At 46.1% G+C, this 128532-nt stretch overlaps 1 protein-coding gene and 1 pseudogene across 1 annotated transcript; one reads left to right on the top strand and one right to left on the bottom strand.

Moving 5' to 3' along the window:
* Positions 1-44997: 44997 nt before the first annotated feature.
* On the bottom strand, positions 44998-46714 carry LOC124031432 (annotated as a pseudogene).
* Positions 46715-68317: 21603 nt separating this feature from the next.
* Positions 68318-119568, top strand: LOC124027752 (5-hydroxytryptamine receptor 2A-like). Its single transcript, XM_046340093.1, has 3 exons — positions 68318-69763; positions 105914-106114; positions 117746-119568. The coding sequence occupies exons 1-3, from the start codon at positions 69286-69288 to the stop codon at positions 118600-118602; spliced, it is 1536 nt and encodes a 511-aa protein (XP_046196049.1). The 5' UTR covers positions 68318-69285; the 3' UTR covers positions 118603-119568.
* The last annotated feature ends 8964 nt before the right edge of the window (positions 119569-128532 follow it).

Here is a 128532-nt window from a genome sequence, read left to right as displayed (position 1 = left end):
CTGTCATGCAGGTGAAAGAGGACCCAAAAGCGACTTGGCGAAAACAGAGTCTTTAATCCAGTAAAGTAAACACTTGAACCAAACAGACTCAGACACCTGCTCACCACGCAGCATCTGAGGAAAACACGACACGACAGGGCGATACACAAACACAGCACGGTGAATTCTAGACAAGGAACCGACAGGGCAGAAACGAATAACAAGGAGAGAAATAGGGACTCTAATCAGGGAAAAGGATCGGGAACAGGTGTGGGAAGACTAAATGATGATTAGGGGAATAGGAACAGCTGGGAGCAGGAACGGAACGATAGAGAGAAGAGAGAGCGAGAGAGTGAGAGAGGGAGGGGGAGAGAGAGGGATAGAAAGAGGGAAAGAACCTAATAAGACCAGCAGAGGGAAACGAATAGAATGGGAAGCACAGGGACAAGACATGATAATAAATGACAAAACATGACAGTGCCCCCCCACTCACCGAGCGCCTCCTGGCGCACTCGAGGAGGAATCCTGGCGGCAACGGAGGAAATCATCAATGAGTGAACGGTCCAGCACGTCCCGAGACGGAACCCAACTCCTCTCCTCAGGACTGTAACCCTCCCAATCCACTAAGTATTGGTGACCCCGTCCCCGAGAACGCATGTCCATGATCTTATGTACCTTGTAAATAGGTGCGCTCTCGACAAGGACGGGAGGGGGGGAGGGAAGACGAACGGGGGTGCGAAGAAAGGGCTTGACACAGGAGACATGGAAGACAGGATGGACGCGACGAAGATGTCGCGGAAGAAGCAGTCGCACAGCGACAGGATTGACGACCTGGGAGACACGGAACGGACCAATGAACCGCGGAGTCAACTTACGAAGCTGTCGTAAGAGGAAGGTTGCGAGTGGAAAGCCACACTCTCTGGCCGCAACAATACCTTGGACTCTTAATCCTGCGTTTATTGGCGGCTCTCACAGTCTGTGCCCTGTAACGGCAAAGTGCAGACCTCACCCTCCTCCAGGTGCGCTCACAACGTTGGACAAACGCTTGAGCGGAGGGAACGCTGGACTCGGCAAGCTGGGATGAGAACAGAGGAGGCTGGTAACCCAGACTACTCTGAAACGGAGATAACCCGGTAGCAGACGAAGGAAGCGGGTGTGAGCGTATTCTGCCCAGGGGAGCTGTTCTGCCCAAGACGCAGGGTTTCTGAAAGAAAGGCTGCGTAGTATGCGACCAATCGTCTGATTGGCCCTCTCTGCTTGACCGTTAGACTGGGGATGAAACCCGGAAGAGAGACTGACGGACGCACCAATCAAACGACAGAACTCCCTCCAAAACTGTGACGTGAATTGCGGGCCTCTGTCTGAAACGGCGTCTAACGGGAGGCCATGAATTCTGAACACATTCTCGATAATGTGCCGTCTCCTTAGCGGAAGGAAGTTTAGCGAGGGGAATGAAATGTGCCGCCTTAGAGAACCTATCGACAACCGTAAGAATCACAGTCTTCCCCGCAGACAAAGGCAGACCGGTAATGAAGTCTAGGGCGATGTGAGACCATGGTCGAGAAGGAATGGGAGCGGTCTGAGACGACCGGCAGGAGGAGAGTTACCCGACTTAGTCTGCGCGCAGTCCGAACAAGCAGCCACGAAACGGCGCGTGTCACGCTCCTGAGTCGGCCACCAAAAGCGCTGGCGAATAGACGCAAGAGTGCCTCGAACACCGGGATGACCAGCTAACTTGGCAGAGTGAGCCCACTGAAGAACAGCCAGACGAGTGGAAACAGGAACGAAAAGGAGGTTACTAGGACAAGCGCGCGACGACGCAGTGTGCGTGAGTGCTTGCTTAACCTGTCTTTCAATTCCCCAGACTGTTAACCCGACAACACGCCCATAAGGAAGAATCCCCTCGGGATCAGTAGAAGCCACAGAAGAACTAAACAGACGGGATAAGGCATCAGGCTTGGTGTTCTTGCTACCGGACGGTAAGAAATCACAAACTCGAAACGAGCGAAAAACAACGCCCAACGAGCTTGACGGGCATTAAGTCGTTTGGCAGAACGGATGTACTCAAGGTTCTTATGGTCTGTCCAAACGACAAAAGGAACGGTCGCCCCCTCCAACCACTGTCGCCATTCGCCTAGGGCTAAGCGGATGGCGAGCAGTTCACGGTTACCCACATCATAGTTGCGCTCAGATGGCGACAGGCGATGAGAAAAATAAGCGCAAGGATGAACCTTATCGTCAGACTGGAAGCGCTGGGATAGAATGGCTCCCACGCCTACCTCTGAAGCGTCAACCTCGACAATGAATTGTCTAGTGACGTCAGGAGTAACGAGGATAGGAGCGGACGTAAAACGTTCTTTTAGAAGATCAAAAGCTCCCTGGGCGGAACCGGACCACTTAAAACACGTCTTGACAGAAGTAAGAGCTGTGAGAGGGGCAGCAACTTGACCGAAATTACGAATGAAACGCCGATAGAAATTAGCAAAACCTAAAAAAGCGCTGCAACTCGACACGTGACCTTGGAACGGGCCAATCACTGACAGCTTGGACCTTAGCGGAATCCATCTGAATGCCTTCAGCGGAAATAACGGAACCGAGAAAAGTAACGGAGGAGACATGAAAAGAGCACTTCTCAGCCTTTACGTAGAGACAATTCTCTAAAAGGCGCTGTAGAACACGTCGAACGTGCTGAACATGAATCTCGAGTGACGGTGAAAAAATCAGGATATCGTCAAGATAGACAAAAACAAAGATGTTCAGCATGTTTCTCAGAACATCATTAACTAATGCCTGAAAAACAGCTGGCGCATTGGCGAGACCAAACGGCAGAACCCGGTACTCAAAATGCCCTAACGGAGTGTTAAACGCCGTTTTCCACTCGTCCCCCTCTCTGATGCGCACGAGATGGTAAGCGTTACGAAGGTCCAACTTAGTAAAGCACCTGGCTCCCTGCAGAATCTCGAAGGCTGATGACATAAGGGGAAGCGGATAACGATTCTTAACCGTTATGTCATTCAGCCCTCGATAATCCACGCAGGGGCGCAGAGTACCGTCCTTCTTCTTAACAAAAAGAACCCCGCCCCGGCCGGAGAGGAAGAAGGCACTATGGTACCGGCGTCAAGAGACACAGACAAATAATCCTCGAGAGCCTTACGTTCGGGAGCCGACAGAGAGTATAGTCTACCCCGAGGAGGAGTGGTCCCCGGAAGGAGATCAATACTACAATCATACAACCGGTGAGGAGGAAGGGAGTTGGCTCGGGACCGACTGAAGACCGTGCGCAGATCATGATATTCCTCCGGCACTCCTGTCAAATCGCCAGGTTCCTCCTGAGAAGTGGGGACAGAAGAAATGGGAGGGATGGCAGACATTAAGCACTTCACATGACAAGATACGTTCCAGGATAGGATAGAATTACAAGACCAATTAATAGAAGGATTATGACATACTAGCCAGGGATGACCCAAAACAACAGGTGTGAAAGGTGAACGAAAAATCAAAAAAGAAATAGTCTCACTGTGGTTACCAGATACTGTGAGAGTTAAAGGTAGTGTCTCAAATCTGATACTGGGAAGATGACTACCATCTAAGGCAAACATGGGCGTAGGCTTGTCTAACTGTCTGAAAGGAATGTTATGTTTCCGAACCCATGCTTCGTCCATGAAACAACCCTCAGCCCCAGAGTCAATCAAGGCACTGCATGTAGCACCCGAACCGGTCCAGCGTAGATGGACCGACATAGTAGTACAAGATCTAGATGAAGAGACCTGAGTAGTAGCGCTCACCAGTAGCCCTCCGCTTACTGATGGGCTCTGGCCTCTTACTGGACATGAATTAACAAAATGTCCATCAAATCCGCAATAGAGGCACAGGCGGTTGGTGATCCTCCGTTCCCTCTCCTTAGTCGAGATGCGAATCCCTCCCAGCTGCATGGGCTCAGTCTCAGAGCCAGAGGAGGGAGATGGTTGCGATGCGGAGCAGGGAAACACCGTTGATGCGAGCTCTCTTCCACGAGCCCGGTGACGAAGATCTACCCGTCGTTCTATGCGGATGGCGAGAGCAATCAAAGAGTCCACATCTGAAGGAACCTCCCGGGAGAGAATCTCATCCTTAACCACTGCGTGGAGTCCCTCCAGAAAACGAGCGAGCAGCGCCGGCTCGTTCCACTCACTAGAGGCAGCAAGAGTGCGAAACTCAATAGAATAATCCGTTATGGACCGTTCACCTTGGCATAGGGAAGCCAGGGCCCTAGAAGCCTCCCTACCAAAAACTGAACGGTCAAAAACCCGAATCATCTCCTCTTTAAAGTTCTGGTACTTGTTAGAGCAATCAGCCCTTGCCTCCCAGATAGCTGTGCCCCATTCTCGAGCCCGGCCAGTAAGGAGTGAAATGACGTAAGCAACCCGAGCTCTCTCTCTAGAGTATGTGTTGGGTTGGAGAGAGAACACAATCTCACACTGCGTGAGAAAGGAGCGGCACTCAGTGGGCTGCCCGGAGTAGCAAGGTGGGTTATTAACCCTAGGTTCTGGAGGCTCGGCAGGCCAGGAAGTAACAGGTGGCACGAGACGAAGACTCTGGAACTGTCCAGAGAGGTCGGAAACCTGAGCGGCCAGGTTCTCCACGGCATGGCGAGCAACAGACAATTCCTGCTCGTGTCTGCCGAGCATGGCTCCTTGGATCTCGACGGCAGTGTAACGAGCGTCTGAAGTCGCTGGGTCCATTCCTTGGTCGGTTCCTTCTGTCATGCAGGTGAAAGAGGACCCAAAAGCGACTTGGCGAAAACAGAGTCTTTAATCCAGTAAAGTAAATACAATCAAAAAACACAACTTTCACTCGAAATGACGAGGACAAACTGGAGACTCGATCTTGAACAGCAGGTGAACAGCAGGTTGCCTCGGGAAGGCACTTGAACCAAACAGACTCAGACACCTGCTCACCACGCAGCATCTGAGGAAAACACGACACGACAGGGCGATACACAGACACAGCACGGTGAATTCTAGACAAGGAACCGACAGGGCAGAAACGAATAACAAGGAGAGAAATAGGGACTCTAATCAGGGAAAAGGATCGGGAACAGGTGTGGGAAGACTAAATGATGATTAGGGGAATAGGAACAGCTGGGAGCAGGAACGGAACGATAGAGAGAAGAGAGAGCGAGAGAGTGAGAGAGGGAGGGGGAGAGAGAGGGATAGAAAGAGGGAAAGAACCTAATAAGACCAGCAGAGGGAAACGAATAGAATGGGAAGCACAGGGACAAGACATGATAATAAATGACAAAACATGACAACACCCAACAAGCGTCAGAGCTGGTGTAGTAGGATTCAATCTTAGTCCTGTATTGACGTTTTGCCTGTTTGATGTTCGAGGGCATTTCTTATAAGTGTCCGGATTAGTGTCCCACTCATTGAAAGCTCTAGCCTTTAGCTCGGTGCAGATGTTGCCTGTAATCCATAGTTTCTGGTACGTACAGGTCCCTGTGGGGATGTACTTATTGATGAAGCCGGAGACTGAAGTGGTATACTCCTCAATGCCATTGGATGAATCCCAGAACATGTGCTAATAAAACAGTAGTAGTAGCATCCGTGTCATCTGACCACTTCTGATTTGAGTGAGTCACTGGTACTTCCGGCTTTAGTCTTTGCTTGCAAGCAGGAATCGGGAGTATAGAATTATGGTCAGATTTACCAAATGGAGGGCGACGGAGAGCTTTGTATGCATCTCTATGTATGGAGTAAAGGTGATCTTCAGTTTTTTCCTCTGGTTGCACATGTGACATGCTGGTAGAAATTAGGTAAAATGGATGTAAGTTTGCCTGCATTAAAATACATTTTTCAAGTCCCTGGCCATTAGGAGTGCTGGATGAGCATTTTCTTGTTTGCTTATGGCCTCATACAGCTCGTTGAATGCGGTCTTAGTGCCAGCATCGGTTTGGTGTGGTAAATAGACGGCTATGAATAATAAAGATGAGAACTCTCTTGGTAGATAGTGTGGTCTACACCTTATCATGAAGTATTCTACCTCAAGCGAGCAATACCTTGAGACTTCTTTAATATTAGACATTGCGCATGTCAGGATTTGGCCAGGGTTGTACCGGTTTTTGGTCACTAGATGCCCCCATTGTGCCTTTTGACCTTTTTGTTTTCCCTTGATCCCCATTATTATTTGCACCTGTGCCTCGTTTCCCCTGCTTGTATTTAAACCCTTTGTTTTACTCAGTTCTTTGCTCTGTGTTTGTATGTTAGCACCCAGCCCTAGCACTCTGTGAGCTCTTGTTGATCCCGGTGGACTCTCTTGTGGAGTTCTGTTTTTTTGTTCTTGTTTGTTTGTTTTGAGTATCTTTTGAGGCTTTTTGTGCTGTGCCTTCCACCTTGTGGATTTGCCTTTTTGTCTTGGAGGATTGCCTTTGTTCTTGTGGAATTCCTTTTGATGTTGTGGAGTTACATGTTTTCCTGAAGAACTTCACTTTTTACTTCATTAAATACACCGTCTCAAGTACTGCTGTGTCTGCCTCATCTTCTGGGTTCTGCTGACTATTCGTGGCTCAGTTGGTTTAGTGACTGTTTCTCACTCCGGAGACCTGGGTTCGTAACCAGGTCCTGACAGCGCACCTGCAGTTATTGACAAATAGACACACACCCCGCCCCACGTCCTACCAGACGTAACAGCTCTGTCCTGCCAATGCAAGGAGAAGCCAGCAAGCTCTATATGATCTGTGTCATCGTTTAGCCATGTCTTGGTGGAACATACGATATTACAGTTTTTAATGTCTTAATCGCAGATTGTCCAGTTTGTTTACCAATGATTGCACGTTGGCTAATAATACGGGGGGTAATGGTGGTTTATCTACTCGTCGGCAAAATCTTACAAGGCCCCCGCCCTCCTCCCCCTTTTTCTCTGTCTTTTCTTCATGCGGATGATGGGGATTTGGGCCTTGTCTCGACAAAGCAGTATATCGTCAGACTTGTTAAAAAATTTTGTTTTGTCCAGTTCAAGATGAATAATCGCTGCTCGGATGTCCAGTAGCTCTTTTCGGTTATAAAAGACAGTAGCAGCAAAATTATGTACAAAATGAGTTACAAACTATGCGAAAAAACTAACAAAATAGCACAGTTGGTTAGGAGCCCGTAAAACGGCAGCCAATTTTCTATGTATTTATTTATTGTGTGAATTGCAGCAAACTTGGTTTTGGGGGGTTATTAAACTTACCACAATCAGTCACCACATTTACCACCTCCAACACAATTTAAATAGACACACACACTCACTAAGTGAATCATCTGACTATTTTAAGTGAGACGCAGAAGAAGCTGGAGGAAGAGGAAAGGAGAGATGTAGAAGTAGCGCAGGAGTAACAGAGGAGAGAGAAGATGCACAGACATTCATACAACATGGAAGTAGACTGGGGAGGAAACATCTTTAAAGGTTATACACTATTTCCACAGGCCGGCCCCCAGGGCCCTGCTAACAGCTACAGTTAGCAGAGCCCTGGGCTACACTGCGGCCTTACAGCATGGTCACTCTCTCCTCTCCCATTTGGCCAGGAACTGACTCCTGTTCATCTTCAAGAACACACACCTTGGCTGCCAACAGGCATTGGACCGCCACCACTGACATTTACACACACACACACATATATATATATATATATATATATATATATATATATATATAGAGAGAGAGAGAGAGAGAGAGAGAGAGAGAGAGAGAGAGAGAGAGAGAGAGAGAGAGAGAGAGAGAGAGAGAGAGAGAGAGAGAGAGAGAGAGAAGAGAGAGAGAGAGAGAAAAAATTAAGACAGCTTCTCCACCCTGGAGGGGGAAATCAATCATTTCCACGCCCAGGGACATGTACTAGTCTGTGGCGACCTAAATGCCAAAACCGGACAAGAACCTGACAACCTCAGCACACAGGGGGACAAACACCTGCCTGGAGGTGACAGCATTCCCTCCCCCATATGCCCCCCTAGGCACAACTATGACAACATAACCAACAAAAACGGGTCACAACTCCTGCAGCTCTGTCGCACGCTGGGTATGTACATAGTCAATGGTAGGCTTCGAGGGGACTCCTATGGTAGGTACACCTATATCTCATCTCTTGGCAGTAGAACTGTAGACTACTTTATCACTGACCTCAACCCAGAGTCTCTCAGAGCGTTCACAGTCAGCCCACTGACACCCCTATCAGACCACAGCAAAATCACAGTCTACTTAAACAGAGCAATACTCAATCATGAGGCATCAAAGCCAAAGGAACTGAGTAACATTAAGAAATGCTATAGATGGAAGGAATGCAGTTTGGAAACCTACCAAAAAACAATTAGGCAACAACAAATTCAATCCCCTTTAGACAATTTCCTGGGTAAAACGTTCCACTGTAATAGTGAAGGTGTAAACTTAGCAGTAGAAAATCTTAACAGTATATTTGACCTCTCAGCCTCCCTATCAAATCTAAAAATCTCAAATAGAAAACCGAAGAAAATGAACAACAATGACAAATGGTTTGATGAAGAATGCAAAAATCTAAGAAAGAAATTGAGAAACCTGTCCAACCAAAAACATAGAGACCCGGAAAACCTGAGTCTACGCCTTCACTATGGTGAATCACTAAAACAATACAGAAATACACTACGGAAAAAGAAGTAACAGCATGTCAGAAATCAGCTCAATGTAATTGAAGAATCCATAGACTCTAACCACTTCTGGAAAAATTGGAAAACACTAAACAAACAACAACACGAAGAATTATCTATCCAAAATGGAGATGTATGGGTAAACCACTTCTCCAATCTTTTTGGCTCTATAACAAAGAATAAAGAGCAAAAACATATACATGATCAAATACAGATCTTAGAATCAACTATTAAAGATGACCAGAACCCACTAGATTCTCCAATTACATTGAATGAGTTACAGGACAAAATAAAAACCCTCCAACCCAAAAAGGCCTGTGGTGTTGATGGTATCCTCAATGAAATGATCAAATATACAGACAACAAATTCCAATTGGCTATACTAAAACTCTTTAACATCATCCTTAGCTCTGGCATCTTCCCCAATATTTGGAACCAAGGACTGATCACCCCAATCCACAAAAATGGAGACAAATTTGACCCCAATAACTACCGTGGAATATGAGTCAACAGTAACCTTGGGAAAATTCTCTGCATTATCATCAACAGCAGACTCGTACACTTCCTCAATGAAAACAATGTACTGAGCAAATGTCAAATTGGCTTTTTACCAAATTACCGTACAACAGACCATGCATTCATCCTGCACACCCTAATTGACAACCAAACAAACCAAAACAAAGGCAAAGTCTTCTCATGCTTTGTTGATTTCAAAAAAGCCTTTGACTCAATTTGGCATGAGGGTCTGCTATACAAACTGATGGAAAGTGGTGTTGGGGTAAAACATACGACATAATAAAATCCATGTACACAAACAACAAGTGTGCGGTTAAAATGGGCAAAAAACACACACATTTCTTCACACAGGGTCGTGGGGTTAGACAGGGATGCAGCTTAAGCCCCACCCTCTTCAACATATATATCAATGAACTGGCGCGGGCACTAGAAAAGTCTGCAGCACCCGGCCTCACCCTACTAGAATCCGAAGTGAAATGTCTACTGTTTGCTGATGATCTGGTACTTCTGTCACCAACCAAGGAGGGCCTACAGCAGCACCTAGATCTTATGCACAGATTCTGTCAGACCTGGGCCCTGACAGTAAATCTCAGTAAGACCAAAATAATGGTGTTCCAAAAAAGGTCCAGTCACCAGGACCACAAATACAAATTCCATCTAGACACTGTTGCCCTAGAGCACACAAAAACTATACATACCTTGGCCTAAACATCAGCGCCACAGGTAACTTCCACAAAGCTGTGAACGATCTGAGAGACAAGGCAAGAAGGGCATTCTATGCCATCAAAAGGAACATAAATTTCAACATGCCAATTAGGATTTGGCTAAAAATACTTGAATCAGTCATAGAGCCCATTGCCCTTTATGGTTGTGAGGTCTGGGGTCCGCTCACCAACCAAGACTTCACAAAATGGGACAAACACCAAATTGAGACTCTGCACGCAGAATTCTGCAAAAATATCCTCCGTGTACAACGTAGAACACCAAATAATGCATGCAGAGCAGAATTAGGCCGATACCCACTAATTATCAAAATCCAGAAAAGAGCTGTTAAATTCTATAACCACCTAAAAGGAAGCGATTCCCAAACCTTCCACAACAAAGCCATCACCTACAGAGAGATGAACCTGGAGAAGAGTCCCCTAAGCAAGCTGGTCCTGGGGCTCTGTTCACAAACACACCCTACAGAGTCCCAGGACAGCAGCACAATTAGACCCAACCAAATCATGAGAAAACAAAAAGATAATTACTTGACACATTGGAAAGAATGAACAAAAAAACAGAGCAAACTAGAATGCTATTTGGCCCTACACAGAGAGTACACAGCGGCAGAATACCTGACCACTGTGACTGACCCAAAATTAAGGAAATCTTTGACTATGTACAGACTCAGCCTGCATAGCCTTGCTATTGAGAAAGGCCGCCGTAGGCAGACATGGCTCTCAAGAGAAGACAGGCTATGTGCTCATTACCCACAAAATGAGGTGGAAACTGAGCTGCACTTCCTAATCTCCTGCCCAATGTATGTCCATATTAGAGAGACATATTTCCCTCAGATTACACAGATCCACAAAGAATTTGAAAACAAATCCAATTTTGAAAAACTCCCATATCTACTGGGTGAAATTCCACAGTGTGCCATCAAAGCAGCAAGATTTGTGACCTGTTGCCACGAGAAAAGGGCACCAGTGAAGAACACGCACCATTGTAAATACAACCCATATCTATGCTTATTTATTTTATCTTGTGTCCTTTACCATTTGTACATTGTTAAAACACTGTATATATATATATATATATAATATGACATTTGTAATGTCTTTATTGTTTTGAAACTTCTGTATGTGTGATGTCTACTGTTAATTTTTATTGTTTATTTCACTTTATATATTATCTACCTCACTTGCTTTGGCAATGTTAACACATGTTTCCCATGCCAATAAAGCCCTTCAATTGAATTGAATTGAAATGTCGACCTCCTGAGTAGGTCTCTGTTCTTTCTAAAGTGAAGCTGCTGTGTCAAACAACATTCTGAAATAATATTCCAAATGTATTGCCTGAAATGTATATGCAGACTACTCACTACAATATCTCACTGAGAAATAATGTATTTGTTAGCATTATTATAGTCATACGGGCATTGTGGTTCCCAAATCAAATCAAATTTTATTGGTCACATACACATGGTTTGTCACACCCTGACCATAGTTTGCTTTGTATGTTTCTATGTTTTGTTTGGTCAGGGTGTGATCTGAGTGGACATCCTATGTTGTGTGTCTAGTTTGTCTGTTTCTGTGTTTGGCCTGATATGGTTCTCAATCAGAGGCAGGTGTTAGTCATGGTCTCTGATTGGGAACCATATTTAGGTAGCCTGTTTGGTGTTGGGGTTTGTGGGTGATTGTTCCTGTCTTTGTGTTTGTTACACCAGTTAGGGCTGTTTTCGGTTTTTCACATTTCTTGTTTTTGTATATTGTTCTATTTTCATCTTTATTAAAGGTGTATCACAATAACCACGCTGCGTTTTGGTCCGCCTCTCCTTCAACAGAAGAATCCCGTAACAGAATCACCCAACACAACAGGACCAAGCGGCGTGGTAACGGGCAACAGCACAGCGGCGCAAAGAGGAATGGACATGGGACGATGTATTGGACTGCAAGGGTTGCTATACACATGGGAGGAGATCCTGGCGGGAAAGGATCGCCTTCCATGGGAACAGGTGGAGGCAGCTAGGAGAGCAGAGGCAGCCAGAGAGAGGAGCCGGCGATATGAGGGAACACGGCTGGCAAGGAAGCCCGAGAGGCAGCTACAAAAATGTCTTGGGGGGCGGCACACAGGAAGTATGGCGAAGCCAGGTAGGAGACCTGAGCCAACTTCCTGTGCTTACCGGAGGGCGAGAGAGACCGGGCAGGCACCGTGTTATGCTGTGGAGCGCACGGTGTCCCCAGTGCTGGTGCATAGCCCGGTGCGGTACATACCAGCTCCGCGTATCGGCCGGGCTAGAGTGGGCATCGAGCCAAGTGCCATGAAGCCAGCTCTACGCATCTGGTCTCCAGTGCATCTCCTTGGGCCGGCTTACATGGCACCAGCCTTGCGCATGGTGTCCCCGGTTCGCCTGCATAGCCCAGTGCGGGCTATTCCACCTCGCGGCACTGGCAGGGCGACCGGGAGCATTCAACCAGGTAAGGTTGGGCAGGCTCGGTGCTCAAGAGCTCCAGTGTGCCTGCACGGTCCGGTCTATCCGGTACCACCTCCACGCACCAGCCCTCCGGTGGCAGCCCCCCGCACCAGGCTGTCTCTCAGTCTCATCCCTACAGGTGCTCCCGCCTGTCCAGTGCTGCCGGAGCCTTCCTCCTGTCCAGTGCTGCCGGAGCCTTCCTCCTCTCCAGCGCTGCCGGAGTCTCCCGCCTGTTCAGCTCTGCCGGAGTCTCCCGCCTGTCCAGCGCTGCCAGAGCTGCCAGTCTGCAAGGAGCTGCCAGTCTGCAAAGGAGCTGCCAGTCTGCAAGGAGCTGCCAGTCTGCAAGGAGCTGCCAGAGCTGCCAGTCTGCATGGAGCTGCCAGAGCCGCCAGTCTGCATGGAGCTGCCAGAGCCGCCAGTCTGCATGGAGCTGCCAGAGCCGCCAGTCTGCATGGAGCTGCCAGAGCCGCCAGTCTGCATGGAGCAGCCAGAGCCGCCAGTCTGCATGGAGCAGCCAGAGCCGCCAGTCTGCATGGAGCAGCCAGAGCCGCCAGTCTGCATGGAGCAGCCAGAGCCGCCAGTCTGCATGGAGCAGCCAGAGCCGCCAGTCAGCATGGAGCAGCCAGAGACGCCAGTCAGCATGGAGCAGCCAGAGCAGCCAGTCAGCATGGAGCAGCCAGAGCAGCCAGTCAGCATGGAGCAGCCAGAGCCACCAGTCAGCATGGAGCAGCCAGAGCCGCCAGTCAGCATGGAGCAGCCAGAGCCGCCAGGATCCGCCAGAGCCGCCAGTCAGCCAAGATCCGCCATAGCCGACAGTCAGCCAGGATCCGCCAGAGCCGCCAGTCAGCCGGGATCTGCCAGGGCCGTCAGCCAGTAAGGAGCTGCCCCTCTGTCCCGAGCTGCCCCTCTGTGGCGGACTAAGACTATGGTGAAGTGGAGGCCACGTCCAGCACCAGAGCCGCCACCGCGGACAGATGCCCACCCAGACCCTCCCCAATAGGTTCAGGTTTTGCGGCCAGAGTCTGCACCTTAGTTTGCTTTGTATGTTTCTATGTTTTGTTTGGTCAGGGTGTGATCTGAGTGGGCATTCTATGTTGTGTGTCTTTCTGTGTTTGGCCTGATATGGTTCTCAATCAGAGGCAGGTGTTAGTCATTGTCTCTGATTGGGAACCATATTTAGGTAGCCTGTTTGGTGTTGGTTTGTGGGTGATTGTTCCTGTCTTTGTGTTTGTTACACCAGATAGGGCTGTTTTCGGTTTTTCACATTTCTTGTTTTTGTATATTGTTCTATTTTCATGTTTATTAAAGATGTATCACAATAACCACGCTGCGTTTTGGTCCGCCTCTCCTTCAACAGAAGAATCCCATAAACATGGTTAGCAGATGTTATTGCGAGTGTAGCGAAATGCTTGTGCTTCTAGTTCCGACAGTGCAGCAATATCTAACATGTAATCTAACAATTCCACCACAACTACCTACTACACACAAATCTAAATAAAGGAATAGAATAAGAAAAAATACACCACCATTCATTAGTTTGGGGTCACTTAGAAATGTCCTTGTTTTTTAAATAAAAGCACATTCTTGTCCATTTAAAATAACACAACATTTATCAGAAATGCAGTGTAGACATTGCTAATGTTGTAAATGACGATTGTAGATGGAAACGGCAGATTCTTTATGGAATATCTTCATAGGCGCACAGAGGCCCATTATCAGGAACCATCACTCCTGTGTTCCAATGGCATGTTGTGTTAGCTAATCCAAGTTTCTAATTTTAAAAGGCTCATTAGAAAACCTTTTTGCAATTATGCTAGCATAGCAGAACACTGTTGTTCTGATTAAAGAAGCAGTAAAACTGGCCTTCTTCAGACTATTTGAGTATCTGGAGCATCAGCATTTGTGAATTTGATTACAGGCTCAATGTCCAGAAACAAATAACTTTCTTCTGAAACTCGGCAGTCTATTTTTGTTCTGAGACATGAGTCTCGTCTCTGAGCAGTTGAACTCCACTTTGTCTTGCGGAGGGAATAACTGCACTGTTTGTATTCGGGCCATATTCCCAGTCACCTTTCCATGGTTAAATGCGGTGGTTTGCGCTTTCAGTTTTGCATGAATGCCGCCATCGATCCACTGTTTCTGGTTAGGCTAGGTTTTAAGTCACAGTAGGTACAACATCTCCTTTACACTTTACACTTCCTTATAAACCGAATAAGAGTATACATCAATATTATTCTCTGAGGCTACCGGAATATGTCCCAGTCCCTGTGATCAAAATAATCTTGAAACTGGCATTCCGAATTGGTCAGACCAGCGTTGAATAGTCCTTAGCACAGGTACATCCTGTTTGAGTTTCTGCCTATAGGAAGGGAGGAGCAAAATGGAGTTGTGGTCAGATTTGCTGAAAGAGGGCGGAGGACGACCTTGTATGCATCGCCGAAGTTAGAGTAGCAGTGATCCAGTGTTTTTCCAGTGTGAGTGCTACAGTCAATATGCTGATAGAATTTAGGTAGCCTTGTTCTCAAAGTTGCTTTGTTAAAATCCCCAGCTACAATAACTGCAGCCTCAGGACATATGGTTTCCAGTTTGCATAAAGTCCAGTGAAGTTCCTATAATGCCGTTGTGGTATCGTCTTTAGGGGGATATACACGGCTGTGACAATAACCGAGGCGAATTCTCTCGGAAGATAATACAGTCGGCATTTGATTGTGAGGAATTCTAGGTCAGGTGAACAAAATGACTTGAGTTCCCGTATGTTGTTACAATTACACCATGAGATGTTAATCATGTTTATTCCTGTCGGTGCAACGCACAACGAATCTAGGTGGCTGTACAGACTCTGACAACATCTCCCTCTCCGTGGAACAGAGTACGTTACAATCTGTGCGTTCCATAATGATTTTCTTTAGGCCTGCATACCAGTAGGATTGAGGTTAGGTTAGGGTTATGGCTGTGGATAGGGTTGAACCAGGCTGTGGACATGAACCTAGGGTTAGGGCTTTGGCTAGAGTTATGGTTGAACCAGGCTGTGGACATGATCCTTCGGGGTTAGGGTTGCACTTATTATAACAGAGGGGGTTCAGTGAACTACGTTTTTGTGACTCCTGATACGTCTAGTATTGTGTTAGCTCCAACAGCTAATTCAGAGGCTCTAAGAAAGGTGTAGACAAACGATCCACCATATTTCTTATGCCAATCCAATGCAGTGACAATTAAGCTGGCTAACTGGCATCCAAGCTAGTTTTTTCCAGTTGAGGGGGCGGAGAAAAATGAACCTGTCAGTTTTATTCCTAGCTAGTCACACGCTATCCACTCATCAGACATTTCATCCTGATAATAGTGTATTCCTATTCCACACATGGCACCTCATTTATCTCCAACCGAAATAGAACTCAGTTGCAGCTGTTGGACCAGAGGGTGAATGCTAAAGAAAAAATAATCAGGACAGACCTCACATATACACGTCTATGGTCACTCTGGAGTCTCACTCTTACACTGTGCACTCACTTCAAAATATAGACCGCTTTCTTCCATTACAAAGGGCTGTGAATGCATTTGTGTTAAGTTATGTTGTGAAACCAGTTACACGGCCAATGAAAGAAATGTACACATAGCCAACAGTAGACACTCATGGTGGAAAGCTAAAAGTCACTCTTGGACAAATTCTCAGCCTCATTCATTATTTTCTCTCTCTCTCTCTCTCTCTCTCTCTCTCTCTCTCTCTCTCTCTCTCTCTCTCTCTCTCTCTCTCTCTCTCTCTCTCTCTCTCTCTCTCTCTCTCTCTCTCTCTCTCTCTCATCAGTCAGCAGACTCTACAGCAGTCTCAACACACTGTCTGGCTATGGCGTGCAACCATTCCTCTAACTCACATTCTCCCTCTCTGACTCAGTCTCAGGGAATCAAACCTGGATGCCTTCAAGACAACAACATCAACCGTTTACGTTGTGTTAAATGCAAAACCTGTGTTACATTGCGAAACCCTGTGTGACAATGCCAGTAGACAGATTTCGGGTATGGAAATATAGACAAACAAACACACTGAAACAACACAACCATGGATAAAGTAGCTGACAACTCGACTAATGTAAGTTTAGAGACACTAGGGCCTACTAACAGAAATTCGCACTGGCAATGAAAAACTGTAGATGAATAAAACATTATTAAAACTGATATGACTGAACTGGGCGAACACACGGAGGAGGTCAAAACCCTGGAGAAAATAACACTAGAAAAGCTCCAGAAAACTGTGGATGAACAAAAACACATCATTATGGGGCTTACTGAACGATTAAACGAGATGGAGGACTTCAGACACAAGCAGCAACCAGGGGTTCCTTTTAACTATAGGGACAAAGATAAAGTTCTATGGCTGTCGAACATTTGATATTTGGTGCCATTAGATCTATATTAAATTAACGCTGACAGAAGCAGAGACCTCTACGTGAAATGCAATGAATTTGACCCCATAAAGAAAAAGCTATGGGAAAAACAAATCCTCTTCTCTTTGGTGTCATGTTACCCCACATAACTACGTGTCAAATGGAAGGAAAGAGACATCACACTGAATTCAGCAAAAGAAAGTCTACCTGATTCCTGGATAACCTGGACAAGGAGAGCAATAGAAATGGCATTGAATAAAATGTATACACTACAAGACAGCCTGTCAACAGACGATGTACAACAGATGAGGCACTGGACTATTGAACTGTTCAAGCTATGGTTCAAAGACACAAAAGAGAAAGGTATGTGTTGTTAATGCCGTCACTTGCACACCTATTGAAAAGACAATCCCAGCACCATTCAACACTTTCATGACTATTGGCTATGTAGCATGAATGAAAACCAATTCATTGGTAGGCTGTAGCCATAATCTATTTGTTTAATTAACAAACTAACAAGTGAACAAGGCAGCATGATGACTGCTATGATCTGGACAATTATTTTGGAATGCTCCCCAAGAATTTAAATGGCACGTGAAGATACACTGCGAGAGATCAAATGCCGTACAGCATTTCCGTTGCTGTCTCTCCCTTCTTTAAAAAAAATGGAGTTTACTTTTGTACGAATTAAGCCATGATAATGGGAAAATTGATATATGAATAAAAAAATGTATTAGTGTGGGCAACATGATATCATCACGTGTCAATTATCCTTCTTTTTTTTCTTCAAAAAAAAAATCTCCCATAGAAAGAACAATGAATAATGTTAATGAATTGGTTGAATGAATGTTGAAGAAACTTGGGCAATTGCCGAGCTAATAAGAGAGATAGCAACAAGCAGGCTACAGTATGTGTGCGAAGCCCACAATTATCAAATCAAATCAAATGTATTTATATAGCCCTTCGTACATCAGCTGATATCTCAAAGTGCTGTACAGAAACCCAGCCTAAAACCCCAAACAGCAAGCAATGCAGGTGTAGAAGCAGGGTGGCTAAGAAAAACTCCCTAGAAAGGCCAAAACCTAGGAAGAAACCTAGAGAGGAACCAGGCTATGAGGGGTGGCCAGTCCTCTTCTGGCTGTGCCGGGTGGAGATTATAACAGAACATGACCAAGATGTTCAAATGTTCATAAATGACCAGCATGGTCAAGTAATAATAATCACAGGCAGAACAGTTGAAACTGGAGCAGCAGCACAGCCAGGTGGACTGGGGACAGCAAGGAGTCATCATGCAAGGTAGTCCTGAGGCATGGTCTTAGGGCTCAGGTCCTCCGAGAGAGAGAAAGAAAGAGAGAAAGAGAGAATTAGAGAGAGCATACTTAAATATACACAGGACACCGGATAGGACAGGAGAAGTACTCCAGATATAACAAATTGAGACAGGAGGGGTCAGGAGACACTGTGGGCCCATCCGATGATACCCCCGGACAGGGCCAAACAGGAAGGATATAGCCCCACCCACTTTGCCAAAGCACAGCCCCCATACCACTAGAGGGATATCTTCAACCACCAACTTTTTTTATTTTTATTTCACCTTTATTTAACCAGGTAGGCTAGTTGAGAACAAGTTCTCATTTGCAACTGCGACCTGGCCAAAATAAAGCATAGCAGTGTGAACAGACAACACAACACATGGAGTAAACAATTAACAAGTCAATAACACAGTAGAAAAAATGGGCAGTCTATATACAATGTGTGCAAAAGGCATGAGGAGGTAGGCGAATAATACAATTTTGCAGATTAACACTGGAGTGATAAATGATCAGATGGTCATGTACAGGTAGAGATATTGGTGTGCAAAAGAGCAGAAAAGTAAATAAATAAAAAACAGTATAAAAACAGTATGGGAATGAGGTAGGTGAAAATGGGTGGGCTATTTACCAATAGACTATGTACAGCTGCAGCGATCGGTTAGCTGCTCGGATAGCTGATGTTTGAAGTTGGTGAGGGAGATAAAAGTCTCCAACTTCAGCGATTTTTACAGTTCGTTCCAGTCACAGGCAGCAGAGTACTGGAACGAAAGGCGGCCAAATGAGGTGTTGGCTTTAGGGATGATCAGTGAGATACACCTGCTGGAGCGCGTGCTACGGATGGGTGTTGCCATCGTGACCAGTGAACTGAGATAAGGCGGAGCTTTACCTAGCATGGACTTGTAGATGACCTGGAGCCAGTGGGTCTGGCGACGAATATGTAGTGAGGGCCAGCCGACTAGAGCATACAAGTCGCAGTGGTGGGTGGTATAAGGTGCTTTAGTGACAAAACGGATGGCACTGTGATAGACTGCATCCAGTTTGCTGACTAGAGTGTTGGAAGCCATTTTGTAGATGACATCGCCAAAGTCGAGGATCGGTAGGATAGTCAGTTTTACTAGGGTAAGCTTGGCGGCGTGAGTGAAGGAGGCTTTGTTGCGGAATAGAAAGCCGACTCTTGCTTTGATTTTCGATTGGAGATGTTTGATGTGAGTCTGGAAGGAGAGTTTGCAGTCTAGCCAGACACCTAGGTACTTATAGATGACCACATCTTCAAGGTCGGAACCATCCAGGGTGGTGATGCTAGTCGGGCATGCGGGTGCAGGCAGCGATCAGTTGAAAAGCATGCATTTGGTTTTACTCGCGTTTAAGAGCAGTTGGAGGCCACGGAAGGAGTGCTGTATGGCATTGAAGCTCGTTTGGAGGTTAGATAGCAGAGTGTCCAATGACGGGCCAAAAGTATATAGAATGGTGTCGTCTGCGTAGAGGTGGATCAGGGAATCGCCCGCAGCAAGAGCAACATCATTGATATATACAGAGAAAAGAGTCGGCCCGAGAATTGAACCCTGTGGCACCCCCATAGAGACTGCCAGAGGACTGGACAGCATGCCCTCCGATTTGACACACTGAACTCTGTCTGCAAAGTAATTGGTGAACCAGGCAAGGCAGTCATCCGAAAAACCGAGGCTATTGAGTCTGCCGATAAGAATATGGTGATTGACAGAGTCGAAAGCCTTGGCGAGGTCGATGAAGACGGCTGCACAGTACTGTCTATTATCGATGGCGGTTATGATATCGTTTAGTACCTTGAGTGTAGCTGAGGTGCACCCGTGACCGGCTCGGAAACCAGATTGCACAGCGGAGAAGGTACGGTGGGATTCGAGATGGTCAGTGACCTGTTTGTTGACTTGGCTTTCGAAGACCTTAGATAGGCAGGGCAGGATGGATATAGGTCTATAACTGTCATGTTTTGTCATTTATTATCTTGTCTTGTCCCTGTGCTTCCCATTCTATTCGTTTCCCTCTGCTGGTCTTATTAGGTTCTTTCCCTTTTTCTATCCCTCTCTCTCCCCCTCCCTCTCTCACTCTCTCGCTCTCTCTTCTCTCTATCGTTCCGTTCCTGCTCCCAGCTGTTCCTATTCCCCTAATCAATCATTTAGTCTTCCCACACCTGTTCCCGATCCTTTCCCCTGATTAGAGTCCCTATTTCTTCCTTTGTGTTCCGTTCCTGTCCTGTCGGTTCCTTGTCTAGAATTCACCGTGCTGTGTTTGTGTATCGCCCTGTCGTGTCGTGTTTTCCTCAGATGCTGCGTGGTGAGCAGGTGTCTGAGTCTGTCTGGTTCAAGTGCCTTCCCGAGGCAACCTGCTGTTCACCTGCTGTTCAAGATCGAGTCTCCAGTTTGTCCTCGTCATTTCGAGTGAAAGTTGTGTTTTTTGTTTGTATTTACTTTACTGGATTAAAGACTCTGTTTTCGCCAAGTCGCTTTTGGGTCCTCTTTCACCTGCATGACAGAAGGAACCGACCAAGGAATGGACCCAGCGACTTCAGACGCTCGTTACACTGCCGTCGAGATCCAAGGAGCCATGCTCGGCAGACACGAGCAGGAATTGTCTGCTGCTCGCCATGCCGTGGAGAACCTGGCCGCTCAGGTTTCCGACCTCTCTGGACAGTTCCAGAGTCTACGTCTCGTGCCACCTGTTACTTCCTGGCCTGCCGAGCCTCCAGAACCTAGGGTTAATAACCCACCTTGCTACTCCGGGCAGCCCACTGAGTGCCGCTCCTTTCTCACGCAGTGTGAGATTGTGTTCTCTCTCCAACCCAACACATACTCTAGAGAGAGAGCTCGGGTTGCTTACGTCATTTCACTCCTTACTGGCCGGGCTCGAGAATGGGGCACAGCTATCTGGGAGGCAAGGGCTGATTGCTCTAACAAGTTCCAGAACTTTAAAGAGGAGATGATTCGGGTTTTTGACCGTTCAGTTTTTGGTAGGGAGGCTTCTAGGGCCCTGGCTTCCTTATGCCAAGGTGAACGGTCCATAACGGATTATTCTATTGAGTTTCGCACTCTTGCTGCCTCTAGTGAGTGGAACGAGCCGGCGCTGCTCGCTCGTTTTCTGGAGGGACTCCACGCAGTGGTTAAGGATGAGATTCTCTCCCGGGAGGTTCCTTCAGATGTGGACTCTTTGATTGCTCTCGCCATCCGCATAGAACGACGGGTAGATCTTCGTCACCGGGCTCGTGGAAGAGAGCTCGCATCAACGGTGTTTCCCTGCTCCGCATCGCAACCATCTCCCTCCTCTGGCTCAGAGTCTGAGCCCATGCAGCTGGGAGGGATTCGCATCTCGACTAAGGAGAGGGAACGGAGGATCACCAACCGCCTGTGCCTCTATTGCGGAGTTGCTGGACATTTTGTTAATTCATGTCCAGTAAAAGCCAGAGCTCATCTGTAAGCGGAGGGCTACAGGTGTGCGCAACTACTCAAGTCTCTCCATCAAGATCCTGTACTACTTTGTCGGTCCATCTACGCTGGACCGGTTCGGGTGCTACATGTAGTGCCTTGATAGACTCTGGGGCTGAGGGTTGTTTCATGGACGAAGCATGGGTTCGGAAACATGACATTCCTTTCAGAGAGTTAGAGAAGCCTACGCCCATGTTCGCCTTAGATGGTAGTCATCTTCCCAGTATCAGATTTGAGACACTACCTTTAACCCTCACAGTATCTGGTAACCACAGTGAGACTATTTCTTTTTTGATTTTTCGTTCACCGTTTACACCTGTTGTTTTGGGTCATCCCTGGCTAGTATGTCATAATCCTTCTATTAATTGGTCTAGTAATTCTATCCTATCCTGGAACGTTTCTTGTCATGTGAAGTGTTTAATGTCTGCCATCCCTCCCGTTTCTTCTGTCCCTACTTCTCAGGAGGAACCTGGCGATTTGACAGGAGTGCCGGAGGAATATCATGATCTGCGCACGGTCTTCAGTCGGTCCCGAGCCAACTCCCTTCCTCCTCACCGGTCGTATGATTGTAGTATTGATCTCCTTCCGGGGACCACTCCTCCTCGGGGTAGACTATACTCTCTGTCGGCTCCCGAACGTAAGGCTCTCGAGGATTATTTGTCTGTGTCTCTTGACGCCGGTACCATAGTGCCTTCTTCCTCTCCGGCCGGGGCGGGGTTCTTTTTGTTAAGAAGAAGGACGGTACTCTGCGCCCCTGCGTGGATTATCGAGGGCTGAATGACATAACGGTTAAGAATCGTTATCCGCTTCCCCTTATGTCATCAGCCTTCGAGATTCTGCAGGGAGCCAGGTGCTTTACTAAGTTGGACCTTCGTAACGCTTACCATCTCGTGCGCATCAGAGAGGGGGGACGAGTGGAAAACGGCGTTTAACACTCCGTTAGGGCATTTTGAGTACCGGGTTCTGCCGTTTGGTCTCGCCAATGCGCCAGCTGTTTTTCAGGCATTAGTTAATGATGTTCTGAGAGACATGCTGAACATCTTTGTTTTTGTCTATCTTGACGATATCCTGATTTTTTCTCCGTCACTCGAGATTCATGTTCAGCACGTTCGACGTGTTCTACAGCGCCTTTTAGAGAATTGTCTCTACGTAAAGTCTGAGAAGTGCTCTTTTCATGTCTCCTCCGTTACTTTTCTCGGTTCCGTTATTTCCGCTGAAGGCATTCAGATGGATTCCGCTAAGGTCCAAGCTGTCAGTGATTGGCCCGTTCCAAGGTCACGTGTCGAGTTGCAGCGCTTTTTAGGTTTCGCTAATTTCTATCGGCGTTTCATTCGTAATTTCGGTCAAGTTGCTGCCCCTCTCACAGCTCTTACTTCTGTCAAGACGTGTTTTAAGTGGTCCGGTTCCGCCCAGGGAGCTTTTGATCTTCTAAAAGAACGTTTTACGTCCGCTCCTATCCTCGTTACTCCTGACGTCACTAGACAATTCATTGTCGAGGTTGACGCTTCAGAGGTAGGCGTGGGAGCCATTCTATCCCAGCGCTTCCAGTCTGACGATAAGGTTCATCCTTGCGCTTATTTTTCTCATCGCCTGTCGCCATCTGAGCGCAACTATGATGTGGGTAACCGTGAACTGCTCGCCATCCGCTTAGCCCTAGGCGAATGGCGACAGTGGTTGGAGGGGGCGACCGTTCCTTTTGTCGTTTGGACAGACCATAAGAACCTTGAGTACATCCGTTCTGCCAAACGACTTAATGCCCGTCAAGCTCGTTGGGCGTTGTTTTTCGCTTGTTTCGAGTTTGTGATTTCTTACCGTCCGGGTAGCAAGAACACCAAGCCTGATGCCTTATCCCGTCTGTTTAGTTCTTCTGTGGCTTCTACTGATCCCGAGGGGATTCTTCCTTATGGGCGTGTTGTCGGGTTAACAGTCTGGGGAATTGAAAGACAGGTTAAGCAAGCACTCACGCACACTGCGTCGCCGCGCGCTTGTCCTAGTAACCTCCTTTTCGTTCCTGTTTCCACTCGTCTGGCTGTTCTTCAGTGGGCTCACTCTGCCAAGTTAGCTGGTCATCCCGGTGTTCGAGGCACTCTTGCGTCTATTCGCCAGCGCTTTTGGTGGCCGACTCAGGAGCGTGACACGCGCCGTTTCGTGGCTGCTTGTTCGGACTGCGCGCAGACTAAGTCGGGTAACTCTCCTCCTGCCGGTCGTCTCAGACCGCTCCCATTCCTTCTCGACCATGGTCTCACATCGCCCTAGACTTCATTACCGGTCTGCCTTTGTCTGCGGGGAAGACTGTGATTCTTACGGTTGTCGATAGGTTCTCTAAGGCGGCACATTTCATTCCCCTCGCTAAACTTCCTTCCGCTAAGGAGACGGCACAAATCATTATCGAGAATGTATTCAGAATTCATGGCCTCCCGTTAGACGCCGTTTCAGACAGAGGCCCGCAATTCACGTCACAGTTTTGGAGGGAGTTCTGTCGTTTGATTGGTGCGTCCGTCAGTCTCTCTTCCGGGTTTCATCCCCAGTCTAACGGTCAAGCAGAGAGGGCCAATCAGACGATTGGTCGCATACTACGCAGCCTTTCTTTCAGAAACCCTGCGTCTTGGGCAGAACAGCTCCCCTGGGCAGAATACGCTCACAATTCGCTTCCTTCGTCTGCTACCGGGTTATCTCCGTTTCAGAGTAGTCTGGGTTACCAGCCTCCTCTGTTCTCATCCCAGCTTGCCGAGTCCAGCGTTCCCTCCGCTCAAGCGTTTGTCCAACGTTGTGAGCGCACCTGGAGGAGGGTGAGGTCTGCACTTTGCCGTTACAGGGCACAGACTGTGAGAGCCGCCAATAAACGCAGGATTAAGAGTCCAAGGTATTGTTGCGGCCAGAGTGTGGCTTTCCACTCGCAACCTTCCTCTTACGACAGCTTCTCGTAAGTTGACTCCGCGGTTCATTGGTCCGTTCCGTGTCTCCCAGGTCGTCAATCCTGTCGCTGTGCGACTGCTTCTTCCGCGACATCTTCGTCGCGTCCATCCTGTCTTCCATGTCTCCTGTGTTAAGCCCTTTCTTCGCACCCCCGTTCGTCTTCCCTCCCCCTCCCGTCCTTGTCGAGAGCGCACCTATTTACAAGGTACATAAGATCATGGACATGCGTTCTCGGGGACGGGGTCACCAATACTTAGTGGATTGGGAGGGTTACGGTCCTGAGGAGAGGAGTTGGGTTCCGTCTCGGGACGTGCTGGACCGTTCACTCATTGATGATTTCCTCCGTTGCCGCCAGGATTCCTCCTCGAGTGCGCCAGGAGGCGCTCGGTGAGTGGGGGGTACTGTCATGTTTTGTCATTTATTATCTTGTCTTGTCCCTGTGCTTCCCATTCTATTCGTTTCCCTCTGCTGGTCTTATTAGGTTCTTTCCCTTTTTCTATCCCTCTCTCCCCCTCCCTCTCTCACTCTCTCGCTCTCTCTTCTCTCTATCGTTCCGTTCCTGCTCCCAGCTGTTCCTATTCCCCTAATCAATCATTTAGTCTTCCCACACCTGTTCCCGATCCTTTCCCCTGATTAGAGTCCCTATTTCTTCCTTTGTGTTCCGTTCCTGTCCTGTCGGTTCCTTGTCTAGAATTCACCGTGCTGTGTTTGTGTATCGCCCTGTCGTGTCGTGTTTTCCTCAGATGCTGCGTGGTGAGCAGGTGTCTGAGTTTGTCTGGTTCAAGTGCCTTCCCGAGGCAACCTGCTGTTCACCTGCTGTTCAAGATCGAGTCTCCAGTTTGTCCTCGTCATTTCGAGTGAAAGTTGTGTTTTTTGTTTGTATTTACTTTACTGGATTAAAGACTCTGTTTTCGCCAAGTCGCTTTTGGGTCCTCTTTCACCTGCATGACAATAACAGTTTGGGTCCAGGGTGTCTCCCCCCTTTGAAGAAGGGGATGACTGCGGCAGCTTTCCAATCCTTGTGGATCTCAGACGATATGAAAAAGAGGTTGAACAGGCTGGTAATAGGGGTTGCGACAATGGCGGCAGATAGTTTCAGAAATAGAGGGTCCAGATTGTCAAGCCCAGCTGATTTGTACGGGTCCAGGTTTTGCAGCTCTTTCAGAACATCTGCTATCTGGATTTGGGTAAAGAAGAACCTGGAGAGGCTTGGGCGAGGAGCTGCGGGGGGGGAGGGAGGGGGCAGAGCTGTTGGCCGAGGTTGGAGTAGCCAGGCGGAAGGCATGGCCAGCCGTTGAGAAGTGCTTATTGAAGTTTTCGATAATCATGGATTTATTGGTGGAGACCGTGTTACCTAGTCTCAGTGCAGTGGGCAGCTGGGAGGAGGTGCTCTTGTTCTCCATGGACTTCACAGTGTCCCAGAACTTTTTGGAGTTGGAGCTACAGGATGCAAACTTCTGCCTGAAGAAGCTGACCTTAGCTTTCCTGACTGACTGCGTGTATTGGTTCCTGACTTCCCTGAACAGTTGCATATCACGGGGGTTATTCGATGCTATTGCAGTCCGCCACAGGATGTTTTTGTGCTGGCAGTCAGGTCTGGAGTGAACCAAGGGCTGTATCTGTTCTTGGTTCTGCATTTTTTGAACGGAGCATGCTTATCTAAAATGGTGAGGAAGTTACTTTTAAAGAATGACCAGGCATCCTCAACTGACGGGATGAGGTCAATGTCCTTCCAGGATACCCTGGCCAGGTCGATTAGAAAGGCCTGCTCACAGAAGTGTTTTAGGGAGCGTTTGACAGTGATGAGGGGTGGTCGTTTGACTGCGGCTCCGTGGCGGATACAGGCAATGAGGCAGTGGTCGCTGAGATCCTGGTTGAAGACAGCGGAGGTGTATTTGGAGGGCCAGTTGGTCAGGATGAGGGTGCCCTTGTTTACAGAGTTAGGGTTGTACCTGGTGGGTTCCTTGATGATTTGAGTGAGATTGAGGGCATCTAGCTTAGATTGTAGGACTGCCGGGGTGTTAAGCATATCCCAGTTTAGGTCACCTAACAGAACAAACTCTGAAGCTAGATGGGGGGCGATCAATTCACAAATGGTGTCCAGGGCACAGCTGGGAGCTGAGGGGGGTCGGTAGCAGGCGGCAACTGTGAGAGACTTATTTCTGGAGAGAGTAATTTTCAAAATTAGTAGTTCAAACTCTTTGGGTATGGACCTGGAAAGTATGACATTACTTTGCAGGCTATCTCTGCAGTAGACTGCGACTCCGCCCCCTTTGGCAGTTCTATCTTGACGGAAGATGTTATAGTTGGGTATGGAAATCTCTGAATTTTTGGTGGCCTTCCTGAGCCAGGATTCAGACACGGCAAGGACATCAGGGTTAGCAGAGTGTGCTAAAGCAGTGAGTAAAACAAACTTAGGGAGGAGGCTTCTGATGTTGACATGCATAAAACCAAGGCTTTTTCGATCACAGAAGTCAACAAATGAGGGTACCTGGAGACATGCAGGGCCTGGGTTTACCTCCACATCACCCGCGGAACAGAGAAGGAGTAGTATGAGGGTGCGGCTAAAGGCTATCAAAACTGGTCGCCTAGAGTGTTGGGGGCAGAGGATAAGAGGAGCAGGTTTCTGGGCATGGTAGAATATATTCAGGGCATAATGCGCAGACAGGGTTATGGTGGGGTGCGGGTACAGCGGAGGTAAGCCCAGGCACTGGGTGATGATGAGAGAGGTTGTATCTCTCGACATGCTGGTTGTAATGGGTGAGGTCACCGCATGTGTGGGAGGTGGGACAAAGATGGTAACAGGGGTATGCAGAGTGGATCTAGGGGCTCCATTGTGAACTAAAACAATGATAACTAACCTGAACAACAGTATACAAGGCATATTGACATTTGAGAGAGACATACAGCGAGGCATACAGTAATCACAGGTGTTGAATTGGGAAAGCTAGCTAAAAACAGTAGGCGAGGCTAATCAGCTAGCACAACAAACAGCAGGTAAAATGGCGTTGACTAGGCAACTGGGCCGACAGATAAAACAATGGAGAATGCAGAATGGAGTACCGTGATTAATGGACAGTCCAGTGTGCGTCAGCTATGTAGCTAAGAGATTAGTGTCCAGGGGGAAGCGGTGGATGGGCAGGGAAGCTGGACTGGCGAGTGTTATCCAGGTTTAAAAAGAAACTAACAATGACTAAATAGCTTGTAGCTAGTTAGCTGGTTAGCGTCTGGAGATTCTTGAGTGAGTCATAAAAATGAAATTAAAATTAAAAGTAATAGCGATTCCGTATCACAGTGGGTGAGGCAGGTTTCCGGAAGGTATAAACAAAATAAAAATAAAAAAAAGATAGAAAGTAAATGGGTTCAGAGAGTGTTTGGGACGCGGTGATTCAGACGGTTAGCAGGCCTGTGCTATCAAGCTAACAGTTCGTAGGCCTGGGCTAGACAAGCTAGCCGTTAGCAGGCCGAATTAGCAAGCAGGGAGATAGCGAGGGCTAGAGAGTTAACCTTTGGGGGACGTCGCGATGGGGTGAGTCTGTTTATTCCTCTTCATGCGGTGACATCGACAGACCGGTCGTGGGCCCGGGTAATTGTAGTCCAGGAGTATGCTACAGGTGCTCTAGTACACTAGGTGAGCTGGAGACACAGCGTTTCAGAAAGCTCGCGGGCTTTGGCCAGCAGATGGATCTTTGGCGATGTCGCAACGGAAAAGCCTGTTGAAACCACCTCGGACGATTATGTCGGCGGACCAGTCGTAATGGATCGGCGGGGCTCCGTGTCGGCAGTAAAGGGTCCAGGCCAATTGGCAAAAGAGGTAATGTTGGACCTCTTCGGCTAGTCGGAAGATGGGCTTAGCTCGAGGCTAGCTCAAGGCTAACTGGTGCAGAGACGTTAGCCAGGAGTAGCCACTCGGATTGCAGCTAGCTAGTTGCGATGATCCGGTGTAAAGGTTCAGAGCTTGCGGTAGGAATCCGGAGATGTGGTAGAGAAAAAGCAGTCTGATATGCTCTGGGTTGATGTCGCGCTGGTGTCCTAGTTAGCTTTGGAGACCGCTAGCAGTGGCTAACTGAGTACTAGCTAGTAGCTAGTTAGCTGGCTAGCTTCTGATGGGGGTTCCGGTTCTAAAGTATAGAAAAAGCAGATCCGTACCACATTGGGTGATGCGGGTGCAGGAGAGTATATTCAGCCTATAGTTGGAAAGTGAGATTAAAATATGTACGAAATATATACAGAAAAAACGAGGAAAACTATATTTACACCAGACAGGACGGGACAAGAAAAACACACGTCCAACTGCTACGCCATCTTGGATCCCTGTGCTTACCATCCTGAGACAAGGCCGAGTAGCCCACAAAGATCTTCGCCACGGCACAACCCAAGGGGGGGCGCCAACCCAGACAGGAAGATCACATCAGTGACTCAACCCACTCAAGTGACGCACCCCTCCTAGGGACGGCATGAAAGAGCACCAGTAAGCCAGTGACTCAGCCCCTGTAATAGGGTTAGAGGCAGAGAATCCCAGTGGAAAGTGGGGAACTGGCCAGGCAGAGACAGCAAGGGCGGTTCGTTGCTCCAGAGCCTTTCCATTCACCTTCACACTCCTGGGCCAGGGATGTGCCTTTCAATTATTATTTCCAGCTCTTCGTTGGACAATTATATTGAAATTAATCAATTAACTGAATCGCAAGTTGGAATTTACAAGAAATGTAGCTAGGCCAACTGAAAAATTAAGTGAATGGATGGTATTCATTTTGACTCTACCGGTGCCCAGAGCGGACCCAAGTCATTATATCACCCTGCTCCTAAGGAGCCGCCCGCTCTGTCCCAAGGGGTCAAAACGAGTGCTTCCCACATGTGGTTACGTGCAGTACAGCGGAACTGTACGCTACTTCAGCAGTTATAGCCCAACATCTGTTTGCTTTAATTTAATATGAGAATTATATGGAGAGTTGAACGAATCTCTCTCTTTAATATACTATAATTATGCCTAAATAATCAAATTCATTTTATTCTCAGTTAACATAGTGATGGCAAGTGCATTTTATGTAGTTTTCTCTAGTTATTGACCCTGAGAGGGATAATCTATTCCTTTCCTTTGGCTTTAAAAAATAAGAGTTAGGACTATGACGCTGGCCAGGACAAATTAGTAATGTATACTTTAGAAGGGTCTCATCTATCTCAGAAGTTTGAACCAGCCTTAAACAGGAGTATTAATAATAATCACAATATTCACTTCATAAACCCGAAATATACTAGTTGACTGCACATATCATGGATACATTACTGACACTCACTTTAGTCCTAGTTGTGCTATATTGGACTTATTATCGTATTATATATATATATATATATATAAAGTTGTGCTATATTGGACTTATTATCTTATTATCATTGTATTTTTATATTTTTTATATATATACCACCATAGTGTGTATATATATATATATATATACACTACCATTCAAAAGTTTGGGGTCACTTAGAAATGTCCTTTTTGAAAGAAAATCTATTTTTTTTACAAGATAGTAGCTACTAAAAAACAATTGGATACCACGAAATTGGGGAGGAAAAGGGGTCAAATAAAAAAAATATTAAAAGAATAAGCATTAACAGCTTATTTCTCCTTTGCCAAGATTATCCATCCACCTGACAGGTGTGGCATATCAAGAAGCTGATTAAACAGTGTGATCATTACACAAGTGCACATCGTGCTGGGGACAATAAAAAAGCCACTGTCTCTAGTTATGTATTTTCTTCAGCCAGAGAACCCCGAGCATCAATAATTAGGACTCATGGCTCAAATAGGGGCATAGAGATTGGTGACGATCAACATGTAATATCATTGTATGCAGGTGACATTTTACTTTATTTATCTAAACCACAACATTCTCTGTCCTTTATTTTACTACTGTTGGACACATTTTTAAATTTTTTAATTTCACCTTTATTTAACCTGGTAGGCCAATTGAGAACAAGTTCTCATTTACAACTGTGACCTGGCCAAGATAAGTAGTGTGCAAAGCAGTGCGACAAAAACAACAACACGGAGTTAGACATTAACAAGCGTACAGTCAATAACACAATAGAAAAATCTATGTAGAGTGTGTGCAAATGTAGAAGATTAGGGAGGTAAGGCAATAAATAGGCCATAGAGGCGAAAAAAAATCTATTTAGCATTAACAGTGGAGTGGTAGTTGTGCAGATGAGGATGTGCATGTAGAGATACTGGGGTGCAAAATAGCAAGAAGATAAATAACAATATGAGGATGAGGTAGTTGAGTGTGCTATTTACAGATGGGCTGGGCACAGGTACAGTGATCGGTAAGCTGCTCTGACAGCTGATGCTTAAAGTTAGAGACGGAGATATAAGTCTCCAGCTTCAGTGATTTTTGCAATTTGATCCAGTCATTGGCAGCAGAGAACAGGGAGGAAAGGCGGCCAAATTAAGTTTTGGCTTTGGGGATGAACAGTGAAATACACCTTCTGTAGTGCGTGCTACAGGTGGGTGCTGCTATGGTGACCAGTGAGCTGAGATAAGGTGGGGCTTTACCAAGCAAAGACTTATAGATGACCTGGAGCCAGTGGGTTTGGAGACGAATATGTAGCGAGGGCCAGCCAACGTGAGCATACAGGTCGCAGTGGTGGGTGGTATAAGGAGCTTTGGTGAAGAAACGGAGGGCACTGTGATAGACTACATCCAATTTGGGGCTTTGGTGACAGAACGGACGGCACTATGATAGACTACATCCAGTTTGCTTAGTAGAGTGTTGGAGGCTATTTTGGAAATGACTTCGCCGAAGTCAATGATCAGTAGGATAGTCAGTTTTACGAGGGTATGTTTGGCAACATGTTTGGCAACACTTGCACTGAGCTAAAGGGTAGAGCTGCCGCTTTCAAGGTGAAGGACTCTAACGCAGAAGCTTACAAGAAATCCTGCGATGCCCTGCGACGAACCATCAAACAGGCAGAATGTCAATACAGGGCTAAGATTGAATCATGCTACACCGGCTCCGACGCTCGTCTTATGTGAAAGGGCCTGCAAACTATTACAGACGACAAAGGGAAGCACAGCCGTGAGCTGCCCAGTGACACGAGCCTACCAGACGAGCTAATCACTTCTATGCTCGCTACAAGGCAAGCAACACTGAGGCATGCATGGGAGCATCAGCTGTTCCGGATGACTGTGTGATCACGCTCTCCATAGCTGATGTGAGTAAGACCTTCAAACAGGTCAACATTCACAAGGCTGCTGGGCTAGACAGATTACCAGGACGTGTGCTCCGGGCATGTGCTGGCCAACTGGCAGGTGTCTTCACTAACATTTTCAACATGTCCCTGATTGAGTCTGTAATACCAACATGTTTCAAGCAGACCACCATAGTCCCTGTGCTCAAGAACACAAAGGCAACCTGCCTAAATGACTACATACCCGTAGCACTCACGTCTGGTGCCATGAAGGGCTTTGAAAGGTTGGTAATGGCTCACATCAACACCATTATCCCAGAAACCCTAGACCCACTCCAATTTGCATACCGCCTCAACAGATCGACAGATGATGCAATCTGTATTGCACTCCACACTGCCCTTTCCCACCTGGACAAAAGGAACACTTATGTGAGAATGCTATTCATAGACTACAGCTCAGCGTTCAACACCATAGTACCCTCAAAGCTCATCACTAAGCTAAGGAACCTGGGATTAAACACCTCCCTCTGCAACTGGATCCTGGACTTCCTGACGGGCTGCCCCCAGGTGGTGAGGGTAGGCAGCAACACATCTGCCACGCTGATCCTCAACACTGGAGCTCCCCAGCGGTGCGTGCTCAGTTCCCTCCTGTACTCCCTGTTCCCCCACAACTGTAGGGCCAAACACGACTACAACACCATCATTAAGTTTGCTGATGACACAACAGTGGTAGGTTTGACCACTGATAACGACGAGACAGCCTATAGGGAGGAGGTCAGAAACCTGGCTGGGTGGTTCCAGAATAACTACCTATCCCTCAACGTAACCAAGACTAAGGAGATGATTGTGGACTACAGGAAAAGGAGGACCGAGCACGAGCAAGCGATGAGAGCTTCAAGTTCCTTGCTTTCCACATCAACAACAAACTAGAATTGTTCAAACACACCACCCCAGTCATAGACTGTTCTTTCTACTACCGCATGGCAAGCGGATCCAGAGTGCCAAGTCTAGGACAAAAAGGCTTCTCAACAGTTTTTACCCCCAAGTCATAAGACTCCTGAACAGGTAATCAAATGGCTACCCGGACAATTTGCATTGTGTGCTCCCCCCAAACCCCCAAACCGTCTTTTTACGCTGCTGCTACTCACTGTTTATCATATATGCATAGTCACTTTAACTATAAATTCATGTACATACTACCTCATTTGGGCTGACCAATCAGTGCTCCTGCACATTGGCTAACCGGGCTATCTGCATTGTGTCCCGCCACCCATCACCCGCCAACCCCTCCTTTTACGCTATTGATACTCTCTGTTCATCATATATGCATTGTCACCTTAACCATATCTACATGTACATGCAACCTCAATCAACCTGACTAACCGGTGTCTGTATGTAGCCTCGCTACCTTTATATCCTCGCTACTGTATATAGCCTGTCCTTTTACTGTTGTTTTATGTCTTTACTTACCTATTGTTCACCTAATACCTTTCTTGCACTATTGGTTAGAGCCTGTAAGTAATCATTTCACTGTTGTATTCGGTGCACATGACAAATAAACTTTGATTTGATTTGTATATTGGTTCATGACTCCCCTGAAAAGTTGCATATCAAGGGGGCTATTCAATGCTAATGCAGAACCCCACATTATGTTTTTGTGCTGGTCAAGGGCAGTCAAGTCTGGGGTGAACCAAGGGCTAAATCTGTTCTTAGTTCTACATTTTTGGAATGGGGCGTGCTTATTTAAGATGGTGAGGAAAGCACTTTTAAAGAGCAACCAGGCATCCTCTACTGACGGGATGCGGTCATATCCTTCCAGGATCCCCGGACCAGGTCAATTAGAAAGGCTTGCTCGCTGAAATGTTTTAGGGAGCTTTTGACAGTGATGAGGGGTGGTCATTTGACCGCGGACCCATTACGGACGCAGGCAATGAGGCAGTGATCGCTGAGATCCTGATTGAAGATGGCAGAGGTGTATTTAGCCAACAGCTAGCCAACAGCTAGCCCACAGCTAGCCAACGTCCACCGAATAGAACTCAACAACCCGGTAGCATTCCGCTTCGCTCCACAGGTAGTATCACATTTTCATTTAATTTCATTACAGTACAACGGTTTGATTTGTTTGATCGTAGCTAGCTACATAGCTAGCTACATAGCCGTCTTTGTATCAAAGATAATTGTGTAGTCTAGAGCGATTTTCTAGGTTAGCTAGCCAGCTATTGTCGTTCTCTTAACGCAACGTAACGTAAACAACACTGCTAGCTAGCCAGCTAGCCCCCGAATAGCAGCACTGAAGAAACTATTACACTCAACGGAACGACTTGATTAGTGTAGTGTCAACAACGCAGCCACTGCCAGCTAGCCTACAAAGTCAACAACGCAGCCACTGCCAGCTAGCCTACTTCAGCAGTACTGTATCATTTTAATCATTTTAGTCAATAAGATTCTTGCTACGTAAGCTTAACTTTCTGAACATTCGAGACGTGTAGTCCACTTGTCATTCCAATCTCCTTTGCATTAGCGTAGCCTCTTCTGTAGCCTGTCAACTATGTGTCTGTCTATCCCTGTTCTCTCCTCTCTGCACAGACCATACAAACGCTCCACACCGCGTGGCCGCGGCCACCCTAATCTGGTGGTCCCAGCGCGCACGACCAACGTGGAGTTCCAGGTCTCCGGTAGCCTCTGGAACTGCCGATCTGCGGCCAACAAGGCAGAGTTCATCTCAGCCTATGCCTCCCTCCAGTCCCTCAACTTCTTGGCACTGACGGAAACATGGATCGCCACAGACTCCTACTGCTCTCTCTTCGTCCGCCCACGTGTTCTCGCACACCCCGGGAGCTTATGGTCAGCGGGGTGGTGGCACCGGGATCCTCATCTCTCCCAAGTGGTCATTCTCTCTTTCTCCCCTTACCCATCTGTCTATCGACTCCTTTGAATTCCATGCTGTCACAGTTACCAGCCCTTTCAAGCTTAACATCCTTATCATTTATCGCCCTCCAGGTTCCCTCGGAGAGTTCATCAATGAGCTTGATGCCTTGATAAGCTCCTTTCCTGAGGACGGCTCACCTCTCACAGTGCTGGGCGACTTTAACCCCCCCACGTCTACCTTTGACTCATTCCTCTCTGCCTCCTTCTTTCCACTCCTCTCCTCTTTTGACCTCACCCTCTCACCTTCCCCCCTACTCACAAGGCAGGCAATACGCTCGACCTCATCTTTACTAGATGCTGTTCTTCCACTAACCTCATTGCAACTCCCCTCCAAGTCTCCGACCACTACCTTGTATCCTTTTCCCCCTCGCTCTCATCCAACACCTCCCACACTGCCCCTACTCGGATGGTATCGCGCCGTCCCAACCTTCGCTCTCTCTCCCCCGCTACTCTCTCCTCTTCCATCCTATCATCTCTTCCCTCTGCTCAAACCTTCTCCAACCTATCTCCTGATTCTGCCTCCTCAACCCTCCTCTCCTCCCTTTTTGCATCCTTTGACTCTCTATGTCCCCTATCCTCCAGGCCGGCTCGGTCCTCCCCTCCCGCCCCGTGGCTCGACGACTCATTGCGAGCTCACAGAACAGGGCTCCGGGCAGCCGAGCGGAAATGGAGGAAAACTCGCCTCCCTGCGGACCTGGCATCCTTTCACTCCCTCCTCTCTATATTTGCCTCCTCTGTCTCTGCTGCTAAAGCCATTTTCTACCACTCTAAATTCCAAGCATCTGCCTCTAACCCTAGGAAGCTCTTTGCCACCTTCTCCTCCCTCCTGAATCCTCCTCCCCCCCTCCTCCCTCTCTGCAGATGACTTCGTCAACCATTTTGAAAAGAAGGTCGACGACATCCGATCCTCGTTTGCTAAGTCAAACGGCACCACTGGTTCTGCTCACACTGCCCTACCCTTTGCTCTGACCTCTTTCTCCCCTCTCTCTCCAGATGAAATCTCGCGTCTTGTGACGGCCGGCCGCCCAACAACCTGCCCGCTTGACCCTATCCCCTCCTCTCTTCTCCAGACCATTTCCGGAGACCTTCTCCCTTACCTCACCTCGCTCATCAACTCATCCCTGACCGCTGGCTACGTCCCTTCCGTCTTCAAGAGAGCGAGAGTTGCACCCCTTCTGAAAAAACCTACACTCGATCCCTCCAATGTCAACAACTACAGACCAGTACCCCTTCTTTCTTTTCTCTCCAAAACTCTTGAACGTGCCGTCCTTGGCCAGCTCTCCCGCTATCTCTCTCTGAATGACCTTCTTGATCCAAATCAGTCAGGTTTCAAGACTAGTCATTCAACTGAGACTGCTCTTCTCTGTATCACGGAGGCGCTCCTCATTGCTAAAGCTAACTCTCTCTCCTCTGCTCTCATCCTTCTAGACCTATCGGCTGCCTTCGATACTGTGAACCATCAGATCCTCCTCTCCACCCTCTCCGAGTTGGGCATCTACGGCGCGGCCCACGCTTGGATTGCGTCCTACCGGACAGGTCGCTCCTACCAGGTGGCGTGGCGAGAATCTGTCTCCTCATCCCAGGGCTCCCCCAGGGCTCTGTTCTAGGCCCTCTCCTATTCTCGCTATACACCAAGTCACTTGGCTCTGTCATAACCTCACATGGTCTCTCCTATCATTGCTATGCAGACGACACACGATTAATCTTCTCCTTTCCCCCTTCTGATGACCAGGTGGCGAATCGCATCTCTGCATGTCTGGCAGACATATCAGTGTGGATGACGGATCACCACCTCAAGCTGAACCTCGGCAAGACGGAGCTGCTCTTCCTCCCGGGGAAGGACTGCCCGTTCCATGATCTCGCCATCACGGTTGACAACTCCATTGTGTCCTCCTCCCAGAGCGCTAAGAACCTTGGCGTGATCCTGGACAACACCCTGTCGTTCTCAACTAACATCAAGGTGGTGGCCCGTTCCTGTAGTTTCATGCTCTACAACATCCGCAGAGTACGACCCTGCCTCACACAGGAAGCGGCGCAGGTCCTAATCCAGGCACTTGTCATCTCCCGTCTGGATTACTGCAACTCGCTGTTGGCTGGGCTCCCTGCCTGTGCCATTAAACCCCTACAACTCATCCAGAACGCCACAGCCCGTCTGGTGTTCAACCTTCCCAAGTTCTCTCACGTCACCCCGCTCCTCCGCTCTCTCCACTAGCTTCCAGTTGAAGCTCGCATCCGCTACAAGACCATGGTGCTTGCCTACGGAGCTGTGAGGGGAACGGCACCTCAGTACCTCCAGGCTCTGATCAGGCCCTACACCCAAACAAGGGCACTGCGTTCATCCACCTCTGGCCTGCTCGCCTCCCTACCACTGAGGAAGTACAGTTCCCGCTCAGCCCAGTCAAAACTGTTCGCTGCTCTGGCCCCCCAATGGTGGAACAAACTCCCTCACGACGCCAGGCCAGCAGAGTCAATCACCACCTTCCGGAGACACCTGAAACCCCACCTCTTTAAGGAATACCTAGGCTAGGATAAGTAATCCTTCTCACCCCCCCTTTAAGATTTAGATGCACTATTGTAAAGTGACTGTTCTACTGGATGTCATAAGGTGAATGCACCAATTTGTAAGTAGCTCTGGATAAGAGCGTCTGCTAAATGACTTAAATGTAAATGTAAATGTATTTAGAGGGCAAGTTGGTCAGGATGATATCTAAGAGGGTTACGGATCTATGGTTGTACCTGGTAGGTTCCTTGATCATTTGTGTTAGATTGAGGGCATCTATCTTAGATTGTAGGACTGCCGGGGTGTTAAGCATGCCCCAGTTTAGGTCACCTAACAGTACGAGTTCTGAAGATAGATGGGGGGCAATCAATTCACATATGGTGTCCAGGGCACAGCTGGTGGCTGAGGGGGTCTACAACAAGTAGCAATGGTGAGGCACTTGTTTCTGGAAAGGTGGATTTTTTAAAGTATCTCGAATTGTTTGGGCACAGACCTGGATAGTATGTCAGAACTCTGCAGGCTATCTCTACAGTAGATTGCAACTCCGCCCCCTTTGGCAGTTCTATCTTGTTAGAAAATGTTGTAGTTGGGGATAGAAATTTCAGGATTTTTGGTGGCCTTCCTAAGCCAGGATTCAAACACTGCTAGGACATCAGGGTTTGGTGAGTGTGCTAAAGCAGTGAATAAACCTAGGCATTGAGTGACGATGAGAGAAGTTTTGTCTCTAGAGGCACCAGTTAAGCCAGTTGAGGTCACCGCATGTGTGGGGGGTGGGACCAAAGGGCTATCTAAGGCATATTGGTCAGGGCTGGGAGCTCTACAGTGAAATAAGACAATAATCACTAACCAAAACAGCAATAGACAAGGCATATTGACATTAGGGAGAGGCATGTATAGCCGAGTGATCATAGGCTCCAATGAGTAGCAATAGGTTAGTCAGGGAGCCAATTCAGTAGTCGCTACTATGCTAGGCGAGCTGGAGACACGACGATTCAAATAGCTAGCGGCCCAGGGCTAGCAGATGGGTTAATGGTGAAGACCGCTAGCAGTGGCTAACTGACTGCTAGCTAGTAGATAGTTAGCTGGCTAGCTGCTGATGGGGGTTCCGGTTCTAAAGTATAAAAATAGCAGATCCACACCACATTGGGTGACGTGGGTTGCAGGAGAGTATATTCAGCCCATAGATGTAAAGTTAGATTAAAATATATACAAAATATATACCCCAAAAATTGTGGGAAATGATATTTACACGGGACAGGATGGGACAAGACAAAACACACGTCCGACTGCTACGCGATCTTGGAACATGATATGCTGCTGTATTAGGAAAATGTATTATTGGGCTGCACAACTGCTTTCACTTAAACAATGGTCAGCAGGCTGTCCTTTTGCATGGAGGAGTATCGAAGCCATAAATATAATACCTCATGATCTGAAATAAATTCACTTCTTCTGGTACAAGGCGTTGAACAGAAAAACAGACAATCCAATGATTCTCAATTCCATTCTTGTTTGGGGAAATGTTTGGGGAAGTTCACGAGATGGTAAGAACCAATATCGCCAGGGACACCTATTTGGAATAACCCCACTTTACCTCCAGTGTTTAATGACTAAACCTTTAAGTCCTGGTTCCAAAGTAGCATCATGAATTTTGAACATGTGTACTATGATGGCTCTCTCCTGTCATTCAATCAATTACAAGAAAGATTTGTATTATCGAAAGGATTATTCAAGGATTTCTCCGAAATCTTATTCAACCACTTCAACAGAATCTGGATGAATCTAAGAAAAAATACGGAAAGAATTTGCTACGCTAAAGAAGTTGATTGCAAAGTTATATTGAGGGTTGATTGTAGCTGTACCTGATGGTCCCAAAAAATAGGAAACAGATCTGGTCACAGATATGTGAAAATGTTTATACCTGCTCCTACCACTTAAGACATAAGATACTGCAATTTAAGAAAATTCATAGGACTTACTACCCTCCTGCCAGCATGAATGTAATGCAACCAGAAATGTCACATTTCTGTTGGAGATGCAAAAAGAAACCTTATTACATCTGCTTTGGTCCTGACACCAGTTTGGGATAATGTACTGTACGTGTGCCTAGGAATTTATATCCATCCATCTCCACGATTATGTCTGTTGGGAAATGTAAATATTGACAGTTTTGTCATCTAGGTCTAATTGCTGCAAAGAAATGTGTCGCCATCAATTGGAAAGCATCTTATTTACCCTCAATACCAAATTAGAGGAATGGATTAGCTAGCTACAAACTGTTGGATTTTGTATATTCTAAAGTTAAACAAAAAATGGAAATGTTTGACAAAATGTGGAGACTATATGTTAATCACTGTGGGGAATGTGTTGTATAGTGGGTGCTTTGTTTATGTTTTTGTGTTTTTGTGTTGCTTGTGGGGTGCTGTGATTTTTATTAGATTTCTTATGATGCTGTGGAGGTAGTGCCATAGAGCACGTGTCAAACTCATTCCATGGAGGGCCGAGTGTCTGTGGGTTTTCGCTCCTCCCTTGTACTTGATTGAATAATTAAGGTCACTGATGATTGAGGAACACCCCTCACCTGGTTGTCTAGGTTTTAAAGGAAAAACCAAAAACAAGCAGACACTAGGCCCACCATGGAATGAGTTTGACACCCCTGCCATATGTGAATCCCATTAAATCTGTCATTTCAAGAAATTAATAGAAATCAACTTCTAAATTTGTGAAACGCCTGCCTCGGGCTGCACAGTATACATTCTATTAGAGTGATCTCCAGTTCATGAATTGATAACAGCGTGTAACAGCGCTCGCTTCCAAACTGAAAAAAAACAAACACATCATCAAAGTAAATTAATTATTGGAGTGTGTGAAGCTTATTCTCTTTTTGGAAGCTTGTTGTTTCTGGTGTCACGTTATTATATCCCAGTTCTGTCCCTTCTGGTTCTCATTTAATGATCTATGTGGTTATTTCTTGATGTTCTCTATCAGATGTACCACTCCTCACAGTGCTCCACTGCTACTGCCTTCTGAAGGCCACTTTTCAGGTCACACTTTGATTGACACTTAATATTTAGAAGAGCAGAGGGAGAGAGTCAAATTAAAGGACAAACACGCAAACAAACACAAAAACACCCGGTTGAGCACAGCCCCCATTCGGAACAAGGGCTTGTTGTACGCATAAGACACATACATTGCATTCCGAAAGTATTCAGACCCTTTCACGTTTTCCACATTTTGTTATGTTACAGCCTTATTGTAATGGATGAAATAGCTTTTTTCCTTACATGAATCTGGCTGGGCCACTCAAGGACATTCAGAGACTAGTCCCGAAGCCACTCCTGCATTGTCTTGGCTGTGTGCTTAGGGTCGTTGTCCTGTTGGAAGGTGAATCTTCGCCCCAGTCTGAGGTCCTGAGTGCTCTGGAGCAGGTTTTCCTCAGGGATCTACATTTACATTTACATTTAAGTCATTTAGCAGACGCTCTTATCCAGAGCGACTTACAAATTGGTGCATTCACCTTATGACATCCAGTGGAACAGCCACTTTACAATAGTGCATCTACATATTTTAAGGGGGGAGGGGGGTGAGAAGGATTACTTTATCCTATCCTAGGTATTCCTTAAAGAGGTGGGGTTTCAGGTGTCTCCGGAAGGTGGTGATTGACTCCGCTGTCCTGGCGTCGTGAGGGAGTTTGTTCCACCATTGGGAGCCAGAGCAGCGAACAGTTTTGACTGGGCTGAGCGGGAACTGTACTTCCTCAGTGGTAGGGAGGCGAGCAGGCCAGAGGTGGATGAACGCAGTGCCCTTATTTGGGTGTAGGGCCTGATCAGAGCCTGGAGGTACTGAGGTGCCGTTCCCCTCACAGCTCCGTAGGCAAGCACCATGGTCTTGTAGCGGATGCGAGCTTCAACTGGAAGCCAGTGGAGAGAGCGGAGGAGCGGGGTGACGTGAGAGAACTTGGGAAGGTTGAACACTAGACGGGCTGCGGCGTTCTGGATGAGTTGAAGGGGTTTAATGGCACAGGCAGGGAGCCCAGCCAACAGCGAGTTGCAGTAATCCAGACGGGAGATGACAAGTGCCTGGATTAGGACCTGCGCCGCTTCCTGTGTGAGGCAGGGTCGTACTCTGCGGATGTTGTAGAGCATGAACCTACAGGAACGGGCCACCGCCTTGATGTTAGTTGAGAACGACAGGGTGTTGTCCAGGATCACGCCAAGGTTCTTAGCGCTCTGGGAGGAGGACACAATGGAGTTGTCAACCGTGATGGCGAGATCATGGAACGGGCAGTCCTTCCCCGGGAGGAAGAGCAGCTCCGTCTTGCCGAAGTTCAGCTTGAGATGGTGATCCGTCATCCACACTGATATGTCTGCCAGACATGCAGAGATGCGATTCGCCACCTGGTCATCAGAAGGGGGAAAGGAGAAGATTAATTGTGTGTCGTCTGCATAGCAATGATAGGAGAGACCATGTGAGGTTATGACAGAGCCAAGTGACTTGGTGTATAGCGAGAATAGGAGAGGGCCTAGAACAGAGCCCTGGGGGACACCAGTGGTGAGAGCGCATGGTGAGGAGACAGATTCTCGCCACGCCACCTGGTAGGAGCGACCTGTCAGGTAGGACGCAATCCAAGCGTGGGCCACGCCGGAGATGCCCAACTCGGAGAGGGTGGAGAGGAGGATCTGATGGTTCACAGTATCGAAGGCAGCCGATAGGTCTAGAAGGATGAGAGCAGAGGAGAGAGAGTTAGCTTTAGCGGTGCGGAGCGCCTCCGTGATACAGAGAAGAGCAGTCTCAGTTGAATGACTAGTCTTGAAACCTGACTGATTTGGATCAAGAAGGTCATTCTGAGAGAGATAGCGGGAGAGCTGACCAAGGACGGCACGTTCAAGAGTTTTGGAGAGAAAAGAAAGAAGGGATACTGGTCTGTAGTTGTTGACATCGGAGGGATCGAGTGTAGGTTTTTTCAGAAGGGGTGCAACTCTCGCTCTCTTGAAGACGGAAGGGACGTAGCCAGCGGTCAGGGATAAGTTGATGAGCGAGGTGAGGTAAGGGAGAAGGTCTCCGGAAATGGTCTGGAGAAGAGAGGAGGGGATAGGGTCAAGCGGGCAGGTTGTTGGGCGGCCGGCCGTCACAAGACGCGAGATTTCATCTGGAGAGAGAGGGAGAAAGAGGTCAGAGCACAGGGTAGGGCACTGTGAGCAGAACCAGCGGTGTCGTTTGACTTAGCAAACGAGGATCGGATGTCGTCGACCTTCTTTTCAAAATGGTTGACGAAGTCATCTGCAGAGAGGGAGGAGGGGGGGGGAGGAGGATTCAGGAGGGAGGAGAAGGTGGCAAAGAGCTTCCTAGGGTTAGAGGCAGATGCTTGGAATTTAGAGTGGTAGAAAGTGGCTTTAGCAGCAGAGACAGAGGAGGAAAATGTAGAGAGGAGGGAGTGAAAGGATGCCAGGTCCGCAGGGAGGCGAGTTTTCCTCCATTTCCGCTCGGCTGCCCGGAGCCCTGTTCTGTGAGCTCGCAATGAGTCGTCAAGCCACGGAGCGGGAGGGGAGGACCGAGCCGGCCTGGAAGATAGGGGACATAGAGAGTCAAAGGATGCAGAAAGGGAGGAGAGGAGGGTTGAGGAGGCAGAATCAGGAGATAGGTTGGAGAAGGTTTGAGCAGAGGGAAGAGATGATAGGATGGAAGAGGAGAGAGTAGCGGGGAGAGAGAGCGAAGGTTGGGACGGCGCGATACCATCCGAGTAGGGGCAGTGTGGGAAGTGTTGGATGAGAGCGAGAGGGAAAAGGATACAAGGTAGTGGTCGGAGACTTGGAGGGGAGTTGCAATGAGGTTAGTGGAAAAACAGCATCTAGTAAAGATGAGGTCGAGCGTATTGCCTGCCTTGTGAGTAGGGGGGGAAGGTGAGAGGGTGAGGTCAAAAGAGGAGAGGAGTGGAAAGAAGGAGGCAGAGAGGAATGAGTCAAAGGTAGACGTGGGGAGGTTAAAGTCGCCCAGAACTGTGAGAGGTGAGCCGTCCTCAGGAAAGGAGCTTATCAAGGCATCAAGCTCATTCTCTCTCTGGATCTCTCTGTACTTTGCTCCGTTCATCTTTCACTCGATCCTGACTAGTCTCCCAGTCCCTGCAGCTGAAAAACTTCACCGTAGGGATGGTGCCAGGTTTCCTCCAGATGTGATGCTTGGAATTCAGGCCAAAAAGTTCAATCTTGGTTTCATCAGACCAGAGAATCTTGTTTCTCATTGTCTGAGAGTCCTTTGCCTTTTGGCCAACTCCAAGAGGGCTGTCATGTGCATTTTACTGAGGAGTGACTTCTGTCTGGCCACTCTACCATAAAGGCCTGATAAGGTGGAGTGCTGCAGAGATGGTTGTCCTTCTGGAAGGTTCTCCAATCTCCACACAGCAACTCTAATCCTCTGCCAGAGTGACCATCGGGTTCTTGGTCACGTACCTGACCAAGGCCCTTCTACCCCGATTGCTGAGTTTGGCCAGACCGCCAACTCTAGGAAGAGTCTTGGTGGTTCCAAACATCTTCCATTTAAGAATGATTGAGACCACTGTGTTCTTGGGAACATTCCATGCTGCGGAAATGTTTTGGTACCCTTCCCCAGATCTGTGCCTTGGTACAAGCCTGTCTCGGAGCTCTACAGACAATTCCTTTGACCTTATGGCTTGGTTTTTGCTCTGACATGCACTGTCAACTTAGGGACCTTATACAGACAGGTGTGTGTCTTTCCAAATAATTTCCAATCAATTGAATTTACCACAAGTGGACTCCAATCAAGTTGTAGAAACATCTCAAGGATAATCAATGAAAACAGGATCCACCTGAGCTCAATTTCGAGTCTCATAGCAAAAGGTCTGAATACGTATGTAAATAAGGTATTTCTTTTTTTTATTTGTAATAAATTAACAAAAATGTCAAAGAAACGTTTTTCTCCTTGTCGTTATTGGCTATTTTGTGTAGATCGACGAGAATGTTTTTTACATTTTTTAAATCCATTTTAGAATAAGGCTGTAACTTAACAAAATGGGGAAAAGAGACAGGGTCTGAATACTCCGAATGCACTGTATGAAATGCAGACACACACATTGTATGTATTCAAACACACACATGCACTTACAGCTAGGAACATAGACATGAAATATTGTTAATATCCTTTAAAAACGAACAACCTACCTCATGGTCTACAGCATCTGCATTTATCTACCATAAAACCAAAGAGAGGGAACAGAGAAGGAAGTCAGTCAATAAAAGATGATGAGAGCTGCTACAGTCTCAGTAATTCAGTAAACACCATTAGTCTCACTAGCCTGCCACATACTGAGCACTCGCCATGAGGCCAAGGTTAAACAGAAGGCTAATGAATAGAATCGGGGTGATGGCGGTGGAGAGAAAGAAAACCTACAGAGAGACATAGTTTCTCTTTCTTTGGCAGATGCCTGTACGCCAGGGGTGTCAAAGTCAAATGGACGGAGGGCCAAATAAAAAATTTAGCTACAAGCCGAGGGCCGGACTGTTCGAATGTTCATTGAAAATTTTTTAAATGACGCATATAGTCTAGTGAACCTAATTGAACCTACTGAAAACCTAACAAATATATTCCAATATGATCAGATAAATAAAGCAATATTTTCTTATGGCTCTGTCAGTAATCTTTAATTTTCAACAGACACAAAAGACAAATTTCCTTTATATAAAAATCCCCATAACATGAACATTAAATGAAAGAAACCGGTATTCAAGGCACCATCAGTAGCCTATATTTTCTATTTTAGCAAAAGTGGGCTAAATTTACTTCAAAGAAAAAAACAATAATAGCAATTTTCTATCATCCACTCAACTGAAATATTTTTAAAATATAATTGGATTGAAATACAATAAAATAAAGTGCAAAAATCTATTAATCAAAAACAACACTTTGTTTAAGGAGAAGTAACATGCAGTGAAAACAAATATTAAACTTTAACTTTTAAACTTGAACTGAGTAAAAACTCTAAATATGTGATTGCACAGTAATGTTCACTTGTTTGAGGTTGAGGGTGATACTTGGTGGTGTCCCATCTTTTCCACAAGTTCATCAATGTTCGGGGTAAGGCTCTGAGCTGAGGAAATCCTCAGAATTGAGTGGAGGTGTTCAGCAGTAAGTCGACTTCTGTGTGATGTTTTGTTCAAGTTCATCAAAGAAAACAGTTGTTCACACAGGTATGTGCTGCCAAACATAGACAACGTTTGAGCAGCCTGGATGCGCAGCTGGGGCATTGTGTCGGGGAGGAAACGGGCGAACTCCGCAGCACCCACTGCCGCATATTTTGCCCTCAGTGCATCATTGCATTGGAGGTCAATCAACTCCATTTGGAGGTTTGGTGGTGAGCTTTCCACGTCAACAGCAAATGGGTTACCGAGCAGTTCCAACCTGCTTTTTTGTGCTTCAAAGTCAGCAAATCGGCGTCGAAAGTCAGCGGCAAGCATACCTATTTTATCAGCCAACTGTGCGCTCGGGAACGCACTGGTAGAGAGCTTCTCTTTCATGGTCTGGCAGCTGGGAAAGTGGCTCAAATTTTCTTTCCGCATCTGCGTCTCGTAATGTCACACAGAAAAGCCATTTCACACAGAAACATTTCGTCTCGGAGTTGTGTTGTGTCTTTCCCTTTGCTGTCCAAGAACAGACAAATCTCCTCACGAAGCTCGAAACATCTTTGAAGCACCTTTCCCTGGCTTAGCCATCGCACCTCTGTGTGATAAGGCAAATCACCATGCTCCGTTTCTAACTCCGTCAGAAATGCCTTGAACTGGCGGTGATTCAAACCTTTGGCTCTGATAAAGTTAACTGTGCGCGTGATGATGCTCATTACATGCTCCATTTTCAAGGCTTTACCGCACAACGCTTCCTGGTGTATGATACAATGATAAGCTGTCAGCTCACCTGTCGCGTTTTCCTCTTGCATCTTTTCCCGTATCTTCACCACCAGTCCGCTCCTGTGTCCACACATCGCAGGTGCTCCGTCGGTTGTCAAACCCACGAGTTTTTCCCAAGGCAGCTCCATCTCATTTACACATCTTGACACCTCTTCATACAAATCATGCCCCGTAGTTGTGCCATGCATAGGACGTAAAGCCAAAAACTCCTCTGTCACGCTTAGGCTGGAGTCCACTCCGCGGATGAAAATTGACAACTGGGCAATGTCAGAAATGTCGGTGCTCTCATCCACAGCCAAGGAATATGCAATGAAATCTTTTCCCTTTTTCACAAGCTGCTCTTTTAGATTGATGGACAACTGGTCTACTCTCTCGGCAATGGTGTTTCTGCTCAGACTCACATTTAAAAAGAGTTGCCTTTTTCTGGGCAAACTTCGTCACAAACTTTAATCATGCAGTTTTTGATGAAATCCCCCTCCGTAAATGGCCGGGCTGATTTAGCGATCTCTTCTGCCAAAATAAAACTGGCCTTGACAGCAGCCTGGCCTTGTGATTTGGCTTTTTTGAACAGAGCCTGTCGAGATTTGAGGCCTCGTTTTAATTCCTCTGCCTTTTGTAGCCTTTGTTCCATGTCCATATTCTTGTTTTTGTCCGCGTGTTTCGTTTCATAATGTCGTCTCAGATTATACTCTTTCAGTACCGCCACACTTTCTCCACACAGAAGACACACAGGTTTTCCAGCTACCTCCGTGAACAAATACTCCGACTCCCACCTTGTTTGAAACCCCCGGTTCTCAGTGTCCACCTTCCGTTTTGCCATTTTTGATGGGTATCTGAAAGTTAATTTTACTGTGATGCTGACAACTGCTGTGCCAATAAATATTGAAATGAAGCAGCCTACTGCTCGGTGCGTCGCCGTTGCATTGTGGGAAATGTAGTATTGGTGCGTGTAAAAGATCTGCGGGCTGCCGGCTTGCTGCGGTCTGCGGGCCGGTTCTAATAACAAATCAAGATCATCCCAGGGGCCGTAAAAAACCTTCTCGCGGGCCGGATGTGGCCCGCGGGCCTTGACTCTGACATATGTGCTGTACGCAATAGACAGATAATTGGACACAAACATGTGACAAAATAATATTCTCCCCTTCTGGCACAAATCTCCTAATTCCTTTCCCCTTCATTTAAAATGTCCACCACAGCCGAAAACATCTTGTCAAACAGAAGCAACACTCAAGCAACCAGACCAGTTGCCTTGGCTGTTTGGGGTGGAGTGGAAATTGTGGAAGTTTAATGTGATATATAATTGTATGGAAGAGGCATAGAAAAAATGAATTGGAAACTTTCAAACGATGAAAAAGGTTTCACACTTCATAAAGTTTCAATTACAGCTATGCCGGCAGCCATATGATAAATTCAGTGAGGTGGCTGTCTCTGTGGCTCTGTTGGGACCTAGCTATATTCTGACTGAGACGCTTAGATGTGGATAGTGAAAGAGAATTCCTAGAAAAAGTTCTCAGGGCTGTGTGCATCGTATACAGTTAGGTCCATAATTATTGCCACCCTTGATAAAGATGAGCAAAACAATACTGTACAAAAATAAATATTACAGATATTGAGCTATCTTGTATGCTCCAAAACATTTGAAAATTATATAATTTATACTAATACAATTGCTCAGCTAAATAGATTTTATTTAACAAGTAATACAAAAAAGATTCAAAAGATAGAGGTAAAAATGATTGGCACCCCTGTTTTCAATATTCCACAAATGTTTTATGAAGTGTTTTATGAGATTGGAGAACACATTGGGAGGATCTTAAACCATCTTTCCAGATCATTGATATCCTTCAACATGATATCATTGAACAATGAGGTTCAAGAAAGAGTTAAGAAAAAATATATTTACTAAATTAAAGAATAATAAACAGCAACACAATAAAATATCAATAACGAGGCTATATACAGGGGGGTACCAGTACTGAGTCAATGTGCAGGGGTACATGTTAGTCAAGATCATTTGTACATGTAGGTATGGGTAAAGTGACTATGCATAGAAAATGGACAGCTCGTAGCAGCAGTGAAAAAAATGTATGGTGGCCATTTGGTTAATTGTTCAGCAGTCTTGTGGCTTGGGGTAGAGGAGTCTTTTTGACATAGACTTGGCGCTCCAGTACCGCTTGTCTTGTGGTAGCAGAGAGAACGGGTGACTGGAGTCTTTGACAATTTTTGGGGTCTTCCTCTGACACCGCCTAGTATATATGTCCTGAATGACAGGAAGCTTGGCCCCAAATTCTCTCCACCCCATGGCAAAATGGATAGAATCTCAAGGAAATTATCTTTAAAATTGCAAAAATATATCTCTGCCCCATTGCAAAACGAGTAGAATTACATGAAATGCATTATAAAATTGCAAAAATGTCTCTTAACCCCAGTGCAATAAAATAATTACTGCAGAAAAATTGCTCTAAAACTGCAAAACTGTCTCCCATGGCAAAATGAGTACAATTTACATTTTAATGATAACAAATCCCCTTTATAATAAAGCATTGCATGCACCTATAATCACATTTCCATGGTGGCATACAGCTTAGCAGAGAAGTTTTTAGGACTTCCACACATGGGGAACATTTGTAAGCAGGGTCTCAAGATAACCCACTGGGCACACACTGGTCAAATCAGTGTTGTTTCCACATAATTTCAATGAAACTGAAAGTAGAATAGACATTGAATTAATGTCTGTACCCATTGGGAAGTTACTATGAAAAACAGTGCTCCAAACTTTAAAAAAACATTTTTTAGCTTCTACAGACACATTAGTCTTCAATTTTCAGCAGTAGGCATTTTCTTTCCAAACTGTATGCTTTTCTCACAATTGTATTAAAAAATTTGCCAAAGCAAACTGACATCCTCAACCAACCATAGAAATATAATCCATAGATTTCTCATTCAATTCAGGCCTGGCAGCCATTGCTACTGTACCCAACTACCCATGAGTTTAACATATTAAATTCAATTGTATTTGTCACATGCTTTGTAAACAACAGTTCTAGACTAACAGTGAAATGCTTAGTTAAGGGTCATTTTCCAACAATGTAAAGTTAAAGATAAATATAGAACATTTAAATAAAAAATTGAAATAGTGACACGGAATAAATACACAGTGAATAACAAATAACAATAATGAGTAAAAATAAAGTGGCTATATACAGGGAGCACCAGTACAGAGTCGATTTGCCAGGTCTCTGACCTACCCCCTATAGGCTGTGCCATTGTCGTCGGTGATCATTCCTACCACCGTCGTGTCATCAGCAAACTTGCTGGTGTTGTAGTTGTGCGAGGCCACACAGTAGTGGGTGAACAGGGAGTGCAGGAGGCAACCCCTGAGGGGCCTGTGTTGACGGTCAGTGTGGTGGATGTGTTGCTGCCTACCCTCACCGCCTGGATGCCAGCAAAATTGCAAAACCCTTCTATGGATTATATGTCTATGGCCACAAGCAACAATCTGATCTGAACAATTGTATTACTATACAATAGTATAACTTTGCAAATTATTATTATTTGTATTATTTATTTTATGAAGTATTTTTTACTTATCAAGGTGCCAATCATTTTGGAGCTGCCAGTACATGTTTACTGTATGTAATGACAAGTGGATCATAGTAGAAACAGTCCAAGCCACTGCGTAATAGTCTATTCAAAGTCAAATCTCAACTTAATCAACATATTGCCAAGAGTTAAGACTACCGTCCACTTTCACTCATCACCACAAACATCATTCCCCTCACACATCAACGCTTTTACAGGTGCTGTCTGGGATTAGAGCTGGACTAGGCAGGAGGACAAAAGCAACATCAAAGTTTGTGAGTTTCTCGTAGAAGTCTTCTCTACAAGTACAGTGCCTTCAGAAATAATTCACCCCTTGAATTTTTGTTGTGTTACAGCCGGAATTAAACATTTATTAAATAGAGTTTTTTTGCAAATGGCCTACACACAATACCCTATAATGTCAAGGTGGAATTATGTTTAAATTATATAAAAATGAAAAGCTAAAATGTCAATACGTCAATACGTTTTCAACCCCTTTGTTATGGCAAGTCTAAATAAGTTCTGAAGTAAAAATGTGCTTAACAAGTCAAATAATAAGTTGCATGGACTCTGTGTACAATAATAGTGTTTGACATTACTGCCTTATCTCGGTACCCCACACACAATTATCTGCAAGGTCCCTCAGTCGAGCAGTGAATTTCAAATATAGATTCAACAAAGACCAGAGGTTATCCAACACTTCACAAAGGGCACATATTGGTTTATGGGTAAAAAAAAGCCGATCAAACAGAAGGCTAAACAAATCTAATGGAGCTAAGCACAGGCAAAATCCTAGAGGATAACCTGGTTCAGTCTGCTTTCCACCAGAAACTGGGAGATGAAGTTGCTTACAAAGAAGACTGTTAATGTTCACGAGTGGCCGAGTTACAGTTTCGACTTAAATCTATTAAATCTACTTGAGAATCTATGGCAAGACCTGAAAATGGTTGTCAAGCTATGATCAACAACCAATTAGCTTGAAGAATTTATAAAGGATAATGGGGAAATGTTGCAAAATCCAGGTGTGGAAGGCTCTTAGAGACTTACTGGCATGAACTTCAAAATGAGCAGACCAAGGCAAAGCGTGAATTGAGTTCCACATCTTTTTAATTCAAAGTGAACTAGAAACAAAACTTACAAAGACCGTGACGACATCGTGCCCAAATACACTAACACAAACAATATCCCACAAAGCAGGTGGGCGATAGGGATTCCTAAATTTGATCCCCAATTAGAGCCAACGATTACCAGCTGCCTCTAATTGGGAACCATACAAAAGCACCAACATAGAAATACACATTCTAGAACACCCCCCTAGTCACATCCTGATCTAAACCACTATAGAGAATCCAAGGGCTCTCTATGGTCAGGGCGTGACACTTACCCAGAAAGAAGCTGTAATCGCTGACTACAAAGTATTGACTTAGGAGTGTGAAAATGTAAATGAGATATTTCTGTATTTAATTTTCAATAAATTAGCAAACATATCAACAACAAAAAATGTTACTTTGTCAATATGGGGTATTGTGTGTAGGTGGGTGAGAAATGGTTTTATTTAATCCATTATGATTTCAGGCTGTAACACAACAATATGTGGAATTAGTCAAGGGGTATGAATACTTTCTGAAGGCACTTTGTTTTAATTAATCAAATCGAGGGTATTTATCTCTGTGATTTGTGGGAGGCTGAAAGAAAGAGCAGAGGGTCTTAACGTGTGTGTGTGTGTGTGTGTGTGTGTGTGTGTGTGTGTGTGTGTGTGTGTGTGTGTGTGTGTGTGTGTGTGTGTGTGTGTGTGTGTGTGTGTGTGTGTGTGTGTGTGTGTGTGTGTGTGTGTGTGTGTAAAGCTCCAACACTGCTGGGAACTAATGCACCCTAATTTAGCCCCACGGGTGCTGAGGAAAACAAACAGCATAACAGGTTTAGCCAGAGAGAAAAAGAGGGGGAAGAAAGAGAGAGAGGGAGAAAGAAGGAGGGGAAGAGATAAATGAAGCGAAAGAGCAAAAGAGACCTAGTACGAGAGAGAGGCAGTGTTATCATGAGTTTATGTCAAACAACCATTTGGACTCCTCCAGTCATGGATGTACTCAGGGTCTCAGGGGCCTGTCTCGGATGTCATTGATTGAACCTCTCCCTCAACTCATCATGTGCCTGGCAGGTACAGTATGGCAGCAGCAGCGTCAGCCAACACAGCACCTTGCCCATGGACACAACAACCTTCTGTGTCCTGTTGAGACATAAGCCCCAGTACAAAGCAGCTCTGTCCCCCCCTGAGTGACACGAGAGATGGGGGGGGAATGTGAGAGTGACATGATGCCGGAGATTGAACAGGGGAGGAGAAAGAAAGAGAGGAGAAGAGAAACAAAGGAAGAGAGTAAAGAGGAAGATTAGAGTGTGAGGGGGAGGAATTGAGAGTGATTTTGGAGCGAGGAGAGACAAGAGAGGAGAGACAAGGAGGAGAGGAGTGGAGAGGAGAGGGGGGTAAGTTGAGGTGAAGACCCTGTGAATGACATTTAGCTATCATTTTCCCACCCATCTCCATAACAGGAGAAAGGTCATGACAATTAAGTCATTTTACTCAGAGGGTTCATTATTGTGTTCAGCTGAATCATTGTAGAGTCAGTGAGTAAAAAGAATCTTACTCAATATAAGCTGTCTTTTATGACTTTGTGAATGTCATGTTCTTTTTCTCTTTCTCTTTCTCAGGAAGGACACCTGAGGCAATGTTCCCGGCTCACCCTGTTACCAGTCTTTCAGGGTCAGGAATAGCTGTAAATTCTTAAAGGCCCAGCGCAGTCAAAATGCAGATTTTTTTCCTGTGTTTTATATCATATTGTACATCTGATGAAACTAACACTTTAAAAGTGTGAAAACATTTGATCAGTTCTTATTTCCTGATAGTTGTTGGTTGAAAATACAATCTACACAGGAACTTCTAATCAGCAGGATTGCATGGGTGGGAGTTTCAGCTTTGCATGGTGACATCACCATGTGGTAAAGTGGTTACTAGACCAATAACAAAGAGAGTTCCAAACTTCTCTGCCAATAACAGCTTTAAGTTTCTCCCACCCCACTCCACCACACCCAGACAGTCCTAGCAAAATTCTTGCTTGAGAAATAGCTTTTTGCTCCAAATCTATTTTTGCCAATTATAATGGAAATCTATTACAGTAAGGAACTTCCTTGTTACCCAGAAATGATTTGATATTAATATAAAAACGTCTGCATTGGGCCTTTAACACAGGCTCTTTATGTTGACGATCTGTGAGTATGGTTCTATAAAAATATATATGCACTGAGTATACAAAACATTAGGAACACCTTCCTAATATTGAGTTGCACCCCCTTTTGCCCTCAGAACAGTCTCTATGGGGGTGCCACAGGGTTCAATTATTGGGCCGATTATTTTCTCTGTATACATCACCATCTTAAATAAGCATGCCCCATTAAAAAAAAAAACTAGGAATAGATATAGTCCTTGGTTCACTCCAGACCTGTCTGCCCTTGACCAGCACATAAACATCCTGTGGCGTTCTGCATTAGCATCGAATAGCCCCCGTGATATGCAACTTTTCACGGAAGTTAGGAACAAATATACACAGGCAATTAGGAAAGTTAAGGCTAGTTTTTTTCAAACAGAAATTTGCATCCTGTAGGAAAACTCAAACAAATTCGGGTACACTGTAAAGTCTATGGTGAATAAGAGCACCTCCTCCCAGCTGCCCACTGCTCTGAGGCTAGGAAACACTGTCACCACCGATAAATCCACTATAATTGAGAATTTAAATATGCATTTCTCTATGGCTGGCCATGCTTTCCATCTGGCTATCCCTACCCCGGTCAACTGCCCGGCACCCTCCACAGCAACCCGCCAAAGCCCCCACCATTTCTCCTTCACCCAAATCCATATAGCTGATGTTCTGAAAGAGCTGGAAAATCTCGGACCCCTACAAATCAGCCGGGCTAGACAATCTGGACCTTCGCTTTCTAAAATGATCTGCCAAAATTGTTGCAACCCCAATTACTAGCCTGTTCAACCTCTCTTTCGTATCGTCTGGTGGTGCTTGCCTACGGAGCTGTGAGGCGAACGGCACCTCAGTACCTCCAGGCTCTGATCAGGCCCTACACCCAAACAAGGGCACTGCGTTCATCCACCTCTGGCCTGCTCGCCTCTCTACCACTGAGGAAGTACAGCTCCCGCTCAGCCCAGTCAAAACTGTTCGCTGCTCTGGCCCCCCCAATGGTGGAACAAACTCTCTCACGACGCCAGGACAGCGGAGTCAATCACCACCTTCCGGAGACACCTGAAACCCCACCTCTTTAAGGAATACCTAGGATAGGATAAGTAATCCCTCTCACCCCCCCCCCCTTTAAGATTTAGATGCACTATTGTAAAGTGACTGTGGATGTCATAAGGTGAATGCACCAATTTGTAAGTCGCTCTGGATAAGAGCGTCTGCTAAATGACTTAAATGTAATGTAATGTTAAATGTCTGAGAATCCCAAAGTATGGAAAGCTGCCGCGGTCATCCCCCTCTTCAAAGGGGGGTGACACTCTAGACCCAAACTGCTACAGACCTATATCTATCCTACCCTGCCTTTTTAAGGTCTTCGAAAACCAAGTTAACAAACAGATTACCGACCAATTCGAATCCCACCGTACCTTCTCCGCTATGCAATCTGGTTTCAGAGCTGGTCATGGGTGCCCCTCAGCCACGCTCAAGGTCCTAAACGACATCATAACCACCATCGATAAGAGACATTATTGTGCAGCCGTATTATTCGACCTGGCCAAGACTTTCGACTCTGTCAATCACCACATTCTTATTGGCAGACTCAACAGCCTTGGTTTATCAAGTAATTGCCTCGCCTGGTTTACCAACTACTTCTCTGATAGAGTTCAATGTGTCAAATCGGAGGGCCCGTTGTCCGGACCTCTGGTAGTCTCTATGGGGGTGCCACAGGGTTCAATTCTCGGGTCGACTCTCTTTTCTGTATACATCAATGATGTCACTCTTGCTGCTGTCGCTCTTGGTGATTCTCTGATCCAACTCTATGCAGACTAAACCATTCTGTATACTTCTGGCCCCTCTTTGGACACGGTGTTAACTAACCTCCAGACGAGCTTCAATGCCATACAACTCTCCTTCCGTGGCCTCCAACTGCTCTTAAACGCAAGTAAAACTAAATGCATGCTATTTAATCGATCACTACCTGCACCAGCCCACCCTGCACCTGCCCACGTCCAGCATCACTACTCTGGACGGCTCTGACTTAGAATACGTGGACAACTACAAATACCTAGGTGTCTGGTTAGACTGCAAAAATCTTCTTCCAGACTCACTTAAGCATCTCCAATCCAAAATTAAATCTAGAATCGGCTTCCTATATCGCAACAAAGCATCCTTCACTCATGCTGCCAAACATACCCTCGTAAAACTGACCATCCTACCGATCCTCGACTTCGGCGATGTCATCAGCCTCCAACACTCTACTCAACAAATTGGATGCAGTATATTACAGTGCCATCCATTTTGTCACCAAGGCCCCATACACTACCTACCACTGCGACCTGTACACTCTCGTTAGTTGTCCGTCACAAGTAGTCAGAGATGGCATAGCAGTTCAGACGTCTTTTGTCCTCGTCTTGTCGTGTCCTGTATATATATATATTTACAACTTTTTTCACATACATTTTATTTTTATTTTCCATCAACTCATCTCATCTTCAAAACACTCTCCTGCAACCCGCCTCACCAATTTATATTTATAAATATGTATTATTTACCTCAAATCTGCAATCCTCCAAGAAGCTAGCCAGAAGCTAGCCAGAAACTCCAAGAAGCTAGCCAGAAACTAGCCAGAAGCTAGCCAGGAGCTAGCCAGAAGATAGCCCAGAAGCTAATCCAGAAGCTAATCAGAAGCTAGTTCAGAAGCTAGTTAGCTTCCTTACTGGCAAATCGTTAGTATTCAGCTAACCACGGTTTGTGGTCATCAGCTATCCTTTAGCTCGAAAATCAATCGCCAGTTTTGTACGGCGCAGCGCGGCTCGGAATGGAACATACCAGACCAATTTTTCTCTCCATGTCCCTGGATTTCAACTGCTCTCTGGACATTCATACCCGGATCTCACAGCTAGCTTTCTGCTATCCGTGTGACTATCTGCTTTCGTCGATTCCGGGATTCCTCCACTCATCACTGTAAAACGCTCCCTGAAACACTTCAGCGAGCAGGCCTTTCTAATCGACCTGGCCGGGGTATCCTGGAAGGATATTGATCTCATCCCGTCAGTAGAGGATGCCTGGATATTTTTTTTAAATGCCTTCCTAACCATCTTAAATAAACATGCCCCATTCAAGAAATTTAGAACCAGGAACAGATATAGCCCTTGGTTCTCCCCAGACCTGACTGCCCTTAACCAACACAAAAACATCCTATGGCGTTCTGCATTTGCATCGAACAGCCCCCCGTGATATGCAGCTGTTCAGGGAAGCTAGAAACCGTTATTCACAGGCAGTTAGAAAAGCCAAGGCTAGCTTTTTCAAGCTGAAATTTGCTTCCTGCAACACTAACTCAAAAAAGTTCTGGGACACTGTAAAGTCCGTGGAGAATAAGAACACCTCCTCCCAGCTGCCCACTGCACTGAAGATAGGAAACACTGTCACCACTGATAAATCCACCATAATTGAGAATTTCAATAAGCATTTTTCTACGGCTGGCCATGCTTTCCACCTGGCTACTCCTACCCCGGTCAACAGCACTGCACCCCCAACAGCAACTCGCCCAAGCCTTCCCCATGTCTCCTTCTCCCAAATCCATTCAGCTGATGTTCTGAAAGAGCTGAAAAATCTGGACCCCTACAAATCAGCCGGGCTAGACAATCTGGACCCTTTCTTTCTAAAATTATCTGCCAAAATTGTTGCCACCCCTATTACTAGCCTGTTCAAACTCTCTTTCGTGTCGTCTGAGATTCCCAAAGATTGGAAAGCAGCTGCGGTCATCCCCCTCTTCAAAGGGGGGGACACTCTTGACCCAAACTGCTACAGACCTATATCTATCCTACCATGCCTTTCTAAGGTCTTCGAAAGCCAAGTTAACCAACAGATCACCGGACATTTCGAATCCCACCGTACCTTCTCTGCTATGCAATCTGGTTTCAGAGCTGGTCATGGGTGCACCTCAGCCACGCTCAAGGTCCTAAACGATATCTTAACCGCCATCGATAAGAAACATTACTGTGCAGCCGTATTCATTGATCTGGCCAAGGCTTTCGACTCTGTCAATCACCACATCCTCATCGGCAGACTCGACAGCCTTGGTTTCTCAAATGATTGCCTCGCCTGGTTCACCAACTACTTCTCTGACAGAGTTCAGTGTGTCAAATCGGAGGGTCTGCTGTCCGGACCTCTGGCAGTCTCTATGGGGGTGCCACAGGGTTCAATTCTTGGACCAACTCTCTTCTCTGTATACATCAATGAGGTTGCTCTTGCTGCTGGTGAGTCTCTGATCCACCTCTATGCAGACGACACCATTCTGTATACTTCCGGCCCTTCTTTGGACACTGTGTTAACAACCCTCCAGGCAAGCTTCAATGCCATACAACTCTCCCTCCGTGGCCTCCAATTGCTCTTAAATACAAGTAAAACTAAATGCATGCTCTTCAACCGATCGCTACCTGCACCTACCCGCCTGTCCAACATCACTACTCTGGACGGCTCTGACTTAGAATACGTGGACAACTACAAATACTTAGGTGTCTGGTTAGACTGTAAACTCTCCTTCCAGACCCATATCCAAAGTTAAATCTAGAATTGGCTTCCTATTTCGCAACAAAGCATCCTTGACTCATGCTGTCAAACATACCCTTGAAAAACTGACCATCCTACCAATCCTCGACTTTGGCGATGTCATTTACAAAATAGCCTCCAATACCCTACTCAACAAATTGGATGCAGTCTATCACAGTGCAATCCGTTTTGTCACCAAAGCCCCATATACTACCCACCATTGCGACCTGTACGCTCTCGTTGGCTGGCCCTCGCTTCATACTCGTCGCCAAACCCACTGGCTCCATGTCATCTACAAGACCCTGCTAGGTAAAGTCCCCCCTTATCTCAGCTCGCTGGTCACCATAGCATCTCCCACCTGTAGCACACGCTCCAGCAGGTATATCTCTCTAGTCACCCCCAAAACCAATTCTTTCTTTGGCCGCCTCTCCTTCCAGTTCTCTGCTGCCAATGACTGGAACGAACTACAAAAATCTCTGAAACTGGAAACACTTATCTCCCTCACTAGCTTTAAGCACCAACTGTCAGAGCATCTTACAGATTACTGCACCTGTACATAGCCCACCTATAATTTAGCCCAAAACAACTACCTCTTTCCCAACTGTATTTAATTAATTTATTTATTTTGCTCCTTTGCACCCCATTATTTTTATTTCTACTTTGCACATTCTTCCATTGCAAAACTACCATTCCAGTGTTTTACTTGCTATATTGTATTTATTTTGCCACCATGGCCTTTTTTGCCTTTACCTCCCTTCTCACCTCATTTGCTCACATTGTATATAGATTTGTTTATACTTTATTATTGACTGTATGTTTGTTTTACTCCATGTGTAACTCTGTATCGTTGTATCTGTCGAACTGCTTTGCTTTATCTTGGCCAGGTCGCAGTTGTAAATGTGAACTTGTTCTCAACTTGCCTACCTGGTTAAATAAAGGTGAAAAAAAGAAATACTTGTCTCCAAACCCACTGGCTACAGGTTATCTACAATTCTCTGCTAGGTAAAGCCCCGCCTTATCTCAGCTCACTGGTCACCACAGCAGCACCCACTTGTAGCACGCGCTCCAGCAGGTATATCTCACTGGTCACCCCCAAAGCCAATTCCTCCTTTGGTTGCCTTTCCTTCCAGTTCTCTGCTGCAATTGACAAGAACGAAATGCAAAAATCACTGAAGCTGGAGCCTCATATCTCCCTCACTAGCTTTAAGCACCAGCTGTCAGAGCAGCTCACAGATCACTGCACCTGTACATAGCCCATCTGTAAACAGCCCATCTATCTACCTCATCCCCATACTGTATTTATTTATTTATTTATCTTGCTCCATTGCACCCCAGTATCTCAACTTGCACATTCATCTTCTGCACATCTACCATTCCAGTGTTTAATTGCTATATTGTAATTACTTCGCCACCAGGGCCTATTTATTGCCTTATAACTCCCTTATCTTACCTCATTTGCACTCACTGTACATAGACTGATTTTATTTTTTCTACTGTATTATTGACTGTATGTTTTGTTTATTCCATGTGTGTCTCTGTGTTGTTGTATGTATCAAATTGCTATGCTTTATCTTGGCCAGGTCACAGTTGCAAATGAGAACTTGTTCTCAACTAGCCTACCTAGCTAAATAAAGGTGAAATAAAAAAAGTTAAATTAAAATAATGTTGCTCTTGCTGCTGATTATTCTCTGATCCACCTCTACACAGACAACACCATTCTGTATACTTCTGGCCCTTCTTTGGACACTGTGTTATCTAACCTCCAGACGAGCTTCAATGCCATACAACTCTCCTTCCATGGCCTCCAACTGCTCTTAAATGCAAGTAAAACTATATGCAACTCTTCAACCGCCAGTGCCGCCAGTCAGCCCAGCGCCGCCAGACAACCAGTCTCTTCCAGATCTGCCAGACAACCAGTCTCTTCCAGATCTGCCAGACAACCAGTCTCTTCCAGATCTGCCAGACAACCAGTCTCTTCCAGATCTGCCAGACAACCAGTCTCTTCCAGATCTGTCAGACAACCAGTCTCTTCCAGATCTGTCAGACAACCAGTCTCTTCCAGATCTGCCAGACAACCAGTCTCTTCCAGATCTGCTTGTCAACCTGAATCTTCCAGTTCCGCCAGCCAGCCAGGATTTACCAGAGCCTACTACCTGCCTGAGCTTCCTCTCAGTACTGGGCTTCCTCTCAGTACTGGGCTTCCTCTCAGTACTGGGCTTCCCCTCAGTACCGGGCTTCCCCTCAGTACCGGGCTTCCCCTCAGTACCGGGCTTCCCCTCAGTCCCGGGCTGCTTCGGTCCCGAGCTGTCCCTCTGTCCCGAGCTGCCCCTCTGTCCCGAGCTGCCCCTCTGTCCCAGGCTGCCTCTCAGTCCCGAGCTGCCCCTCTGTCCCGAGCTGCCCCTCTGTCCTGAGATGCCCCTCTGTCCCGAGCTGCCCCTCTGTGCCGAGCTGCCCCTCTGTCCCGAGCTGCCCCTCTGTCACGAGCTGCTCCTCAGTTATGTGGGGATTTGGGTGAGGACTATTAGGCCATGGTCGGCGGAGAGGGTGGATTATCCCAGGACGCGAAGGGGAGGAAATAGGACATTAATGGAGTGGGGTCCACGTCCCGAGCCAGAACCGCCACCATGGACAGACGCCCACCCGGACCCTCCCTATGCTCTTGAGGTGCGTCCGGGAGTCCGCACCTTAGGAGGGGGGGGGGGGTTCTGTCACGCCTTGGTCATTGTATTTTGTGTTTTTGTTATATGTTTGGGTAGGCCAGGGTGTGACATGGGTTTATATGTTGTGTTTCGTATTGGGGTTTGTAATATTTGGGATCGCGGCTGATTAGGGGTGTGGTATAGGCTTGGCTGCCTGAGGCGATTCTCAATTAGAGTCAGGTGCTTATCGTTGTCTCTGATTGGGAACCGTATTTAGGCAGCCTGAGTTCGCTTTGTATTTCGTGGGTGTTTGTTCCTGTCTCTGTGTTGTAGTCACCAGATAGGCTGTAATTAGTTTCATGTTCCGTTCTGTTGTTTTTGTATTTAGTATTCAGTTATTTCATGTACCGCGATTAATTTCATTAAAGTCATGAGTAACCTACACGCTGCATTTCGGTCCGTTACACAAAGTTGCTGGATATTGACAGAAACTGGAACACGTTGATCCAGAGCATCCCAAATATGGGTGACATCTCTGGTGAGTATGCAGGCTATGGAAGAACTGGGACATTTTCAGTTTCCAGGAATTATGTACAGATCCTTGCTTCATGGGGTCGTGCGTTATCAGGAAAATTATTATGCGCTGCCTTATGGGACCTATCACGGCCCAGTGTGATACAGCCTGGACTGTAGTAATGCTTCTTGCACTGACATGCAGTGCCTTAGACCGCTGCACTACTCAGGTGATGGTGGCAGATGAATGGCACGACAATGGGCCTCAGCACCTCGTCATGGTATCCCTGTGCATTCAAATTGCCATCGATAAAATGCAATTGTTTGCATTGTCCGCAGCTTATGCCTGCGCATACCATAACCACACCACACCGCCACCATGGGGTACTCTGTTCACAATGTTGACATCAGCAAACCGCTCACTCACACACCGCTCACCCGCTCACTCACACACACGATGAAACCAGGATTCATCCGTGAAGATCACACTTCTCCAGCATGCCAGTGGCCATCGAAGGTGAGCATTTGCATATTGAAGTTGGTTATGACGCCGAACTGCAGTCAGGTCAAGACACTGGTGAGGATGACGAGCACGCAGATGAGCTTCCCTGATCTGAATTTCCCAGAAATTCTTTGGTTGTGCAAACCCAGAGTGTCATCAGCTGTCCGAGTAGCTGGTCTCAGACGATCCCGCAAGTGAAGAAGCCAGATGTGGAAGTCCTGGGATGGCGTGGTTACAAATCAAACTTGATTTGTCACATGTGGCAAATACAACAGGGGTAGTAGACCTTACCGTGATATAATTACTTACAAGCCCTTAACCAACAATTCAATTCAAGAAAGAGTTAAGAAAATATTTACCAAATAACCTAAAGCAACAAATAATAAAAAGTAACAGAATAAAATAACAATAACGAGAGTATATACAGTGGGGTACTAGTAATGACTCAATGTGCGGGGGTACAGGTTAGTCGAGGTCATTTGTACAGTTGGACGTACTGCCAAATTCTGGAAAGTTGGTGGTTGCCTTTTATTGTCCCCAGGACAAGGTGCACCTGTGTAAATATTATGCTCTTTAATCAGCTTGTTGATATGCCACACCTGTCAGGTGGATGGATAATGTTGCAAAGGAGAAATAGTCACTAACAGGGATATAAAGAAATGTGAGAAATAAGCTTTTTGTGCAGATGGAACATTTATGTTTTTTATTTATTTCAGATCATGAAACATGTGACCAACACTTTACAAGTTGCATTTATGTTTTTGTTCAGTATATATATATATATATTATTACACATTTAAAACAGAAATATCACATTTACGTAAGTATTCAGACCCTTTACTCAGTACTTTGTTGAAGCACCTTTGGCAGCGGGTTATAGCCTTGAGTCTTCTTGGGTTGACGCTAAGCTTGGCACACCTGAATTTGAGGAGTTTCTACCATTCTTATTTACATAACTATTCAGAACTTTTACTATGAGATTCGATATTGAGCTCAGGTGCATCCTGTTTCCATTAATAATCCTTGAGATGTCTTTAAAACTTGATTGGTGTCCACCCGTGGTAAATTCGATTGATTGGACATGATTTGGAAAGGTACACACCTGTCTGTAAAAGGTCTAACAAAAACCAAGCCATAAGGTCGAAGGAATTCTCCGTAGATCTGTGGAAGGGTACCAAAACATTTCTGCAGCATTGAAGGTCCCCAAGAATGCAGTGACCTCCATCATTCTTAAATGGTAGAAGTTTGGAACCACCAAGACTCTTCTTAGAGCTGGCCGCCCGGCCAAAATGAGCAATCAGTGGAGAAGGGCCTTGGTCAGGGGGGTGACCAAGAACACGATGGTCACGCTGATAGAGCTCCAGATTTCCTCTTTGGATATGGGACAAGCTTCCAGAAGAATAACCATCTATGCAGCACTCCACCAATCAGGCCTTTATGGTAGAGTGGCCAGACGGAAGCCACTCCTCAGTAAAAGGCACATGACAGCCTGCTTGGAGACTGCCAAAAGGCCTCCTAAAGGACTCTCAGACCATGAGAAACAATATTCTCTGGTCTGATGAAACCAAGATTGAACTCTTTGGCCTGAATGCCAAGCTTCACGTCCGTAGGAAACTCTTGCGCCTTCTTCACCTCACTGTCTGTTTGAGTGGATGGACCATTTCATATTGTCAGTGATGTGCACGCTTTTCACCCTCTCCACTGTGGCCATGTCAATGTGGATGGAAATGCCACTCTGTAGCATAGTATCTTACATCAGTCAGATCTAGATAACCAGTCAGTTACTGTTGATTTACAATGTCCATCTATAACTCTTGTGAGATATAGATCAATCAGGCTTCCAATGGGATGTGACGGATCACAGTGACCTTTGACCTTTACAGAGGTTTAACATCTGTTTGCTTCCCTCCGTTCTCGTCTCATTGAATTATTGATTGATTGAGAACAACATGATTTATTTACATAAGTCTTTTAACTGGGTGACCTGTGACTTTTTACATCAGTTTATTTCCTTTTCCTCTCATAGCTATCGATCACTTTTGTATATCCGCACATTATTGGTGTAAGCAGATAAAACGAGGGAGGAAGGGTTGAGGGAGGGAGGGAGGGATGACTGTATCTGTCTTTGTGAACAGCGAGGACAGGTTGTTTATCAAGATGAAGTGTTGTGGAGAAGGCAGGGGAGTGTTGATGGAGGACATTGTTTAGGACTACAGTCAGCAACATGAATGTTACGGTCTATTGAGCCAATCTCTGTTCTCTCTGTCATCCACTCAACATTTGTTTTATCTGAGGTAGGCTTCAGTAGGCAAAAATGGGGAAAAGTCCTTACTGACCAATATTTCTGAGCCACTTGACCTGCCTTCTGAAAGATGAGCTCAAGGACAGAACATATGTTATGTCTGACATGGGGCTATCATCATGACCTGTAACACATGAGGGAATGCATATTGATTACAGTACCTTGAGCAACGTCCTTGTGTCCAGACTTACAGTAAAATACAGTACAGATAGTAATTTACTAAAGTTAATCTTCCATATAATCTGAAATGACACTGATGTAGGATAGACAGTGAGGTAAGGTGTGATGGTAAACGTGGAACTCTCCATCAAGCCCTCTGCCATTAATATGACAATTGGAAGTGAGGTTGGATGACTTCCTCTCTCTAAAAGGCCAGATGAAGGTTAATAAAAACACATTTTGAATATTGCAAAAAAAATGGATTTCTGCATAATTTGTGTGTGTGTGTGTGTGTGTGTGTGTGTGTGTGTGTGTGTGTGTGTGTGTGTGTGTGTGTGTGTGTGTGTGTGTGTGTGTGTGTGTGTGTGTGTGTGTGTGTGTGTGTGTGTGTGTGTGTGTGTGTGTGTGTGTGTGTGTGACCTTTGCCGAACAGCAAGTGAGAGCATAGCCTGTCTGGCCAGTGTGAAATATTAAGCTTGGACTCACATATTCTCCTTTGTTCCATCTGCTGTTTTACCACCTTAGTATTCATCATCTAGGTGCCAGAAGAGTACACAGTATACGTTCACAACCTGTGAGATCATTCAAATTGTAGTTATTACGAATATCTTCGAAACTATATGGAAATGTACATTAAACACGACTACGGAGTAGCCTGACTCATTTGTTTAAGTTACATTTCCTTGTGCTGTTTTAAATACTCTTAGACACATTATTCAGTCTCCATTTTAAAAGCCCCTGAGTAGCACAAGAGTCTGATAATTGGTGGTGAAAATGTATTTAATTTGTATTTCCATTTGTTAATTGCTTTGTTTATTTCATCTGTTTAACATGTAATTCAATCAAACAGTGATCTGGATCTCATTTTGCTGCCCCATCCAATATCTGACATCTAGATGTCAATCAAATTCATGTGGCGTATGACATGAGGAAGTCACTAAGCCCAGCCCACTTGGACTTTAGATAATACAATTTAGAATATAGAGCGCTTATAAAAATGGGAGGAAAAATAATCAATTCCAATTAGAATTTTGGGGTGGATCATGACAAAGGATTACATTATTTTGCTTGATCACAGTAAATCTCCACGAATGCTTGATTTTATTGGCACTTTTATTTAGCGCTTCGGTCATAAATGAATGGACCTCCCTTGTCTGGGATAAATGATTTGGCCAGGAGGAGTGAAGGAGGACTAAGAGAGCAGCGAGAGAACAGTGAGAGAGCAGTGAAAGAGGAGTGAGAGAGCAGACTGGTACGATAGGAATCACAGCAAGTGACCCAGCTCAGCGGTAGCAGGGCCAAGCTATAGGATACGTTTGGTTGGGACACTCTCAGCTGTCATCGCTATCAATGGAATGTGTGGCTTAAGGTTTCAATATTCCTTCTAGTTGATGCCATAGTGCACTGTAGCTGACATTGCAATGTTATGATATACTTCTGTTATGATAAACTTCTGTTATGATAGACTTCTGTTGGCAAAGACCAGCAGCTGTGTATGAGTTGTATGATTTATGCTTTCCCTGCAGAAGCATTCAATAGTCTTGTTATGTTAACAGTGCTTTGAGTGTGTGTCTGACTGTCAAAGTGGTAATATAGTGAATGTGTCTGTGACTGCAACGTTTTACCACTCCAGTATGTGTGTGTGCGTGTGGGGATGTGTATGTTCATGTATGTCCGTGTCTGTGTGTGTCTGTGTGTGTTGTCTGGCGTGTGTGTTTAAATGTAGGCAGCTACAGTATCTTTTTCAGGCAGCAGCCTCCGCTCATATCAGGTTTATTTCAGCGTTAATTCACACTAACACCGCTACAGTATGGCGCTCTGCTACATGAATTAGCATATAGCTAATTGAAAGGGCAAACAAATTTGCCGAGTCATCTCTGTTATGTGCTGCTGGCTGTATCTTCATAGTATCTACCATGACTCCTACTAATACTATGTGGCAGGTAGCCTAGTGGTTAGAGTATTGACCAAAAGGTTACTGGTTCAAATTCCTGAGCAGACAAGGAGGAAATCAGTCAATGTACCTTTGAGCAAGGCATTTAACCCCAATTTGTTCCAGGGGCGCTGTACTACTATGACTGACCCTGTAAAACAACACATTTCACTGTATCTATCTGGTGTATGAGTTGATACAACATTGTATTTATTCACTACTCCACTAATGAGGGAGATGTTTCTCTGTCTGTATGCTACGTCTTGCTTGTCTTATGTTGCTCTGCGTGTGCTCACTGCTCAATGATTGTCTATATTGTAATTGTTTTTAATAACCTGCCCAGGGACTGCTGTTGAAAATTAGCCGGCTGGCTAAAACCGGCACTTTTACTGAAACATTGATTAATGTGCACTGTCCCTGTAAAAATAAAATAAACTCAAACCTTCAAGCGTTTGGAAATTGCTCCCAAGGATGAACCAATCTACAATTGTTTTTCTGAGGTCTTGGCTGATTCCTTTTGATTTTCCCATGATGTCATGCAAAGAGGCACTGAAAGAGGCACTGAGTTTGAAGGGAGGCCTTGAAATACATCCACAGGTACACCTCCAATTGACTCAAATTATGTCAATTAGCCTATCAGAAACTTCTAAAGCCTTTACATCATTTTCTGGAATATTCCAAGCTGTTTAAAGGCACAGTCAACTTAGTGTATGTAAACTTCTGACCCACTGGAATTATGATACTGTTATGCAGGTGAATGAGGACCCAAAAGCGACTTGGCGAAAACAGAGTCTTTATTCCAGTTAAAGGAAATAGCAATACTCCTAGACAAATCGGAGCGGTAAATAAAGCATAAAAAACAATTCCACTCGTAATCACGAGAACTGACTGGAGACTCGATAATAAACTGCAGGTTGCCTCGGGAAGGCACTTGACCGTAGCAGACTCAGACACCTGCTCACCACGCAGCATCTGAGGGAAACACGACACGACAGGGCGATACAAAGACACAGCACGGTGAACAATATACAAGGATCCGACAGGGCAGAAACGGAAAACAAGGGGAGAAATAGGGACTCTAATCAGGGGAAAAGATAGGGAACAGGTGTGGGAAGACTAAATGATTGATAGGGGAATAGGAACAGCTGGGAGCAGGAACGGAACGATAGAGAGAAGAGAGAGAGGGAGGGAGAGAGAAAAAGGGGAACGAACCTAAAAAGACCAGCAGGGGGAAAACGAACAGAAGGAAAAGCAAAATGACAAGACAATATAAGACAAAACATGACAGATACAGTGAATTATAAGTTAAATAATCTGTCTGTAAACAATTGTTGGAAAATTGACTTGTATCGTGTACAAAGTAGATGTCCGAACCAACTTGCCAAAACTATAGTTTGTTAACAAGCAATTTGTGGAGTGTTGGAAGAACATGTTTTAATTACTCCAACCTAAGTGTATGTAAACTTCCGACTTCAACTGGTTATAGGGCAGCAGCCTCTAATGTGCTAGTGATGGCTATTTAACAGTCTGATGTCCTTGAGATAGAAGCTGTTTTTTAGTATCTTTTTAAAAAAATTATTTTTTAATTTTACCCCTTTTTTCTCCCCAATTTCGTGGTATCCAATTGTTGTAGTAGCTAATATATTGTCTCATCGTTACAACTCCCGTACGGGCTCGGGAGAGACGAAGGTTGAAAGTCATGCGTCCTCCGATACACAACCCAACCAGCCATACTGCTTCTTAACACAGCGCGCATCCAACCCGGAAGCCAGCCGCACCAATGTGTCGGAGGGTACACCGTGCACCTGGCAACCTTGGTTAGCGCTCGGCCCGCCACAGGAGTCGCTGTTGCGCGATGAGACAAGGACATTCCTACCGACCAAGCCCTCCCTAACCCGGACGACACTAGGCCAATGGTGCGTCGCCCCATGGACCTCCCGGTCGCGGCCGGTTACGACAGAGCCTGGGCGCGAACCCAGGGACTCTGATGCAGTACAGCGCCCTTAACCACTGCGCCACCCGGGAGGCCGTTTTTTAGTATCTCAAGCCCAGCATTGATGCACCTGTACTGACCTCACCTTCTGGATGATAGTCTTGGAGGGCAGGTAGTTCGCCCCCGGTGATGCGTTGGGCAGACCGCACCACCCTCTGGAGAGCCCTGCAGTTGCGAGCGGTGCAGTTGCCGTACCAGGCGGTGATACAACCCGACAGGATGATCTCAATTGTGCATCTGTAAAAGTTAGTCAGGGTTTTAGGTGCCAAGCTACATTTCTTCAGCCTCCTGAGGTTGAAGAGTTGCTGTTGCGCCTTCTTCACTACACTGTCTGTGTGGGTGTATTATTACAGTTTATCAGTGATGTTTACACCGAGGAACTTAAAGCTTTATACCTTTATACCTGCATGGCCATGTAGCCATATGTTAACAGGGAGTACAGGAGGGGGCTGAGCAGCACACCCTTGTGGGGCCCAAGTGTTGAGGATCAGCGACGTGGAGGTGTTGTTTCCTACCTTCATCACCTGGGGGCGGCCCGTCAGGAAGTCCAGGACCCAGTTGTGTGTTTGTACTTTATGTCCTCCTACATGTTTCTGCTTAAGCAAGTGTGTGAAAGCCCCCAGAGTGGGGGGGGGGGGGGGGGTCCTTCAGTGTGTACAGCAGGGGGGGTTTATTGTGCTCAGACAGCACTCAGAAGGACCCCTGCATGCACACTATGCTCCCTGGATTCAGCTTATTTATCAATGCAAAGCAGTACTTTTATGAGCCCTCACATAACTTCTAATGCTACTGTGTGTACACGGAAGACCTACAGTGAACTGGACCGTGTCAAGAGAGAGAGAGAGAGAGAGAGGCAGAGAGAGAAAGAGAGAGAGAAAGCACGCAAATTGAGTGAAAGAGGGGATGGGAGGGGCAGTGAAAGAAGGAGTGAGCGAGAGAGTGTGAAACAGGGAGGGAGAGAAAGGTGCATGGAGTGTGGAACAGAACACAGAAAGTGTGTGAGAGAGCGAGAGAGAGAGAATGTGAGGCACGGAGAGCGTATGTGAGTGTCTGTGCGAAAGCAGAAACAGCACACAGTGGAATACTGCTCAGTAACTGACGGCTGAAGTGGGAACTTCCTAATAATCCGGGGACCTGAAGAACCTGACACTTGTCAAATAGGAAAGAAAACAATGTAGGCTCTGATGAGTCTGGATTAAAGGGCTGAAGGAATAAGGAAGAAAAAGAGGAAAAATGGAAGAAAAGTAGAGGAATGTTTTTAGGGTGACTGTTTTTCCCAAACTAGGATTTTCCATCCATCACATCTGGCAAAACTCGTCTCCCTCCCAGCTCAGAGGACGGAGCTGGCTGGAAGTGTGTGTGTGTGTGTGTGTGTGTGTGTATGTGTGTGAATGTGTGTGTGTGTGTGACTGAGAAAGAGAGAGAGATAGTGTGTGTGACACCTGTCGTCACTCATCAGGCTTCTGAATCATTTCCATAGCACACACAGCTGTAAACCCTAGCAGGAGCAGCAAAGACACCTGAGGATTATCTGACACACACACACACATCTCATGTCTAATCTTCTCCATCGCTAAGATGACGTAAGGATTTAACCGAGCAATCGGTGCCATCTGACAGTGTGGATACCTTTCTCACCAAACTGGCGTGCTAGAGTTGAGCACAGTCTAACGATTCTACTTTCCTGAATCCAAATGGATTCAACCTCTGATCAACAGGTGATAATGTGGACCTGAGAAAAGGTTTGAATGTGAGAACTAGAGCTTAGGGTAATTGCTCTCTGGTTTGGGATACTTGCAACAGAGCGAAAGTCATAGACCTCTATTGTTCTGTGGCGTTTTTTGACACGTTGCTCTGAGCACGATGATGGAGACCATGTGGAGACTTTTAAGGACCCGACACATCCCTATTGCTCCTCTCTTGTAAGAGACCTGTAGGAGTAAGTGTGTTGTTATAAGTAGTGCTTAAGGTGTGCTGGAGGTGTATGGGAACTGACATAATGAACCTGCACGGGAACGGATCAGAGTTGATCTCGTCTGCTGTCAAAGCTGTAACTATTCCGCCCTTTAACCCTGAACCTTGGCTTCCCGGGTCAGAGGGACTTCTGGGAAATGGAGGCAGGAATTTTTCAAACGGGTGTAACAGGAATGAAGACGCCGATGTGAATTACTTTCCGTCAGGCAACTGGACTCATGGCATCAGGGGTTACAGTGAAGAAGGGAGGATCCTGGCATCATCGCTGTGTGCAACGGGGATGACGGCAGTGGACAAGAACTGGGCAGCGTTGCTGATCCTGGCGGTAATCGCCGTTACAGTGACGGGTAACATCCTGGTTATCATGGCTGTGTCTCTGGAGAAGAAGCTCCAGAACGCCACCAACTATTTCCTGATGTCGCTGGCCGTCGCTGACATGCTTCTGGGGATCCTGGTCATGCCCGTCTCCATGGTCACCATTCTCTATGGTGAGTGCGTTCCAGCTCAAGTTCAAAAACGTAATTGTCCCATTGTTTGATTAACAATGGAAATGTGTCTTTGGCTTCCAGACATATGGGCTCAGACAAAGCATGCAGACATACAGGCTCAGACACAACATGCAGACATACGGGCTCAGACACAACATGCAGACATACAGGCTCAGACACAGCATGCAGACAAACGGGCTCAGACACAGCATGCAGACATACGGGCTCAGACAAAGCATGCAGACATACGGGCTCAGACACAGCATGCAGACATACGGGCTCAGACACAGCATGCAGACATACGGGCTCAGACACAGCATGCAGACATACGGGCTCAGACACAGCATGCAGACATACGGCTCAGACACAGCATGCAGACATACGGGCTCAGACACAACATGCAGACATACGGGCTCAGACACAACATGCAGACATACGGGTGTCTTTTTCTGGTGACGTGATGATCAATGTTTGACTGCCATTTTGACAAATTAAAACATTCTTGCTCTTATCCACAATCTTTTCATGTAGAATAGCTTACCCGCAGAGCCTACAGTACCTGCACTGTAACTGCGAGCTGTTGGCTAGCACGCAGGTGCCAAGACCAGAGTAGTCACAGTTGCTATTTAAGGCAACAGTTTTTGGGACAAAAGTTGAAAATGCGATGGAAACACATTGAACATTAGATTTATATGCGGTACATGAAAACTTAAGCAAAAAAGCATGTCATCATGCACTGATGTTTATCTGCAACAAGTCAGTTTGGTGGAAACACCACGAGTTGGAAAATTACATAATTTCTTTATGCAGATTTTTGAATATTTGGATGAAAATATGTTGCCAATTGGATTGAAACATAGCTACAGCTCTAGTTTCTTGGTTTTGCTTAAATCATGAGATGGAGAACATACAGCCGTCTTCTGACAACTGTTGATCTAGGGGAAGATGTGTTTCATATAATCCCCTTACCCTCAGACCTTCACTCTTTAGACTGTCTTTATGAGAGGAAGATTGCTCCCTTGGTAAAAGTGTAAGTAATCCCCTGGATGATGGACTTGAGACATGTAAAGAGAGAGAGAGAGAGAGAGAGAGAGAGAGAGAGAGAGAGAGAGAGAGAGAGAGAGAGAGAGAGAGAGAGAGAGAGAGAGAGAGAGAGAGAGAGAGAGAGAGAGAGGAGAGAGACAGAGACAGAGACAGAGAGAGAGAGAGAGAGAGAGAGAGAGAGAGACTTTGACTTTTGGTCTTTCTTTATTGAAACATTCTTAATTCATTTAAAACTCACCCCCCCACTCCTAAAATAAATAACAAACAAAAAATAAAATAAATAAATAAATAAAAATACACAAAAACCCTCTCCTACAACCGTATATCCAAAACATCTTCCCCAGCAATACAGACAGCCCCCCCAACACACCATATCTCCTCAAACATCTCCACACATTTGATCATTTTATAGAACTCAAACTCAACCCTAAGGCGCGCAGAGACCATCCCATGAAACAGTAGTAAAGGGTCTGTTATCCCCCCACCTTTGACCCTGTTCCTCCTTGTTAGCCAAATAGCTAACTTTGCCTGAGCAAACAGAAAATTCAACAAAACACATTTTTCTTTCTCCTTACTCGAATACCTGTATCCCATTATAAACATCCCAACAGCAAAAACCACCCCCAACCTGTCACACAGACATTCCAACAGAGACATTAATGGCATTAACCTGGTGCACACAGAAAACACATGAATTACAGTTTCTTTCATTTGACAGAAAGGACACCCCTGCCCAATTCCCGGATCAACCCGTGCCAACCAGCTGTTAGTGGCCAGGGCTCCATGAAGAACCCTCCACTGGAGGTCCCCTGACCTCTTTGGTACTGGGGGTTTGTAGAGCCCCCTCCATCTAAAACCCACCATACTCTCCGCCCCACATACCCCCTGCCACTGATGTGCCTTCACTCCTGTTAGGCTTCTAAAGCTCCTCACCTTAACACAGAGGTTGTAGAGGGCTTTACCTCCCACCCCCTCAAACTCCCCCAGGCTCGGAGTGTTAAAATCTAACAAGTCCTCCAGACCCCCTTGCCAGTCTCCAGTCTCTGCCGTCACCTGCAGTGGCGGGAACATTGGTGGCCCCTCTCCCTTTGGCCTCTCAAACACCCCCCTTACCGGCTCAGACAGTGCCTCCTGGACCTCCTCCAGGAATCTCTCCAGCAGCCTAAGAGACGTTATTCCTGTTTGTTGCGCCAAGACCTCCGGGGTTTTCCACCCCTCCTCTCTCAGCAGTCTCAGGTCACCCAGCCTTTGTAAACCCCCTGCCATCAGTTGCCTCTGCAGGGTGGCCGACTGAACCGATCTCAAAGGGATGGCTGGGTTGTGGAAGATGGGCTCCTCCCACACCCACTGCCCAGGCTCCACACCCTCTTCTCGTGTGGGCCTTAGCAGCTGCCAGGCCCTCAGCACCGCAGAGTAAAACTCTGAGAGACCTGCTGTACTCAGCCTCTCCAGCTTCATGAGGAACAGCTGCCGGTCCAACCCTAATCCGCCAGCTCTCCTCAGCAGCGCGCATGCTGGTTCCCTCCAGCCAACATCAGTGTGGTACAGCAGTCTCTGCACCGCCTTTAGTCGGAAAGCAGCCATCCTGCTCTCCAGTTCCACCAGGCCCTGTCCTCCTTCGTGGACGGTCATGTACAAAACTGCTGCCTTCAGCCAGTGATGTCCCGACCAAAAAAGTCCACCAGCTTGCGTTGCAGGTCTGCAAGCAGACCAGCGGGGGGTTGAGGACAGCCAGTTTATGCCACAAGGAAGATGCCACCAGGTTGTTGATTATCAGCACCCTCCCTCTATATGACACTTGGGACAGGAGCCACCTCCACCTGGCCAGTCTTGACACCACTGCCTGTGTCAGCCCCTCCCAGTTCTTGCTGACCCACCTCTCCGAGCCCAGGTACACCCCCAACACTTTAAGCCCTTCACAACCCCACTGCAAACCCCTGGAAGCAGAGGAGGAGCCCTATCCCCCATGCCCCACATAACAGAGCTTTGCTCTTTCCCCAGTTTACCTTAGCTGATGAAGCTCCCTCATACACCTTCAGACTGGTCTCTAGTTCCTGCATATCTTGCCCATCCCTGACCATCACAGAAACATCATCTGCATATGCTGAGACTGCAATTCCTGTCACCACATCCATGCCTGTCCAGCACACTCCCCGCAGTCTCCTGCGTAGCAGTCCTAAAAAAGGCTCAATGGCTAGTGTGTACAGCTGCCCAGATAGAGGGCATCCTTGTCTAATGCCCCGTCTCACCCAGACTGGCCTACTGAGCCCCCTCCCACCTTAACCATACATGACGCCCCAGCATACAACAGCTTCACACAGGTCACAAAACTCTTCCCAAACCCAAACACAGACATCACATTAAACAGATACTCATGATCCACTCTATCAAAAGCCTTCTCTTGATCTAAAGAGACCAGTCCAAAGTTCACATTAGAACCTCTCGACAAGTCCAACATGTCCCTAATCAAGAACAAGTTGTCCGTGATTGAGCGTCCCGGTACACAATATGTCTGGTCCTTGTGTATTATAGAGTCCAGATGGGACTTCAGTCTGTTAGAGAGGACCTTGGCAAAAATCTTGTAGTCCGCACAGAGTAATGCCACAGGCCTCCAGTTCTTAAGTTCACACAAGTCCCCTTTTTTGGGCAAGAGAGTCAGAGCCGCCCGACGGCAGCTCATCGGCAACTCTCCTACCCCGACGCATTCTTGCAACACGCAAAAGAAATCCTGTCCAATTGTTCCCCAGAATTTTTGTAAAATTCCACTGGAAGTCCATCAACCCCGGGTGCACGACCGGGGGACATCTGGGTTACTGCCTCTGCCAGTTCATGTGACAACAGAGGAATGTCCATTTCATCCCTCTGTGCCTGAGAGAGCTTAGGGAGTCCTGCAAACAAGACCTGAGCACACATAGGATCACACATTTCTGCCCTATACAATTCAGTATAAAACTCCACAGTCCGCTCCCGCATCTCCCCCACCACAGAGGTCACCCGCCCATCAGACAGCCGTAGACAATGCATACCCTTGGCTTCACTGCTCTGTCTTTCCAAACCAAAGAAGAAGGAGCTGGGAGCATCCATCTCCTTGAGCATGGAGAACCTAGCTCTTACAAGTGCTCCCTTTGCTTTAACCTGGAAAAAACTGCCCAGGTCCCTACGTAATTCGGCTAAGTTAGCCTGGAGGCCTACATTGCCTTGCCCCACCATCTCTACCTCCATCTCACTAATACACCGCTCTAGTTCCCCCAATACTCTCCTAGCCTCTGAGGATGAGAGAGCTGTGTACTGTTGACAGAAAAGCCGAATTTGCACTTTCCCCACATCCCACCACTGACTCAGAGACTCATACTCCTCTCTTCGCTGCCCCCATCTTTCCCAAAAAGTCTGGAAACCTGAGCAAAAAGTGGCATCTTGTAAGAGCTTTACATTGAACTTCCAATAAGATGCCTGCCGGGGCCCTGGTGAAATAGACAGCCGAGCCATGGTTATGTGGTGATCCGAAAACCCCACTGGGAGAATGGTAGCACCCAGAAGCCTATTGCTCTGATTCCTGGACATGTAAAAACGATCAAGTCGAGCTGCACTCACCCTAGCCCCAAAAACCTTCACCCACGTATACTGTCTTGTGTTTGGATGTTTAGTTCTCCAAACATCCACTAGGTCAAACTGATTAAAGATGTCCCTTAACACTCCCACTGACACTGAATGAGGCTCTTCCCCATTTCTGTCTTTTGTAAAATCCATTGTACAGTTCCAGTCACCTCCGATCACCAGCGTCTCCTCAGGCGCTACTTGTGAGAGTTCCTGTCTAAGACTCCCAAATAGAACCCCTCTTTCTCTCCCTGTGTTAGGCGCATACACATTTATAAAGACAAAACACATGTTGTTAATTTCTGCTTTAACAACAAGCAACCTACCCCTACACACCTCCTTTGAGGAGCAAATTTTTACAGCCAGACCCGGTGCAAAAAGGACTGCCACCCCTGCACTAAGATTTGTCCCATGGCTCAACACACTTGCCCCTTTCCACCAGAGCCCCCAATCAACTTCATTCACCACATCACTATGCGTCTCCTGCAGAAACAACACCTGTACTTGTTTATGTTTTACATATTCACTCAACACACTCCTCTTTCCCGCATCTCTGGCGCCATTTATATTGAGCGAGCCTACCCGAAGAGTCTCCATAAGAAGTGGGAGAAAAGCCAGCAGAGAAATAGACCAATAGCAAAGCTCAAAAAGCCCCAGTGTCAGTAAGAAATTAAACATTTAAACAGTGTCTGAAGGTAAACCTTTACGCACTGTTGTGACCCACTTCCTCAACCTAAACCGTTTCTTGGGTGAGAGGACACCATGCCCCTCATTTCTCATAGCATGTTGTACTGATCTTACAAACTTTCTAGGATCAGGAAAAAAGCCTCAAGATTAACTTTTTCCCCTTAGTCTCATTCAGGAACCTTGTCAGTTCTCTCAATGTGTACTTAGACCCCTCTGGTTGACTGGCTGTCAGCTCCGGGCCAATTGAAGAGGAGTCTGAAAAAATACCTCCTCATCCTCTTCCTCAGACTCACTTTCCTCCTCTTCTCTATCTCCCACCCTGACCACCTGCCCTTTCTCTCTGGTTAGGGCCTCACCCACAGCAACAGGCAACATTTCCATGGTGCCTTTGTCCACACCCTTTTCTTTTTCCTCTTGACACCCTCCTCCTCCTCCCCTAATCTCTTACACTTCCCCACTATACTCTCCTCATCCACTAGAATAAACTGACTAGACGCAGTATCATCTGCACCACCCTCCATAGCATGACTAGGGCCAGCCTCAGCTACAACACCCTCCATAGCATGACTAGGGCCAGCCTCAGCTACAACACCCTCCATAGCATGACTAGGGCCAGCCTCAGCTACAACACCCTCCATAGCATGACTAGGCCCAGCCTCAGCTTCCCCACCATCTCTAGCCTGACTAGACCCAGCCTCTGCTTCTCCACCATCTCTAGACTGACTAGGCCCAGCCTCATCTACACCACCATCTCTAGACTGACTAGGCCCAGCCTCTGCTGTCTGCATCTCCTTACCCCCTGCATTTTGACCTCGATTTCCCCCCCTTGCGCTCGTACCCTCCCCTTGTCTATGGCCTTTATGTGGGCACGCAAAGCTCTTGTGCCCCAAATCCCCACATTCAAAACACCGTAGACTATCTGTGCTGGCAAAACCTGCATAGAGCCCCTCCCCATGCCTCACTTTAAAATGCACATTTAGCTGTTCCTCATTATTGTTCAGAAACATAAACACTTGCCTCCTGAATGAAACAACGTGCTTAACGGCATCTGCCTGAAAACCTGCTGACAGTACACGGAAACCGCTAGCAAACTTACCAAAACGACTCAGCTCTTTCCTAATTTGATCATCCGTAATAAACGGAGGCAAATTTGCCACTACAACTCTTGTTGAAGGGGTAGAGAGAGGTGAAATTGACACCAACACATCCCTTACAAATATTCCGCTAGCAATTAGCCTACCGACCAAATTAGCCCTTTTCATGAACACAACCACAGCCTTGTTCATTCTAGAAGCAGAATGTATAAACTCAGCTCCTACCTGTTCACCGACCGTGAGCAGAACCTCCTCCACCTTAACTCCGTTCTCAGGAACACACCTGAATCCATGCTGCATCGACAGCGTCTCCTGCGCGCTAGGCTGAGAAGCCATTGCGCACACTAGACCTTGCAACCCCCCGGAACGTTACTCTGTCCTCTTCCACCCTAACTTTGAAAAAAAAACTTTGGATACCGCTAAAAACAAATATTGCATTAACCCTCCACCATAGAAAATAACATGTAAAGAAAAGAATAGAATCAAGAAAGTTAGTTAGGATAGAGCTTTCCACACCAAACACTCAAACTCCAAAAAACACCCAGCATGCACCGAGAGAGAGAGAGAGAGAGAGAGAGAGAGAGAGAGAGAGAGACTATAACTATTTGTACATTGTATATATATATATATAATATGACATTTGTAATGTCTTTACTGTTTTTAAACTTCTGTATGTGTAATGTTTACTGTTAATTTTTGTTGTTTTTCACTTTATATATTCACTTTGTATGTTGTCTACCTCACTTGCTTTGGCAATGTTAACACATGTTTCCCATGCCAATAAAGCCCTTGAATTGAATTGAATTGAATTGAGAGAGAGAGAGAGAGAACAATATAAAGAGAAGGAGAGAAAGAGACAGATACAGTAGGCAGAGAGAGGGGGCAGAGAGAGAACAATATAAAGAGAAGGAGAGAAAGAGACAGATACAGTAGGCAGAGAGAGGGGGCAGAGAGAGAACAATATAAAGAGAATGAGAGAAAGAGACAGATACAGTAGGCAGAGAGAGGGGGCAGAGAGAGAACAATATAAAGAGAAGGAGAGAAAGAGACAGATACAGTAGGCAGAGAGAGAGGGGAGAGAGAGAGAGAACAATAGAAAGAGAAGGAGAGAAAGAAACAGATACAGTAGGCAGAGAGAGGGGGCAGAGAGAGAACAATATAAAGAGAAGGAGAGAAAGAGACAGATACAGTAGGCAGAGAGAGGGGGCAGAGAGAGAACAATATAAAGAGAAGGAGAGAAAGAGACAGATACAGTAGGCAGAGAGAGAGGGGAGAGAGAGAGAGAACAATAGAAAGAAAAGGAGAGAAAGAAACAGATACAGTAGGCAGAGAGAGAGAGAGAGAGAGAGAGAGAGAGAGAGAGAGAGAGAGAGAGAGAGAGAGAGAGAGAGAGGAGAGGGAGAGAGAGAGAGAGAGAGAGAGAGAGAGGAGAGAGACAGAGACACACAGAGAGAGAGAGAGAGAGAGAGAGAGAGAGAGAGAGAGAGAGAGAGAGAGAGAGAGAGAGAGAGAGAGAGAGAGAGAGAGAGAGAGAGAGAGAGAGAGAGAGAGAGAGAGAGAGAGAGAGAGAGAGAGAGAGAGAGAGAGAGAGAGAGAGAGAGAGAGAGAGAGAGAGAGAGAGAGAGAGAGAGAGAGAGAGAGAGAGAGAGAGAGAGAGAGAGAGAGAGAGAGAGAGAGAGAGAATATAAAGAGGAGAGAAAGAGACAGATACAGTAGGCAGAGAGAGGGGAGAGAGAGAACAATAGAAAGAGAAGGAGAGAAAGAAACATATACAGTAGGCAGAGAGAGAGAGAGAGAGAGAGAGAGAGAGAGAGAGAGAGAGAGAGAGAGAGAGAGAGAGAGAGAGAGTGAGAGAGAGGAGAGAGATAGAGAGATACAGGAGAGAGACAGAGGAGGAGAGAGATAGAGCGAGAGAGAGAGAGAGAGAGATAGAGGAGAGAGACAGAGACAGAGAGAGAGAGAGAGAGAGAGAGAGAGAGAGAGAGAGAGAGAGAGAGAGAGAGAGAGAGAGAGAGAGAGAGAGACAGAGAGAGCAATATAAAGAGAAGGAGAGAAAGAGACAGATACAGTAGGCAGAGAGAGGGGAGAGAGAGAGAACAATAGAAGGAGAAGGAGAGAAAGAAACAGATACAGTAGGCAGAGAGAGAGGAGAGAGAGAGAGAGAGAGAGAGAGAGAGAGAGAGAGAGAGAGAGAGAGAGAGACAGAGAGAGCGAGAGAGAGGAGAGAGAGAGAGAGATAGAGGGGAGAGAGAGAGGAGAGAGATAGAGAGAGATAGAGGAGAGAGACAGAGGAGGAGAGAGATAGAGCGAGGAGAGAGATAGAGAGAGATAGAGGAGAGAGACAGAGAGAGAGAGAGAGAGAGAGAGAGAGAGAGAGAGAGAGAGAGAGAGAGAGAGAGAGAGAGAGAGAGAGAGAGAGAGAGAGAGCAATATAAAGAGAAGGAGAGAAAGAGACAGATACAGTAGGCAGAGAGAGGGGAGAGAGAGAACAATAGAAAGAGAAGGAGAGAAAGAAACATATACAGTAGGCAGAGAGAGAGAGAGAGAGAGAGAGAGAGAGAGAGAGAGAGAGAGAGAGAGAGAGAGAGAGAGAGAGAGAGAGAGAGAGAGAGAGAGAGAGAGAGAGAGATAGAGCGAGGAGAGAGATAGAGAGAGATAGAGGAGAGAGACAGAGACAGAGAGAGAGAGAGAGAGAGAGAGAGAGAGAGAGAGAGAGAGAGAGAGAGAGAGAGAGAGAGAGAGAGAGAGAGAGAGAGAGAGAGAGAGAGAGAGACAGAGAGAGAGAGAGACAATATAAAGAGAAGGAGAGAAAGAGACAGATACAGTAGGCAGAGAGAGGGAGAGAGAGAGAGAAACAATAGAAGGAGAAGGAGAGAAAGAAACAGATACAGTAGGCAGAGAGAGAGAGAGAGAGAGAGAGAGAGAGAGAGAGAGAGAGAGAGAGAGAGAGAGAGAGAGAGAGAGAGAGAGACAGAGAGAGCGAGAGAGAGAGAGAGAGAGAGAGAGATAGAGGGGAGAGAGAGAGAGAGATAGAGAGAGATAGAGAGAGAGACAGAGGAGAGAGAGATAGAGGAGGAGAGAGATAGAGAGAGATAGAGAGAGAGACAGAGAGAGATAGAGGAGAGAGAGAGAGAGAGAGAGAGAGAGAGAGAGAGAGAGAGAGAGAGAGAGCAATATAAAGAGAAGGAGAGAAAGAGACAGATACAGTAGGCAGAGAGAGGGGAGAGAGAGAGAGAACAATAGAAGGAGAAGGAGAGAAAGAAACAGATACAGTAGGCAGAGAGAGAGAGAGAGAGAGAGAGAGAGAGAGAGAGAGAGAGAGAGAGAGAGAGAGAGAGAGAGAGAGAGAGAGAGAGAGAGAGAGAGAGATAGATAGAGGAGAGAGACAGAGACAGAGAGAGAGAGAGAGAGTCAGAGAGAGAACAATAGAAAGAGACAGATACAGTAGGCAGAGAGAGAGAGAGAGAGAGAGAGAGAGAGAGAGAGAGAGAGAGAGAGAGAGAGAGAGAGAGAGAGAGAGAGAGAGAGAGAGAGAGAGAGAGAGAACAATAGAAAGAGACAGATACAGTAGGCAGAGAGAGAGGGAGAGAGAGAGAGAGAGAGAGAGAGAGAGAGAGAGAGAGAGAGAGAGAGAGAGAGAGAGAGAGAGAGAGAGAGAGAGAGAGAGAAGGGGGGGTGGACTGTGTGTAGCGTTTGTTTGGCTAAGGTTAGAAACTTGGTTTGTGCTCAGCTATTTAGCCAGACACGGGTAGAGTTCATACCAATCAAGCAGCAGCAAAACTAGAGTCAGATGGCATGAGAATGAGCCTCAGCAGCTTCCTCTCAGACACGACCACACACAGAACAAAACAAAGCCATGTCATTATCTGCTGTCAGAGAACCAGATGTGTGATAGCAGGGCAACAGGTCATTCACAGACGGAGAGAGACAAGCGGAGGAAAATAAACAAGTGGTTTCGAGAGGCGAAAAACAAGCGATGGGAATGACAGAGTTCCTGATGCTTCAATCAAGGGAGGGACTGGGAGAGAAACATCAGAGAGAAGAGAGGGAAGAGACAGGGGGTGAGAGGGACGAGACAACAGTCTCGTTTATACCTGATGCTAACATAGCGGGAGAGGTGGTTGTCCTGGCACCACACTGCCAGTCCTCTGACCCCCTCCCTATAGGCTATCTGACCCCTTCCCTATAGGCTGTTTCATGATTGTTGGTGATCAGGCCTACCACTGTCGTCAGCAAACTTAATGATGGTGTTGGAGTCGTGTTTGGCCATGCAGTCGTGTGTGAACAGGGAGTACAGGATTAGACTAAGTACACACCCGTGAGGGGCCCCCGTATTGAGGATCAGTGTGGCAGACGTGTTGTTGCCTACTCTTACCACCTGGGGCCGGCCCGTCAGGAAGTCCAGGATTCAGTTGCAGGGGGATGTGTTTAGTCCCAGGGTCTTTAGCTTAGTGATGAGCTTAGTGGGCACTATGGTGTTAAACGCTGAGCTGTAGTCAATGGACAGCATTCTCACATAGGTGTTCCTTTTGTCCAGGTGGGAAAGGGCAGTTTGGAGTGCGATTGAGATTGCGTAATCTGTGGATCTGCTGGGGCGGTATGTGAATTGGTGTGGGTCTAGGGTGTCCGGGAGGATGCTGTTGATGTGAGCCATAACCAGCCTTTCAAAGCACTTCATGGCTACCAACGTGAGTGCTCCAGGGCGGTAATCGTTCAGGCAGGTTACCTTCGCTTCCTTGGGCACAGGGACTATTGTGGTCTGCTTGAAACATGTAGGTATTACAGACTCGGTCAGGGAGAGGTTGAAAATTTCAGTGAAGACACTTGCCAGTTGTTCCGTGCATGCTTTGAGTACACATTCTGGTAATCCGTCTGGCCCCGGGGCTTTGTGAATGTTGACTTGTTTAAAGGTCTTGCTCACATCGGCCACCGAGAGCATTATCACACAGTCATCTAGAACAGATGGTGCTCTCATGCATGCTTCAGTGTTGCTTGCCTCGAAGCGACTTGTAAGATATCCAGACACAATGCATGCCTGACTACCTCCTGAGGTTGTCTACACCCATCTAAGAACCTTAAAAGGCATAATTGGCATTAATTCAATTTAAACAGTCATGGTCCCCTGAAGGTTTTATCTTGTTCTCGGTTTGCTACAGAAATGTTTCCAATAACATTTTTAAAATGTTCTTAGAACATTGTGTCATGGTTTCCTTGAGGTTTTTGTCTAGTTGCGGTAAAAATGCAGTAAATCTACAAGAAGCTCTGCATTTTTAGAGTTAAATGAAAGTGTTCATGGACAGTATGTTAGGGTACAGTGGTGTTCCCTAGGGTAAAAAAAACAGTCACAAGTACACTTCACACTATACACTATATATACAAAAGTATGTGGACACCCCTTCAAATGAGTGGATTTGGCTGTGATATCGAGTACACAACATGCAATCTCCATAGACACACATTGGCAATAGAATGGCCGTACTAAAGAGCTCAGTGACTTTCAATGTGGCACTGTCATAGGATGCCACCTTTCCAACAAGTCAGTTTGTCAAATAACTGCCCTGCTTGAGCTGCCCCATTCAACTGTAAGTGCTGTTATTGTGAAGTGGAAACGTCTAGGAGAAATAACGGACTCTGGAGCAGTGGGAACCCGTTCTCTGGAGTGATGAATCATGCTTCATCATCTGGCAGTCCGACTGAGGTTCATACAGAATTATTTTTTTGAGAGTGGTGTGGAAAAACTTTATTGGCCTGCAAAGAGCCCTGACCTCAACCCTTTTGAACACCTTTGGGATGAATTAGAACATTTACTGCGAGCCAGACCTAATCGCCTAACATCAGTGTCCGTCCTCACTAATGCTCTTGTGGTTGAATGGAAGCAAGTCCCTGCAGCAAAGTTCCAACATCCAGTGGAAAGGCTTCCCAGAAGAGTGGAGGCTGTTATTGCAGTGAAGGGGGTACCAACTTCATATTAATGCCAATGATTTTGGAATTAGATGTTCGACAAACAGGTGTCCTCATACTTTTGGTCATGTAGCGTATGAACTCACTTGGTACAGTTCGGTACCTTGCAGGTACAATGTGACATTTTCTACGCAATATTTGTAATATAAGGTACGATCATCCCAGCGATTTGATGTTTGAGGGCAATGCACAACCATCAGTGAAAGTGTTGTAGCAGTTTAAGTGTTTCGATGCTTATGCCGATGCAAGTCAAGCTCTTCTTTTGACACTGTTTGTTCTGCAAACTTTGTAAGAGAATGTGTCAGTAATGAGTTGCACTGTAAAGCGGTTATTGTGCTTTTTCCAGTAACTCAATGGAAACTTGTTACCAGTGTGAATTTGTAATTTCCTACCTGAAAACAATTTGTCAGTAAGTTATTGTAAATTCACAATAACTTACTATCAAAATGTTGCCAGTAACCTACAGGCAACTTGCTTCCACTATCAATACATGCCAGTAACTTACTGTGGCTTCACTGACTCTTCTGTTGATAACATGCAACGTTACTTGCTGATTGGCAGCAGACCCTGAAAATTGCGTACTATGTCACAAATGTACAGATATGTGCACCACGTCATTGCTCTCGCTCTGCTGTGGATGCATGATGTGCCGCTTGCTAACTGTCACTCATATATCACTGCACCTGTACATAGCCCATCTATAAATAGCCCAAACAACTACCTCTTCCCCTACTGTATGTATGTATTTATGTTGCTCCTTTTTGCACCCCAGTATTTCTGCTTTGCCACTCATCTTCTGTCAAATCTACCATTCCACTGTTTTACTTGCTATGTTGTAATTACTTCACCACCATGGCCTATTTATTGCCTTTACCTCCCTTATCTCACCTCATTTGCTCACATCGTATATAGACTTATTTTTCTACTATATTTGTCATGTTTTGTCATTTATTATCATGTCTTGTCCCTGTGCTTCCCATTCTATTAGTTTCCCTCTGCTGGTCTTATTAGGTTCTTTCCCTCTTTCTATCCCTCTCTCTCCCCCTCCCTCTCTCACTCTCTCGCTCTCTCTTCTCTCTATCGTTCCGTTCCTGCTCCCAGCTGTTCCTATTCCCCTAATCATCATTTAGTCTTCCCACACCTGTTCCCGATCCTTTTCCCTGATTAGAGTCCCTATTTCTCTCCTTGTTTCCCGTACCTGCCCTGTCGGATCCTCATTTATAATTCACCGTGCTGTGTCTATGTTTTGCCCTGTCGTGTCGTGTTTCCCTCAGATGCTGCGTGGTGAGCAGGTGTCTGAGTCTGCTAGGTTCAAGTGCCTTCCCGAGGCAACCTGCAGTTCTCGATCAAGTCTCCAGTCTGTTCTCGTCTTTACGTGTAGTATTATGCTTTTTGTTTTGTAAAGTTTATTCTGGATTAAATACTCTGTTTTCGCCAAGTCGCTTTTGGGTCCTCATTCACCTGCATGACAGAAGGATCCGACCAAGGAATGGACCCAGCGACTACAGACGCTCGTAACACTGCCGTCGAGATCCAAGGAGCCATGCTCGGCAGACACGAGCAGGAATTGTCTGCTGCTCGCCATGCCGTGGAGAGCCTGGCCGCTCAGGTTTCCGACCTCTCTGGACAGTTCCAGAGTCTTCGTCTCGTGCCACCTGTTACTTCCTGGCCTGCCGAGCCTCCAGAACCTAGGGTTAATAACCCACCTTGCTACTCCGGGCAGCCCACTGAGTGCCGCTCCTTTCTCACCCAGTGTGAGATTGTGTTCTCTCTCCAACCCAACACATACTCTAGAGAGAGAGCTCGGGTTGCTTACGTCATTTCACTCCTTACTGGCCGGGCCCGAGAGTGGGGCACAGCTATCTGGGAGGCAAGGGCTGATTGTTCTAACAATTACCAGAACTTTAAAGAGGAGATGATTCGGGTTTTTGACCGTTCAGTTTTTGGTGGGGAGGCTTCTAGGGTCCTGGCTTCCCTATGCCAAGGTGATCGATCCATAACGGATTACTCTATAGAGTTTCGTACTCTTGCTGCCTCTAGTGACTGGAACGAGCCGGCGCTGCTCGCTCGTTTTCTGGAGGGACTCCACACAGTGGTCAAAGATGAGATTCTCTCTCGGGAGGTTCCTTCCAGTGTGGACTCTTTGATTGCTCTCGCCATCCGCATAGAACGACGGGTAGATCTTCGTCACCAGGCTCGTGGAAGAGAGCTCGCATCAACGGTGTTTCCCTGCTCCGCATCGCAACCATCTCCCTCCTCTGGCTCTGAGACTGAGCCCATGCAGCTGGGAGGTATTCGCATCTCGACTAAGGAGAGGGAACGGAGGATCACCAACCGCCTGTGCCTCTATTGCGGATTTGATGGACATTTTGTTAATTCATGTCCAGTAAGAGGCCAGAGCCCATCAGTAAGCGGAGGGCTACTGGTGAGCGCTACTACTCAGGTCTCTTCATCTAGATCTTGTACTACTATGTCGGTCCATCTACGCTGGACCGGTTCGGGTGCTACATGCAGTGCCTTGATTGACTCTGGGGCTGAGGGTTGTTTCATGGACGAAGCATGGGTTCGGAAACATAACATTCCTTTCAGACAGTTAGACAAGCCTACGCCCATGTTTGCCTTAGATGGTAGTCATCTTCCCAGTATCAGATTTGAGACACTACCTTTAACTCTCACAGTATCTGGTAACCACAGTGAGACTATTTCTTTTTTGATTTTTCGTTCACCTTTCACACCTGTTGTTTTGGGTCATCCCTGGCTAGTATGTCATAATCCTTCTATTAATTGGTCTTGTAATTCTATCCTATCCTGGAACGTTTCTTGTCATGTGAAGTGCTTAATGTCTGCCATCCCTCCCATTTCTTCTGTCCCCACTTCTCAGGAGGAACCTGGCGATTTGACAGGAGTGCCGGGGGAATATCATGATCTGCGCACGGTCTTCAGTCGGTCCCGAGCCAACTCCCTTCCTCCTCACCGGTCGTATGATTGTAGTATTGATCTCCTTCCGGGGACCACTCCTCCTCGGGGTAGACTATACTCTCTGTCGGCTCCCGAACGTAAGGCTCTCGAGGATTATTTATCTGTGTCTCTTGACGCCGGTACCATAGTGCCTTCTTCCTCTCCGGCCGGGGCGGGGTTCTTTTTTGTTAAGAAGAAGGACGGTACTCTGCGCCCCTGCGTGGATTATCGAGGGCTGAATGACATAACGGTTAAGAATCGTTATCCGCTTCCCCTTATGTCATCAGCCTTCGAGATTCTGCAGGGAGCCAGGTGCTTTACTAAGTTGGACCTTCGTAACGCTTACCATCTCGTGCGCATCAGAGAGGGGGACGAGTGGAAAACGGCGTTTAACACTCCGTTAGGGCATTTTGAGTACCGGGTTCTGCCGTTTGGTCTCGCCAATGCGCCAGCTGTTTTTCAGGCATTAGTTAATGATGTTCTGAGAGACATGCTGAACATCTTTGTTTTTGTCTATCTTGACGATATCCTGATTTTTTCACCGTCACTCGAGATTCATGTTCAGCACGTTCGACGTGTTCTACAGCGCCTTTTAGAGAATTGTCTCTACGTAAAGGCTGAGAAGTGCTCTTTTCATGTCTCCTCCGTTACTTTTCTCGGTTCCGTTATTTCCGCTGAAGGCATTCAGATGGATTCCGCTAAGGTCCAAGCTGTCAGTGATTGGCCCGTTCCAAGGTCACGTGTCGAGTTGCAGCGCTTTTTAGGTTTCGCTAATTTCTATCGGCGTTTCATTCGTAATTTCGGTCAAGTTGCTGCCCCTCTCACAGCTCTTACTTCTGTCAAGACGTGTTTTAAGTGGTCCGGTTCCGCCCAGGGAGCTTTTGATCTTCTAAAAGAACGTTTTACGTCCGCTCCTATCCTCGTTACTCCTGACGTCACTAGACAATTCATTGTCGAGGTTGACGCTTCAGAGGTAGGCGTGGGAGCCATTCTATCCCAGCGCTTCCAGTCTGACGATAAGGTTCATCCTTGCGCTTATTTTTCTCATCGCCTGTCGCCATCTGAGCGCAACTATGATGTGGGTAACCGTGAACTGCTCGCCATCCGCTTAGCCCTAGGCGAATGGCGACAGTGGTTGGAGGGGGCGACCGTTCCTTTTGTCGTTTGGACAGACCATAAGAACCTTGAGTACATCCGTTCTGCCAAACGACTTAATGCCCGTCAAGCTCGTTGGGCGTTGTTTTTCGCTCGTTTCGAGTTTGTGATTTCTTACCGTCCGGGTAGCAAGAACACCAAGCCTGATGCCTTATCCCGTCTGTTTAGTTCTTCTGTGGCTTCTACTGATCCCGAGGGGATTCTTCCTTATGGGCGTGTTGTCGGGTTGACAGTCTGGGGAATTGAAAGACAGGTTAAGCAAGCACTCACGCACACTGCATCGCCGCGCGCTTGTCCTAGTAACCTCCTTTTCGTTCCTGTTTCCACTCGTCTGGCTGTTCTTCAGTGGGCTCACTCTGCCAAGTTAGCTGGTCATCCCGGTGTTCGAGGCACTCTTGCGTCTATTCGCCAGCGATTTTGGTGGCCGACTCAGGAGCGTGACACGCGCCGTTTCGTGGCTGCTTGTTCGGACTGCGCGCAGACTAAGTCGGGTAACTCTCCTCCTGCCGGTCGTCTCAGACCGCTCCCCATTCCTTCTCGACCATGGTCTCACATCGCCCTAGACTTCATTACCGGTCTGCCTTTGTCTGCGGGGAAGACTGTGATTCTTACGGTTGTCGATAGGTTCTCTAAGGCGGCACATTTCATTCCCCTCGCTAAACTTCCTTCCGCTAAGGAGACGGCACAAATCATTATCGAGAATGTGTTCAGAATTCATGGCCTCCCGTTAGACGCCGTTTCAGACAGAGGCCCGCAATTCACGTCACAGTTTTGGAGGGAGTTCTGTCGTTTGATTGGTGCGTCCGTCAGTCTCTCTTCCGGGTTTCATCCCCAGTCTAACGGTCAAGCAGAGAGGGCCAATCAGACGATTGGTCGCATACTACGCAGCCTTTCTTTCAGAAACCCTGCGTCTTGGGCAGAACAGCTCCCCTGGGCAGAATACGCTCACAACTCGCTTCCTTCGTCTGCTACCGGGTTATCTCCGTTTCAGAGTAGTCTGGGTTACCAGCCTCCTCTGTTCTCATCCCAGCTTGCCGAGTCCAGCGTTCCCTCCGCTCAAGCGTTTGTCCAACGTTGTGAGCGCACCTGGAGGAGGGTGAGGTCTGCACTTTGCCGCTACAGGGCACAGACTGTGAGAGCCGCCAATAAACGCAGGATTAAGAGTCCTAGGTATTGTTGCGGCCAGAGAGTGTGGCTTTCCACTCGCAACCTTCCTCTTACGACAGCTTCTCGTAAGTTGACTCCGCGGTTCATTGGTCCGTTCCGTGTCTCCCAGGTCGTCAATCCTGTCGCTGTGCGACTGCTTCTTCCGCGACATCTTCGTCGCGTCCATCCTGTCTTCCATGTCTCCTGTGTTAAGCCTTTTCTTCGCACCCCCGTTCGTCTTCCCTCCCCCCTCCCGTCCTTGTCGAGAGCGCACCTATTTACAAGGTACATAAGATCATGGACATGCGTTCTCGGGGACGGGGTCACCAATACTTAGTGGATTGGGAGGGTTACGGTCCTGAGGAGAGGAGTTGGGTTCCGTCTCGGGACGTGCTGGACCGTTCACTCATTGATGATTTCCTCCGTTGCCGCCAGGATTCCTCCTCGAGTGCGCCAGGAGGCGCTCGGTGAGTGGGGGTACTGTCATGTTTTGTCATTTATTATCATGTCTTGTCCCTGTGCTTCCCATTCTATTAGTTTCCCTCTGCTGGTCTTATTAGGTTCTTTCCCTCTTTCTATCCCTCTCTCTCCCCCTCCCTCTCTCACTCTCTCGCTCTCTCTTCTCTCTATCGTTCCGTTCCTGCTCCCAGCTGTTCCTATTCCCCTAATCATCATTTAGTCTTCCCACACCTGTTCCCGATCCTTTTCCCTGATTAGAGTCCCTATTTCTCTCCTTGTTTCCCGTACCTGCCCTGTCGGATCCTCATTTATAATTCACCGTGCTGTGTCTATGTTTTGCCCTGTCGTGTCGTGTTTCCCTCAGATGCTGCGTGGTGAGCAGGTGTCTGAGTCTGCTAGGTTCAAGTGCCTTCCCGAGGCAACCTGCAGTTCTCGATCAAGTCTCCAGTCTGTTCTCGTCTTTACGTGTAGTATTATGCTTTTTGTTTTGTAAAGTTTATTCTGGATTAAATACTCTGTTTTCGCCAAGTCGCTTTTGGGTCCTCATTCACCTGCATGACAATATTATTGACTGTATGTTTGTTTTACTCCATGTGTAACTCTGTGTTGTTGTATGTGTCGAACTGCTTTGCTTTATCTTGGCCAGGTCACAGTTGTAAATGTGAACTTGTTCTCAACTTGTCTACCTTGTTAAATAAAGGTGAAATATATATATATATATATATATATATATATATATATATATATATATATATATATATATATATATATTTAAATTAAATATGGCGAGGGGCTGAAGCTCACAGAACCTGAATTGCTAGGGGCTGGCCTACGTGGAGGGAAAACAGTTGCTTTCAAACTAGGGATTCCGTTGCTATTTGAGGTAAAACAGTTATTATGCTCATAGATTATGCATGTATGAACCACACATTTACACATCCAGCCCAAAGTGTGTGGTGTAAAAAACACTTAGTAGTCGCTAAAAGTTCCGGAGCATGTGTTTAAAGCCTGACGTAGCTGCATGTGATACCAAAGAGGCTTACCATATTTCATTTATAGCAAGTCAGCATGTCATTGTACTCACTTCCCAGCTACACCATCAGGTCAATGAGTGTGACCGATTTGCTACAGTAAATAACTGTGAATTTTACAATAACCCACTTGCAGCTAGTTGAAAGAAAGTTATGAAACTTAAACATGAACTTTATGTGAACCAGCTGGAATGAAGCTACTGGAAAATGCTCAGTAAGCTCATAACAGGGAAGCATGTGATACTCAAAAGATTTACACAGATTGTAGCACTGACCTTGACAAAAGAGTTGCCCATGTTCTTCAACATTACAATAAATCCCTTAAACTGGTACAAGATTTCTACTGACGGTTGGCAGAAATACAACATATTTTAGACCTACATTTCAAATTGCAGTAATGTTTGTACCTTATATTGAATATATTGGGAAAAGACAAATGTACCACAATACTAGATTATCCTCGCAGTCACATGAACCCTAAAAAATACAGACCAGTATGATGTGAGTTCCTGTGTACCACTGAAGGTACCTTTGACCTTTTTGTACACCAGGGAGCAACATTGTACCGTAGCCGTACTCTTATTTTTGAGAGAATGTGGACATATCGTACCAGCCAAAAGTTTGGACACACCTACTCATTCAAGGGTTTTTATTATTTATTTTTACTATTTTCTACATTGTGGAATAATAGTGAGGGGATCAAAACCATGAAATAACACATAATGTAGTAACCAAAAAAGGGTTAAACAAATCATAATATATTTTATATTTGAGATTCTTCAAAGTAGCCACCCTTTGCCTTGATGACAGTTTTGCACACTCTTACATTTACATTACATTTAAGTCATTTAGCTGACGCTCTTATCCAGAGCGACTTACAAATTGGTGCATTCACCTTATGACATCCAGTGGAACAGTCACTTTACAATAGTGCATCTAAATCTTAAAGGAGGGGGGGGGGTGAGAGGGATTACTTATCCTATCCTAGGTATTCCTTAAAGAGGTGGGGTTTCAGGTGTCTCCGGAAGGTGGTGATTGACTTCGCTGTCCTGGCGTCGTGAGGGAGTTTGTTCCACCATTGGGGGGCCAGCGCAGCGAACAGTTTTGACTGGGCTGAGCGGGAGCTGTACTTCCTCAGTGGTAGGGAGGCGAGCAGGCCAGAGGTGGATGAACGCAGTGCCCTTGTTTGGGTGTAGGGCCTGATCAGAGCCTGGAGGTACTGAGGTGCCGTTCCCCTCACAGCTCCGTAGGCAAGCACCATGGTCTTGTAGCGGATGCGAGCTTCAACTGGAAGCCAGTGGAGAGAACGGAGGAGCGGGGTGACGTGAGAGAACTTGGGAAGGTTGAACACCAGACGGGCTGCGGCGTTCTGGATGAGTTGAAGGGGTTTAATGGCACAGGCAGGGAGCCCAGCCAACAGCGAGTTGCAGTAATCCAGACGGGAGATGACAAGTGCCTGGATTAGGACCTGCGCCGCTTCCTGTGTGAGGCAGGGTCGTACTCTGCGGATGTTGTAGAGCATGAACCTACAGGAACGGGCCACCGCCTTGATGTTGGTTGAGAACGACAGGGTGTTGTCCAGGATCACGCCAAGGTTCTTGGCGCTCTGGGAGGAGGACACAATGGAGTTGTCAACCGTGATGGCGAGATCATGGAACGGGCAGTCCTTCCCCGGGAGGAAGAGCAGCTCCATCTTGCCGAGGTTCAGCTTGAGGTGGTGATCCGTCATCCACACTGATATGTCTGCCAGACATGCAGAGATGCGATTCGCCACCTGGTCGTCAGAAGGGGGAAAGGAGAAGATTAATTGTGTGTCGTCTGCATAGCAATGATAGGAGAGACCATGTGAGGTTATGACAGAGCCAAGTGACTTGGTGTATAGCGAGAATAGGAGAGGGCCAAGAACAGAGCCCTGGGGGACACCAGTGGTGAGAGCGCGTGGTGAGGAGACAGATTCTCGCCACGCCACCTGGTAGGAGCGGCCTGTCAGGTAGGACGCAATCCAAGCGTGGGCCGCGCCGGAAATGCCCAACTCGGAGAGGGTGGAGAGGAGGATCTGATGGTTCACAGTATCGAAGGCAGCCGATAGATCTAGAAGGATGAGAGCAGAGGAGAGAGAGTTAGCTTTAGCAGTGCGGAGCGCCTCCGTGATACAGAGGAGAGCAGTCTCAGTTGAATGACTAGTCTTGAAACCTGACTGATTTGGATCAAGAAGGTCATTCAGAGAGAGATAGCGGGAGAGCTGGCCAAGGACGGCACGTTCAAGAGTTTTGGAGAGAAAAGAAAGAAGGGATACTGGTCTGTAATTGTTGACATCGGAGGGATCGAGTGTAGGTTTTTTCAGAAGGGGTGGAACTCTCGCTCTCTTGAAGACGGAAGGGACGTAGCCAGCGGTCAGGGATGAGTTGATGAGCGAGGTGAGGTAAGGGAGAAGGTCTCCGGAAATGGTCTGGAGAAGAGAGGAGGGGATAGGGTCAAGCGGGCAGGTTGTTGGGCGGCCGGCCGTCACAAGACGCGAGATTTCATCTGGAGAGAGAGGGGAGAAAGAGGTCAGAGCACAGGGTAGGGCAGTGTGAGCAGAACCAGCGGTGTCGTTTGACTTAGCAAACGAGGATCGGATGTCGTCGACCTTCTTTTCAAAATGGTTGACAAAGTCATCTGCAGAGAGGGAGGAGGGGGAGGGGGAGGAGGATTCAGGAGGGAGGAGAAGGTGGCAAAGAGCTTCCTAGGGTTAGAGGCAGATGCTTGGAATTTAGCGTGGTAGAAAGTGGCTTTAGCAGCAGAGACAGAGGAGGAAAATATAGAGAGGAGGGAGTGAAAGGATGCCAGGTCCGCAGGGAGGCGAGTTTTCCTCCATTTCCGCTCGGCTGCCCGGAGCCCTGTTCTGTGAGCTCGCAATGAGTCATCGAGCCACGGAGCGGGAGGGGAGGACCGAGCCGGCCTGGAGGATAGGGGACATAGAGAGTCAAAGGATGCAGAGAGGGAGGAGAGGAGGGTTGAGGAGGCAGAATCAGGAGATAGGTTGGAGAAGGTTTGAGCGGAGGGAAGAGATGATAGGATGGAAGAGGAGAGAGTAGCGGGGGAGAGAGAGCGAAGGTTGGGACGGCGCGATACCATCCGAGTAGGGGCAGTGTGGGAGGTGTTGGATGAGAGCGAGAGGGAAAAGGATACAAGGTAGTGGTCGGAGACTTGGAGGGGAGTTGCAATGAGGTTAGTGGAAGAACAGCATCTAGTAAAGATGAGGTCGAGCGTATTGCCTGCCTTGTGAGTAGGGGGGGAAGGTGAGAGGGTGAGGTCAAAAGAGGAGAGGAGTGGAAAGAAGGAGGCAGAGAGGAAAGAGTCAAAGGTAGACGTGGGGAGGTTAAAGTCGCCCAGAACTGTGAGAGGTGAGCCGTCCTCAGGAAAGGAGCTTATCAAGGCATCAAGCTCATTGATGAACTCTCCGAGGGAACCTGGAGGGCGATAAATGATAAGGATGTTAAGCTTGAAAGGGCTGGTAACTGTGACAGCATGGAATTCAAAGGAGGCGATAGACAGATGGGTAAGGGGAGAAAGAGAGAATGACCACTTGGGAGAGATGAGGATCCCGGTGCCACCACCCCGCTGACCAGAAGCTCTCGGGGTGTGCGAGAACACGTGAACACGTGGGCGGACGAAGAGAGAGCAGTAGGAGTAGCAGTGTTGTCTGTGGTGATCCATGTTTCCGTCAGTGCCAAGAAGTCGAGGGACTGGAGGGAGGCATAGGCTTCACCTGGCATAGGCTTCACCTGGAATGCTTTTCCAACATGTTTGAAGGAGTTCCTACATATGCTGAGCACTTGTTGGCTGCTTTTCCTTCACTCTGCGGTTCAACTTATCCCAAACCATCTCAATTGGGTTGACTAGTACTGTATGTTCTTGGTAAAAAAACATTATTTTTTTAAAAATGTATCTGGTGACCCTGCTGAGACATTAAAGCGATAATGTGGGATTTTGGCAACGAGGCCCTTTATCTACTTCCTCCGGGTCAGATGAACTTGTGGATATCCTTTTTATGTCTCTGTGTCTAGTATGAAAGAAGTTAAGAGTTAGTTTTGTAAGCTCATGCTAGCATTAGCACAATTACTAGATGTCTATGGGTATCTGCTAGTATCTGCTGACATTGGAGGAGTAGATAAAAGGCCTCCTTGCCAAAATCCCAAAGTATCCCTTTAATGCACTCCAGACCTAAATGTTGCAAGTTCAAATCCCCAGAGCATTTATGCACACTTAACGTCAAGTATCCCTGAGCACCGCTACTTAATCACACAATTATTGACTTGATTATGTGCACCTTTTAACAGTCCAGAAATGTATTCTTTCCAATAAATCTGTGGCAGACCTCTGTCATGGCCACAGACCTGGTGGTATAGCAAAAAAAATCAGAAAACACATAATTTTACATGTAGAAAATCATTAAAAAATGTGTTTCTGTAACATATCGCGTGACATTTCACATGTGAAATCATGTGTTTTTGGAACACTTCAGATGTGACATTTCACGTGAAAACGTGATCACATGACATTCATGTTTTTTCCCTAAAAGGCTCTGCATGGTCAGTCCCCCGCAGAAGTCAGAGCAAACATACTTTTTTGTGCTTCGCAGAGCAGAGCAGTGCTGTTGTGAAGGAACTTCCCAGGGAAATTAGTTTCTCTTTATGCAGGACTTCCAGCCCCCACCTACCATCAACCAATCATGTCAATGCGGAGCTATACGGAGCCTTCCGCATTGTTACAAAATGTGAAAGGTTTACAGCGATACGGTACGGAGCTTGATTTGGCCTCTGCATACCTCCTGAGGCTGCACAATTCTGTTACACCCTCAATACAAAGCCTCTGACCACATTTTCAGATCAAGCATAAACTGGCTGAGTGAGGAATGTTAGGACTTTTGGAAGATGTTCTCAAGACATTTGTTTTACCAGTCATCAGGACATCACATGAAGGTCCCAGATGGTCCCAAGCCATTATAAGTAAAGTAATGGTATGGTTGTTTTAAAATAAGTGGTACACTGTTCAGCTAAAATATGACCTAGTCTGAGAACTGAACTCACAATCTCTGGATTTCAGGTGCACTGTATTGTCTGCTGCACCACAAAGCCTGTGGCATATAGCAGAAGTGTGCCATCTGCAGTCTGAATTTCTGTTTTATATAGTTATAAATTAATCTGACTACTCTCATCATTGATTTAATTGACTTATTTCAGCAATTTGAGGGTTTTCTGTATAGTTGTCTGATGTTGGTGGGGCATATTATTATGTTTCAATGCTACTCCAGAATCACTATGATAAATGTAATAGTTTTTCTTGAGTATACCTTTAACAAAGTTGAGATTTACTTTGAAGTCAAAAGTGTAGGAACACAGGTTAAATCAGTTGTTGACACAGACGTGAAGGCGTAACAGAAAGATTGGAATGCACGTTAAATAATAATTACTGTATAAATAAACATACGCAATGTAGTCATGTGAGTCAAATATGTAAGTTTAAAAGCACTGTGTGCGTATCATAACAACTCATTTTTGCTGATTTCACATGTGAAATGTCATGTGGTTTTTCTGTAAGGGGAGAAAGAGAAAATGAGGTATCTAATCCTCCCCTTACAAAAAAAGGAGGATTAGATTAAAGCTTTTCTTGCTTATCCTCCCGCCTTTATTTATACATAACTAGTAGTTTCACCATCTACCTACTGGAGCCCACCTGCAGTTTACTGTGTAAATGCAGCAGTTAGAGGTGATGGATTGGGGATGTATTTATTTACACTGCTGTGTGTTGATTTATGGAGTCTCTGACTGCTTCCAGTCCTCGTGTAACTAGTTCTGGGACCCTGTTTACACCAACGTCAAGACCAGGAATACGGACATCAACCATGACATAATGGACACACACACACACACACACACACACACACACACACACACACACACACACACACACACACACACACACACACACACACACACACACACACACACACACACACACACACACACACACACACACACACACACACACACACCTGGGATAACTATAGTTGTATCTATGCTTTGTTGAAAGTAACCATTTTTCTGGGGGAACAAATACTCACTTTGGAGGTAGCTACAACTATTTGAAGAGAGATCCCCCAAAATCACTACTTTAATAACTATTTAAATACAGATCTCAGAGATAAACTACTCTTTAAAACTATTTGAATACAGATATGTGAATACAAATCTCAGGTAGTGACTACTTTTCTGAAACTATTGGATTGGATGCATTCAACTAATGGAACTGGAACTGCATGTTGACTATAGAATAGCATGAATAAACCACACACAATCTTCTATACTTATCCAATATATTTGGCGGTCATTTTTGATCTACACAATACATTTCTATCTGAGCAAATGCAAATTCTCCAGTGTTGAAAATGAACACAGAGTGTTAAATCAACACTGAACGTGTTGAGTCTGTGGACCCATACAGACACTGTAACAGTGTTAAATTAACACAGTGCTTCGTGTAAAGCATTATTCAAATATTTCCCAGAGTGCCTTGCCTTTTTGAGTAAATTGTAGAGTTTACCACTCATGACTGTATTTGTTAGTTACAGAGACATGTTTTTTGCATTCATCCATTTTTGGTCCTGTTGAGTTCATCAAGTGGAAAGGGAAAGGGGGATACCTAGTCAGTTGTGCAACTGAATGCATTCAACTGAAATGTGTCTTCCACATTTAACCCAACCCCTCTGAATCAGAGAGTTGCGGGGGGGCTGCCCTAATTGACATCCACATCTTTGGTGCCTGTGAGCTCCTAAGTTAATATATTATCATACAAAAAAACATTCAAATATATATATTTTTAATGATAACATATTTGCTTAGGATGTCACTTGGTGAAGTCCATAGGACCAATTTGATGAATGCAGACAAGACAGAAGCTTATTCTACACTAAATAAAACACATTATTTGAACAACAGTGCAGAAAGTGTGGTTTCACAATAAAAAAAATGAAATTATGTCTTGACCATCACCGATATCATGTCTGTCGCCTAATTAGCATCCCAGATTTAACGAGGCGGAAGATGAGTTCATAATTTCCTTTTAATGGGGGCTTAGGTGGTGAGCTGCAGTAACTGACATCGTGAAATGCCAACACCCCCTCAAACCTCCCTTCAACAGACAAAATGACAAGCTTACACGGAAGACTAGACACACACTCAAGAGTGATCGCAAGGAGACACCCAACTACACGCACACCCACCAACACACACACAATTAGCACCTGTTTCAAGAACTCCCTGTCTGTCAGATGGACAGTCCCTTGTCCTTCAACAACTCTTTCTATCTCTCTCATAAATTATAGTGGTAGTTGGCTGTTTAATTAGACTGTGAGTTAAAAAGGCAATGGATGGATAGAGTTCATCTTAATTATAAGTTTCCCTCTTTTTCCTCACTCATACCCTGCTGTCATACCTCCCTACCCAAGTGTCTCTGACCTGAGTTCCCCTGATGACAAGACTGTGTGTGATGTTTTCTCTGCATGTGACAAAGCATGAATTTACTCTCTCCTGCTTCTGTGGATAAAGCCTTTGACATCAGCCTCGTCACCAGATGACTTTACACTATCTTCCCCTGCAAAGACTGTTTCCAGCTGTGCAGACAGGGCTCAGTAACCTCAAAGTCAGAGCAACAAGCCTAGATCAGACCAGAGAAATGATCCCAGAGGACCAGACCATTATCATTCAACTGGGATATATACTGTACATGATACATGTACATCAGAGATAAGAGTAGTTTAGATTACTGTGTCGGTCCATCAAGCAGCAAGAGGACAGTGGACGCTCTTCATGTTCCAAACGTGGAAGTAAACCTTTTTACCGTGCTAGGGTAATAGTGATATAGTGATATATACTAAACAAAAATATAAATGCATCCTGCAACCATTTTCAAAGGTAATCAGTCAATGGAAATACATTCATTAGGCCCTAATCTATGGATTTCACATGACTGGGAATACAGATATGCATCTGTTGGTCACAGATACCTTAAAAAAAAGGTAGGGGAGTGGATAAGAAATCCAGTCTGTATCTGGTGCGACCACCATTTGCCTCATGCAGCACAACATATCTCCTTTGCATAGAGTTGATCAAGCTGTTTATTTTGGCCTGTGGAATGTTGTCCCCCTCCGCTTCAATGGCTGTGCGAAGTTTCTGGATATTGGCGGGAACTGGAACACACTGTCGCACACGACAATCTGGAGCATCCCAAACATTGGTGCCAGGTCCCAAACATGGGTGCCATGTCTGATGAGTATGCAGGCCATCGAAGAACTGGGACATTTTCAGCTTCTAGGAATTGTGTACAGATCCTTGCGACATGGGACCGTGCATTATCATTTTGAAACATGGGATGATGGCGGATGATGACTCTCTATGTCCCCTATCCTCCAGGCCGGCTCGGTCCTCCCCTCCCGCTCCGTAGCTCGACGACTCATTGCGAGCTCACAGAACAGGGCTCCGGGCAGCCGAGCGGAAATGGAGGAAAACTCGCCTCCCTGCGGACCTGGCATCCTTTCACTCCCTCCTCTCTACATTTTCCTCCTCTGTCTCTGCTGCTAAAGCCACTTTCTACCACTCTAAATTCCAAGCATCTGCCTCTAACCCTAAGAAGCTCTTTGCCACCTTCTCCTCCCTCCTGAATCCTCCTCCCCCTCCCCCCCTCCTCCCTCTCTGCAGATGACTTTGTCAACCATTTTGAAAAGAAGGTCGACGACATCCGATCCTCGTTTGCTAAGTCAAACGACACCGCTGGTTCTGCTCACACTGCCCTACCCTGTGCTCTGACCTCTTTCTCCCCTCTCTCTCCAGATGAAATCTCGCGTCTTGTGACGGCCGGCCGCCCAACAACCTGCCCGCTTGACCCTATCCCCTCCTCTCTTCTCCAGACCATTTCCGGAGACCTTCTCCCTTACCTCACCTCGCTCATCAACTCATCCCTGACCACTGGCTACATCCCTTCCGTCTTCAAGAGAGCGAGAGTTGCACCCCTTCTGAAAAAACCTACACTCGATCCCTCCGATGTCAATAACTACAGACCAGTATCCCTTCTTTCTTTTCTCTCCAAAACTCTTGAACGTGCCGTCCTTGGCCAGCTCTCCTGCTATCTCTCTCAGAATGACCTTCTTGATCCAAATCACTCAGGTTTCAAGACTAGTCATTCAACTGAGACTGCTCTTCTCTGTATCACGGAGGCGCTCCGCACTGCTAAAGCTAACTCTCTCTCCTCTGCTCTCATCCTTCTAGACCTATCGGCTGCCTTCGATACTGTGAACCATCAGATCCTCCTCTCCACCCTCTCCGAGTTGGGCATCTCCGGCGCGGCCCACGCTTGGATTGCGTCCTACCTGACAGGTCGCTCCTACCAGGTGGCGTGGCGAGAATCTGTCTCCTCACCACGCGCTCTCACCACTGGTGTCCCCCAGGGCTCTGTTCTAGGCCCTCTCCTATTCTCGCTATACACCAAGTCACTTGGCTCTGTCATAACCTCACATGGTCTCTCCTATCATTGCTATGCAGATGACACACAATTAATCTTCTCCTTTCCCCCTTCTGATGACCAGGTGGCGAATCGCATCTCTGCATGTCTGGCAGAAATATCAGTGTGGATGACGGATCACCACCTCAAGCTGTACCTCGGCAGGACGGAGCTGCTCTTCCTCCCGGGGAAGGACTGCCCATTCCATGATCTCGCCATCACGGTTGACAACTCCATTGTGTCCTCCTCCCAGAGCGCTAAGAACCTTGGCGTGATCCTGGACAACACCCTGTCGTTCTCAACTAACATCAAGGCGGTGGCCCGTTCCTGTAGGTTCATGCTCTACAACATCCGCAGAGTACGACCCTGCCTCACACAGGAAGCGGCGCAGGTCCTAATCCAGGCACTTGTCATCTCCCGTCTGGATTACTGCAACTCGCTGTTGGCTGGGCTCCCTGCCTGTGCCCTTAAACCCCTACAACTCATCCAGAACGCCGCAGCCCGTCTGGTGTTCAACCTTCTCAAGTTCTCTCACGTCAGCCCGCTCCTCCGCTCTCTCCACTGGCTTCCAGTTGAAGCTCGCATCCGCTACAAGACCATGGTGCTTGCCTACGGAGCTGTGAGGGGAACGGCACCTCAGTACCTCCAGGCTCTGATCAGGCCCTACACCCAAACAAGGGCACTGCGTTCATCCACCTCTGGCCTGCTCGCCTCCCTACCACTGAGGAAGTACAGTTCCCGCTCAGCCCAGTCAAAACTGTTCGCTGCTCTGGCCCCCCCAATGGTGGAACAAAATCCCTCACGACGCCAGGACAGCGGAGTCAATCACCACCTTCCGGAGACACCTGAAACCCCACCTCTTTAAGGAATACCTTGGATAGGATAAAGTAATCCTTCTCACCCCCCCCCCCCCTTAAAAGATTTAGATGCACTATTGTAAAGTGGCTGTTCCACTGGATGTCATAAGGTGAATGCACCAATTTGTAAGTCGCTCTGGATAAGAGCGTCTGCTAAATTACTTAAATGTAAATGTAAATGTAATGGATGAATGGCACGACAATGGGCCTCAGGATTTCAATGCTGTATCTCTGTGCATTCAAATTGCTATTGATCAAATGTAAACTTTACATGTTGCGTTTATATTTTTGTTCAGTGGCTATAATCAGAGTTAGTTACATATACTGAACTGTCGATGAAGATCATAAAAAAATGTCTGATACAAGGTGTGGGAAGAGATAGTTTCATTTTTCACCCCATCAGACCTCATGTTCATCATGTAGAGTTGAAGTTGGAAGTTTACATATACCTTAGCAAAAAACATTCAAACTCAGTTTTTCACAATTCCTGACATTTAATCCTAGTAAAAAAGTCCCTGTCTTAGGTCAGTTAGGATCACCACTTTATTTTAAGACTGTGAAATGTCAGAATAATGCTAGAGATAATTATTCATTTCAGATTTTATTTCTTTCATCACATTCCCAGTGGGTCAGAAATTTACGTAGACTCAATTAGTATTTGGTAGCATTGCCTTAAATTGTTTAACTTGGGTCAAACAATTCGGGTAGCTTTCCACAACCTTCCCACAATAAGTTGGGTGAATTTTGGCCCATTCCTCCTGACAGAGCTGATGTAACGGAGTCAAGTTTGTAGGCCTCCTTGCTCGCACACGCTTTTTCAGTTCTGCCCACAAATTTTCTATGGGATTGAGGTCAGGGCTTTGTAATGGACACTCCAATACCTTGACTTTGTTATCCTTAAGCTATTTTGCCACAACTTTGGAAGTATGCTTGGGTTCACTGTCCATTTGGAAGACCCATTTGAGACCAAGGTTTAACTTCCTGACTGATGTCTTGAGCTGTTGCTTCAATATATCCACATCATTTTCCTGCCTCATGATGCCATCTATTTTGTAAAGTGCACCAGTCCCTCCTGCAGCAAAGCACCCCCACAACATGATGCTGCCACCCCCGTGCTTCACGGTTGGGATGGTGTTCTTCGGGCTTGCAAGCCTCCCCCTTTTTCCTCCAAACATAACGATAGCCATTATGGCCAAACAGTTCTATTTTTGTTTCATCAGGACAGAGGACATTTCTCCAAAAAGTACGATCTTTGTCCCCATGTGCATTTGCAAACCGTAGTCTGGCTTTTATTTATGGTGGTTTTGGAGCAGTGGCTTCTTCCTTACTGAGCCACATTTCAGGTTATGTCAATATAAGACTCGTTTTTACTGTGGATATAGATACTTTTGTACCTGTTTCCTCCAGCATCTTCACAAGGTCATTTGCTGTTGTTCTGGGATTGATTTGCACTTTTCGCACCAAAGTACGTTCATCTCTAGGAGACAGAACGCCTCTCCTTCCTGAGCGGTATGACGGCTGCATGGTCCCTTGGTGTTTATACTTGCGTACTATTGTTTGCACAGATGAACGTGGTACCTTAAGGTGTTTGGAAATTGCTCCCAAGGATGAACCAGACTTGTGGAGGTCTACAATTTTTTTTCTGAGGTCTTGGCTGATTTCTTTTGATTTCCCCATGATGTTAAGCAAAGAGGCACTGAGTTTGAAGGTTGGCCTTGAAATACATCCACAGGTACACCTCCAATTGACTCAAATGATGTCAATTAGCCTATCAGAAGCTTCTAAAGCCATTACATCATTTTCTGGAATTTTCCAAACTGTTTAAAGGCACAGTCAACTTCTGACCCACTGGAATTGTGATACAGTGAATTATAAATGAAATTATCTGTCTGTAAACAATTGTTGGAAACATTACTTGTGTCATGCACAAAGTAGATGTCCTAACCGACTTGACAAAACTATAGTTTGTTATTAACAAGACATTTTTGGAGTGGTTGAAAAAAAGTTTTAATGACTCCAACCTAAGTGTATGTAAACTTCTGACTTCAACAGTAAATTAAAATAAATCCACGTGGTTACTGTAACTTAAATTGCATTTGAGTTTCCATGCAAAATTTACTCAAGAGTCACACATCTCAAGTTTGGATTCAGACGATAATTTTTTTTTATTTTCATAGGATCTCGTAAGAAATACTGGAGTATATGGTTTTATTATAGTATCTCACACAGGCAGTATGAGGTTGAGTTATTGGACAGACAGCAGACGTGTTCCCATGGCAGCAGACGTCTGAGGGTCACATGATCCGTCACTCATCAGACAGGTGAGAGAGGAGAGAACCCAACCAGCTATAGAGGGCAACGTGAGATATGAGTTACTGTAGATCTATGCTCTCACTCTCCCTCCCCACTCTCAGTCTCCGGTCTCTCGCCTGGGTGTATCCGTTACGGAAACGGTTTATCGTTTCAGAACCAAATGGAAGCTAACAGAGCAAATCAGAGTTTCCAGTTGGATAGATTCAGGTAAAGTATTCAGATCCCCTTACAGCCTTCTTCTAAAATGGATGAAATTATAATTTTTTCAACAACTTTATTGGAGTCCACCTGTGGAAAATTAAATTGATTGGACTTGATTTGGAAAGGCACACACACACCTGTCTATATAAGATCCCACAGTTGCCAACGCATGTCAGAGCAAAAACCAAGCCATGAGGCATTGTCCGTAATGCTCTGAGACAGGATTGTGTCGAAGTACAGAACTGGGGAAGGGTATCAAAAAATGTCTGCAGCATTAAAAGTCTCCAAAAACACAGTGGCCTCCATAATTTCTTAAATGGAAGAAGTTTGGAAACACCCAGACTCTTCCTAGAGCTGGCCACCTGGCCAAAATGAGCAATCGGGGGGAAAGGGCCTTGTTCAGGGAGGTGACCAAGAACCCGAAGGTCACTCTGACAGAGCTCTAGAGTTCCTCTGTGGAGATGGGAGAACCTTCCAGAAGGACAATCATCTCGGCAGCACTCTACCAATCAGGCCTTTATGGCAGAGTGGCTTAACGGAAGCCACTCCTCAGTAAAAGGCACATGACAGTCCGCTTGGAGTTTGCCAACAGACACCTAAAGTACTGAATGTCCATGAGTGGCACAGCCAGAGCCCGGAGTTGAACCCGATCGAACATCTCTGGAGAGACCTGAAAATAGCTGTGCAGAGACACTCCCCATCCAACATGACAGAGCTTGAGAGGATCTGCAGAGAAGAATGGGGGAAACTCCTCAAATACAGGTGTGCCAAGCTTGTAGTGTCATACCCAAAAAGATTCAAGGCTGTAATCATTGCCAAAGGTGCTTCAACATGGTACTGAGTAAAGGGTCTGAATACTTATGTAAATGTTATTTTCCGGGAGGGTTCTGGGATGCGTTGGTAAACATTTTGAAAAACCTGTTTTGACAACCTGCTTTGTCATTGTGGGATTTTGTGTGTAGATGGATGAGGGGGAAAAACAATTGAATCCATTTTAGAATAAGGCTGTAAAGTAACAAGATGTGGAAAAAGTCAAGGGGTCTGAATAATCGCCGAATGCACTGTAGGTCCCTCCCCGTTTAGTTTGTTTCCGTTTAAGAAACGTTTTGCTACAGAATTGGCGGATGAATTCCCTTCTGCTCTCCCTCCTTCTTTCTCTCTTACTCTCTCTCCCCACCTGCTCTGCCTTTCACCTCTCTCTCTCAGGCAACTTGTTCATTTGGACTGTATTATTCCTGTCATTGTGCCATCAGAGCAGCATGGAATAGACTGACACTCTTTGAGCCTGAAGATGACACATTGGCAAATTGCCTTCTACTCTCCTTTATTCTATCTCAGAAATATTCACCCACTCTCCCATCTCCAAATTCTCTCCACCTCTCCTTCTAAAGACACACCTGATTTAAAGCGTAGTATTATCATTACAAACATATTTCCTGTTTCAACATACACACATTCACATGGTCCAACGGTGTGTTTCTAGGTTCTGCACCGAATGTAATAACTGTGATTCTAGTCTTTTCAAAGGAGCAGACCTCTTGATGTTCTGAATCAGAATCACAATCGAAAGGCCTTCCAGCCATTATACAGGATTGTTTTTGTCAGAACACTTTTTTTACCCATTGTATTGGCCCTGGTGGATTAGAGTTCTGTGAGATTTCATGTCAATGAGTTGATTTCACATGATCTTGGAGAGATAGGCTTTATTAAGTTTGATTAATTCTGGATGGTAACCTTTTTGAATTTCTACAGATGGTCTTTTCCAAGTGGACTTAAGTGGAATCCGGAAAAAAGAAGTATATATTTTGTCGGGGAGCAAACTCAATTTACTTTAAAACAAAACTGTCTAGAAATAATAATGGACCTACAGTTTCTTGACTGTGTCCAGGTTGCTAATAATCATCGGAATGAAAGCAAGACAGTCTGGGAGCATCGGAAATTCCCAAACCGTTGGATAGAGGACTATTTTTTGCCTCTTCTGACGGTGAGGAAATATAACACATTTTCAGTGAGGACCTCGTTGAAGACCCAACGCGGCCCCCGGGTGCAAAATAAGTTTGACACCCCTGATCTAGACCTACAGAGGCAGAGAGCGAGAGGAGGAGGGGGAGAAAGGGAGATGGAGAAATAGAGTAAAGAGAAACATGTTAGAAATACACTATTCACCTCTGACATAAGGCAGCACTGGAAGTACTAAACCAGATAAAGTCAGAAAAATAACCTGTTCAGAATTCTTTATGCCGGTTGGGTCCACATAACTTAAATCCTTTAGCGGTCTTTGGAGATATTCTTTGTGTCTGTCATTGATGAAAGACTTGGTGTATACACTGTGTGGTCATGAAGGTCCCTAGCTTATCATGTCTCTAGCTCACCATGTCTATTCTTCTCTCCTTCTCCCTCTTTATCTTTCACTGGTTCTCTCTCTCTCTCTCTCTCTCTCTCTCTCTCTCTCTCTCTCTCTCTCTCTCTCTCTCTCTCTCTCTCTCTCTCTCTCTCTCTCAGGAAATACAAATGCAGCTTTGGTCAGGGGGAAGGCAAACAAGCCTGAAGGTGTCAGCAAGTTTGAGGAGAAAAGCTCTTTCATTTGTCTCCAGTTCCCAAATTGATGCCCCTGCCAATATCTGCATGGACATATACAGCCTCCCACTTTGGAACTTAACCGAACGTGTCCTCTATCTTAGGGTGTTCAGACAAGCGTGTGCACTTCTCTGCCTGAGCTGTAAAATACTGCAGTGTCAAGTGTTTTTGGGTTTCTGAAAAGTAGGAGTGAAAATATGTTACTTTTCAGCAGTCTTCTTGTCACTGGGGTTATTGGTCGTTCTGCGAACAGCACTGAAGGGTAATTCACTGTGGCTGCTCTGCAAGGCCTTAAACCAGCATCATTAGGCTCTCTCTGCTTCTCTGGCTGCAGATCAGAAAGACTAATTTAGGCTAAATCCTGCAGGGTGGGATGGAGACAACTCAGGCAGACTGATTAGAGATAAGGGAATGTACTACACTATATTGGCTGCAGGTGACACATCATCATTATAAGATCCTAATCTGCAAACATGGACCGCCTCCATTTTATCCCCCCTACCCGATTCCCTCTATCTTCCCTCCATCCATTTCGACATTCAGATGGGCAGACCGAAATATCTTACCACAGAGGTGCATGCTGAGACAGCTGGATGTCTAATGACTTTCTACCTCAGAAAGATGAAAGAGGGAGATAGAGAGAGAGGAAAAGGAAGGAAGGGATAAGGACGAAAGACATGCAAAGGAAAGAAGAGAAGGAGAAAGGCAGAGCGATGGAGAGGGAAGAAGAGAAAGAGACACACATAGTCAGTCCGTGACCATGGTGATGACAATGAGTCACTGAGTCCAAATAAACAGGCTTTATGTAAGGTTCTCCTTCACCTGGAGGAGAGGAGTGAGGGAGACTGTGACTCCCCCATGGCGAGAGAGAAATAGAGGATAAAATGGAGAAACAGTGTAACTGCCACGTCTGACTGTGGATGCAAAAGTGACATTCCCTATCTCCAGGTTATTATGCAGGCAGAGTATTTGTGTTGGCCTGGTGAGGGGATCTGTCGCATACTATCAGATTCTGCTGCCTGGTCTTTATTCGGCACGTCACTGTGTAAACTTTTAATTTGGAGGTTGTATTAAGTTTTGTCTTTGTGGGGGATGTAGTTACAGTGTCTCAAGAGTAATATGTTATTATAAAAAAGCCTTCTACATTCTGTGAAAGGCTGCCTTGCGCTGTGAGTGTTAACCTCAGTGTGTATGTGTCTTAAAGTAGCTTAAGTCTGTGTTTTAGAGGGTTTGGTTCCACGCATCTGAGGCTTTCAATTTGATGTTTTGGTCACCTCATAAGAAGCTTTTTAGAGGATATTATTTCCCAACAACTCTGTAAAAATGTCACAATGCCACTGCAAATTTGTTTTACAACCAACTCCGATTTCATAAAAACAAACCTGTGTTAAAAGTCTCACATACTGTATATTGTGTAACTGGTATTCCCATTACAAGACAGCCTTGTGTAATCTGTGTTTAATTCCCCTGCAAAAATATATATATATATTTTTTCTTCTCCGGAGTTCATTGTTTTCTCTGTGTTCCCCCATACAGACTACTGGTGGCCCCTGCCCTCTGAGCTGTGCCCTGTCTGGATCTATCTGGATGTGCTGTTCTCCACAGCCTCCATTATGCACCTGTGTGCTATCTCTCTGGACCGCTACATCGCCATCAGAAACCCCCTCCACCACAGCCGCTTCAACTCCCGAACCAAGGCCCGCCTCAAGATCATGGCTGTCTGGACCATCTCTGTGGGTAAGAAACAGGAAGAAAAGCCTGTACAAGTACACTACCATTCAAAAGTATGGGGTCACTTAGAAATGTCCTTGTTTTTTGAAAGAAAAACACATTTTATGTCAATTAAAATAACATCGAATTGATCAGAAATACAGTGTAGACATTGTTCATGTTGTAAATGACTATTGTCGCTGGAAACAGCTATTTTTAATGGAATATCTACATAGGCGTACAGATACCCATTATCAGCAACCATCACTCCTGTGTTCCAATGGCAGGTTGTGTTCGCTAATCCAAGTTTATAAATTTATAAAGGCTAATTGATCATTAGAAAACCCTTTTGCAATTGTTAGCACAGCTAAAAACTTTTTCTGATCAAAGAAGCAATGAAACGGACCTTCTTTGGACTAGTTGAGTGTCTGGAGCATCAGCATTTGTGGGTTCGATTACAGGCTCAAAATGGCAAGAAAGAAATAACTTACTTCTGAAACTCGTCAGTCTATTCTTGTTCTGAGAAATGAAGGCTATTCCATGCGAGAAATTGCCAAGAAACTGAAGATCTCGTACAACGCTGTGTACTACTCCCTTCACAGAACTGCGCAAACTGTCTCTAACCAGAATAGAAAGAGGAGTGGGAGGCCCCGGTGCACAACTGAGCAAGAGGACAAGTACATTAGAGTGTCTAGTTTGAGAAACAGACGCCTCACAAGTCTTCATTCAACTGGCAGCCTGTAATCGAACCCACAAATGCTGATGCTCCAGACACTCAACTAGTCCAAAGAAGGCCAGTTTTATTGCGTCTTTAATTAGTACAACAGTGTTCAGCTGTGCTAACATAACTGCAAAAGGGTTTTGTAATGATAAATTAGCCTTTTAAAATTATAAACTTGGATTAGTTAACATAATGTGCCATTGGAATACAGGAGTGATGGTTGCTGATTATGGGCCTCTGTACACCTATGTAGATATTCCATAAAAAATCTGCTGTTTCAAGCTACAATAGTAGCTTGTCTACAACATTAACAATGTTGACACTGTATTTCTGATCAATTTGATGTTATTTTAATGGACCAAAAAAATTGCTTTTCTTTTAAAAACAATGCTATTTCTAAGTGACCCCAAAATTTTGAATGGTAGTGTGTATGCTGCTCCCTTGAGAGAGACAGACAGAGACCATGTGTCTGTATTTGTTCATATAAAAAAGTGTGGTCGTTGGGGGAGGGGCATATTTAGAACCAAGTCTTTGTAAAACTCCCCACATTTGAACATTTTACTGTTGGATATGGGCAAGGCAACAGGCGCCGTGGGGTGAGAGCAAAGGAGGGATGGAGGCTGTGAATGAGGGAATGAAAGGAGAATGACTCATAAGTAACTGTAATTTGAGTTTCAAGGTCTATATTATTTAGTGTAAAAGCCAAGGCGACTGAACAATCAGGACTTTATAATGGCCTAGTTGATATCCAGCTGATCAAGTCAATGGCCTAGCATGAAAAGGAAATGATTGAGCCACTAATGCATCAAGCCGTCAGACTTAGCTCCATACAGAACGAACATGTGTCATGTACAGTGGCAAGAACAAGTATATGAACCCTTTGGAATTACCTGGATTTCTGCATAAATTTGACATAGAATTTGATCTGATCTTCATCTAAGTCACAACAATAGACAAACACAGTGTGCTTAAACTAATAACACACAAATTATTGTATTTCTCTTGTCTATATTGAATACATAATTTAAACATGCACAGTGTAGGTTGGAAAAAGTGTGTAAACCCCTAGGCTAATGACTTCTCCAAAAGATAATTGCAGTCAGGAGTCAGCTAACCTGGAGTCCAGTCAATGAGACGAGATTGAAGATGTCATGGAGGTGAAAGAGGACCCAAAAGCGACTTGGCGAAAACAGAGTCTTTAATCCAGTAAAGTAAATACAAACAAAAAAACACAACTTTCACTCGATATGACGAGGACAAACTGGAGACTCGAACTTGAACAGCAGGTGAACAGCAGGTTGCCTCGGGAAGGCACTTGAACCAGACAGACTCAGACACCTGCTCACCACGCAGCATCTGAGGAAAACACGACACGACAGGGCGATACACAAACACAGCACGGTGAATACTAAACAAGGAACCGACAGGACAGGAACGGAACACAAAGGAAGAAATAGGGACTCTAATCAGGGGAAAGGATCGGGAACAGGTGTGGGAAGACTAAATGATTGATTAGGGGAATAGGAACAGCTGGGAGCAGGAACGGAACGATAGAGAGAAGAGAGAGCGAGAGAGTGAGAGTGGGAGGGGGAGAGAGAGGGATAGAAAGAGGGAAAGAACCTAATAAGACCAGCAGAGGGAAACGAATAGAATGGGAAGCACAGGGACAAGACAAGATAATAAATGACAAAACATGACAGTACCCCCCACTCACCGAGCGCCTCCTGGCGCACTCGAGGAGGAATCCTGGCGGCAACGGAGGAAATCATCAATGAGTGAACGGTCCAGCACGTCCCGAGACGGAACCCAACTCCTCTCCTCAGGACCGTAACCCTCCCAATCCACTAAGTATTGGTGACCCCGTCCCCGAGAACGCATGTCCATGATCTTATGTACCTTGTAAATAGGTGCGCTCTCGACAAGGACGGGAGGGGGGAGGGAAGACGAACGGGGGTGCGAAGAAAGGGCTTGACACAGGAGACATGGAAGACAGGATGGACGCGACGAAGATGTCGCGGAAGAAGCAGTCGCACAGCGACAGGATTGACGACCTGGGAGACACGGAACGGACCAATGAACCGCGGAGTCAACTTACGAGAAGCTGTCGTAAGAGGAAGGTTGCGAGTGGAAAGCCACACTCTCTGGCCGCAACAATACCTTGGACTCTTAATCCTGCGTTTATTGGCGGCTCTCACAGTCTGTGCCCTGTAACGGCAAAGTGCAGACCTCACCCTCCTCCAGGTGCGCTCACAACGTTGGACAAACGCTTGAGCGGAGGGAACGCTGGACTCGGCAAGCTGGGATGAGAACAGAGGAGGCTGGTAACCCAGACTACTCTGAAACGGAGATAACCCGGTAGCAGACGAAGGAAGCGAATTGTGAGCGTATTCTGCCCAGGGGAGCTGTTCTGCCCAAGACGCAGGGTTTCTGAAAGAAAGGCTGCGTAGTATGCGACCAATCGTCTGATTGGCCCTCTCTGCTTGACCGTTAGACTGGGGATGAAACCCGGAAGAGAGACTGACGGACGCACCAATCAAACGACAGAACTCCCTCCAAAACTGTGACGTGAATTGCGGGCCTCTGTCTGAAACGGCGTCTAACGGGAGGCCATGAATTCTGAATACATTCTCGATAATGATTTGTGCCGTCTCCTTAGCGGAAGGAAGTTTAGCGAGGGGAATGAAATGTGCCGCCTTAGAGAACCTATCGACAACCGTAAGAATCACAGTCTTCCCCGCAGACAAAGGCAGACCGGTAATGAAGTCTAGGGCGATGTGAGACCATGGTCGAGAAGGAATGGGGAGCGGTCTGAGACGACCGGCAGGAGGAGAGTTACCCGACTTAGTCTGCGCGCAGTCCGAACAAGCAGCCACGAAACGGCGCGTGTCACGCTCCTGAGTCGGCCACCAAAAGCGCTGGCGAATAGACGCAAGAGTGCCTCGAACACCGGGATGACCAGCTAACTTGGCAGAGTGAGCCCACTGAAGAACAGCCAGACGAGTGGAAACAGGAACGAAAAGGAGGTTACTAGGACAAGCGCGCGGCGACGCAGTGTGCGTGAGTGCTTGCTTAACCTGTCTTTCAATTCCCCAGACTGTTAACCCGACAACACGCCCATAAGGAAGAATCCCCTCGGGATCAGTAGAAGCCACAGAAGAACTAAACAGACGGGATAAGGCATCAGGCTTGGTGTTCTTGCTACCCGGACGGTAAGAAATCACAAACTCGAAACGAGCGAAAAACAACGCCCAACGAGCTTGACGGGCATTAAGTCGTTTGGCAGAACGGATGTACTCAAGGTTCTTATGGTCTGTCCAAACGACAAAAGGAACGGTCGCCCCCTCCAACCACTGTCGCCATTCGCCTAGGGCTAAGCGGATGGCGAGCAGTTCACGGTTACCCACATCATAGTTGCGCTCAGATGGCGACAGGCGATGAGAAAAATAAGCGCAAGGATGAACCTTATCGTCAGACTGGAAGCGCTGGGATAGAATGGCTCCCACGCCTACCTCTGAAGCGTCAACCTCGACAATGAATTGTCTAGTGACGTCAGGAGTAACGAGGATAGGAGCGGACGTAAAACGTTCTTTTAGAAGATCAAAAGCTCCCTGGGCGGAACCGGACCACTTAAAACACGTCTTGACAGAAGTAAGAGCTGTGAGAGGGGCAGCAACTTGACCGAAATTACGAATGAAACGCCGATAGAAATTAGCGAAACCTAAAAAGCGCTGCAACTCGACACGTGACCTTGGAACGGGCCAATCACTGACAGCTTGGACCTTAGCGGAATCCATCTGAATGCCTTCAGCGGAAATAACGGAACCGAGAAAAGTAACGGAGGAGACATGAAAAGAGCACTTCTCAGACTTTACGTAGAGACAATTCTCTAAAAGGCGCTGTAGAACACGTCGAACGTGCTGAACATGAATCTCGAGTGACGGAGAAAAAATCAGGATATCGTCAAGATAGACAAAAACAAAGATGTTCAGCATGTCTCTCAGAACATCATTAACTAATGCCTGAAAAACAGCTGGCGCATTGGCGAGACCAAACGGCAGAACCCGGTACTCAAAATGCCCTAACGGAGTGTTAAACGCCGTTTTCCACTCGTCCCCCTCTCTGATGCGCACGAGATGGTAAGCGTTACGAAGGTCCAACTTAGTAAAGCACCTGGCTCCCTGCAGAATCTCGAAGGCTGATGACATAAGGGGAAGCGGATAACGATTCTTAACCGTTATGTCATTCAGCCCTCGATAATCCACGCAGGGGCGCAGAGTACCGTCCTTCTTCTTAACAAAAAAGAACCCCGCCCCGGCCGGAGAGGAAGAAGGCACTATGGTACCGGCGTCAAGAGACACAGACAAATAATCCTCGAGAGCCTTACGTTCGGGAGCCGACAGAGAGTATAGTCTACCCCGAGGAGGAGTGGTCCCCGGAAGGAGATCAATACTACAATCATACGACCGGTGAGGAGGAAGGGAGTTGGCTCGGGACCGACTGAAGACCGTGCGCAGATCATGATATTCCTCCGGGGCACTCCTGTCAAATCGCCAGGTTCCTCCTGAGAAGTAGGGACAGAAGAAACGGGAGGGATGGCAGACATTAAACACTTCACATGACAAGAAACGTTCCAGGATAGGATAGAATTACTAGACCAATTAATAGAAGGATTATGACATACTAGCCAGGGATGACCCAAAACAACAGGTGTAAACGGTGAACGAAAAATCAAAAAAGAAATAGTCTCACTGTGGTTACCAGATACTGTGAGGGTTAAAGGTAGTGTCTCAAATCTGATACTGGGAAGATGACTACCATCTAAGGCGAACATGGGCGTAGGCTTCTCTAACTCTCTGAAAGGAATGTCATGTTTCCGAACCCATGCTTCGTCCATGAAACAACCCTCAGCCCCAGAGTCTATCAAGGCACTACATGTAGCACCCGAACCGGTCCAGCGTAGATGGACCGACAAAGTAGTACAGGATCTTGATGGAGAGACTTGAGTAGTTGCGCTCACCTGTAGCCCTCCGCTTACAGATGAGCTCTGGCTTTTACTGGACATGAATTAACAAAATGTCCAGCAACTCCGCAATAGAGGCACAGGCGGTTGGTGATCCTCCGTTCCCTCTCCTTAGTCGAGATGCGAATCCCTCCCAGCTGCATGGGCTCAGACTCTGAGCCAGAGGAGGGAGATGGTTGCGATGCGGAGCAGGGAAACACCGTTGATGCGAGCTCTCTTCCACGAGCCCGGTGACGAAGATCTACCCGTCGTTCTATGCGGATGGCGAGAGCAATCAAAGAGTCCACATCTGAAGGAACCTCCCGGGAGAGAATCTCATCCTTAACCACTGCGTGGAGTCCCTCCAGAAAACGAGCGAGCAGCGCCGGCTCGTTCCACTCACTAGAGGCAGCAAGAGTGCGAAACTCAATAGAATAATCCGTTATGGACCGTTCACCTTGGCATAAGGAAGCCAGGGCCCTAGAAGCCTCCCTACCAAAAACTGAACGGTCAAAAACCCGAATCATCTCCTCTTTAAAGTTCTGGAACTTGTTAGAGCAATCAGCCCTTGCCTCCCAGATAGCTGTGCCCCATTCTCGAGCCCGGCCAGTAAGGAGTGAAATGACGTAAGCAACCCGAGCTCTCTCTCTAGAGTATGTGTTGGGTTGGAGAGAGAACACAATCTCACACTGCGTGAGAAAGGAGCGGCACTCAGTGGGCTGCCCGGAGTAGCAAGGTGGGTTATTAACCCTAGGTTCTGGAGGCTCGACAGGCCAGGAAGTAACAGGTGGCACGAGACGTAGACTCTGGAACTGTCCAGAGAGGTCGGAAACCTGAGCGGCCAGGTTCTCCACGGCATGGCGAGCAGCAGACAATTCCTGCTCGTGTCTGCCGAGCATGGCTCCTTGGATCTCGACGGCAGTGTAACGAGCGTCTGAAGTCGCTGGGTCCATTCCTTGGTCGGTTCCTTCTGTCATGGAGGTGAAAGAGGACCCAAAAGCGACTTGGCGAAAACAGAGTCTTTAATCCAGTAAAGTAAATACAAACAAAAAAACACAACTTTCACTCGATATGACGAGGACAAACTGGAGACTCGAACTTGAACAGCAGGTGAACAGCAGGTTGCCTCGGGAAGGCACTTGAACCAGACAGACTCAGACACCTGCTCACCACGCAGCATCTGAGGAAAACACGACACGACAGGGCGATACACAAACACAGCACGGTGAATACTAAACAAGGAACCGACAGGACAGGAACGGAACACAAAGGAAGAAATAGGGACTCTAATCAGGGGAAAGGATCGGGAACAGGTGTGGGAAGACTAAATGATTGATTAGGGGAATAGGAACAGCTGGGAGCAGGAACGGAACGATAGAGAGAAGAGAGAGCGAGAGAGTGAGAGTGGGAGGGGGAGAGAGAGGGATAGAAAGAGGGAAAGAACCTAATAAGACCAGCAGAGGGAAACGAATAGAATGGGAAGCACAGGGACAAGACAAGATAATAAATGACAAAACATGACAGAAGATGTTAAAGCTGCCTTGCCCTATAAAAAACACTTCACAAGAAGCATTGACTGATGTGAACCATTCCTCGAACAAAAGAGATCTCAGAAGACCTAAGTTTAAGATTTGTTGACTTGCATAAAGCTGGAAAGGGTTACAAAGTATCTCTAAAGGCCTTGATGTTCATCAGTCCACAGTAAGACAAACTGTCTATAAATGGAGGAAGTTCAGGACTGTTGCTACTCTCCCTAGGATTGGCCGTCCTGCAAAGATGACTGCAAGAACACAGCTCAGAATGCTCAATGAGGTTAAGAAGAAACCTAGAGTGTCAGCTAAAGACTTACAGCGATCTCTGGAAGATGCTAACATCTTTGTTGACAAGTCTACAATACGTAAAACACTAAACAAGAATGGTGTTCATGGGAGGACACCATGGAAGAAGCCACTGCTGTCCAAAAAAAAACATTGCTGCACGTCTGAAGTTCACAAAAGAGCTCCTGATGTTCCACGGTGCTACTGGCAAAATATTCTCTGGACATTGGTGACTGTTCCACTGGATGTCATAAGGTGAATGCACCAATTTGTAAGTCGCTCTGGATAAGAGCGTCTGCTAAATGACTTAAATGTAAATGTAAATGACAGATGAAACTAAAGTTGTGTTGTTTGGAAGGAACACACAGCACTGGGTGTGGAGAAAAAAAGGCACAGCACACCAACATCATCCCAACTGTAAACTATTATCATGGTTTAGGACTGCTTTGCTGCCTCAGGGCCTGGACAGCTTGCTTGCATCTACAGAAAAAGGAATCCCCAAGTTTATCAAGACATTTTGCAGAATAATGTAAGGCTATCTGTCCGCCAATTAAAGCTCAACACAAATTAGGTGACGCAACAGAATGGCTTCGACAGAAGAAAATACGCCTTCTGGAGTGGCCCAGTCAGTCCTGACCTCAACCTGATTGAGATGCTGTGGCATGACCTCAAGAGAGCGGTTCACACCTGACCCCCCAAGGATATTGTGGAACCTAAACTGTTTCGTAAAGTTGAATGGTCCAAAATTCCTTCTGACCGTGCAGGTCTGATCCGCAACTACAGAAAACGTTTGTATGAGGTTATTGCTGCCAAAGGAGGGTCAACCTGTTATTAAATCCAAGGGTTCCCATACTTTTTCCAACCTGCGCTGTGAATGTTTATATAAGAGAGATGAACAATTATAATTGTTTGCGTTTTTAGTTTAAGCAGACTGTGTTAGTCTATTGTTGTGACTTAGATGAAGATCAGACAAAATATTATGACCAATTTATGCAGAAATCCAGGTAATTCTAAAGGGTTCACATACTTTTTCTTCCCACTGTATGTTGCGTGAAAGCCAGCACACCCAAATATTTCTGTATCGATGCTGAAGCTGCTGCTAAAATGAGACATCCCCTGCTGTAGACGTTTCATCAACATTTAGGGTTCAAATAACCAGACGTAAATTTGTATATAAACGTAAATCAGATCATAAATAAAAACTGCCTGTCAGACTTGTGTGGCTCCTTTCCATTGCTTCAAACCAATGTCTCAATACCACCACTAATGATCCAGTCATGCTGTGTAGAGACCCAGGTAGGCAGGGAGAGACATTGTCACATAGAACCAGGGAAGCAGAGAGAGACAACACACAACGTGGGGAGGAATGAACCCCTGATATGACTCACCATTCCACAGGTTCCAGGCCCCAGGCGGAAAGTTATCATATGATACGCTGCTGCCTGCAAATTAAATAAGATTATGTCACTGCTGCTTATCTTCATGTTATGTATCATCCCCCTCTCCTCTCGTCCATCTGTACACGGCAGACCAAGAAAGAGAGAAGAGAAATAGAAGCTGAAGAGTAGCTGATGTTACACAGAACTGAGATGATGTATGCTGTTAAACAAACCCTGGAACACAGTGCTGCTACTGCCCAGCCTATTTACAAGACTCCTACCACTCTTACCTTACAAAATCCCACCTATCCTCAGACCACACGTCTACACGTACACACCTCATCCTGTACAACGAATGTGCACGCACGTACACACATTACGCACAAACAAAGCCAGACACACACACAAACACCCTCACACTGACACACACCTCTAATCGCCATGACCAAGGAAAGTTCCTGGGCCATGACCATGACATAAAAAACGTTTCATATCAACCAATCATTTTTGTAAGACTGCAAATCTCAATTAAATAATAATACTCTTTGGTCTTTGTAACCTGCAGTCTTTCTCTTTCTATTAAATCATTCAGGAGCTTCCTACAACTTCCTGTATTTCTGTCATGTTGTGATGTGTCTTCCCTGGAGCTGTATGTCTCTCTTCAGACACACTGGGTATAGTTTCAGCAAAGAAACACGCAATTACCAAAGGCATAACAATGTGCATGTTGGCATCAGCAGTTCAATGTCAATGTAACTGCCACAGAAAGATTTTGTGCAAACATGGAGGGATAATTAGCTGAGCTGTATTTATTGGAATAAATTTATCCTCCTAGCATTTCTTCTTCCTGAGGTTAAGCTCAAGTTCTGGGAAGGGTGAGCTGATCCTAGGTCTGTGTCTAGTGTGATCTCTAACCCGGAGCTCAGTGTATCTGTGGTTCTCGTGTTGACGTGTTAGTGTGGAAACATGGCAGAGATGGTTGAGATGCCTGGATCAGGTATGTGTTCTTTGGCCTGTCTCCAACTGCTGGGCCAGTGGTGCTGCTGCTGCTCTGCTTTACGGAAACCACTGAACTCACACCCAGGGAACCCCTGAACACACACCCAGGGAACCACTGAACACACACCCAGGGAACCACTGAACACACACCCAGGGAACCACTGAACTCACACCCAGGGAACCCCTGAACACACACCCAGGGAACCACTGAACACACACCCAGGGAACCACTGAACACACACCCAGGGAACCCCTGAACACACACCCAGGGAACCCCTGAACACACACCCAGGGAACCACTGAACACACACCCAGGGAACCACTGAACACACACCCAGGGAACCACTGAACACACACCCAGGGAACCACTGACCACACACCCAGGGAACCACTGAACACACACCCAGGGAACCACTGAACACACACCCAGGGCAATGTGAAGCTAGTCCAAACAACCTGTAATACTTGGGAAGAATGAAGTAAAGATACAGGAACATAAACAAAGGCTTACATTAAGAAATGTTGGACTTCAGTCATATGATTGATTCAGGGTTCCAAGGCCATCTGGTAACAAAATTTTGTCTTGAGTCTTTCAACTGCTTCCACATCCTAACCCACACACAATAAGAATTATCTTTCTCAACTTGCTAATACTCTTGACGAAATTGCATTTCTGCATTTTCTCTAAGCCAGCCAAAAAATAGTGGTTAAGAAAACATAAATTCAAAGAAAAACTTCACCTTTCTCTCTCCAAGCTCCTCTATCTTTAGAGGAAGGAGATTGTCAGGGGGAAGAGAAAGAGAGACTAAATGTCTATTTAATTTCAGAATTCGGCAGGCGTGTTGATGGATGTTTGCCTCTTAAATTTGACAGGTCTGTAGTAAAATGGTGAAAAAACGAGGAACTATTGAATTCCTTCAGATCTAGATGCCAGACCAGACAGAATTGGGGAAATAGGCTAATGCCCTTGCAAATGTGAGGTTGTAAATCATTGAATCTGTTACCAAAGCCTAAAGCGATGTGATGTTAATTGGAGCTGGTTCTGGCAACCGTCCCCGTTTATTTTCCTGGTCTAAGCCCCAAAATGGCCATCAGTTTCAGACCAGTTGCACTCCCTCCCTAAGGTTATTAGTCTTTGCATGTGGGGATGAAAGCCTTAGTGAATGGCTCCAGATGCTTCTGTCCTTCTCCCTCACAAATCCAGTTATTGGACACTAATGACACTAATGCTGGGCCTGTGAGGGGAAATTGCAGGGTTTATCTGTCCTGGTGGGCACACAGTGGTGATATGAGGACTATTGCATTATTGATGCCAGAGGATCCTGCCGTGGTGGATTGATTTATGGTGGGAATGAGCAACAGGTGTGCTTTGCCCGTAGAATGATCTGTACATTATAGGGCCAGGCGTTTTGATATTACTGGCACAATCTTGAAGTGCCACAGTGCTATTTGCCGTTTAGGCAGAGACAAGCTGTACAAAATTGCTTTTACTTTTTCAATTTGAAATCTTAAATAAGAAGTGGAACACACATACACACACATGTAAGCACACACACACACACACACACACACACACACACACACACACACACACACACACACACACACACACACACACACACACACACACACACACACACACACACACACACACACACACACACACACACACACACACACACACACACACACACACACACCTCATACTAAACTAACCTCTCTCTCCTCTGTGTCTTTCTGTAGGTATCTCCATGCCCATCCCCGTCCTAGGCCTGCGGGACCACACCAAGGTGTTTAAAAAGGGCAGCTGCCTGTTGACAGACGACAGTTTTGTCCTGGTGGGCTCCTTCGTGGCCTTCTTCATCCCCCTCACCATCATGGTGGTCACCTACTTCCTCACCATCAGCGCCCTGCAGAACGAGGCTACCCTTTGCCTGGACCAGCTGGTGCCCCGGCCGAAGAGGATCGCCACCCTGACCCTGGGCTTCCTCCCGCAGGGCTCACTCTCCTCAGAGAAGCTCTTCTTCAGGCGTTCGCTCAGCCGTGACACGGGAGGGGTAGGAGGAGGGGTCGGTGGGGTCGGTGTGGACCCGCGGTACGGGCGTCGCACCATGCAGTCAATCAGCAACGAGCAGAAGGCCTCCAAGGTCCTGGGAATGGTATTCTTCCTGTTCGTGGTCATGTGGTGTCCCTTCTTCATCACCAATGTGTTGGCGGTGGTGTGCGACCCTGTGAACTGTGATCCGGGGGTGATGGGGGGGCTGCTGAATGTGTTTGTGTGGGTGGGATACCTCTCCTCAGCCATCAACCCTCTGGTGTACACTTTGTTCAACAAGACGTACCGTGCAGCCTTCTCCCGCTACGTACGCTGCCAGTACAGCCCGGAGAGGAAGCCTCTGCAGCTCATACTGGTTAACACCATCCCTCCGCTGGCCTACAACTCCACCCACATGCCCCTGGAGGAAATGGGGTCCCTCAGGAATGGGATCCACAGCAGTGGAGGACCCAGGGACTCCCTACGAAACCTTGTGAGGACCAAATCAAACTCACACAAACACAAGGCAACCAGGGACAAAGATGAGAGCATCAGCTGTGTGTGAGGCTGTGAGCCTGTAAGGACTCAATCTCCCATAATCCTAGTGGAATGTGCTGGGTTTTTATTAGATTTCCCATCTCCATCTTGTTTTGGTAGGGAAACACTTGGAACGGGGGTTCCAGTGCTGGAGCATGCTCAGTAGTTCCAGGGTGAGACTCATGCTGCCAGGAAACAGGGAAATAGGAAACAGGAAGAACAGAGAGAGGAAAGACAATACCTGCCTCACAAAAACTTAAACTAGTAACACTAGAAGAGAACAACTGAGCTAATACTATATTATCAGCAACAGCCAGTCCCCCCCAAAACAAACAACATACACCACATACAAAATCTATATTTGTGTATACATTGTGCATATACGTAAATAAATACCTGTATGTTCTGTTTTTGTTGTCATTAACCAAAGAGGAAAAACCTATCTTGTGATCTTGTGTTTTCCTTGACACAGTATTAAAATACAGAAATGTGTAATGTTGGGATGTAGGCTAAATGAAGATATGTTGAGGGATTCCTAGGCATAGATCAATGGACTAAACAACCTTACTTTTAAAGGCATGGGACTCATTTGAACTAAGTGTTGTTGTACCTACAGTATGTTGATGTGATCTGTTGTTATAACCCCTCCCTCTTATTCATGGTGAACCCACCATCTCGACTACTACGAGGTCCTCTGATCTCAACCCTACTCAAGCGTTGAACTGATGTTTAAAAAATATATATATTTAAAAAAATATCTTCAATAAAATGTTGATGTTGCCTGGGTAATCACGTCTAACTCCAGTGGAAAGAGTTTGGTGTTATTTGATGGAGTTTATTGTGGCATCGATATTCCCAGGGGGACAGCCAACGTACAAAATTAAATGATTTCTGTTTCCGATCAAAGTAAAATAGAAATGGAATCCTTTGTGAGTGTGTGGTAGTCATTTTCTTAGTGTGTTTGTCTGACTGGTCAAAGCAGACCTGGTTTTTAACTGCAGACCAAGAAGAAGCAAAGTGTGTAAGTGTTTGGGAAAAGTACGGGATTACAAACCGTTTAAGGTATTTACAAACAGTATGTTCACCATTTATTAATCATTACTCATCTTAGTAAGCTAGTTGTTCATAAATGTATACATATTTCCTTAAACATCCTGAGTTGTGTGATTATTCTTTTACCAGGTACTGCAGAATGTCTACCAATAGCATGCACATCTTTTTGTGAGAAGCTTCAACCTGATCTAATAGTTTCAATTACACTGGTCACTCAAAACATTTAGTATTTATGAAGCATAAATAGTGCTCACTTTAGATTAGGGCCTGCAACAATACTTTACCAATGATTAGTAAATTGTTTATTAACGTGGGAGTAATGATTAATAAATGGTGAACACATGCTTCATAAATTGTTTATTACGGACCCTTAAAATAAAGTGTTGCCAAACCAACATCTCATTTAGGAGTTTTAACACTTGGGGGATAAAAGGTGTTGTTCGGTAACACTTATGGATAGCTTCACACATGAATGAACACACTCACGCACATGTGCGCACGTTCACACACACTTTTGTGATTTGAATCAATTAGAGAAGCCTACAACTGTGTTTTCAATCTGCTTCCATCTGATTATCACACACAGACTGAGTGACACAAAATAAATATTCACAGCACTTCTAAAAAGTGAAGCTGTTTGGGCCTGTAGGGGAGTCTGTCTGTCTGTCTGTGTGTGTGTCTGTGATGCAATTAAATTGCTTGTCATGTGAAAGTTTGAGTGCTTGTTTGGGTGAATGTCTGATCAAGTGCCTCATAACATTTATGAGATAATGATGATAATTAATGTATGAGTCATATCCATAAAGGCAGTGTGTGGTGGCGTGAACCGCCAGTCCCGTGGCTGCTATGTATTAGAATTAGCTTAGCGCACTATGTGGGAGCGCGCGCACGCACGCACGCACGCACGCACGCACGCACGCACGCACGCACGCACGCACGCACGCACGCACGCACGCACGCACACACACACACACACACACACACACACACACACACACACACACACACACACACACACACACACACACACACAATTACCCTTCACCCATCTCTTAACCCAACTTTCATGCTCACCAATCCCTCTTCATTGAAGTTACCCACTCACCACTACATTATTCACAAAGGCTGTCAGCCTGATCATTATAACTTCTTCACCCTTTAACAACATACAGTACCTGGACGATTCTCCAACAAGACATAGGAACAGGTCATGTGCCATCAAGAAAATAGCAAATGTCCCAAATGTCACTTGCCTAGTTAAATAAAGGTTAAATAAAAATACCAAAAATGGCACAATCAGCATAACTTAAAACCCAACATAAGTACATAATAGATACATTATAGTTACAACATGAAGGCCATTCCCAGCCTGGAGACTGTGGTCAGATGGTCCTCCCTCTCTTACATCACATCATGACTCAGTCACCTATGGTAAAGTTAGGAGAAATAGAGGATAGAGCTGCAAGGGTTTCATTAAGGTCACATTAATTCAACAACTGGAATCCCTTCTGAGCTGGGTGGGGTGGGGGATGAATTCATTCAAAATATGAGGAGAGAGGGAAGGAGAAGGACAGAGGAGAGAGGAGAAAGGGTACGGTAGGCACTTATCCTATTCTCAATGGTTTCTTTTAGGGACTGAGCTTGTGTCAGTCTATGAAATTATTAAATCAGGAAGTGAGAGAAAGAGTGGGACTGGATAATGGGGAGAAAGGAGCGTAGGAGACCAAAAGAAACTGAAAAGGGGATAAAAGAGAGGCAGAGAGGGAAGAATGAGAAAGAGAGCAAGAGAGAGAGGGAGCGAGAGAGAGGGAGAGAGAGAGTGGGAGAGAGAGAGAGGGAGCGAGAGAGAGGGAGAGAGAGAGAGGGAGAGAGAGAGCGCGAGTGAGAGAGCGAGCGAGAGGCAGATGCTTTCAAAGTGCTAGCTACTGTGACCCTAGTTTCAATCATAAAGTTGGACAGGTTAGTTTTTTAAACAAGGCTGAGGTGTTTATCCTTTATTTCAAAAAGCATTTGAAAATGTTCTCACAGAGAAGGAATGATTACAGTTTCTATCAAAAACAGCTTGAATCAAGGGCTTTAATCTCTAATTAATCTCATTCAAGCTGTTTTCCTGAAAACAGTTTTCGTGTATTTGGCTCTGATTTTCACAGCAGTTTAATCGATTCCTTTTCATCTCTAGCCATATACAAATTACTCATATTTGATAAATAGGCATATAAAGTGCTTGTAGGAGGGATTAATATTAAAATGGATTTTTTTTTTACACAGACAAAATATCAATATGCATTTCAATACACATCAATACACGGTGCTATATATCAGCAATGAGATACTGTAACTGAAAAACAGAGTGGAATTTCAAACAGACCGAAACATTTCAGATCAGATTCATAGTTGTGACATTTACATTATCGGTAGGAATTTCAATCACCTGGTACTCTCCATATTCACTTCGCTCTCTCTACGCACAGCACACACACTATCTTGAGTTACACGGCTGTCATAATAAGAATCATTTAATACGCACTTCACTCTTTGGCCTATGGCAGTCATTGACCGGCAGTCAAACATCACGAAGTGGGTATGATGCACACAGTGAGACACATAGTGAGGCACACAAGTGTGTTCCTTCATTCAGAGAAACTATCTGGCTCTGCAACTGAAGTAATTGAATGTAAATACGATATGACTGAGCTGTCTTTGACTTGATGGTTCGCTGACGAAGGCACTGCATCTCAATGTGGCAGCAACCAATGTAGCCATTGTCAGTGGCAAGTATTAATGGATGCCAAGGGAAGCCAGGCTTCCACCAAAAATGTAACGCTTTTTTTTCAGCATTTATCTTTTGTCTCTCTGTGTTTCATCATGTTCATTCAATTCACAAAAAGCTCAATGTATCTCACCGGAGAAAACATCCGATCGAGTGAAACAGTCTCAGTATGTGTATCACATCTATCTGATGCTGTCTGGTCAAAAAGAGTATGGCATTTTTGCACCCGTAGCATTGAATGCAAGGGAAGCCAGCAAGCATTTGGCCTCTGATGATCAAATGTATATACATTTGAAGTCGGAGGTTTACATACACCGTGGCCAAATACATTTAAACTCCTGACATTTAATCCTAGTAAAAATGCCCTGTCTTAGGTCAGTTAGGATCACCACTTTATTTTAAGAATGTCAGAATAATAGTAGAGAGAATAATTTATTTCAGCTTTTATTTCTTTCATCACATTCCCAGTGGGTCAGAAATACACTCAATTAGTATTTGGTAGCATTGCCTTAAATTGTTTAACTTGGGTCAAACGTTTCGGGTTAGCCTTCCAAAAGCTTCCCACAATAAATTGGGTGAATTTTGGCCCATTCCTCCTGACAGAGCTGTGTAACTGAGTCAGGTTTGTAGGCCTCCTTGCTTGCACACGCTTTTTCAGTTCTGCCCACAAATGTTCTATAAGATTGAGGTCAGGGCTTTGTGATGCCACTCCAATACCTTGACTTTGTTGTCCTTAAGATATTTTGCCACAACTTTGGAAGTATGCTTGGGGTCATTGTCCATTTGGAAGACCCTTTTGCGACCAAGCTTTACCTACCTGACTGATGTCTTGAGATGTTTCTTCAATATATCCACATAATTTTGCACCCTCATGATGCCATCTATTTTGTGAAGGGCACCAGTCCCTCCTGCAGCAAAGCACCCCCACAACATGATGCTGCCACCCCTGTGCTTCACAGTTGGGATGGTGTTCTTCGGCTTGCAAGTATCCCCCTTTTCCTCCAAACATAACGATAGTCGTTATGGCCAAACAGTTCTATTTTTGTTTCATGAGACCAGAGGACATTACTCTAAAAAGTATGATCTTTGTCCCCATGTGCAGTTGCAAACCGTAGTCTGGCTTTTATATGGCGGTTTTGGAGCAGTGGCTTCTTTCTTGCTGAGCGGCCTATCAGGTTATGTCGATATAGGACTCGTTTCACTGTGGATATAGATACTTTTGTACCTGTTTCCTCCAGCATCTTCACAAGGTCCTTTGCTGTTGTTCTGGGATTCATTTGCACTTTTCGCACCAAAGTACATTCATCTCTAGGAGACAGAATGCATCTCCTTCCTGAGCGGTATGACGTCTGCGTGGTCCCATGGTGTTCTATCTCAAGGCCATCAGACTGTTAAAAAGCCACCACTAACATTGAGTGGCTGCTGCCAACACACTGACTCAACTTCAGCCACTTTAATAATGGAAATTGATGTGAAAATATATCACTAGCCACTAGCTTTAAACAATGCTACTTAATATAATGTTTACATACCCTACATTACTCATCTCATATGTATATGTATATACTGTACTCTATATCATCTACTGCATCTTTATGTAATACATGTATCACTAGCCACTTTAAACTATGCCACTTTGTTTACATACCCTACATTACTCATCTCATATACTGTACTCGATACCATCTACTGCATCTTGCCTATGCCGTTCTGTACCATCATTCATTCATAGATATTTATGTACATATTCTTCATCCCTTTACACTTGTGTGTACAAGGTAATAGTTTTTGAATTGTTAGGTTAGATTACTTGTTGGTTATTACTGCATTGTCGGAACTAGAAGCACAAGCATTTCTCTACACTCGCAGTAACATTTACTAACCATGTGTATGTGACAAATATATTTGATTTGATTTATACTTGCATACTATTGTTTGTACAGATGAACGTGGTACTTTAAGGCATTTGGAAATTGCTCCCAAGGATGAACCAGACTTGTGGAGGTCTACAATTGTTTTTCTGAGGTCTTGGCTGATATCTTTTGATTTTCCCATGATGTCAAACAAAGAGACACTTAGTTTGAAGGTAGGCCTTGAAATACATCCACAGGTACACCTCCAATTGACTCAAATGACGTCAATTAGCCTATCAGAAGCTTCTAAAGCCATGACATCATTTTCTGGAATTTTCCAGACTTTTTAAAGGCACAGTCAACTTCCGACCCACTGGAATTGTGATTCAGTGAATTATAAGTGAAATAATCTGTCTGTAAACAATTGTTGGAAACATTACTTGTGTCATGCACAAAGTAGATGTCCAAACCGACTTGCTGTAGTTTGTTAACAAGAAATGTGTGGAGTGGTTGAAAAATGAGTTTAATGATTCCAACCAAAGTGTATGTAAACTTCAGACTTGTTGTATATAAAATGAGTTTTAATGATTCCAACCTAAGTGTATGTAAACTTCAGACTTGTTGTATATATATATATATATAAACAGTGCCTTGCGAAAGTATTCGGCCCCCTTGAACTTTGCGACCTTTTGCCACATTTCAGGCTTCAAACATAAAGATATAAAACTGTATTTTTTTGTGAAGAATCAACAACAAGTGGGACACAATCATGAAGTGGAACGACATTTATTGGATATTTAAAACTTTTTTAACAAATCAAAAACTTAAAAATTGGGCGTGCAAAATTATTCAGCCCCCTTAAGTTAATACTTTGTAGGGCCAACTTTTGCTGCGATTACAGCTGTAAGTCGCTTGGGGTATGTCTCTATTAGTTTTGCACATCGAGAGACTGACATTTTTCCCATTCCTCCTTGCAAAACAGCTCGAGCTCAGTGAGGTTGGATGGAGAGCATTTGTGAACAGCAGTTTTCAGTTCTTTCCTCAGATCTCGATTGGATTCAGGTCTGGACTTTGACTTGGCCATTCTAACACCTGGTTATGTTTATTTTTGAACCATTCCATTGTAGATTTTGCTTTATGTTTTGGATCAGTCTCAGGTCTTTTGCAGACTCCATCAGGTTTTCTTCCAGAATGGTCCTGTATTTGGCTCCATCCATCTTCCCATCAATTTTAACCATCTTCCCTGTCCCTGCTTAAGAAAAGCAGGCCCAAACCATGATGCTGCCACCACCATGTTTGACAGTGGGGATGGTGTGTTCAGGGTGATGAGCTGTGTTGCTTTTACGCCAATCATAACGTTTTTCATTGTTGCCAAAAAGTTCAATTTTGGTTTCATCTGACCAGAGCACCTTCTTCCACATGTTTGGTGTGTCTCCCTGGTGGCTTGTGGCAAACTTTAAACAACACTTTTTATGGATATCTTTAAGAAATGGCTTTCTTCTTGCCACTTTTCCATAAAGGCCAGATTTGTGCAATTTACGACTGATTGTTGTCCTATGGACAGAGTCTCCCACCTCAGCTGTAGATCTCTGCAGTTCATCCAGAGTGATCATGGGCCTCATGGCTGCATCTCTGATCAGTCTTCTCCTTGTATGAGCTGAAAGTTTAGAGGGACAGCCAGGTCTTGGTAGATTTGCAGTGGTCTGATACTCCTTCCATTTCAATATTATCGCTTGCACAATGCTCCTTGGGATGTTTAAAGCTTGGGAAATCTTTTTGTATCCAAATCCGGCTTTAAACTTCTTCACAATAGTATCTCGGACCTGCCTGGTGTGTTCCTTGTTCTTCATGATGCTCTCTGCGCTTTTAACGGACCTCTGAGACTATCAAAGTGCAGGTGCATTTATACGGAGACTTCATTACACACAGGTGGATTGTATTTATCATCATTAGTCATTTAGGTCAACATTGGATCATTCAGAGATCCTCACTGAATTTCTGGAGAGAGTTTGCTGCACTGAAAGTAAAGGGGCTGAATAATTTTGCACGCCCAATTTTTAAGTTTTTGATTTGTTAAAAAAGTTTTAAATATCCAATAAATGTCGTTCCACTTCATGATTGTGTCCCACTTGTTGTTGATTCTTCACAAAAAAATACAGTTTTATATCTTTATGTTTGAAGCCTGAAATGTGGCAAAAGGTCGCAAAGTTCAAGAGGCCGAATACTTTCGCAAGGCACTGTGTATATATATATATATATATATATATATATATATATATATATATATATATATATATATATATATATCTGTCATGCAGGTGAAAGAGGACCCAAAAGCGACTTAACAGAAACAGAGTTTATTTAAGTCCAAACAGGGAATAACAGAAATCCTCTAGTCTGTAGAGGGGAATAACTGGAGAAGCGGCCACAGACTGCAGGTCGCTTCGGGTAGGCGCAGGCCGTAGTTGACAGAGACACCTGCTCACACGCAAAAAACACGACAGGACAGGGCGATACACAATCACAGCAAAAACACGACAGGACAGGGCGAAACGCAATCACAGCATGGTGAATACTAAACAAGGAACCGACGGGACAGGAACGGAACACAAAGGAATAAATAGGGACTCTAATCAGGGGAAAGGATCGGGAACAGGTGTGGGAAGACTAAATGATGATTAGGGAATAGGAACAGCTGGGAGCAGGAACGGAACGATAGAGAGAAGAGAGAGCGAGAGAGTGAGAGAGGGAGGGGGAGAGAGAGGGATAGAAGGAGGGAAAGAACCAAATAAGACCAGCAGAGGGAAACGAATAGAATGGGGAGCACAGGGACAAGACATGATAATAAATGACAAACATGACAGTACCCCCACTCACCGAGCGCCTCCTGGCGCACTCGAGGAGGAATCCTGGCGGCAACGGAGGAAATCATCGATGAGTGAACGGTCCAGCACGTCCCGAGACGGAACCCAACTCCTCTCCTCAGGACCGTAACCCTCCCAATCCACTAAGTATTGGTGACCCCGTCCCCGAGAACGCATGTCCATGATCTTATGTACCTTGTAAATAGGTGCGCTCTCGACAAGGACGGGAGGGGGAGGGAAGACGAACGGGGGTGCGAAGAAAGGGCTTAACACAGGAGACATGGAAGACAGGATGGACGCGACGAAGATGTCGCGGAAGAAGCAGTCGCACAGCGACAGGATTGACGACCTGGGAGACACGGAACGGACCAATGAACCGCGGAGTCAACTTACGAGAAGCTGTCGTAAGAGGAAGGTTGCGAGTGGAAAGCCACACTCTCTGGCCGCAACAATACCTTGGACTCTTAATCCTGCGTTTCTTGGCGGCTCTCACCGTCTGTGCCCTGTAACGGCAAAGTGCAGACCTCACCCTCCTCCAGGTGCGCTCACAACGTTGGACAAACGCTTGAGCGGAGGGAACGCTGGACTCGGCAAGCTGGGATGAGAACAGAGGAGGCTGGTAACCCAGACTACTCTGAAACGGAGATAACCCGGTAGCAGACGAAGGAAGCGAATTGTGAGCGTATTCTGCCCAGGGGAGCTGTTCTGCCCAAGACGCAGGGTTTCTGAAAGAAAGGCTGCGTAGTATGCGACCAATCGTCTGATTGGCCCTCTCTGCTTGACCGTTAGACTGGGGATGAAACCCGGAAGAGAGACTGACGGACGCACCAATCAAACGACAGAACTCCCTCCAAAACTGTGACGTGAATTGCGGGCCTCTGTCTGAAACGGCGTCTAACGGGAGGCCATGAATTCTGAATACATTCTCAATAATGATTTGTGCCGTCTCCTTAGCGGAAGGAAGTTTAGCGAGGGAATGAAATGTGCCGCCTTAGAGAACCTATCGACAACCGTCAGAATCACAGTCTTCCCCGCAGACAAAGGCAGACCGGTAATGAAGTCTAAGGCAATGTGAGACCATGGTCGAGAAGGAATGGGGAGCGGTCTGAGACGACCGGCAGGAGGAGAGTTACCCGACTTTGTCTGCGCGCAGTCCGAACAAGCAGCCACGAAACGGCGCGTGTCACGCTCCTGAGTCGGCCACCAAAAGCGCTGGCGAATAGACGCAAGAGTGCCTCGAACACCGGGATGACCAGCTAACTTGGCAGAGTGAGCCCACTGAAGAACAGCCAGACGAGTGGAAACAGGAACGAAAAGGAGGTTACTAGGACAAGCGCGCGGCGACGCAGTGTGCGTGAGTGCTTGCTTAACCTGTCTTTCAATTCCCCAGACTGTTAACCCGACAACACGCCCATAAG

The sequence above is a fragment of the Oncorhynchus gorbuscha genome, linkage group LG01, assembly GCF_021184085.1.
Source record: "Oncorhynchus gorbuscha isolate QuinsamMale2020 ecotype Even-year linkage group LG01, OgorEven_v1.0, whole genome shotgun sequence".
In the NCBI taxonomy this organism is placed as follows: Eukaryota; Metazoa; Chordata; class Actinopteri; order Salmoniformes; family Salmonidae; genus Oncorhynchus; species Oncorhynchus gorbuscha.
The sequence above is the reverse complement of the archived record's forward strand: the minus strand, read 5'-3'. Positions and strand labels throughout refer to the sequence as shown.

Bases quoted from the DNA above. Each gene is read 5' to 3' on its own strand.
- LOC124027752 (XM_046340093.1), top strand. From the start codon at position 69,286: ATGGGAACTGACATAATGAACCTGCACGGGAACGGATCAGAGTTGATC. The intron at 69,764-105,913 runs GTGAGTGCGTTC...TCCCCCATACAG, and splicing joins CATGGTCACCATTCTCTATG to ACTACTGGTGGCCCCTGCCC. The intron at 106,115-117,745 runs GTAAGAAACAGG...GTCTTTCTGTAG, and splicing joins TGTCTGGACCATCTCTGTGG to GTATCTCCATGCCCATCCCC.